Source organism: Nannobrachium achirus (genome assembly GCF_963921795.1).
Source record: "Nannobrachium achirus genome assembly, chromosome: 15".
NCBI classification, from domain to species: domain Eukaryota; kingdom Metazoa; phylum Chordata; class Actinopteri; order Myctophiformes; family Myctophidae; genus Nannobrachium; species Nannobrachium achirus.
The window spans coordinates 59,133,513-59,277,691 of NC_137822.1; the positions used below are offsets into that span (position 1 = coordinate 59,133,513).

Sequence of the window (144,179 nt, forward strand, 5' to 3'; positions counted from 1 at the left end):
CCTATTTAAACCAGATCTACAAGCACACACCGCGAGGCGTTGTGTGCTTGTAGATCGGCTGTTTTCACTACCTTTGTGCGACGGCCTTGTATGATGAAGCAGGGCATTACTTTGCGAAAGAACTTAGACATTTGAAACTTGGAGATACAAGGTTTCTGCCTGACATCGACAATATACTGTATTGCATCATGTCCAGTGGGTGTACTTGTACATCAAGCTGCCTCATGCTCCTAGATTCAGGAGATCAGCTCCATGACCTATGGTGGCCACATGGTTCAGGAACCGTCGGTCCCCAAGGCTTCCTACTTACTCAAGGCAGAGCATGACAATTCTATCCTGTCTGGGGGTGGGAAGGTCACACTGGGGGAAGAGCTGAGGACAAAATTGTCTCGGTCTCGAATATTCAATCAGAGACGATTATGCGTTTCAACCTTCGCCCGTGAGCAACTCGGTTACAAAATGAAACCATCGACGTGGATGTCCTTTAACGGGGCTTGCAGGGGTCACCTTATTAACCCATTTAGGCCTTTATTATTTAACGTTTTAACTATTGAAAAATAGCAGATATACAAGCTCACAGCGCGGCACCGAGTGCCGCGCTGCGAGCTTGTAGATCTGCTATTTTTGAAAAAGTCGTGAAAATGTGTGCACATTTTTGAATATATGCATTTTTAAAGCGAACGTTTGTAACTCAAATTTTACGTTTGTAACTACGTTTGTAACTAAATATTTTGAGATGGGGGTCAGTGGCCAAATACATATCATTTTTGGGGTCCTTGACATGAAAAAGTTTGAGAACCACTGACATAGTAGTCTCAAGAACTGACTAACTGAGCTCCAGTTAAGTGAAAAGGGCCTTTTCTTTGACGATGGCTAGCCAGATTGCCGAAATAGAAACATTTTTTTTTCTTTTTTCAAAAAACCTTAGAAGGATTCAAAAGACACTTATAGAATCGGGTAAAAATTCAGATTTTCAAGATTTTTCAAAAATAGCAGATCTACAAGCTTGCAGCGCGGCACTCGGTGCCGCGCTGTGAGCTTGTATATCTGCTATTTTTCAATAGTTAAAGCATAAAATAATAATACGCAATAATGTTTACCCGGGGTCTAAATGGCTTAACTGCTGGGGAATTCTACCAGTGAATTAAAAATGAGAGATCCCATCATCCAGTGACCTCCCCGCGGCACAGAGGCCAGGGAGGGAGAGACTGTGTGCGAGAATGCGGCGCGACGAGGGGGAGGAGAGAACAGGTGAAATGGAAACATGGGGAGAGGGCAGTGGTGGAAGACGTATAGATAGAATAGATAGATTGCTTGCTACTAAAGTAAAAACCGCAACGCTACACTATAAAAAATACTCTGTTACAAGCAAATCAGCTATTTTTGAACAGGTGAAGAATAAAATAGGTCTCAAGTTTTTTTTTTTTTTTTTTTAATACCAGTAAGACTCCCTAAATCAGGAGATAAGCGACCGTCAGGTCGCATACACAAACTTTAGTAGGCAATTGTAGCCAATCAGGAGGGAATATGGGAAATGGGACAGATCCATGTTGATGACATGCATGACGTTAGAGATACTGTGTACCGCTTTGCGTGATTTTAGGGCAAAATCTGTAGGAGCAGTGTCCAAAAATGTGTTTTTAAAAAATTGGCCAGACGGTGTAGCTAGATCTTTAGGAGGGGGTTGTGGTTTGGCAGCCAATGAGTGTGTGTGCAAAGTTTGGCATGGATCAGGGCAATGGTGGCGGAGATATGAGTAGGGCAAAAGTGTGACGTGACGTGACGTGACGTGACGTGACGTGACGTGACGTGACGTGACGTGACGTGACGTGATGTGATGTGATGTGACGTGACGTGACGTGACGTGACAGACTGACTGACTGACAGCCGGTGGAGGTTACAGTTTACCATGAGAAATGTCGCAGCTTGTCTCCGTCTGTCTGTGTACACATTTTTACAGTCTATGGGTTGGTTTTCTTGTCACTGTAACATCACAGGTGACATCACCTATGTAAATTCATATGGGTATTCCACAGAATCCCTTTTATGCCCATATATGAAGATCCCTGATGTCATCGATATACATCACTGGACAGATGGCCAAGACATGGCCCATATCTGTGTGGCTCCCCAGGCATCAAACCCAGGCCCTAACTCGCCAAGGCCCTGCTTGGCTTTACTAATTAACATACGCCCATATATGGAGATCCCTGTCCCAATGTCATCAATATTAAGGACATATCTGGGAATATATGTACATATATGGGTATTTTTTGACATAACATTGTTGTCTATCATGCAGGGGTCTCCATATATGGGTAACTGGTCCGATATACATCATTGGTCAGATGGCCAAGAATTGGCGCGACCTCGCCCAGCGAAGTTGCATGTCGCCCTGCAGATCATGTCCGTCCGTCACGCCTCATGTCACACATCATATCACGCTCCATAGACCTTATTCACACCACGGCCATCTTGGATCACATGACTTCCTGGGATAGCAGCCTGCATTACAAACCATTGTGAACAATGGAGTGATGGTCCCAAAGAGTTCTATTCAACCAATATCTTTTTACCAAATTGACAAATGGGCAGATGACAACATCAACATCCCCAAAAGGATCAAATAGAAGGGTACATCCACAATATTCATGGTATTTAGGTTACACTGTTACTGTTACAAAGACTTGCTACAGTATCTGTGCAGACTAGTGCTTGCTCTGCCATCATATAGTTAATATTACTGTATCGTGATTTTTGCATATTAATCAGGAACAATCTAACAACAAATAGTGGTGGAGCAAGCACTGCACAGATAGCAAGTCTTTGTACAAAGTAAGGTTGCAACCTAACTTACCTTGAATATTGTTATCATGGATGTAATCAATCTACTGTAGCCCTTCTATTTAAACATTTTGGGGATGTTGATGTTGTCATCTGCCCATTTGTCAATTTGGTAAAAATAAATTGGTTGAATAGAACGCAGGCTACTATCCCAGGAAGTCATGTGATCCAAGATGGCTGCGGTGTGAATAAGGTCTATATATGGCCAAGATCCCTGATGTCATCAATATTAAGCCCATATCTGGTAATGCCCATATTATGCATATTATGTCAGTCTCAGATAACCAGTGTGGTTGTCGCAACGCGAGTCACACTTTAAAATTAATTCCGTCCTTGACCCTTTTATGCCCATTTATGGAGATCCCTGATATCATCCATATTAAGCCCATATCTGGGAATGCCCATATATGGACATATTGTGTCAGTCTCTGTTGTTTCAGTGCGACCTCGCTTCTCGCCCTTAGGACGTCTTACTGTTGTTTCAGCGCGACCTCGCTTCTCGCCCTTAGGGCGTCTTACTGGTAATCTAAACCTGCAAACTAAAGCTGTTGAATAAAATGCAGTGGAATAAAAACTGCATTCACCTCTGAGACGTAGCGGAGTAGAAGCGCACAGCGCGCATCGTAAAAAAAGTGAAACACCCAAGTAGACTGAAAATACCTCAAAAGTGTACGGTAGCCTACTTGAGTAAGCGTATACTTATATTAGTTTCTCATGGCAGCCGGGAGAGAGTGAGAGACAGAATGTGGGATCAAGAGAGAGAGAGAGAGAGAGAGAGGGAGAGGGAAGCTATCTGGGAGTAAACGATTGGAGCTGTGTGCTCCCAGGGGCGTCACAAGGGGGGGGAAAGTGGGACTGAGTCACTAGGGCCCATTATTTTATACTTTAGCCATTGAAAAATAGCAGATATACAAGCTCACAGCGAGCTTGTGGATCTGCTATTTTTTGAGTCGTGAAAATGTGTGCAAATCTGTGAATATACATTTTATGTTTTTTATGTTTGTTTTTTGATCCCACGATTTTGCAACCCTTTTTCACCCAGTGCCAATTGCCTATGTAATCCTGGGCTCTGCTCTCCCTCTGCCGCACCTGGGGAGACAACGGACTGACCTCATGCTTCCTTCAATACATGAGTAGTCCAAGTTGTTTCTTTTCACCTGACAGGGGGGATTTTCCCCCGGGATGGATGTAGCGCGTGGAAGGAACACGTTATTCCAACCAGTTCCTTTCCCCTCCATCAAGCGCCCCGGCTGGCCAGGGGGAGGCCTTATTGAGACCAGGATTACTGCATGTTTTTTGTGAGGGTATCAACCATAGGAGACACGGGGAGAACATGCAAACTCCACACAGAAAGGCCCTATCGCCGACACCAACTAGGGTGTGGGCGCTGATGACGCGGAGGGAGAAACACGCACCCACAGCGTCCCCCGGCGGGAATCGAACCCAGGACCTTCTAGCTGTGAGGCGAAGCGCTAACCACTGCGCCACCGTGCCTCTTTTATGTATTTTTTAAGCGCACATTTATAACTCAAATTTGGCTTCTGGGGGGGTCCCTGGAACAAAATATTTTGAGATGGGGGTCCGTGGCCAAATACGTATCATTTTGGGGGTCCTTCACATGAAACAGTTTGAGCACCACTGACATAGAAACATAGGTTTTTAAAAAAAAAACCTTAGAAGGATTTGAAAGATTTTCACGATTTTTCAAAAGTGGCAGCTCTACAAGCTCGCAGCGCGGCACTCGGTGCCGCGCTGTGAGCTTGTAGATCTGCTATTTTTCAATAGTCAAAGCACAACATGTGAGTGAGAATCCTTGTATACCCAGGGCCCAGAATGTGGTGCGACACCCCCCCCCCCCCCCCCCCCCCCCCGCACGCGCCAGATGGTGTTCATTGATTATTCATTGCATGCGATGGATGTCACTGTCAGCGCGCGCAGCTCCACTCCGCTCGCCTTCTCTCTCTCTCTCTCTCTCTCTGCAGTGTGGATGAGGGGGGGATGGGGGGGGAGAGGGGGGGGGAGAATGCATGGGGTCGATGGGGGAGGGTGGGGGGAGCTGCTGGATCCATGCCGGAAGGTGGAGGAGGAGGAGGCAAGGTGGGGGACGTCAGTTTGCAAGGTTTTTTTTAATGAAATGGCATCATCAGAAGTATCTCTAAAAGCCATTACGCGCCAGACAGATGCACTGTGGACATGTCCGGAATCCCGGATTCATTCATGCGCCGCGCACACGCATAGCCCCATGTATAATCCCTATACACGTACACACACGCGCGCACACGCCTCTATATAGGCCTTTAATCCATACCCACAGAGGCATGCACGCATGCACATGCGCACAGGGGCGTCACAAAGGGGGGGAAAGTGGGACTGAGTTACTAGGGCCCAAGGTGGAGGGGCCCTAGTAACTTTAGCTATTGAAAAATAGCAGATATACAAGCTCACAGCGCGGCACCGAGTGCCGCGCTGCGAGCTTGTAGATCTGCTATTTTTGAAAAGTCGTGAACATGTGTGCAAATCTTTGAATATATGTATTTTTTAAGCGAACATTTGTAACTCAAATTTTGCTTCTGGGGGGTCCCTGGAACTAAATATTTTTAGATGGGGGTCCGGGACCAAATACATATCATCTTGGGGGTCTACTGACATGGATAGGTTTCTTGCACACAATTTCAAAATTAGCTGATCTACAAGCTCGCAGCGCGGCACTCGGTGCCACGCTGCGAGCTTGTATATCTGCTATTTTTTCAATAGTTAACATTGATGGGGGGCCCGCAGTGAATCCTTGAACCCAGGGCCCAGAATTTGGTGTGACGCCCCTGCATGCGCGCGCACACACACACACACACACACACACACACACACACACACACACACACACACACACACACACACGCGCGTACACCCTAATCCCTCCCCCTCTGTTCATTCCATTCTGAACGAGTAGAGGAATCAGAGAGGAATTCTATTACCATTTTATCCGCCGAGGAAACGACCCCTCCGTTCCCACAGGCGCGCGCACACACACACACACACACTCACTACACGCACGCGCTCACACACTGAGAAAGGAAAGGACGGACCTTCATTAGTGTAATTTGATTGGCAAGTCCTTATCAGTCCTATGAGGTGAGCAGCAGAATTATATTGGATCACAGTTAAAAAAAAAACACTGCCAGCCCCGGCAGTCCTTTACAGCATCCCTCACATAGGTTGTCCAATGTCCACTGTTTTGGATTGTACAGTAAATTATATTATTATTCGTCACCGTAAATACAAAATAAATGTGGTCTCGCTGATTTAAATTCAAATCTGAGTGTAAAAATGTACAGACAATGGGTCCAGAGTTTTGCAGTGTGCATCATATCATGTCATACCTGATGTCAGCTGAATTGAAACGATGTGAATCTAAACAACAGCCCAAAAATGGATGACAAACACATATTCCCATAATGCATGGGCAGCACACTATCAATTATTTCCTTATTGATTATTAATCGAATAATCTACTTGCACATTTTTTGATAATGAAAAAGAAAGGTATAAGTCCACGAATCAACACATAAATTGTGCAATTTTCATGACTGACTGACTACATCAATTTGTCTGATTAACCACTTAAGCCCTTGTTTTATAATTTGTCATACAACAGTGTTGGGGGCAAAACTACAAAAAAGAGCTGATCTACAAGCTTATAACGCGTCAAATTGTGATACGTTGTGAGTTTGCAAATCTGCTCTTTTCTGTATTTATAATTGATACATTAATTCCATTAAAGGGGCCATATTAAAAATATATATTTTCTATAAATATTGGTCCATAATACGGTTTTATACAGGTTTTAGTCTAAACAACCACTCAGTTATTGAAATGTCAGTCTCTAATTCCAAGCCATTTCAGATGCAATACCAAAATGCCCTTTGTTGGCAAGGGGGCGCTGTCTTTGGGCTAAAATTGGAACGATACAGAAAAGATACCATGGCACCATGCTAGTCTTTTCTGTATCGTTCTAATTTTAGCATGGCACCATGCTAATTTTCTCTCTATCGTTTAGCACCACTTTACCTCATGGTTCCACCTCATATACCGTATATAGGGTGCGTTCGGAAATGCGCACTCAATGCACTGGTGTGCCATGTTGTCGTTCGTTTATTCGGTGCATTTGGTGCGTTGTCGTTTGGAAATCCAGTGAGCGGCGCACCAGTGTGCTCAGTGCGCGCACTGACCGACCCTACTCAGAAGATGGGGTTTGGCACAGCGTCAGTGTGGTGTTCTGATTGCTTGGTTTTCATGGCGGTGTCTCGTGCTTCTCAGCTGTGAACAATGGCGTAGGAAATGATAACAAAATGCACCATGTCCAGCTAGATTGGTCCTTTGGGCTTTATTGTTACACACACATCAACATGTAAACTAACAGCAGGTAGGCAAATGTTATGAATTAAATTACCTATTAATAGCAACGTTACGTTAGCAACTGCTGCTTTTAAGAACGTTTTCCGACTGAAAAAGCACACAGTTGCTCTTATCTGGTCGTTCGTAAATAAGCCACACTGAATGCGCTCTACAACGTCACCGCCCACTGCACTCACTACACTGAACACGCACTCGGTGCGCATTTCCGAACGCACCCTTAGTCTCAATAGAATCCACCCCAAAAGTACCGCCCCCTTCTCTTCAGTTGCCAGGAAACTGAAGTGGAGGGGCGGTACTATGCAAATAGGCCCTGGTGTGACATCACACCAGTCCCCTTTTCAGGAGAGAACCATTCGGACACACCCACTCAGAATCACAGAAATTAAAACCAAGGCTTAGAGTTAATGAATTGTATTTTTTGCAGGTGGAAAAATACACTGGGAATAATAAAATACATGAAAAAATAGACATTTTTGAATTTTAAGGTGTGGCCCCTTTAACTGTTGCACCCATAGTAAAGATCACAGCAATACAGGCATGGATCACATAATTAGTCAGAGGGAATAGCATTCATAACTCAACGCACGCACACACACACACACACACACACACACACACACACACACACACACACACACACACACGCGCACACACACGCACACACACGCACGCACACGCACACACACAAAGAGTTCAATTACTATGTGGCAGACCTCCTCCCCGCAGATCCATGCAAAGTTGTTTGGCTCCGTCTCGTCTGCGATGGGATTCACAATTGTTCTGTCACTTCCAATTTGCATCCTGGATTAAGGAACAGAGAGAGCGAGTGAGAGGACAGAAAAAAGGTAAATCGTTAAGATTTGAGGAGAGGAGAAGACGAGACAAAAGCGAGAGGCTGTAATTTGTGGGTTTAGTGTCCCTTAACTATTACTGAATTGACAGAGCTTGTTGAGTGCAGCCTCCAAGCACGTCCGTTTATAGGCATAAATTGACCAACGCTTTTGTCCTTTTCTTTTAATAGTAAAAAAAAAACAGCAGCTATACACGCTCACAACGGGCCGCCATGCGATACGCTGTGTGCTTTTGCTATTTTCATTTCATAAATTATATAGAGTGGCTCATAAGTGGCTAAATGATATAGCCACTTAAAGACTCAACCGTTTCGAGGACAATACCAGGGGTGTCAATTGGGTATGGCAGGGGTATGCAGCTGCCATACCCCGGGTCCAGGGGGGAAAATAAAAGTTACTTTTAAATATAACTCCATGAATTTCTCTTTGTCTATCTGTGCTGGTTATTATGTTGTTATATTACAGTAAAATGACTACAAATGCAACATTTTACAAAATGGTCACTTTAACATATTATAATTATATTCCCCACTCTTTTATTCTCCTTATCTTGACACAATGGTATATTCCCAGGTTCCACAGGTCAGCAGCACACGTTCAATTCATTATTGTTAATTGTGACACGTTTACTAACATGTTTAGCTGCACTTGAACAACTGTTCCAGGCTGCCATATCCAGCCCAATAAACCGTAGAAACGGGGAAAAAAATAAAATGTACTTCTTAAAATACATGTATCATGCCTGTTGCTAAGGTATGGCAACATGACTGGTAGACACCAGTCATGTTTCCATACCTTAGCTTTTTCTGAACTGACACCACTGGACAATACTGTGCGGATACCGCCTCAGTACTGTATTCTACTGTCATCCTGTTTTCCTCAATGACACTGTATAGTGTGGTTACCGTACTGACGTACTGACTGACTGTTGATATTGATACTGTATCGTGATACTGTATTTGGGCCGGCTGTGGCTTAGGAGGTGTAGCAGGTCGTCCAATGATCCGTGGGTCGGCGGTTCGAATCCTGGCTCCTCCTGTCCACATGTCGAAGTGTCCTTGGGCAAGACACGGAACCCCACATTGCCTCTAATGGATCGGTCGGTGTCAGCTTGCCACCATTGGTGTGTGAATGTGGGAAGTGAGGATGCTGATGTCGAATGTTCGCCGCTTCACCGCCCAATACATGAATGAATGAACCATTGTAAAGCGCTTTGAGCACATGGAAAAGTGGAATATATATACATAGCCTATATATATATATATATATATATAGTGGTGCAACGGTTAACACAATTCACGGTGCGGTTCGGTTCAAAATTTTGGTGTCACGGTTCGATACTTTTTCGATACAAAAAATAAACAGAAATGTCATTGATTTATAAATGTATTTTTATAACTACGTATTTTTTTGTTTTAACTTTGAACAATACGGTACCCAACCTCTAGGGTAGTGGTTCTCTAAGTGGGCTCTGCAGACCCCTAGGGGTCCTTGAGGGGGTTCCAGGGGAATGTGGATGTGGATCGGTTCGGTCCCTCGTATTGAATTTGAATCGTGTTTCTAACATGGTAAGTTTCAGAATCGATTCTCATTTTCCAAAAATCGATTTTTATGATTTTTATTTTATGATTTTTTATTATGATTTTTTTCATTATGATAATGTATTAGTTATTATGTTGTGTTTGTACAAGTTAAAATATTGTGTGCAAGCATGAATAAATCAGACATGTTGTCTTGGATTTACCTTTGTTTGTTATTATTGCAGTAAGTTGATAAAACCTTTACAATTATAAAAGCTACGTAAATGTACTGTGCTTTCATGCCAGCAGACTGGAGTAGATCCTGATATATGAATTGAATAGAGAATCTTTTTGAATCGAGAATCGTTTTGAATCGAGAATTGTTTTTAAATCGGAAAATAATCGTTTCTGAATTCGAATCGTTTGGATTTGAAAGAATCGAAAATAATCGTGAATCGTGACCCCAAGAATCGATTCTGAATCGAATAGTGGGATACCCAAAGATTCACAGCCCTAATTGACCGGTTCTTTTTTTTTTTTTTTTTTTTTTTTTTAGAGCTATATGAAATCTCCGGGCTCAGGGTAGTTGTTGGTAACTCCATAATCACGGATAAGAAAGAGGTTACTTATTTGGGATGTATTCTGAACAACGGTTTATCTGGAGAGAGCATGGCACTGAAAGTTATCCTGAGGATAAAATGTCTTGCCAGAATATCACCCCTTCATAGACAGAAACGCATTCATAATATTAGCAGGGGCATTGGTGCGATGCCACTTTGACTATGCATGCACATCCTGGTACTTAAGTCTCTAACATCCCAATGATCCTTGGGAAAAAGCTCCAGACCTCACACACACACATGCGCGCACACACACACACACACACACACACACACACACACACACACACACACACACACACACACACACACACACACACACACACACACACACACACACACACCAAAAGGACCATGATGGAAATAAGCTTTTAGCTTTCTTGTATCTACCCTTTTGACAATGTTTTATTTGTACATTGCTTTGTTCTGTGCATATTGTCAATCAATCAATCAATCAATCAATCAATCAATCTTTATTTTCTGCACAGTGCTGGTACCGTGTCCGGTGTACGAATGTACAGACTCTAGTAAGCTAATGGCTTGACTTGTGTGGAGTAAGAAGATCAGACATAACTGCCGCTAGAAGGCGCTATATCCTCATGGGCTCACAGCTTTGTTTTTTGTATTTTAATTCCCCCTAAGGGAATCTTACAGTAGATCGCATCATACTGTATAAGAATTGCGATTGTATTCATATGGATATGAAACATCAACTGACGGTTGAGGAAGTACTAATTCCAGAAGGAGCGAGTGCATTCTCCGGCACCGGCGTCAGACACGGCGATGCCGGTAACTGCCGACAACAGCCGCGGCAGGCACTGCCACACGGACCGGCGGTGGACCGGGTTAGGCTTATCGAAAAAACGTAATGCACATTAGTGAATGGAAACACGAAAGCGAATTATGTTTTGAATTAAAATGCATTGAACTAACGGGAAGGGCTGGTGGGGGTTGGCCGCCTCTTGGTTGTACCAAGTTACCAACACGTTCAAAGTTGTGCTCAAAAGTAAAACCATTATCATTTTTATTCTCCGTTCAGCGACGGCGTTGCGTGCACAGAACGGCCGAGAACAGCAGACCTCCAAGCTCACATCGCATATCCACAACGAGCTGTGATGAGCTTGTACTGTATATCAGCTGTTATCGTGCTCAATGCTGCTGCAGGGTCGTCTTCTCTTCTTCTCTCTCTCTCTCTCTCTCTCTCTCTCTCTCTCTCTCTCATCTTATGAAATCTATAGGCTGAAGAGCCCTGGGTTAGAGTGTTCAATAATGTGTCTCACTTGACTGGAAAAATAGCGCCTGTCCGACTGCTTATTTCATGAACTATCTTCCAAGAATCGCATTTCATCAGTGAATGGAAACATGCATGCAAAATGCGCATTTTCTTTTTTCGGCTTCCTAATTCCAATAAGCTTTATGGAAACACAACTACTGACTCATTATCTACATAAAAAAAACACCTCAAAACACACCTGTTTAGGCAGGCATATATGCCTGACCTTATTGTTGCTCTGCTGCAAACTGAATTAGTTTCGATTTTTTAAACAATGAATTTTTACATAAATTGTTGTTTTTTAATTGGTGTACGGCGACCTTGAGTGCCTTGAAAGGCACCTTATGAATAAATAAAATGTATTATTATTATTAACAGCCGTAGCAGGCATCGCCACACAGACCGGCAGGCATTGCCGCCCGACGGTGGTTAGTTTTTTTTTTTTTTTTTTTAAATAATGTACAGTAACTCAATATCATAAAAGAGTAAACGACACATAAGTCACATAACCGACAAAATCACCATGCAGGTGGTTTAATTTATTTCTGGAACACAGTTCTTATATGACACAATCTATGACGCAAAGATGGGGAAATCCTGTACACGAAACATCACTGTGACTCAGTGTGGGAGAGTGGGAGTGACGTCAGGGCTTCGGTACTCTGTTTAAAATGTTCTATTTAATTAATAATGGAGAACGGTATAGAGACTATAAGAGATGGGTGTGTGGCAGGGACGTGCAGAGAATGTTAGAGAGGCAGGGGCTGAAAGTTCTAAAAGGGCCTTTCAGTGAAAATATCAAAAATAGCCGACCTCCAAGCTCACATCACATCATCTTGGAGGTCTTCTATTTTCACCACACTGAACTAAGCATAATCAAGTCAATACTGGAGATGTGGCGTAACGGCATGGATTACTACACAGAGAGGGCAATTCTTTCAACTTAAGATGCTGCATTCAAGTGCAGGAGAGTTTGGACAAGGAAATTCTCTTGAATGCCCGCCTTCAGGTTTGGCATGGAAAGAGGGCATTTGCATTTCTTACAGTTACACGAGAGTAAAAACAGCATTCATGGTCTGGAGAGGGCACTTTTTACAGGCGGATAAAAGGGCAGGGGCTCAAGCCCCCTTTTGATGTCTATGTGTGCCACGTGCCTGAGGAGATGGGTGTGCGGGCACAGGCTGTGGCACGGAGCGAAACGTGCACCGTTCTAATGAGTCTCTCCACAGGTGAGGAACCATGTGTGGCTCCGTTTGAAGTGCTCTGCCAGAGGATTTCGTGGGAGGATACAAATCGTCAAGCCATGCAGGCTTTGAAAGCTATGAAAAGAGGGGATTTGATATACTGGAACCGTTCAATTTTGATCACCCAAATCACGTAGATGTCTTTCTCTCGGTTCTAATTCCAGTCAAAGAGACAGCGATGAATCATTCCCATGCTCCATCACACGCTGCCTGCAAATGATGCAGAAAGAGTTGTTGGAAAAACGCTCTGAAAAGAGCTCCCCATTAGTCTGTCGCCAGGGGCGTCACACCAAATTATGGGCCCTGGGAACAAGGATTCACTGCGGGCCCCCCATGAATGTTCTTCATGAATGTTCTTCATGAGGGGATTTAACCCATTTAGACTGGGAATGCATTATTACGCATTATGTTGTGCTTTAACTATTGAAAAATAGCAGATCTACAAGCTCACAGGGCGGCACCGAGTGCCGCGCTGCGAGCTTGTAGATCTGCTATTTTTGAAAAATTGTAAACATTAATTTTGTGCAAGTCTTTGAATATTTTTGACCCGATTCTATAAATGTTTAGAAACTTTTTCATGTGAAGGACGCCCAAAATGAGATGTATTTGGCCATGGACCCCCATTCAATCTCAAAATATTTAGTTCCAGGGACCCCCCCAAAAGCAAACATTTGAGTTACAAATGTTCGCTTAAAAAAATACATATTTATTCCAAGATCTGTCTACATTTTTATGACTTTTCAAAAATAGCAGATCTACAAGCTCGCAGCGCGGCACTCGGTGCCGCGCTGTGAGCTTGTAGATCTGCTATTTTTCAATAGCTAAAGTATAAAACGATTAAGGCTCCTCCTCCTTGGGCCCTAGTAACTCAGTCCCACTTTCCCCCCCTTGTGACGCCCCTGTCTGTCGCTGTAATGTACATAGATCCGTCATCGTTATCTTTTTAAAGGTCATAATTGACAAATTTCAAACCCACCAGACCAGATCTTTATTTTATACATTTGTCGGTGAAAGACGTGCCATATCTACTTACACAGCATATTGACCCGCAGGTTATTTTAGGATACTCCGATGAAAAGTAATACATTTCCCAAGAACAATTAACATCCACATAGATCAGTTTATTCTGAGGTTGTCTGGTAAAAGCATTCGATATTCAGTATTGAACTATCGAGAACGGGTGAACAGGCACGTGCGGGGGCTTGAGCCCCTGCCCTTTTAACAGTCTGTAAAAAGTGCCCTCTCCAGAACATGAATGCAGTTTTTACTATGGTGAAAGAAACGCAAATGCCCCTCTTTCCATGCCATACCTGAAGGCAGCGTTCAAGAGAATTGCCTTTTCTGAACTCTCCTGAACTTGAATTTATCATCTTATGTTGACAGAATTGCCCTCACTGTGTAGCAATCCATGCCGTATGCCACATCTCCAGTATTGCCTTTTGTGGTTTAGTGTGGTATCAAGTACTGAAAATAGCCGACCTCCAAGCTCACAACCGTTGTGAGCTTGGAGATCTGCTATTTTCAATATTTTCACCAAAAGGCTCTTTTAGAAATGTCAGCCCCTGCCTCTCTAACATTCTCTGCATGTCCCTGGGGGTGACCGTATAGTCAGTGGTGGACAAAGATACTCTACTGCTTTAAAAAAAAAAAAAAGAAAAAAAAAAAAAAAAAGTATGTTCAAAAGTACACGATTTATAAAAAAAATACTGAAGCAGTTAATATCAATTAGGCTACTGTATAATTGTTTTTTATACATTAGAATAGAAAAGAAAGGAATTCTCCAATTCCTTTCCCAGTTAGAAAAATGATAAACCGCACGTTAATTATTATGTAACCTCGCCGGTGTTTGTTCACAACATGCCGTTTGGTTTCCGCCTAAAGCGCGGAAACCACTAGAAGAAGCGGCGTCGCTTTGATTTGGTTCCCTCTGTTTGTTTCCCCAATCCCTTTTAAAATGCTGGAGTAGCCTAATGTAGTCTTGCCAGTCGCTAAACAGTTGGACTAAAAGATACATATACCAAACGAATTTTCGAATCATCAAGAAGTTTATTAGGTAGGCCCTAAAAGTATGTCCTTGAGCGCAGGGGAATATTTTGGGTTAAAACTGTTTCCGGTGGATAGTTCCGGCCAAATTGTAGTCCTTTGAGTACTACAACATGCCGTTTTGTGGTTTCCGCTCCAGACCGGTTACAAGCCCGAAAAGTGAAGTGATCCTAGACTAATTATTATGTACAGAACACACATTTTAACTCTTTTAAACGAGTGCTCGTTCTTTGTTTCACATGTCCGCTGCGCCATAACGAGCGTTCGTTCTTTTACCTGAGCACTGTAAGCATATGAGGGGTGGCGCGGGTGTGTACAGTAGCAGCAGCTCCCATAACGTTAGTCTCAAATCTGGAGCACACATAAACAATAATGGCGGCGGGATCACTTCCTTGATGGTTTTCTATACGCCTGTATCTAGTTTCTCTATTTCTATGTCTGAAAACCGATGCAAACAGAGGGAGAGGAGGAGCTTCTCGCTCCGTAATGGCAGCCCCCATACTGTTGTGGATTTTTTTCATTGCTCCGTGAGCAGTGCAGCCGTCTTTTACACAAGACCGCGATAGGAAATAATGGATGGCTATTTTTCTATAAATTCGCAAAGATAAGCTAGAGTAATTGATTTTGACAGGACATTTTGATTGAATTTTAGTCAGTCTTTTAAATGAAATAAAAAAAAATGATTGTCATATTTTAGTCATCTGACATGTTCTAGTCTAGTGTTAGTCAACCAAGTAGCATACGTTATTATTATTAGTGGCCAAGGCCACGAAGTGGCAAATGGCCACTCATTGATATTGGACTTGGTCATTATTATTCTTCCGCCACTTTTGCTCTAGCGGCTAGACCGTGCAGTCGCTTTTTACGAAACTCGGCAGTATGGCAGAGGACTATGCCAAACGGCTAAAACGCGAAGCTCGCAACAATCGGCCAAAGGGTGGCGCTGTAGGAAGCCTTCGAAAGTGCAAACTTTGAACTGGTGTAGCTCATGCCCTGTTTCAGGTACAGCAATGAAACCTGTATACACTTATGCGTCTCCTCATGCCGAACAACTTTTACGCTCTGACTTTTGACCTCTGACCTTTACTTCTCCCACAATTTTGAATTATATGAAAAACAGTCAAAATCTATCTCCTCCTGGGATTTTCGCGTAACGTGCGCGAAACTTTTTTTACATGAACTTTGGACCAACACGGTCATCGCACAGCAGCCGGATTTTCTTTAAAGCGAAACATTATTTTTTAATAATTAACCGTATAATGCAGTTTCATGCAAATTATTCTTCTGCCTCTAAATCATACATGCAAAGTGACACGTTCATGGCACTATGGCAGAGGACTATGCCAAACGGCTAAAACGCGAAGCTCGCAACAATCGGCCAAAGGGTGGCGCTGTAGGAAGCCTTCGAAAATGCAAACTTTGAACTGGTGTAGCTCATGCCCTGTTTCAGGTACAGCAATGAAACCTGTATACAAGTATGCGTCTCCTCATGCCGAACAACTTTTACGCTCTGACTTTTGACCTCTGACCTTTACCTCTCCCACAATTTTGAATTATATGAAAAACAGTAAAAATCTATCTCCTCCTGGGATTTTCGCGTAACGTGCGCGAAACTTTTTTTACATGAACTTTGGACCAACACGGTCATCGCACAGCGGCCGGATTTCTTTTAAAGCGAAACATTATGTTTTAATAATTCACTCAATGTTGCAGTTATATGCAAATTATTCTTCTGCCTCTAAATCATACATGCAAAGTGACACGTTCATGGCATTTGGCAAATATGTAGAGGGTTAGTCCAAATATCACTGAAAGCAATCTTACTCCAATTGGCCAAAGGGGGGCGCTATATGAAGCGTTTGAAAACTCAAACTTTAAAGGGGCATAAGTCATGCCTCGTTTCGTTTAAAGACATGCAACTTGGTTACACGCGTGCCTTGACTCAAGCGGAAGACATCCGTGTCTTTGTTAAGTAAGCTCCGTCCTTAGATTTTCCGCAATTTTGAGCAGTTTGTAAAACACTTAAATCCGCTTTTATTCCGGAACTTTCGCGTCACGTGCACGGAACTTTTTTTACATGAACTTTGGACCAATATCTAAAGATCTGTCAGATCGGATTTTTAAAAAATTGAAACATGCATTTTTAATAATTCAATAAATATTGCAAGTTGTATGCAAATTATTCTTCTGCCTCTAAAACATACATGCAAAGTAAAATTTTCATGATGAACTACTGTAGAGGGTTAGTCCAAACATCGCTGAAACCAATCTTACCCCAATTGGCCAAAGGGGGGCACTATATCATTTTGAAAGAAGGCGTCAAGTACATTACATGAAACTTTTTCTTTTTTCTTTTCTTTTTAAAAAAAATGACAAGTCCATCATGTGTGGCTGCTGTAGTGTAGTGGTCAGTGCCTGTGCCTGGTATACGGATGGTTGTCAGTTCAAACCCCACATCGGGTTGAGTTGATGTTAATATCCTGGATGCCATGGTATGTGCATATGTCAAACTCTTTAATGTTGACACGTCTGATCTAACTCCAGATCACGTTCATGTTTAAAATGAGCCCCACAACTACTGTAGATTTACATGAAACTTTTTCTTTTTTCTTTTCTTTTTTTTTAAAATGACAGGTCCATAATGTGTGACTGCCGTAGTGTAGTGGTCAGTGCCTGTGCCTGGTATACGGATGGTTGGCAGTTCAAACCCCACGTCGGGTTGAGTTGACATCCTGGATGCCCATGGCATGTGCATATGTCAAACTCTTTAATGTTGACACGTCTGATCTAGCTCCAGATCACGTTCATGTTTAAAATGAGCCCTTCTCTACCGGCTGTTTTTTTCTGTTTTGAGTAAAATGAGCCCTTCTCTACCGGCTGTTTTTTTCTGTTTTGAGTAAAAGAAAATATGATCACTCGAAAATGTCAGAAATACTCAGATTACATTTACTCAGATTGATTTCACCCCAAGCCTCCAAAATATAAAAAATAAATCAATAAAATCAAGGCACTCAAACTACATAGAACTTTTTTTTTAAACAAACATGGTTAACAGATCCTGTGGCTGCCTAGTGTAGTGGTCAGGGCATATGCCTTTCATGCAGAAGGTCGTTGGATCGAATCCCGCTTGGGGTTTATATAAGAATAATACCATGACATTTAGTAGACTTTACAGTTTGGTTCCTTGAACAATGTCTGATATGGAGCCTTCCTAAAAATGTCCCCCAACCCCCCTTGATGCGTATTTTAATATCCGCTATTACTAAATAATGTATTTTGCATCATAAATCCTGAAACAAGCATTATAATACAAACTGTCATGTCTACACCTATGTTGTGATTTTCAAGGATTGCAATGATATCATGTACCAGGTCCAGTGGCCTAGTGGTTTGAGTGTCTGCCCTGAGACTAGGAGATCCGGGTTCAAACCCGGGTCGCGTCATACCAAAGATTCTAAAAAATGGGACCCGTTGCCTCCCTGCTTGAAACTCAGCATCAAGGGTTGGATTGGGGGTAACTCCCTGCGACATACTAGCGTCATGATGTACTTGTACATCAAGCTGCCTTACGCTACAGAAACAGGAGATAGGCTCCCGCCCTATGAGATTCATAGCCTGGCTGATTCATATGGTCTTCATAGCTCAGCAAGGCTTACTATGTACATCATCAAACTGTGCATAGTATCACAGTTTTTTTTATGTCTGTTGCATATAGGCCTACAGTCTTTTGCATACATGTTGTGTAGAGGCCAATTTGTGCTTTTACCTATAACCACCGATTAGTGTAAAACTTTGTATGCACACTTCCCAGAGGCCAAGGAAAAACCTGTGCCCTGCATTTTTCACATCTGCCATTTATAGCGCCACCAGAAGGCCGACTTACAGTATGTAAAACACATTCTTCGATATTACTCCTTCAGATTTTATCCGAAAATCACACAAATCAGTACACAGTAGTCTCTACAGTGATGTAATCATGACAGATTTGTCAGATATCATATTCTATCTAATTGGCTAACATTGAATTCCAAGGTTTGCAGGATTGCTCCTTTTTGAACAAAATGTCTCAAATCATGAACGTAGCCTGCTATGTGTGTGTGAAATTTTGCACACACATTCCCACTAGGCCAAGGAACAGATGCCACCCTTCTCACATTGGCCTGTTATAGCGCCACCAGCGGGTCAATTTTTGCAAAACCCATTTTTGGAACAAAATGCTTCAAATCCCGCATGCAGCGTACGATTGCCGTGAAAGGCCCAAGAACGCGTGGCACCCTTTTCACTTTGGCCTATTATAGAGTCACCACTAGGCCAAAAAAACCTACCTGACCTGCCGGAGTCCTGTTCGGAAGAACACTGCTTCTAGTTTTTCTTTGATGTCTTCGTTGCTTTCCCTTGATGCCTTTTTGCTTTCCTGCTTTTTATGCCTTGGCCACTTTATCGCTGCTTGCAGCTATATTTATTATTATTATTATAAGTCGACTAAATTCCACAGTTGATTTAGTCGACTAAAACGTATTTTGGCGGTGCCTTGATGGCGTCATAATGCCATCTGGTTACGCTCTGAAAAATAGCAGATCTACAAGCTCACAACAGAGCGCAGCACCCGAGCACAACAAAAATAAAACATAAAATGACTTTTCTTGTTCTCCACTAGTCCCTCCCTATCGTTTCAGACTAGTTTTTATTTGTTTGTTTTATTTGTTTTATTTTAATTTACTCTTTGTCAAGTCCCACCCGTTGTCCTGCCCCTCTTCGCACCGATTGGCCGCTGTGTCTTGATGGGACAAAAGTCCTTTCTCTCCATCCACTACCATTGAAATTCAGTTGCTTCTTATTGTTATTCTGTGTATTCAATTCTTATTTTAAACTTTCAGTAAAAAGGAGCCTCTCACGTGCAGTATAGTGACTGGGCATTTTTCCAAAACATTATGTTTTAGCAAATTCAACATAAAAAAGGTGGAACCAGGGCGGGACAAGGCATATAGAGCCTGCTGGTTGGTCAGTCAGGGACCAACCAGAAGGCTGACAAAGGGTGAATAGAGACAGACGGGCTCCTACAAATTCACGCCCACAATTGAAACAGCGGCCCCGCTTCGGGTAAGGGAGAACGGTGAACTGCAAGCCAGCCCATAGAAAGTCATTGCAATTCACCCTTGAATAGCCTAATATTAAAATAATCATACACAAACTGAAGACTATATTGATTTAAATAAAAATGTGTTTTCAAATGTATGGCCTGACCCTGATAACATATCTTCTTGTTTGCTAAATACATGATGTGAGTCAAGTTTAATTTGCCACTTGAATGGGTTACCCATAATGTTAACAGAGAAGAGGGGAAACGGCAGAGAGAAAACCTGTCGCTTTTCAGTGACATCACTGTCTTTACTGCTGTGCGTTTATGAGCGCCGACTTTGAAGATCCCGACCTTTTCAACTACAGAGTGGATTCTCCAGGTTAGTATTAATCCAAAAATAACCTGCAAGACTCCGTTTGGAAGAAGCGAGATGCGATCATTTTCCAAAAATAAACAGCCTAATTATACATGAGAGACAAGCATATCTGGGTATTGAAATCCTCAAGGGATGCTTACATGACGCATGTACCATGCGACCACCTAAACTTAAGATTTCCAATGCTAGCACTTTTGACTCACAGATGAAGTATATTAAAGTATATTGTAGGTAGTGTGTCAATATGACAGATATGCCACTTTAAAAAGGCAAAATTAAACTCATGGGACACTTTGTTAGAACACAAAAAAAATCGCTATGGACTCAGTAGTCAACCACTGAAATTATGATATTTCACGATGCCTCTCATTGGGATTGCATTGGCAGCTGCAGTTCACCGTTCATCCTTACCCGAAGTGGGGTCGCTATCACAATAGAGCGGCCATATTTGTAGGCGCCCGTGTGTCTCTATTGTCGACATGTTTAGTCATAGTACGAGTCATCAGTGTTGGGGAAGTTACTTTACGAGTTAAATTTATACCCCTGGAGAAACGTAACTTATAAAGTTTCAAGTTACATAGAAAAAGTAACTTGAGTTACTTTTTTTTTTCAGTGTTAAATTGAGAATGTACATTTGGTGTACATGAAAAGAAATATAATATCCTACAAAAAAAGTCACATGCCAGCAGAATGCCTCTCAACTGTTTTATTTCAAAAAGGTTGACATTTTCTTTAGTAAACATCTGTGTTCCTAATATAAAGTAAAAAAAAAAGAAGAAAATGATGATCTGTTGAGGACATTTGATCGTCAATCTTAACAAAACTTAAATGTAAAATTATAACTTCGCTTGTAACTTCTTGTAACTTGAGCCAAAAATGACCCAAAAAGTATCTCAGTTACTTGACGAGTTACAGAAATATGAATGTAACTCAGTTACCAGCAAGTTACAGCAAAAGTTTACGTAACTCAGTTACATGTAACTTTAACTTCCCCAACATCATAGCTTAGTTTTTGTTTGATTTTGATTTTGTTTTCGTCATGGAAGAAAGTCAGTCGACGAACACTTTTCATCCCAGTTTTAGTCGACGACATCAACGCAAGGCCAGACTCAGAGTGACCAATGTGACTGCTGGCACAGCTCCAATGATGCACAGATGGCATGCATTTTGTCACCACAGCTTGTTAGGAATACATAGCCCATATGCACGCATGCACACACACACACACACACACACACACACACACACACACACACGACACACACGACACACACTGACACACTGCTTGACCCCTTAGTGCAGGAGCGTCCAAAATGACGGTGTCATCATCGCCACATGTGACCATTCAGTGTGAAAGTATGTGTACTGTATGCTTGATGTAGCACAGTCAGTCTCTCGGGGGTGTCACACCACATTCTGGGCCCTGGGTACAAGGATTCACTGCGGGCCCCCCATCATGTTCTTCATAGGGGGAACTGGGAACGCATTATTACGCATCATTGTGTGCATTAACTATAAAAATAGCAGATATACAAGCTCACAGCGCGCTGTGAGCTTGTAGATCTGCTATTTTTGAAAAATCATGAATATTTGTGCAAGTCTTTGAATGTATAGCCTGACAATATCACACTGTGTGGATATTAGCCTGGTACTCTAGTTCAGGCAATTCTCGCTATTTCTACGTGTCATTATTTCGACTAAGGGTTAGGGTTAGGTTTAGGCATAGTTTTACTGAGGTTAATAAAAAGGATTCGCTTTTTTGGGGGGCAAAAGTTCTCATCTGCCTACAAAATGATGTCAGACTTAACAGCCCCATTGGCCCGTGTTCAGGGGAGGGAAGCCGGGCGGGGAGGAGGGTGATAATAGTCACTGCATGTAATCATGCGGGCCGGGGAGGCGGGATGGGATGTCGTGAGCAAAGAAATCTCGATTTACGATATTATCGCGATAATCACAATATCCCCAACATCCATTATCCTGGGGCGGAACACAGGCAGTTTTTTGGCAAAGACATTTGATAGAGAGTGAAAAAAAAGACTGTGTCAAGTACGTATATTATAAGTACCTTTTACCAATTATAGAGGGTTTAAATGGTACCGGATATGCAGCACGGCAAATAAAAGGTGAATTGATCCCAGTGCATGACGGAGGACGATATCACGATAAATGAAATCTCCACGATAAGATTATCGTGAGTGTTTTTTTTATCACGATAAACGATAATATCGCGTATCGTCCCATCCCTACCGGGGACGCGGGAGGAGTGGGATCGGGAGTTAGGCGAGGCGGTGGGATACAACAACAGTGGCAATACAGGAATGTGTGTGGGGAGTAAAGCCTGTATCATAGTCGGGTCCGCGGTGGAAGGCTTTACACCGCGGTGTAGTCTTTTTGAGTCTTTTTGAGTCATGAAACTACAACGTTACATCATTCCTCACGGTGGAGAGCTTTCCACCGTGAGTCCCAACACATCTCTCTGTTTTTACTATCAGACAGACAGGCTCTACACCCCGTTCACTGATTGGTCGACCTGAACCGGTCTAGACGGGGTAAAGGACTTCACCGTGGGCCGTGACTATGATGGCCTGCACTTATTTTCTGACTTGAGGTGCAAAGCTTTCCACCTCAAATTTGCGGTGGATAGGTCTCCACCGTAGACTCTGATACGGGCTTAATTCATTCATTGGCATAACGACTAAATTCGGCAGAAAACAATAATTGGGCTACTCTATTAAAATGATATAGTATATCGTCGTTGTCGGGTGGAAACCTTGCATGTCCAAAACCGTTTGTTTTGTATTTATCATTTTAAAAATGCTTGAAACTAGTGAAAACAGCAGATCTACAAGCACACAACGCCTCGCGGCGCGAGGCGTTGTGTGCTTGTAGATCTGCTGTTTTCACTACTTGTGTGCGATGGCCTTGTATGATGAAGCAGGGCTTTACTTTGCGAAAAAAATTACATTTTTGATACTTGGCGATACAAGGTTTCTGCCCGACCTTGACGATATATATATTTTTTTTAAAATCCTGATGATCGGCATAATTAGAAAGTAGAATCCTGCATAAATGAGGATGACTACATCTGCCCCAAAGCATCATGGGAAACGGAGTTCCCCTTAACTCTGGGGTACAGAATTAAAGGGTATATACGACAATGGCGGTAAAAGTTGTAGATTAGCTGTTTGCTCTATCCATATAAAAAAAATCTAATGTGTGGGCGGTGGACTCCCTGACAGACACACAATCAGACAGACAGACATAAGACATACACTCTCTCTCTCTCTCTCTCTCTCTCTCTCTCTCTCTCTCTCTCTCTCTCTCTCTCTCTCTCTCTCTCTCTCTCTCTCTCTCTCTGGGATCCCTTCACTTTTCGGGGCTTTCATGTTGTAGTCCTCAAAGGACTACAATTTGGCCGGAAAGATCAAACCGGATTCAGCTTTTACCCAAAATAATTCCCCTGCGCTCAAGGACATACTTATACCTAATAAGCCCCTTGATGCGGCGTAGTTTTGCTTTTGGAAAATTTGTTTGGTATAGGCCTATGCGTCTTTTAGTCCAGCTCGTAGCGACTGGCAAGACTACACTAGGCTACTGGAGCATTTTAATAGGGATTGGGGAAACAAACGAGGCGAACCAAAACAGCAAAGCGACGCCGCTGCTTCTGCCTGTGGTTTCCGCCTAGACCGGATCAAACCGCCCCGTTGTAAACGAACATCAGGCTTTCCCCCGAGAAGGCCTGGTGACGCTCTCTCTCTCTGCTCTCTCTCTGCTCTCTCTCTCTCTCTCTCTCTCTCTCTCACACACACACACACACACACACACACACACACACACACACACACACACACACACACATATACACTGGGTTGCCCAGAGCTCCTCTTGGACTGTGAATGAGAGAGAGAGAGAGATGCAGGGAGACGTGAACAGAGGATTCCTCATTAGTGTTCCCAGTGCCCAGGGCACAGCCAGCGCTTTAGCTGTTTCTTCAAAGCACATCAGCGCACATGCCTTTTTCTGGGTCAGGAGAAATAGACACCAAACACATGCTATATAGCCCCCATACGCTTATGGTGTGTATACAGATGCTTGTTCCTCTTCTCGCGGGGTCAGCCTGTTGTCAAGAGCTGATACAGTAGACCAGGGGTCTTCAACGTTTTCAGGCCAAGGACCCCTTAGCTGAGAGAGAAAATAAGCAGGGACCCCCACAACCTTTTCGTAGATTCCATATACCGTATTTTCCGGACTATAAGGCGCACTTAAAAGCCTTTAATTTTCTCAAAAAACTACAGTGCGCCTTATAGTCCAGTGCACCTTATATATGGATCATTCATTGACATTGACATCCCCTTTAGCACAGCTCCATCTGTTGGATGCATAACGCAACGGTAGCGTCTATTATGTGCGCCTTATAGTCAGGTGCGCCTTATATACACACAGAAAAATAATGGTTCTTAAATGGTTCTTTAAAAGGCTATACGGTTCTTTGAAGAACCATCACCTACTAAAGAACCATTTTATTTAACAAATGGTTCTTCAGATTCCTCATATGGTTCATTTAAAAGGTTCTAGGCCTATGGGAGGATGGTTCTTTGGGATTTAAAATGTTCTAGGCCTATGTGGAGGTTGCAGTATGTGTTTTGCAACTGTAAATTATAACCTACATAAAACAATTACAATTTTCAATGTGTGGAAAGATTTATAAAAAAACAATAGGACCTTTTAGCCAGCCGGCAGGCTTATCTCTGATGTCACTGACTCAGCCATAACCATGCAACTACCCAAATATGAAGTGTATCTAACCATGTGTTGTCATGGCATCAGGTGCAAACAAATCAGTCTGCTCCATATATGGGTACAAAAGGTGGCATGCCCATGGAGATATACTGATGGCATCAGGGATATAAAAGGGATAAGGACTGACAGATACATAGATCTCCATATATGGGCATATCAGTTGGTTTGGTGGCGCAACAATAGTGTGAGTGGCGGCCTGCGGCCATTTTGCTGTCATAAAGACTTCTGAAAATATGCATATAAATTATTATAAACCTGGAACCAAGACATCCAGTCCTGGTGAATCATTACCATAAAACATCTTATTCTGTCAAAACATATTTGAAAAACACCAAAAATGGGAATTTATTAAATACCCTAACCCTAACCCTATTAAATATTTTATATAATATAATTTTTGGTGAATCATGACCAAGCTAGGTGACTGCTTTAAACCTGTTGTCCCTTTGAGCATGGCATTACATGTATAGCTAGAATTGTTATTACTCTCTCTCTCTCTCTCTCTCTCTCGCGCGCACGCGCACGCACGCACGCACGCACGCACGCACGCACGCACGCACGCACACACACACACACACACACACACACACACACACACACACACACACACACACACACACACACACACACACACACACACACACACACACACACACGGCATTATGTCGGCCCGCCCACTTTTTCCTTCTGACTGCTGCGTCACATCTCCTCCTCTCCTGAAAATGGAAGTTATTAGCGAAGTTTGTCATCTCCATTCTTCAACATTTCCTTCATTCTGGAAGTAAGGTAAGGTTTTTTCGACTTTCAACATGTTTTAGTTGACGTTAGAATGTTCCACTGCCATGCAAAACGAGCAGTAGTTACATTTGTTTGTTGTGACAGCCAGGGCAGAGGGAGACTGGAGACACACACCAGTACTGTTGATTAGCTGTTAGCTGCAGCTGCTAATTCAATTGACTGTTAGCTGAAAGCTAAGAAGGCATGTAGTTGAACTTTTGATGTAAACTAGCATAAAAGTCAAGTTTAGTTGTTGAAGGCATTTTTAGTGGTGTGTGTCCTGTGTTATTTAAATGACAGGTCAATGTGTTTAAAAAGAGGGGGAAATTGACTCTGTATTTCCTTACAGAACGTGTGAAGGGATTTGCTGGCAAAGTAAGTAATCCTGTGGAAACTGTGTGTGTGTGTGTGTGTGTGTGTGTGTGTGTGTGTGTGTGTGTGTGTGTGTGTGTGTGTGTGTGTGTGTGTGTGTGTGTGTGTGTGTCACATCCACAACACAAGATAATGGCACAAAATAATTAAATGTCAGTAGGCCTACTATGTAAAATTCTGTTTTTAGATTATGTCAATGGTGAAATCGATGTTTGACAAGTATTGGACTAATGTTAAATATAAACATTTTGCTGACCCTACTGTACATTAAAGGAGAACTTCACCACTTTTCAACCTAACTTCATTTAATTGGTCCTCACTAATGTTCATGATAAAATAACAAAAAAATCATAGAACTCCGTCCGTCTACCAGTGACATCCTCGATAGGGAATCAAAACAAATAGAAACTAGGCTTTCTATTCTTGAATTTCTATTCTTGAAAAGTTGCAATGTTATAATGGAAGGCATTGTTCTCACTATAATAAAAATCTAAATATTTAAAAAAAGAATCTTCTAAACAATGATGTCATTGGTAGATGGATTTCTGAACTGCCCACAGCCCTCCCATGAGACACAGAGTAGAAACAAAATTGTGAACATTAATGACGATGGGTTGAAAAGTGGTCATCATCAAAAGTAAGGTTTATGCAGTATAAGATGACTTAAAAGGTTTGCAGTATATGCAATTCCAAAGTCAATTTAATTTACATTTTAAAAGAATACTGAAATGAACACGGCATTTCTTTATTTTTATCATTTCAAGAATAGCTGCCGCTGCCAGGAAGGGTTCAGAGGTCAGCACTGTAAGCTGGGTAGCAGTGACCGTGTGGAACCAGAAAGGCAGTCGTCCCTGCTGAGCACGAGAGCTGGGAGGATATCAGAGAAAACATCCTCGACTACAACGTTCTAGATACAAAAGGTATTGGCATAAAAGTACCATTTTCAGAATCATATAAAGTATTTGTATCATGGCATTGGATATTGGATAAGGAACACAGACCCAAAAAGGGCTGAGAAATGTACTAGATGCATTGAAATCAGATTGGAGCAATCTGTTTCCTCAATTGTAATTCTAAATGTAAACAGGATAATAGATGCACTAATTGTGCATGCATGCACACATGAATCACATACAAGGTTCATTTTAGTATTGATGTCAACTCAGAAATGTTAACTCAAGCCTAGAAAGACCGCTTTGTGGCCCCAGAAAGAGAAAGTGAACATTTAGAACAGTAAGACTAGGAGGTGCTGTTATTCCTAGTGTCTATCATCCACACAAACTTACTGCTAACCATTTTCCATTTTGTATGAAAAGGATAGCATTAACTATCTTAAATGTGACTAACTGAACCTCCCCCTTCTTCAGAATGCGTACGACATCATCCCCTGTGCTCCAGCCTGTCCCAGTCGTCCACTCAAGTCCTCCCATGGCTCCTAGGAGGATGTGCACCCGGCTGGCTTCTCCTGCAGCAGCTCGGGCGCCCCGTACCTCATTCCCCACCACCATCACCACACGGCAAACAGCAGCTGCACTAGTAGTGACGCTGCTTACGACGCCAACGGAACCGGCCACGGCACGAGCGGGGACGTGAACGACGCCGGCTACGCAGATGTCGCCCAGGCAGGACGGCAGTCCCACGTCGACTTCAAGAGCTACGTGGCGCGCACTGCTTCAGCAGTGTTGGGATTGGAAGTCTCATCAAAGATGATACACAACCAACAGTCAGTGACTTGTCCCTTCAAGAACTTCCACTGAACTTGCAGGCTCATTTTAAGAACTTGCTGTTGATGAGAAGCTCTGGAAGAGTAAACGCATTCTTTTGAACTCAACTTAAGAGTTTTAAATATATTTAAATGTTTTGAAACTGTTGTACTGATGTTGAATTTTGATTAAATGATGATTTGATTAAATTCAATGAGTTATAACTAATTGTGTTCATCTTTTCCAACAAATCTGATATATTTTAAAGTGTAATGAAACATTTATTACCCTAAGAAACACTTTTTTAGCTGAAAGAATTTTTTTTAGCTGAAGAACCATTTTTTTGCTGAAGAACCATTATAAATTTTCCATTTTCCAAAAGGTTCTTCAGAGAACCTTTTTTTGACATGGTTCTTTGAGGAACCAGAAACGGTTCCTCAAAGAACCATTTTTTGATGGTTCTTTGAAGCACCTTTAATGGTTCTTTATCGAACCATTCAAATAAATGGTTCTTTAAAGAACCTTGGTGAAAAAGGTTCTTTGTGGAACCAAAAATGGTTCTTCTATGGAATCACTCTGAAGAACCATTTTTGGTTCCAGTTGGAACCTTTTTTTTTCTGTGTGATATGAAAACAGTTTGAAAATAGACCATTCATTGACAGTGCGCCTTATAGTCAGGTGCGCCTTATAGTCCAGAAAATACTGTATATAGTTTCATCGTTTGACAGCACAATCATCAGTTTATTTTGGATTCATGTCAATTAATGTTTTCAGATATTTAACCACTTGAACCGTCAATACTTAATAAACTTGACCTTTCACTCCGTAATTAGTCTGCTCTTTTTCCCCTCTACACCAAACCTGTTTGCCGAAAATAGCCGATCTACAAGCTCACAACGCCTCGCAGCGCGAGGCGTTGTGAGCATGTAGATCTGGTATTTTTGGCTAAAGTTCTCAGAATATGGACACTAGGGTTAAGTGGTGAATATAAAAATGGAGACAAAAAAGTTTCTATCACTCAAAGATTTGGAGGACCCCCTGTGGTAACTCTGAGGACCCCCTGGGGGTCCCGGACCCCCTGTTGAAGACCCCTGCAGTAGACTATATGCACAGCAGCCATGTTGGAAAGAAAATGGGCCCCTTCCTTACTTCCTAGTCCTACACAGGTGTTACCAATGTTACTGAACACTGATTAAGGCTGTTCCATATTCTGTTCAAACAGATTCAGGGTGCTGATGTTGTACCATGTTGGCTCACTGGAAACACCCTGCTACACCTGTGGGTCTCAAAAGGTCCGTACACACCGGCGAATTAGCGAAGCGTCGCAAATAAGCGAACCCAAAAGGCGAAGAATTTGCGATTCGCCTTTTTCCATACACACCAATAAGCGACGCGAATAGCGTATAAAATTCGCCAAATCGAATAAAGTTATCTGTTGGGCGAATTGTTTGGGGCTGTGCTGTGTGCTGGCTGCCTGGCTCACACAACCCATCATCACATCACATCACAGCAGAGAAGACAGGCTCGCAGCAGCAGCAGCAGGCAACATGTTCTCACCTCCAAAGCGTCAGACAACTGACGCCCTGTCAAGTACCGTAAAGCGTCGGACGAGGGGACGCTTTGGGTATGCCTACTGTTTCAAGTGTTGGACGCATTGGGTATGGCCAGTGGTCTAAGAAGAAAGAAAAAAAAGTCATTCCCGAAGCGGGATTCGATACCACTATGAAGGGGTTACTAGCCACCCGACGTTAGCCGCCGATGAGCCCCGGGAGCCGCCGCCGAGGGAGCGGTAGCGACCGAGTCGCCGCTGCGATCGGTGCGAACGGCGGATGAGCCGACTCAGCGGCGTTACCGAATTATGTGCCGTTATGGACAGAATAGTACATTTTGACCAGGGGACTGCTTCTGCGTCCGAATGCGACTCAAAGAAGGGACTACGTTCCGTTAGTATCCACGTTGTCAAAGATAAAAGCACAAAAAAAAGGAATTCCTTTACTTGAGTAGGCTACTATGCTTGTAGGTATTTGTACTTGAGTCCAACTTTCCTTCTACTCCACTACTTTCGGATCCTATTCTTTTTACCCAACTATAAATCATTAGTTAGCCTTTTTGCAGATATAAATTATAATAACACACATAACCCATACTTTTTACCAGTAAGAAATTTGAGTACTTTTTCCACCACTGACCGCAATACTAGCAAGCAGCCACACACAAGACGTTCCCCTCAGCCTCAATCAGGGGCGCTGGAAGTGGGGTGCTGAGGGAGCTGCAGCTCCCCTGGTGGTGGGGAGGAAAAAAGTTTTTTTTTTTTTTTTTTTAATAAGCCTATACACACACACACACAGAGCTATATTAAAACAATAATGTATTTGACTTTGGGGAATAAAATATGTTGAAAAAAGGTATTTGATTATCACATGGTGACCTAATCACATGGTCACCTTGCCACTTCCGGTCAGAAGGGAAGTCAAATTTAAATCCCGCTTTGATGGCACACCGAAGTCTATTTATTTGAGAACTAGAAACTGTCTGTAGGCTCATTGTTGCAAACTAACACCGTTGTATGGGGAATAAAAAACAGTAGAAAACTGTTACAAAAATAATACCCGATTTTGTAGTGTGTGCGTGAGTTACTGTATGTGTGCATGCGTGCTGTGGGTTGCACTGTGTGCTAAAATAACTAGTAACTATATAGCTCCTTGTTACACCGTTGTGCGGGGAATAAGCATCCGAAACCGTAATAAAAATAACCCAAAACCGGATAAAAAACGTGAATTTTTCGGCATCAATTAATTATCAAATCAATTTCTGTATGCCTACTTTTTGTGTTTTAATGGCTGAAATTGCACCCATCATTTTCCAATGCAAAAAAGAAAAGAACGAAAACAATCTCCTGGATTCTGACTCCAATGTTGGCAAACGTATGAACTCCTCCAGGCTCAGCTCTCCTTGGGATTTGGGAGTTCCAGCGCCCCTGGCCTCAATGCACAGGGATGGTCTCTCGACCATGTCCCCTCTCTCTAAAAAGGATAGAGTGAGCTTTTGTTCGAGTTAAACTGTGTGCATGTGCGACATGAGGACTGTCTCTGTGACAGTGTTGATTTCGTCGACTAAAACTACGACGACATTTTTTTGTCGACTGCGTTTTTTTCACTGACGAAAACTAAATAAAAACGAAATAAAAACTAAGCTGTGATGACTAAAACTAAGACTAAATATATTGACAATTTCGTCAACAAAATAAAAACTAGACTAAAACATTAGGGAGGGACTATAGTGGAGAAGAGAGTGATTTTATTTTTGGTTGCTCTCAGGTGTTGCGTGCTGAAAATAGCAGATCTGCAAGCTCACAACACGTCGCAGCGTGACGCGTTGTGAGCTTGTAGATCGGCTATTTTCAGCACGCAACCAAGTGTAAAATCAGTCATTATGATGACATCAAGGCCTGCAAAAATACATTTCAGTTGACTAAATCAACTGTAGATTTAGTCAACTAAAATCTCATGATATTTAGTCGGCTAAAATTTTACCAAAACTAAAACTTCCCAGGTGACTAAAATATGACTAAAACTAAAAGACATTTTATTCAAAAGACTATGACTAAAACTAAATCAAAATTTGCTGTCAAAAACAACACTGCTGTTTGATGATTGTCATTTCTCCTGGATTTGGTATCAAACTGGTATCAAACTAAAATTCACCAGAATACAGGAAACTACATCAAAAACTTCGGGGGCAGGAACGGATTAACCCCCTCGAGGGCCCCTGGACGATATTTTAATGCCAACCAATCATCAAGGACGATGATCCACGAAAGAAAAAGACAGGGAATCTCCAATATCTCTATATATGGGCATTAAAGGGATTAGTTCCCCCTGGCATCACAGGGAACTCTCTAACAGGGCATCATTAATATTAATGACATCAGGGAACTCCATATATGGGCATAAAAGGGAATCTGTTAGTGTGACATCAGTGAAGCCAGAGCGTGATGTCAGAACGGCAAACCCATTCTGTTAGAGTGTTTCCCCTGACATCACAGTGACATCAGAGCATGATGTCAGAGCGGCAAATCCATAGACCGTAAAAACATGTACACGTCTACACGTCCAGACAGACGGATACAGACTTGTGATGCTTCTCATAGTAAACTGCGACCTTCGGTTGCAATAACAGATTGGTTTTACATTGCTTCAGTTATCAAATCAATTTCTGTATGCCTACTTTTTGTGTTTTAATGGCTGAAATTGCACCCATCATTTTCCAATGCAAAAAAGAAAAGAACGAAAACAATCTCCTGGATTCTGACTCCAATGTTGGCAACCGTCGACTGAGGGTTTCATAAATAAATAATATTGAACCATATTGAAAAGTATTATGGGCTAATTATTACCGTGGATCCACTGAAAAACGCAGGTTCTTTTCCCCCCCATTTCCTGAACAGTAACAGCTTTGGACACGCAAGGTTTCCACCTGACAGCTCCAATATCTAATAACGACCTCACAAGAGAGGGAGAGAACGTACTTGGTTTTCACAAGCGTGTGTGTGTGTTTGCGTGCGTGTTTCTTTGTGTGTGGTGCGACTGCGCGCGCGTACGTTGCCTGCGAGAACAATGCGTTTAGGAAAATGCTAATTAAGGAGACATTTTGCCGCGGAGGGAGCAGGTGTGTGGAATGCTGACAGGGAGGCATTTTTAAATGGAACCAGTGCACCGAGGATTGCAACAAACAGGGACATCTGACTTCTCCTTACTTTTCCTCTTTATTGCACAGTAATTAAAATGAATTGTCTTTATAGAGGCTGTTGTTTTTTTTTCTTTCTTCCCTCCCGGTTCCCTTTGCTTTTATGGCCGTATTGATTTATTATTGGCCGTTATGCCCACCCGCTCCGGGCTTGTAATACAGGGGCGTCAATTGGGTATGGCAGGGGTATGCAGCTGCCATACCCTGGGTCCAGGGGGGGAAATAAAAGTTACTTTTAAATATAAATCCATGAATGTCTCTTTGTCTATCTGTGCTGGTTGTTAAATTACAGTAAAATAACTACAAATGCAAAATGTAACAAAATGGTCACTCTAACAAGGTATTATAATTATATTCTCCCCATCTTGACAGAATGGTATATTCTCAGGTTCCGCAGACCTGCTGCACAGGTGCAATGCATTATTGTTAATTGTGGCATGTTTACTAACATGCCGACAACTGTTCCAGGCTGCCATATCCAGCCCAAGAAACCGTAGAAACAGGGGAAAAAATGAAACGTACTTCTTAAAATAAATGTATCATGCCTGTTGCTAAGGTATGGTAACATGACTGGTGTCTTGCGCGTGTGCAAGACACCAGTCATGTTGCCATACCTTAGCTTTTTCTGAACTGACGCCACTGCCTGCTCTGGGCTTGTAATAGCTTCTTGCTGGGGCATCGCTCCATGGAAAAAGAGGGACCCGGGCTTTATTTTGTGTTCGGCTTCACCTCTCACGTTGATGAATCTAAAATGGAGGAAAGAATAATATGCACTAAAAAGCGTTTTGTGAGCATGTCTTGCTAAATCCGGAAGAACCCGGACGCAATTTCGCAAATTGGTTCTCAACCTGGGGTCCGGGGATCTCCAGGGGTCCTTGAGAGGTCTCTAAGGGGTCTCTACCTAAATGATCAATAGTTAAGGTAGGAACTGAATGGGCCCTGACCCCCCCGGCTCCACTGGGCGTGTCGAGCGCCGCGTCAACGGCAACGCTGGGAACGCTGCCATTTTAATTAATGAAGGGTGCTTGACTCTTGACTGCAATGTCAACGTCGGACGCTCAAATTCGCCCGGTTCATTTTTTGACGCCGGCACGACGCTGTCTTTTTGGTGGAGCCCTAGCCTTATAAGGTGGATAGACTGGATACATAATCCAATCAAACAGCCGGGCTTTGGTAGCCCAGGACTACAAAAAAGACATAATTCACGATTCCGGCTGTTCACTCAGGCTATAGTGTCAGAGGTTGGTCAGACGTTCAAGGTGGGTGTGGCTTAATTATAATTGGAGGAAAATTCTTTTTTTTTTAAGTGTTAAAATTATGTTTTTATGTGAAGTTAGACACACCTACAGTGTTGTTGAATGGTAAAAAGGGGAGGGGATGATATTGTGATGTCATTATAGCAGCGAATTTCAATTGGCTTTCCGCTTTCGGGAAGAAACCAAAAATACACTGGGAAGACATATTTGCATTATAACCACACCTGGGGGTCTATAGAGTAATGTTAACTCCATAGACACATACAAAACAGAAAAAAATCACAAAAATGGCACCAACTCTTTAAGTAAAACATTAGAGCAGGGGTCTTCAACAGTGGGGCCGGGACCCCTAGGGGGACCTCAGAGTTAGAGAGGTGGTCCTCCAAATCTTTGCGTGATAGAAACTTTCTCCTTTTTTATATTAACCGCATGTGAACACTAGTGTACTTATTCTGAGAACTTTAGCCAAAATAGTCGATCTACAAACCACAACGCCTCGCAGCTTGTAGATCGACTATTTTTGGCAAAGAGCTTTGGTGTAGAGGGGAAAAAGAGCAGACTACAGAGTGAAAGGTCAAGTTTATTAAGTGTTGACAGTTCAAGTGGTTAAATATCTGAAAACACAAATTTACATGAATCCAAAATAACCTGCTGATTGTGCTGTCAAACAATGAAACTGTATGGAATCTATGAACAGGTTGTGGGGGTCCCTGCTTCATCTCTCTCTCAACTAAGGGGTCCTTGGCCTGAAAACGTTGAAGACCCCTGCATTAGAGTGTTTTTTTTTTCCACCGCGGGTTGTCACAGAGTGCCGTTGTCCTTGGGGTAACGATACACCTTGTGAGTGACCCGAGGACAAGGACGGAGCTCTCACTGCGTCTATGCTCCAGCTCCCAGGAGAGTGCACGTAGCTATACAGTACACTGTTAGTTCTGGCATCTAGAGGGCAAAGCGTGAGATTTAAAAGTAATTAGTGAAGCATCTATTGAGGTCCGATGTAAATAAGCTATGCTTGCGCAGAGGTAAAAAAGAAACAGAGAGAGAGAGAGAGAGAACGCTGACGTGCAGAAATGATGGAGTGAATCGCAATGTCAAACAAACGCCAGGCGTGTGCGTGCGTGTGTGTGCGCGCGTGTGTGCGCATTTCGTCATCGTCGGACGGAAACCTCTTATCTCCAAGTTTCAAATTTGTACGTTCTTTAGCAAAGTAAAGCCCTGCTTCATCATACAAGGCCGTCGCACAAAAGTAGTGAAAACAGCAGATCTACAGGCACACAACGCCTCGTACCGCGAAGCGTTGTGTGCTTGTAGATCGGCTGTTTTCACTATTTTAAATCATTTTTCAAATGAAAAATGCAAAACGAACGGTTTTGGACATACAAGGTTTTCACCCGACAACGACGATTTATATAATTGCTTTTATAACATTTTGAAGTCCTCGAAAGTATACAGGCACGTGCACACATAGACATCAAAGGGGGCTTGAGCCCCTGCCCTTTTATCCGTCTGTAAAACTCTCCAGACCACGAATGCAGTTTTTACTATGGTGAAAGAAATGCAAATGCCCCTCTTTCCATGCCATACCTGAAGGCAGCATTCAAGAGAATTGCCTTCCAAACTCTCCTGAACTTGAATGTAGCATGCAGCTTATGTTGTAAGAATTGCCCTTTCTGTGTAGAAATCCATGCCGTTATACGCCACATCTCCAGTATTGAGTTGATTATGCTTCGTGTCAGGATCAGTGTGGTATCAAGCACCGAAAATAGCCGACCTCCAACCTCACAACTGCGACGCGTTGTGAGCTTGGAGTTTTGCTGTTTTCACCAAAAGGCCCTTTTAGAAATGTCAGCCCCTGCCTCCATAACATTCTCTGCACGTCCCTGCAAGTATATTAAACAGGCACGCGTGTTTGATGGAGTTTGGCTGTGTGGGGGGCCTATAGAAAGAGGGCGGGCGGTGTGTCCGCCAAAGCACCCGTCAGGCCGTAAACATGCAAATTATTGTATATGCACTCACCGTGATTGACAGACCACTATATAACATGCAGGGGTGTTGCACCAAATTCTGGGCCCTGGGTGCAAGGATTCGGTGCGGGCCCCCGCCCAATTATTTTGTGCTTTAACTACTGAAAAATAGCAGATATACAAGCTCGCAGCGCGGCACCGAGTGTCGCGCTGTGAGCTTGTAGATCTGCTATTTTTGAAAAATCTTGAACATTTGTGCAAGTCTTTGAATATTTCAAGTTAAAAAATAATAATAATAAAAATAAACTATATATGTCAGTGGTGCTCAAACCTTTTCATGTGAAGGACCCCCAAAATGATATGTATTTGGCCACGGACCCCCATCTCAAAATACTTAGTTCCCCAGAAGCAAAATTTGAGTTACAAAAAATACATGTATTCAAAGATTTGCACACATTTTCACGGCTTTTCAAAAATAGCAGATCTGCAAGCGAGTGCCGCGCTGTGAGCTTGTATATCTGCTATTTTTCAATAGCTAAAGTATAAAATAATCAAGGCCCCCTCCACCTTGGGCCCTAGTAACTCAGTCCCACTCCCCCCCCCCCCCCCCCTCTCTTGTGACACCCTTGATAACATGCACAGAGACCTTGTTCAGACCCTCCCCCTCTCCTCTCTTCTCTTCTCTCCTCTTCCCTTCTCTTCCTCTGCTGCTATCTGTCTTGGTCTTCCGGGGGAGCAGGCGTGCTTGTATTGGCCAGGCGCTCCGGAGTGAAAATAGAAGCAATCATTTATTCATCGATTGAAACATCAGAGCTGTAGTGGAGGGAAAGAGGGAGTAGCAGCAACAAAGGGGGGGAAACACAGAGGGGCCGAACAATGGAGGAAGAAAAAGGAGAGAGAGAAAGAGGACAGAGATAGAGAAGCGAGTGGAGGTTAAACAAGGAGAAGAAAAGACCGAGCAAATGACGTTATTTATAAAACGTCTTGCCTTAAATTATACATTATGCGTTTGTCTTAATTATGTAAAGGAGCGCCTGACCCATTTTCAACTGTATCTTGATTTTAGTGGTCTTCGTAGAGCTGCGGTCGGCAACCTTTTTTTACATCAATTGCCACGTTTTTATTTCTCGTGATAGTGCAGTGTGCCATATAAACATTATGCTTAATTGTGACACCATACAAAATCCAACAGATTTTGATTGTTTTCTCCTTTTGAAATATTTTCTTTCGTAATCTTTTCAATCTCCCAGACTCTCTCCCCTGTCAAGAGTTCAGCATTTGAATTTTCTTTCTTTCTTTCTTTGACCAAAAATCATCTCTCCCACACTTGCCAGTGTGCCAGTGATTACTCTTCCCTGTGCCAATGGTTGCCTAATAGCCCTGTTATAGAGCGCCGGAGTCTGACATCACTGCCCCAATATCACCAGTAAGACTCCCTAAATCGGGAGATAAGTGCCCGTCAGGTCGCATAGTTACAGAAACGTGAGAAGGCAATGGTAGGCAATCAGGAGGGAATATGGGAAATGGGACAGATCCATGTTGATGACATGACGTTTGAGATACTGTGTACCGCTTTGCGTGATTTTAGGGCAAAATCTGTAGGAGCAGTGTCCAAAAATGTGTGTGTGCTAGAGGAGGTGTGAAAAATGAGGGGTGGAGGTTGTGGTTTGGCAGTCAAGAAGTGTGTGGTGGTGGAACGGTGGTGGAGATATGAGTAGGGGAAAAGTGTGACGTGACGGACAGACAGACAGACTGACTGACTGACTGACAGCCGGACAGCCGGTGGAGGTTTTGATAGTAACTACGACCTGACGGTCGCAATAAACGACACAGAGTCACATTCCTGACAAGATCGCCGGGTTATTTTTGGAAAACGTGCAGTTGTTATGACGCAACATTTCTCTATGGGATTGTAATACCCATATCCCATATCTCACTCTGTGTCTCATTGGTGGGGCTATGGACCATTCAGAAACCTGCCTGCAAATGACATCATCAATGGGATTCCCAAGATAATGGAAACCTTTCTCTTCCTGGAAGCATGCTGAAGAAGAAGGCATTGCATTCATAAAAATACAAAAATCTCACCCAGTGTGAAATGAGCAGTGTCAAAATATATGAATACTTAAGCTGTCCATTAAAGGAGTAGTTCACCTCCAAAATTACTTTTTTTCCCTATTGATTAGTCACACCATGGAGACTTGATTTCAATAATATTTTTTTGTATTCGTCACATTCCTAAGACAAAAATAATGATTACAGTCAACATTGATTCTGGATGTTGGAGCTTAGATGCTTCCAGGAGCAGCACTCAAAAATAGTAAAAAAGAAAAATCTGTGCGCTTGTAGATCTGCTTTTTTTCGTTCTGTACACTGTTGTCCTGTACAAGGAAGCAGGGCATAATGAAAATAAACTAAAACATACGTTAAAAAACATAAGTTGAAATATGGAGAAGTAAGGTTTCTGCCTGACAGCAACGCTATATTCACTATTGTGAAAGTTGAAGTTACAGTTGGTGCTATTAGTGAATAAAGAATGATTTTCTCGCAAGCTCTGCAAGCTTGTAGATCAGCTATTTTGGAGAAAAAAAATCTTGAAAATGTGTGAAATTCTTTGAATAAATGTATTTTTTTTTATTTTTTATTTTTTATCCCACGATTTTTGTAACCCATTTTTTCACCCGGTGCCAATTGCCTAAGCTGTAATCCTGGGCTCTACTCTCCCTCTGCCAACCTGGGGAGGGCCCCGAACTGAGCTCATGCTTCCTTCAATGCATGAGGAGTGAGCAGGCCGCTTCTTATCACCTGACAGGGGGAGCTTCCCCGGTTGGACGTAGCGCGTGGAAGGAACACGTTATTCCAACCAGTTCCATTCCCCTCCATCAGGCGCCCCGGCTGGCCAGGGGGAGGCATTACAGAGACCAGGATTACTGCATGTATTTGTGAGGGTATCTACCCTAGGAGCCACGGGGAGAACATGCAAACTCCACACAGAAAGGCCCTGTTGCCAACCCCACCTAGGGTGTGGGCACTGATGACGCGGAGGAGGGAACACGCCCCCAGCACCCACAGTGTCCCCCGGCGGGAATCGAACCCAGGACCTTCTAGCTGTGAGGCGACAGCACTACTGACTGCGCCACCGTCCCCCCGAATAAATGTATTTTTTAAGCGAACATTTGTAAATAACATTTTGCTTCTGGGGGGTCCCTGGAACTAAACATTTTGAGATGGGGGTGCGTGGCCAAATACATATCATTTTGGGGGTCCTTCACATGAAAAGGTTTGAGCACCACTGACATAGAAACATAGGTTTTTCTAAAAAAAAAAACCTTAGAAGGATTTAGAAGACATTTATAGAATCGGGTCAAAAATATTTGCAAAGACTTGCAAAAAATCTTACAATTTAAAAAAAATAGCAGATCTACAAGCTGTGAGCTCTTATATCTTCTATGTTTCAATAGTTAAAAGCACAAAATAATGCGTAATAATGCGTTCCCAGTCTAAATGGTTTAAACCCACTTCCCCTATGAAGAACATTCATGGGGGGCCCGCAGTGAATCCTTGTACCCTGGGTACAAGGATGCAACACCCCTGACTGTAACAAAGTAATGTCTATACTTTGATGCAGCAGCCTGAAAACCGCCAGTGGTTTTCATCTATGTTGTTAAAGTTGTTATGACATATCTATGAATACCACAAAGAGTGAGTGTGTGTATCTTCGACAACGATGGACTGCCAAGGAGGGGACATCGTGAGAACCGTCCATTCAAGGGCATTATTACATACCGTTGTTTCCTATTGAGCTTGGCACATTTCCTGGGGCAAGCTGCCCAGATCACACGTGTCTTCTTATTTTTTCACTCTCAAAAAGCGCCTGCAATGCAGTGCATTTGAAACTACATTGCAGTGCACTGTGAATTGTTTAATTTTTTATTTTAGTTTATGTTCTGTTTATTCCGTTGCTGAGTGAGATCAGCAGACAAAGTGGCGTGACTGAGATGAAAAAACCTGGGTGAAATGTGCCAATCTCAACAGGACATATCTGTATTCAGAATGTGCCATTTCAAAACTTCACATGTCCTGCAATTGGCAAGACAGTAGATTTCCAGGGGTTTGGCAGAACATTGAGCTTGTAGATCAGCTATTTTTGCTATTTTTATGACCTTTTCTGACTTTGAAGATGAAGGTGGATTCTGCTTTTCAATGTGAATGGAGTGGTTTCTTGCCATAACGCTCAATTCTTCATACAATTTTAAAAGGCATAACAGGGAAAGAAACCTGTGGAAAAAAGTGCATTTGCGGAAACGGCACATCTGTACCCGCTGACAAAAGTGCTGATGTCACAGTAGTAGTAGTAGCCTGTGACGACAATGATGTCATCCTATATTAAGGGTGCGTTCGGAAATGCGCACCCTGAGCGCACTCACATATTAGTTTGTATTGGCCGGTGCGCTCAGTGCTGTATTTTCGAATGCGCCCTTAAATTGGCTTAACCGATTTTGTGCCACTAGATGGCGCCAGGCCCCAACGTACATTGCCAGCATTACTGTCCATAGGCTCGCACTGTATTGCGCAACCCCTACGTGCATGCATGTGCGCGTAATGACATTTGCGTGTCACATGACTATGGGGCCGGATGTTGTAAGACACCATTGTGTATAGGCTAAAGCTAATATTAGCCGATCATTATTTGCCCATCTAGCCGTAAAAAAGAGGTTGTTCTCTGCCATAAAAACATACATCAGAGATAAAGAAGTTAAAGTCAGCATGATGCATTGGATTAAATGGAAGATTTTGGCGGCGCGATGTTGTCAACGTCTAATGTACACAAACCGCGGACCCAATATGTTGGAGGAAAAGCAACTGGGGGGGGGGGGGCGGGCTATGGCAGGTCGGGTATAACAACGCTAAAAGAACCCCGGCATCAGGTTTATCTGGTTTATTGACACGAATCATTAACTATCTCATCTCAGATACAACACATTTCCAGCAAAAGCGCAAAAAGAGTGAAGTGCCATTGTCCTCTGCAGGGGGGAGGGGGAGGGGGAGGTGAGGAGGGGGTACATTGAAACAGCATTATCCTTCACTAGCGGTGGGTGGGGGAGGGTACATGACATGAACAAGCATCATCCTCTAAAGGAACGCTCTCAACTACAGCCAGATGATTTGAGTAGAAAGACCCTGACACACATAGCAATTTTTTCATCAATATCAACCAGCAACGACCAGAGGTGTCAAGGGTATGGCCATTGGCAGCGTTATTGGATTAATCTTTTCGTACCTTTACCTTCACACATGCAAGACACCAGTCATGTTGCCATACCTTATCGACAGGCATGACTTTATTTTAGTAAGTACAATTTGTTTTTTCCCCTTTTGCCAAGGTATGGCAACTGCCATACCCAATCGACGCCTCTGGTCATTGCTGATTGATATTGATGAAAACATTGCTACATGTATCAGGGGCTGAAGATAGGAGAGGGACAGGTTTCCGGAATACATTGCTTAATACATTCTATAATTCTTTTTTATTCATTTTTTTGTTCTTCAGAGAGATGTGAACTAGATAAAAGTCCTCCCACGCGGCCCGAGTAAAACGAATACAAAGAAGCAAAGCCAGTGCCAACAGTTACAGTGATATACAGAAACATTAAAATCAAAAACCATCTGAATGAAAAACAACTCAACAAACTAAAACAGAAGTGAAAGAAGAGTGAAAAAAGCAAATATCGTTGCACATCTTCTAATCCCGCCGGGTATTCGGTTCCGTTTACCCGCCTCTCTCGGCTTATTTTCTTATTTTTCTTTCAAATAGTTACGGCGTCATACAGCAAAAAAGACATTCAGAAGAGCGGACCAACCAGAGTGATAAAAAAAAAAGAACACTCATGCAACGAAAGCCTGTTTCACACGAAAGTCACAAACACGGGATAAAATCTGGTCAAACAAGAGTGCTGCCAACAGTCAGTGCCTTCAGGTCTTTTTTTTTCTTTTTTAGAGGACGTTTAGTTGGAGCACTTCCGATATGTCTGTGACAAAGGTCCGTTTCTCAGTGGTTTTGTCATCTATGAAGGTTAAATAACAAATTGAGCCCCCATGCCCCTCGCAAAAATGCGGGCAAAATTTGTGAGAGCCGCTGAAAGTTTGTCTCATTCACTTATTATACACTATACTATAAAGGAAAACAGTACCCCCAAAACATCGGCTTTAAGTAGCATGTGAGGGGTCAAATTAGGGGTTTTTAATTACTCGGAATCCATTGCAAGCATTTGTTTTGAAAAAAAAAAAAACATTCTTTGGGCTAAAACGGCCCGACAAAACTATGGTTTAGTGATGAGTCATCACTTTTCACAAATTTTGTGGGGTCCGTTTTTAGCCCAAGGGTTTGACCCCTCACATGCTACTTAAAGCAGATTTTTTGGGGGGTATTGTTTGCCTTTATAGTATATGTGTATAGTAAGTGAATGAGACACAAACTTTCAGCGGCTCTCACAAATGTTGCTGCCATTTTTTTGTGAGGGGCATGGGGGCTCAATGTGTTATTTAACCTTCATAGATGACAAAACCGCTGAGAAACGGACCTTTGCACTACACGATCACAGAAGTATCGGAATAAATGCTCCAACTAGTTGTTTTTTATTGATCTTCTCTTCGTAGATATTTGATTTTGCTACTGCACTGACAAAAAGGATAGGTGAGACAGACGTCCGTCGTGGTGGGTTCTTAGGGTATCTGTCTGGCGGTCCCCCACCCCTCACCATGTCTGTCTCCTGGGGCCTGAGGGGGTCCGGGGGTCCCCGAGCAGTTCATCATCACTAACACAGTCTTTGTCCAGGACAGGGACCCCCTGCCCCCCCATGGCCAAAAGAAAGGTGAGGTGGAAGGATTACCGCCCATTATAGACCCACCACATCCACAGGAACAATCTTTTAGGTTTTTAGTTTTTTTTTTCTTCCCCGATATAAAAAAGGCGTGATGATGTTTGTTTTTTTGGCATCTATCTTTCCTCTATCCAATACACGGCCTACCTATTTTGTATTACAATCGTCTTCTATACAGCAAACAACGTAAGCTTTATTTATTTTGTCTTAAATAAACGTTTAAATAATTGATATAAAGTAAACTCTATGCACATTCAATCCACTTTGCATTCATTTTTAATGCAGTCTCTCCGCAGAAGTCATATGATATAGTAAATAGGAATGGTCTTAAAGGAGTAGTTCACCCCCAAAATGACTTTTTTTCTATTGATTACTCGCGCCATGGAGACTTGAGTTCAATAATATTTGTTTGTATTTGTCGCACTCCTAAGACAAAAAATTTACTATTTATTGTACAGTACATTGACCGCCATTGATTCCGGATGGGCCCCCATCCGGAATCAATGGGGGTACATTTAAGTAATCAAATTACTGTCTTAGGAATGCAACAAAAAACTAAAAATATTATTGAACTCAAGTCTCCATGGCGAGAGTAATCAATAGAAAAAAAGTAATTTTGGGGGTGAACTACTCCTTTGACCACAAAGTCTTTTTTTTTTTTTAATCATTTCAGTTATATTCTTCGTATATAGGGAGCTCTCTACTACACAAACGATATGTGTGCGTGCGGCAGCGCGATCCGGCCGTCTCCTCCGGTAGGTTACAGTTCCTCGGAGCGGATGACGTGGAACAGCGTGACGTTGTAGAGCACCTGGTGGCCGTTGTTCCAGGCGTAGAGCGCGCGGTCGCGCGGGTTGTAGTCCAGCATGGAGATGTGCGAGTACTTGTTCTGGAAGGCGATGTCGATGTACTCGTACGTGGACGAGTTGGTGGAGTAGGCGTAGTAGACCTTGGTGCCGCCCGAGTAGCCGTTGGTGACGTAGAGCGTGCCGCAGATCATGAAGGACTCGCCGGCGCTCCTCTTCGGGTGGTTGGTGGTCCAGCTCTTGACGATCTGCAGCGTGTTGGGGTTGAGCTTGCTGGCGACGGGGATAAGAATGATAAACTTTATTTGTTATAGCACCTTTCATACATAGAATGTAGCCCAAAACTGCTTTACGTGCAAGAGGTCAAATAAAATAAGATAAAAACAGAGTTTACAAGCAGAAACAGTAATTGTTTAACAAAAATAACGAGTAAGACGCCTCAGGGCGACATGCGACCTCGAGGTCGTGCCAATTCTTGGCCATCTGGCCAGTGATGTATACTGCTCAAAGAAATGAAGGGAACAAAATGTTCCATTCATTTATTTGAATTTATTTGAGTATAGTATACTGTAGTACTGCTCAGAAAAAGCTCAAAGAATTAAGGGAACATTTTGTTCCCTTCATTTCTTGTATATCGGACCAGTTACCCATATATGGAGACCCCTGGTAACCATAATATACAGTACATGGATCTCCATATATTATATGGAGATCCATGTACTGTATATGCTGTGAGAGCCCAAACTTGCTTACTCAGTTATTCGTTAGGTGAAAATCCTATTATGTCTATGACATCTGACATCATACCCTTTTATGCCCATACATGGAGATCCCTGTCTGTAGAACCAGCCACACAGATATGGGCTGTCTTGGCAATCTGTCTTGGCCATATATGGATTTTGTTAGTGTGGTATGTGGCCGATGTGGCCTCCATATATGGGCATTCGCATAAGTCCTGTTAGATATGGGCTTAATATTGATGACATCAGGCAACTCCATATATGGGCAATAGAACCGTGTTGTACAAAATGTAATGCCTCAACTCTTAGTGCTCGTCAGGGCCAGTTAAAATGAGATCATTTTGGGAGTTACGGCCTGAAAAGGTTGAGAACCACTGCCATGACTTAGGGGCCATAAACCCAGAAAGCGTCCCCTCACCTGATGACGATGTTGCCGGCGTTCTGGTTGGTGGCGTAGACGGCCCAGAGGCCGCCCTCGTCCACCATGAGGTCGATGTCGGAGTGGCCGCCCCAGGCGTAGTGGTACGCGTTGTTGAAGCCGGCGTAGTCCAGCTGCCGCGACTTGCTGATGGAGGAGGTGCGGAAGTCGAACTTGATGATGACGTGGCTCTGGAACTTGTTGAAGTAGATGGAGCCGTTGTAGACCACCTGGCCCGTGCCGGACCACGGGTGGGGCAGCCGGTGCGACGTGAAGTTGTCCGTCGCCATGAAGTCCTGCATGGACTTGTACTCGCGCACAAAGCGGTTGTTGTGGTAGCCGTCCATGTACCACACCTGAGGAGGGGGAATGAGGAGGGGGAGAGAGAGAGAGAAAATCAAGCAGGGACCAGTGGCGTCAGTTCAGCAAAAGCTAAGGTATGGCAACATGACTTGTGGTGCAGGACACCAGTCATGTTGCCATACCTTAGCAACAGGCATGATGAATTTATTTACATTTTTTTTTCCTTTCTTGTAGCCAAGGTATGGCACCTTGCCATACCCAATTGACGCCTCTGGCAGGGACTCAGAGCGTTCTACTGCAGTGATTCTCAAAATGCAGTCCTTGAGGGGGTTCCAGGGGGTCCCCAATTTAGACTCGCATAACCAGGCCAAGCTGTCATTTGCAAAGAAAAATGAGATCTGGCCCCGCTCAGTTATTTACATTTTTCACGACCCACAAGTCGCGAGGAACCAACCAGGGGCCCAGTATGCAAATGTAGGGCGGGCTTTAGGTCATGAGGATGTGTAGGTCAAACCAATAGAGTTTGAATCTCATTGTAACCGCCCCTTGGAAAAAGAAATAACACTGAGAAGAACCAGACCGGACTATAAGCTGCGTTTTTTTCCCCATGTTTTGAACCCTGCGGCAACGGTGCGGCTTATATATAGATTTTTACAGCTAGCGGCGGCCAGGGGCGCTCCAGCGGGAAGCAGGAAGGAAACCTGCGACTTATAGTCAGGTGAGGCCTATACATGTAAACGTTTGTTTTTTGTTCTAAATTTAGTTGGTGCAGCTTGTATTCAGGTGCGGCTTATAGTCCAGCAATTACGGTAATATCCACGCAGTGATATTGTCTGGCTATGCTTGGCTATCCCCAATTAGCACATTTACAAGCTCACAACGAGTCACGTTGTGACATAATTTGAGACAATTTACTGCCCTACAAAAGCCAAAGTGCCAGCTATTTGTGGGAGGAAAGAATTCAAAGCTCTTTAAATGGGAACACAAATCTTCTCTTATGGGGATCGCAATCTTTTCGAATGCAACCTCAACTTGACATGAAAATGTTTTAACCAGTGGCGTCAGTTCAGAAAAAGCTAAGGTATGGCGCGTGTGCAAGACACCAGTCATGATGCCATACCTTAGCAACAGGCATGATACATTTATTTTAAGAAGTACTATTCCCCCCCCCCCCCCGTTTCTACGGTTTGTTGGGCTGGATATGGCAGCCTGGAACGGTTGTTCAAGTGCAGCTAAACTTGGCATGTTAGTAAACGTGCCACAATTAACAATAATGAATTGCACCTGTGCAGCTGACCTGCGGAATGTGGGAATATACCATTATGTAAAGATGGGGAGAATACAAGTGTGGAGAATATACTAATAATACCTTGTTAAAGTGACCATATTGTAAAATGTTGCATTTGTAGTTATGTTACTGTAATTAAACAATATAATAACCATCACAGATAGACAAAGAGACATTCATGGATTTATATTTAACGTTACTTTTATTTTCCCCCCTGGACCCAGGGTATGGCAGCTGCATACCCCTGCCATACCCAATTGGCCGCCCCTGGTTTTAACTGTAAACGACAACGTACAGCACTGCAGAGTTAAAAATCTCACATCGCCACTGAGTCCTCAGCGTACCTTTCTGAGCATCTAAATTATGCATGCAGATCACCCCCCATAACCCTGCAATCTAAATCAAATCAGGCTGTCAACAAGTTCCCTAATTAAGTCAGAGCCGGCATCTCCGGGAGGGGTTAGCCTCAAACGGAGATCTAGGCTGTTTCTGACTGCAAAAAAGCCTGCAGGATGACAGTCGCGGGGTGGGACGGGTCCCGCCCCACAGGGGCGATGCCCATCATTCCTGATGAAAGAGCCTGCCTGAGCACCCCTCGAACACCAACCTAATGCCTGTGGTGGAAAGGGCTTGCATTCTTCACTTGAGTAAAGCACTGCAATGTAGAAATACTCCATTACAAGCAAAAAGTCCGGAATTCAAAGTGTACTTGTTGAGTAAAGGCATGAATGTGTTGGCATCAAAAAGTACCAAAACTGAAAGAACAAAATAGCTGATACAAAATAGCGCAGTTTGAAAATGGCAGATCTACAAGCTCACCACGCGCCGCGATGCGTTGTGAGCATGTAGATCGGCTATTTTCAAATTCCACCAATAGCTTGGAAATAGCTTATCTACAAGCTTAGTCACAAAGTGACGCGTTGTAAGCTATTCTACCACTTTTTCGAGTCACGTGTTCAAATACTGGATTCTGATTGGCTAAATTCCGGAGGTTATGACAGAACAACTGCCGCAAAGTTGTGTGAGGACTTGTCCGAGATCAATGCGCCTCAGTGTACATCCGGGGACTTCAGGAGGTAGTCGGAACACCTTTCCCCCAACCAACAAATGACCGTGGCAACGGTCCTATGTTTACTAACGTGCATGCTATAGTCGCCGATTTATTTGGATCCAATGCAATCCGCCAACTTTAAAGCCCCTTTTCTCTGAACCTATGCCTTTCTGGAAGCGAACAGCCTCTATTTACGGCCGGAACGGTACTTCTAACTGACGTTAGCTTAGCTGTAAGCTAGACGCATGGATTAGTATGGAGTTGGCGCCATCTGTTGGTGAGTAGAAGATGTTGTTGGTGGAACTATCTGCTGTCTCGCGGAAGTTTTATAGGCAATAATGATTGTAACTTAAGATCCTTGCAAGTTACAACTATGTGTTTTCTTTCATGTATAAGGGAAAAAGTGGTAGAAAAGCTATTTACCACTCGGGGTCGGACATTATGCTCTGATAATGTCCTGTGTGAGGGTGCTATCGGACTCGGCTTCGCCTCGTCCGATCACCCCCTCACACAGGACATTATCAGAGCATAATGTCCTCTCACTCGGGGTAAATTGCTTACTTTTTCCACATTTTTCAACATGGAAACGATTATGCAAAAATACTTTTGATGATCTCAAACTAATTGCGATTAGACGATTATGTAATAATTGTGACGGGCCTAACTACAGTATGCAGACACAATCTTGGTCTCATCATGTTTTAGCTCCTTATGTTTGTTCCTTCCTGATCACAAATGTTAAAGAGGTGGTGCCATAGTTTTGTACTTTTTCTGTTTTTCATGTGTCTAGGAGGTTGAAAGTACTTCATTAGACCCCCTGATGTGTTTTTTTTTTTTAGAAATGATTTATTCTCTTAGTATTTGTTTGTTTTCTCTTGGAGGCTGCCCCTTGTGGTCAAAAGTGTCAGTTAAAAAACACAGATACTACGTGTGTCACAGTATCAACTCCTCCCCAATTGCCATTCACCCAACACTGTGGGGTGTGGCTATATCAGCTGGGTCACCACCCACCATGCCATCCATGCATACTTAATGAACTGGGGGTGTGGCCACATAAAAACCCAATTTTAACTCTTTTTGTATACTTTTTTGGAAAAAATCTTCCTCCTAGTATAATCAGAATACCTGATAATCATGTTTTAGAAGGGGGGAATCATGGCACCACCTCTTTAAGCCTTTAATTCAGGTATCATATTATTTTTTCAGACATAGGTCTTGTTTGTTATCGTTTCAATGTGCAGATTGTTATTGTTAACCGGCACAGCTTGTCCGTATGTATCTATAAGTGTAACGCCTGACACTGTGGTTCCCCCGACACATCACTGTGACATCACAGGTGACATCACAGGTGATGTCAGATGCTCAGAGCAGAGATCTCCATATACGGGCATAAACAGGTGGCATCACAGTGTTAAGAATCTCCATAAATGGGCATAAAAGGGATTGTATCCCAGATGATGCCCTGTTAGAGAGATCCCTGTGATGCCAGGGGGAACAAACCCCTGTATGCCCATATATGGAGATATGGAGATCCTTGTGATGCCAGGGGAACAAATCCCTTTTATGCCCATATATGGAGATCCCTAATGTCCACATCACTGATCTCCATATATGGGCATGAAAGGGATTGTATCCCAGATGATGCCCTGTTAGAGAGATCCCTGTGATACTAGGGGAAACAAATCCCTTTTATGCCCATATATGGAACAAAACACTTTCACCACCCATCTAGATACAGCAGGCCTGATGGTAAATACTAGGGGTATAACGATACATTTTAATAGCGATTCGATACATATCACGATACATGGTTGACGATACAATACATGGACGATATAGTAACTATTTAGCAAAGAAATTAAATCTATGTGAAAAGTGTGGATAGTGCAGGTTTTTAAGGGAAACATGTATTATTATGGATATAAATAAGTAAACACTGTGATTATCTGGCAAATACATGGACGGGAGGAATTTAATTTTTCTTCATAGTAATGCTAAATATAATGCACAAGTAGGTAGTATCGATACAATCGATTATTTGCACTAGCTATTCGATACGATACAAAATCAAACGATACGATTCGACTTTAGCTGTTTTCATTTCGATATACTATATTTTTAATTAAAAACGATATTTCAATGCCGTTACTATTGTTACACCCCTAGTAAATGTTACGTCTTTAGGGCGAGGTCGCTTGACGCCTGAGGCGTCCTACTGGTTTAGATTAGACGCTAGGTTCATGGTATACCTGGTTATCCTAGTTTCCTGAGGCACTACGCTGTCTCTCTGCATTTGATGTATGTGTTTACCGTGCTTTGTAGGTCACAATGGATACGAGCAGTTGATAAATGCCAACATTGTACGCTGTAGATGAAACAAATCCAAGGCAAACCCAGCCATGAAAAGACTGACAGTCATTAGACGTGTCTGCTTTGATCAGTTTCCCTCGGTTTTCTCTCTCAGTCTTCCCACCACACATCATGCTGCCATTGCAAATTGAACGCCTTTCATTGCACAGTAGAGTGCCCTTAGCAGGAGGACGAGATGATGCGTATCGCTATGGAAACCATTAATTCATAATGGAACTTAATGCGTCACAGAGGATGGTAAATGCCTCTATATTCTGATAGTAATCGCTATTCGTGTTGTTGCTATGGACCAGTGATGGGCAAGCTACTTGGAAAATATAGTAAGCTAAGCTACAAGCTACTCTTGATGAAATATAGCTTAAGCTACAGCGAAGCTACCCACAGAGATGTGTAGCAAAACAAGCTACAAGCTACACGGCAAAAGTAGCTTACTACAACAAAGCTACTTTTTTAATATATATATATTCTTATCAACTTCATGATCAAGTGCAACTTTCCACCAAGTAACGTGTAGCGTTTGTTGGACGCTACATCACTACTGGGGTCTAAAAATAGCCACGCTACAGAAAAAGATATTTGGTTCAAAAGGAGCGGCGCTGCCATGACACTACTGAGAAATGTAGTTAAGCTATGTGGCGTCGCTACTTGTAGCTCGCTACTGCCCATCACTGTTATAGACAGCATTTTAGTGAATGAAAAACACATTTTCAGATTAGGATACCGATTGGAATGTAGAGCTTTAAAGGAGAATTCTGTGCTAAATCGCTTTTTTTTACCTTGTTTTCCAGTCATTTAGTCTTCAAAAAACTGGACGGGTGTTTTTTGATGCCAATACTTTCATCCTTTTACTCAAGTACATTTTGAATTCCGGACTTTACTTGTAAGGCTGCCCTCAGACCAAAATACCTACGAGAGTGGAATCCGCGTTCCGCCAATGCATTTCAATGAGAAGGCATGTCAGTGGAGGATATCTGCGCTCCGCGCAGACCTTGCGTTTATGCTGGAGCAAAGAAATTCTCCACGCAGATTCTGGTTTCCCCCTCTGTCCAATCGGGTGAGTCGAAGGCGTAACATTCTGAGAATCAGGAAGGGACTGGGAGATGTTTTGTTTTGATCAAGAGTCTCATGCATCCAAACTCTTCTCTTTTTAGCTTGTTGCATCTCCCCTTCCAATAAAGCAAGGGTGAGTACCCTTCGCCTGTCCATTATAGAGTTGACACGTAAAATATGATGAGGATCGCTACGCTAGTGTAACAGGCTACAGGGAGGGAGGGCGGTGCGGGAAGTGAGTGACAGCGGCGTCAATGGCTTTGGGACGGAATATGCTCTCTGCGTTTTTTGCCAGCGCACCAGAAGAGTTTATCCACTGCCGACCATATTTTGGTCTGAGGGCACCCTTACACGGCACTTCTACATTGCAGTATTGATAAGTTTACTTAAAGGAGTAGGTCAACACTTTTCAACCTGTCTTCATATAATAGGTCCTCACTAATGTTCATGATAAAATATCACGATTTTTTTCTACTCAGTCCAAGTCTCCTAGGAGAGCTGTTGGAAGTTCAGAATCCATCGTCTTGTGACATCATCATTTTCCAAAAAAAAAAAAAATGTAATCAATATTTTTGAAAAAAATATTTAGATTTTTATTATCGCGAGAACAATGGCTTCCACTTTAAAATTGCAACTTTTCAGGAATAGAAAGCCTGCAGTTTCTATAAGCTGGATTGGCAATCGATGATGTCACAAGACGATGGGTTTCTGACCTGCCCACAGCCCTCCTCTGAGAAAAAAAAAGAAAAAAAAAGAAAAGCTATTTTTGAGTGAGGACCAATTATATGAATAGGTTGAAAAGTGGTGGAGTGCCCCTTTAAGTAAAGAATCTGAGTACCTTTCCCACCACTGCTCACCGGGCAGCCTTGGCTCTTCCATGCTCCGTGTATAGATTTATTATTGTGCATTAGCATTTTAATGTGTCCAGTAATGAAAACGGGGTCATTCGCCGAGGCAGCAGATGCTTAGACCTTCCAAACTAAATCAGACGGGCCTGCCGAGGTAAATCACGGGGGCACTTACCCTCGTATCTCCCTCGTTGGCCAGGGGGTCCGTCATCCATGAACCAAATCGGGAGCCGGAGGTCTTGATGGTGATGGGTTCGCTGATGCCCGTGAGCTTGCCGCACGCTGCAGGAAAAAGAGCGCGATACAGAAACAAACACGGTAATACCAGAATTGCACTGTTTTTGAACAAAAATGTATCAGTCTCTGTGAGATTCCGACACTTTTCATTAAAAAAAAAACAACCAGTCTTTTATTAGTGCGCTAATAAGTCATTAGTGCCCCCCCACCCCACAAACCCAATATAGATGAAAAATATTTAAGGAATACATAATACAATGTGTATGTGAAAGACAATTGACTGACTTCTACGTAAACCATACTATAAAATCATACTTTTTATGCTGGAAAGCATCTTCAGCCTCACAAAAAACCCTATCCGATCACCTACATTCCTCAAATTTGGACCCAGCATCTGCCAATGATCTGGTCTGTTCAATTATCCAAACCCAAAGTGAAAAAATCTCGTTTGTCATATTAGAACTATTCATTATTGTTTGTTGCCCAAATTAATTAGCCCCTGATCTAAAAATGCCAGCCCCCCCATAGCCCCCCCAGTCGCAATTCTCTGGAGCTGCCGCTGGTTGTACAACAGAGTATGAATTTCTGGCACCATAACTTCAGTATGTGTATGAACTTGTTTCAGCTGCTCTCACATATGTTGTCTCTCACTTGCACAAGAGACAGTGATTCTATATCTGCTTGGTTTCTGGGGTCACTTGGAAGGTGAACTTCAGATGAAGGTTTGCCCTTCACCACCCTCTACAACAGTGGTTCTCAACCTTTTCAGGCTGTGACCCCCCAAATAATCGTATTTTAACTGGGGACCCCCCTCACCCTGACGAGCACTAAGAGTTGAGGGATTACATTTTGTATAACACGGTTCTATTGTGAAAATTGCAGATCTACATGCTCACAACCCCTCACAAGGCGTTGTGCTCACAACGCCACGCAAGGCGTTGTGAGCATGTAGATCTGCAATTTTCACAATTTCTGACAATTGTGGCCAATGTTTAATTTGTCATTTTGAGGTGTTAAAAAGTCCATAAATTGTCAATTTAGAAATGTGCATAAACCCTCTATACACTTAAACTTTATTTTGGTTTGTTTACTGTTGAATGAGAAAACAATGTTTCACATTAAGTTAATCATCTGGGGACTCCCCCAAAATCATTTGGGGACCCCCCCTGGGGGTCCCGACCCACAGGTTGAGAACCACTGCTCTACAATACATAGTGATATTCTGTACTGTATGTGTGTATATTGACAGTGTGTCCTTTCATCTGACTTCTTTTCCTTTGTTCTTTTCTTGATTATTGCTTTTGTGTTTTATAACTGCAAGTCATTGGAGCTTAAACCAATGACTCATAAACCAATCTCATAAATCATGTTTTGGGGTGAGCATTCAGCACAACTGCCAATCAAAGTGACTGTACTGGCCAATCACAGGGCATCTTTTCCGGAACTTGGCAAAACAAACAAAAGCATAACATCTGTTTAGCAGATAGTAATGGCTTGTGTGGGACAACGATGGCATGGATGTGTTCGTAATGACAACTAGTAACATATTCATGAAAAATAAAAACACTTTTGACCACAACAAATAGTGTAAAAGCGATAGGCTTATAGGCTCCACTTTATGCTATGAGAGCTGCTGGGTTCTGCTGGGGAAACTGGACAACAGGGGCATTTCTGCCTAATAGACCCCATGGACAGTAATTTTGGATCAATATAAGTAGGAAAATGAGCCTAGAAGTGATTTGGGGTGGAGTTGTCCTTTAACCTGAGGGCCGCATTAAGTGAAGGTGGCCCCCGGGCCGCCAGTTGCCCATGTATGCCTTAGGCAAAACCTCTTTGTGCCTGTACCTGCCTTTGTGTGTGGGTGTGTGTGAAAGAGAACTATTATTCAGCGCCAACATCAGCGTGTCTGCTTTTGTCTCGTGTGGATGTGTGTGTGAGAGAGAGAGAGAGAGAGAGAGAGAGAGAGAGAGAGAGAGAGAGAGAGAGAGAGAGAGAGAGAGAGAGAGAGAGAAATAATGGAAAGCTCTGTTCCGCTCCTCTGTGCTTAATCTAAGCCGGAATTGTCTTAATTACTGTTGATTGGAGGTGTTAATGTGAATTTGACAACACTAATCTTGTTATCTCCCATGGCTGAGAGGCTGCTGAGAGACTAATTTATTAAAAGCACAGCACACAGACAATGAACATCGCTCTTGTCGTCGATGTTCCCGCCGTACAACAACACTTTGTTACCGACTTCCTACAAGCGCCGCCATTCATCTGGAGGCGAGCCACTGTCTTATTGTTCACTGTGTTTCGGGCAAACGATCAATTAGATGGGCCCTGATTAGTGCATTTCATCCAGAGAAAGTAATTCGTTTTTTTTTTGGATGTGCTCACTCAGAGAGTGGTGCTCTGATAATCGCCCGTTCTCGATCACGTCCACCGTTACGACTTATCCAGATCCATTACACCCTGGATTTTTCATTACCGAATGATGTTGTTCTCTCTTAGTTGTTTTGTCCTCTGTTCTCTCACTAACGCTGTATTCTTCGCCAAATAACACAACATTTACCCACTGAATATTCTAGCTGATTACCAGGGACATGCTGGGCCCCTGATTCAGCCGGGGAAAAAGAGTTGGAGAGGCCCTCATTGCGCGCTATGGAGAGAGATCTCTCTCTATAGCCCTGCTGCTACTCAAAGATTTGCCGTTTCAGATCATGACAAGTGACAAGCCAGTGGGCCAATTACATTGAGTTATATTTCGTCGTTGTCGGGTGAAAACCTTGTATGTCCAAAACCGTTTGTTTTGTATTTATCATTTTAGAAATGATTTAAACTAGTGAAAACAGCCGATCTACAAGCACACAACGCCTCGCACCGCGAGACGTTGTGTGCTTGTAGATCTGCTGTTTTCACTACTTTTGTGCAACGTCTCGTATGATGAAGCTTTGCTTTGCTTTGCGAAAAGATTTATACATTTGAAACTTGGAGATACGAGGTTTCTGCACGACTGTGACGATTTACTTTGTTGGCCACCCAGCCCCCAAAATAGAACGAAGGCCGACATTTTATTTTTATTTTTTTCCTAATGGCCAGCCCGGACCGTCCGGGAAGGAACCAGCCGTTCGGGAGTTGTCCCGCTTTTCCCAATGGCCAGCACGTCCCTGTCCAGATCCATTACACCCTGGATTTTTCATTACCGAATTATTTTGTTCTCTCTTAGTGTTTTTGTCCTCTGTTCTCTCACTAAAGCTATATTCTTCGCCAAAAATAACACAACATTTACTCACCGAATATTCTAGCTGATTACACATTGGTTGTCAAAGTGGGGTCTGGGGATCCCCAGCGAAAATAATAAATAGAGGATCACATTCAGCTGAAGCCTTTTAACCCTATGTATACTATAGCTATTCAAAAATAGCCGATCTACAAGCTCACATCGTGTCGTGATGCGATGCGTTATTGAGATTGTAGATCTGCTATTTATTTATTATCATTTTTGGAAACATATATATTTTTTTAAATGAATCTTTATAACATGCTGTATCGATGCCTTCGTTTTCTCCTGTCTTGGTGAGTGTCTTGTATCATACTGTCCATCGGCTATTCATACATCTAAGTATATATAATATCCCTTTTCTGAGGGAAATGGCAAAACTTGGAAATTGGTCATCTCATCTACTATGAGGCAATGTTTGTTTTAGCTTGCTAAATGTACTATTTAATTTATTAGCTTGGATTTGTAGATTGATATTGAACTGACTATGCATGACTTGGGCAGTGGTTCTCAACCTTTGCAGGCCGCAACCCCCACAATAATCATATTTTAACAGGGGACCCCCCCACCCTGACGAGCACTAAGAGTTGAGGAATTACATTTTGTATAACATGGTTCTATTGTGAAAATAGCAGATCTACATGCTCACAACGCCTCGCAACGCTCTAATATTTGACAATTTGACCAATGTATAATTTGTCATTTTAGATTGTCACTTTAGAAATGTGCATAAACTCTCTACACACTTAAACTTTATGTTGGTCTGTTTACTGTTGAGTGAGAAAACAATGTTGCACATTAAATTAATGATCTGGGGACCACCCAAAATCATTTGGGGACCCCCCTGGGGGTCCTGACCCACAGTTTGAGAACCACTGTCCTAAAGGATCCCAACCCCACGAGTGAGTGTACAGTATGTGTGTGCATGCCACTCCCATGTGCATCATATGTTCCATGTGTTTGTGTGCGCGTGCGTGTGTGTGTATGTGTGCGCGCGCGCCCATGCGCGCATCACACCTCGGCAGCAGCCGAGAGACAAACATCGCGTCACGTGCAGATTTTTTACTATCTCCAGTGGTGGGGGGTTGAGAGACCCTTACGTAACCCTCGGTGGGATTACACTCCGTAGTAATCCACTGGCCATTGATTTTTTTTTTTTTTTCCCCCCTCTCTAATCACAGGCTCTATCTTTAGACGAGACCCCACATGGCGGGGGGTGGTGGGCTGGGTGGTCTAATCCCCTACTGGCCTGAATATGCCCCGGGTGGAGTCCAGAATGCAAGGCAAATGGGAAAAAGAAAAAAATCTAATGGATATACTCCAGTTGAAATGTAATGAAATACTAAACCATCGCCATCAGCCTTTCCCCCTTTAATGCGTGTGCAGTCTCTTGAGACAGCCGCAATTTTGCGCAATTTCCCCCTGCCGCCATTGAAACGAGTAGAAGCCGAAGCTTAGCAGAAATGGAATTCAGAAAGGTATATTTTATTTTCATTTTTTCAGTAGGTTTGTATTTCGTCGTTGACAATTTCTTCAACAAATGAAAACTAGACTAAAATGTCAGGGAGGGACTAGCGGAGAAGAGATCTAGTAGAACTAAAAGACATTTTATGTTTGGTTGCACTCCGGTGTTGCGCTCTGAAAATAACAGATCTACAAGCTCACAATGCACTGCGCTGTGATGCATTGTGAGCTTGTAGATTGGCTATTTTCAGCATGCAACCAAGTTTAAAATCAGACGTTACGATGCCATCAAAGCCTGCCAAAAAATGTTTATTGTTGACAAAATCACACGTAGATGTAGTCAGCTAATACCTTATGATATTAAGTCGACTAAAACAAGACTAAAACTAAAACCTTTCAGATGACTAAAATGTGACCAAAACTAAATGAAATTTTACTCAAAAGACTATGACTAAAACTAAATCAAAAATCTACACTGGCGTGGAGCTTGGCGAAAGCTTTCCGCACAACACGGATGCTGCTGGGGTTGGACTGGTTAGGCTAAATGTACCCCCTTCCCCTGTTCTCTTGTACCCTGCTGTCTGATTCAGTGCTGTATGCGGCAGCGGTTTTAAAATAGTGCTTTGGCAGCGAGAAGCGTGTCACTGGCCGTGTGACAGCGCGGTGGTCGTGCGGTGTGACTGCTTGTCCCCCGCTGTCCCCATCCGTCAGTAGCTTAGTGTACCGGACCGCTGGATGTGTCTGCATTCTCTGCGGCGCTGGAAATGTACTCTCAAACCAGTGGTGGAGACAGTACATAACGTAAAAGTACTTGTAAGACACCTCAGGGCGACATGCGACCTAGGTCGCATGCCATCTGGCCAGTGATGTATATCTGACCAGTTACCCATATATGGAGACCCCTGGTACCCATATATGGAGATCCATGTACTGTATATGGATCCAAACTGCTTACCCAGTTATTCGTTATATGAATGTCCTATGACATCTGACATTTATGTCCATACATGGAGATCCCTGTCTGTAGAACCAGCCTCACAGATATGGAATGTCTTGGCCATCTGTCTTGGCCATATATGGATTCTGTTAGCGTGGTATGTGGCCGATGTGGCCTCTATATATGGGCATTCCCATATGAAGTCCTGTTAGATATGGGTTTAATATTGATGCCATCAGAGAACTCCATATGGGCATAAAAGGGGATTATGTTAATGTGACATCACAGTGAAGCCAGAGCGTGATGTCAGAGCCATTTAGCTGGGGGCCACCTGGAACCACCTCAACAGATCAATCTCAGAAAATTAGAATATTGTGTAAAAAGCATGCAGATGCAATAGCGCTCAAAATCATAACTGAATGTGAATATGTATGCTATAAAAATACAAAATTTGAACAAAAGAGAGGTTTGGAATAATTCACAGAATGTGCAATGTATCTAGAATATATTAAAGTTTCAAAAGAATGTATGAAAGTTTCAAGAAAATGTACTTTTACACAATATTCAAATTTTTCAAGATTGATCTGTATAGTCACTGTCGGGCAGAAACCTAATATCTCCAACTTTCAAATGTGTACGTTTTTTCTTTTTGTATGTTTTTTTCTTAAGTAAAGCCCTGCTTCATCATACACCAGACTGTCACACAAAACATTTTTAGAATTATAAACACAAAACGAACAGTTTTGGACATACAAGGTTTCCACCCGACAACAAGGATATTATATATATATATATTTGCAATATCCTTTCCTTTACCCATCATCGATGCAGAGCAGACCAAACACAGTCGTCGCTGGCATTCACAAAGGGGCCGTTTCAATGACAGGAGTATATATGGCCAGGGACATGTTTTTGTCCGCCGGCAAGCGTTTTGTGCAGCATCCACAGAAAGAAAAGTGTGAGGATGAAAGGTCCTCCTCTCGCGGTGGGTGACCTTCTGCTTAGTGCCATCTGATCTCACACTCGCTGGATGGACCCCCCCGCAGCTTCTCCCTGCTGTGCTCACTCAGGGGCGTCACAAGGGGGGGGGGGGGGGGGGAGTGGGACTGCGTTACTAGGGCCCAATTATTTTAAACTTTAGCTATTGAAAAATAGCAGATCTACAAGCTCACAGCAGCTTGCGAGCTTGTAGATCTGCTATTTTTGAAAAGTCGTGAAAATGTGTGCAATTCTTTGAATATAATGTATTTTTTAAGTTAACATTTGTAACTCAAATTTTGCTTCTGGGGTGGTCCCTGGAACAAAATAGTTTTAGATGGGGGTCCGTGGCCAAAAACATATAATTTTGGTGGTCCTTCACATGAAAAGGTTTGAGCACCACTGACTATAGGTTTTTTTCAAAAAACCTTTACGATTTTTCAAAAATAGCAGATCTACAAGCTTGCAGCGCGGCACTCGGTGCCGCGCTGTGAGCTTGTAGATCTGCTATTTTTTCAATAGTTAAAGCACAACATAACGCAGTGAATCCTTGTACCCAGGGCCTAGAATTTGGTGCGACACCCCTGCTCTCAATCATCCTCAGAGGGGGAGAGAGAGAGAGAGAGAGAGAGAGAGAGAGAGAGAGAGAGAGAGAGAGAGAGAGAGAGAGAGAGCTGCCCGGAGGAGAGGGATGGCGTGTGCATTGATCTATGAGTGAAGGCGAGGCCACGGACGAACGAACAAACGAACAAGGACTTTTTTTTGACGACGAGTGGACCGGTATGGAGAGCATGTACCAGCGTCAGGGACGTGCAGAGAATGTTAGAGAGGCAGGGGCTGACATTTCTAAAAGGGCCTTTGGGTGAAAATATCGAAAATAGCAAACCTCCAAGCTCACAACGCGCCGCAGTGGTTGTCCCGAAATAATATCTCGGTGTCCGTTTCTCAGTCTGCGTTGCGCTTTTTTTGCCCATTTATGGTGATGCCTGATGTAATCAACATGATGGCATAATCATAGATTGGCCTCCGAGTGTGCATAATACTCCACTACAACTCTTTGAAAACATTAGTTACTAGTTGTAGATTTTGATTATTACTACAAAACATGCATTAACCACTTCAGCCATATACAGTGTACATTTCGGCCATTTGAAAATAGACAATCTCTACAAGCTTGCAATGCGTCACCATGCGCCGGGGGACGCTGTGGGTGCTGGGGGCGTGTTCCCTCCTCCGCGTCATCAGCGCCCACACCCTAGGTGGGGTTGGCGAAAGGGCCTTTATGTGTGGAGTTTGCATGTTCTCCCCGTGGCTCCTAGGGTTGATACCCTCACAAAAACATGCAGTATACTGCCTTCCCCTGGCCAGCCGGGGCGCCTGATGGAGGGGAAAGGAACTGGTTGGGAATAGCGTGTTCCTTCCACGCGCTACGTCCAAACGGGGGAAATCCCCTTGTCAGGTGAAAAGAAGCAACTTGGACTCCTCATGCACTGAAGGAAGCATGAGGTCAGTCCGTTGTCTCCCCAGGCGCGGCAGAGGGAGAGCAGAGCCCAGGATTACATTATGCAATTGGCACTGGGTGTAAATGAGTTACAAAATCGTGGGATAAAAATTATTTAAAAAAGAATTACGGCGCGTGCGCTACATGCACATCGCAGGCATGTACTTTTTTGGTTTAGTAACATGTGGTTAATTTTACTTAAGCGTGCAAGAGAATATATTGTAAGGAAACACGTTTGTATAGGAAATGACTCGTTTTTACCTTGCAGACGTCACCTCTGTGATTTAGTTCATGGAAATCCATCAGCCAGGGTCATCCCTATGTTAATTCACGCTGTCGACACTCGGCAGCTTTTGTAAGCTTTTGGTTAAAGGGTGTGATCGAAGGATGTTTTTGATCGATACGCGATGCAGCGATCTGTCTCGCTCGCGCGGGTACTCACGTGCACATTCGTGAATGTACGTGCGCGTGCTTCCTCTCAAAAGACGGGTGGGGTGCGGTGGTATCGTGCAATGAGCACAGCACCAAGTGTGTGTTTATGAACGTGGTATATATACCGTATAAATATAATCACAAAATCAGCAAATGAGAGTATTGTAATTTCCCATTGTCTTTGTTATGCTTCAGAACAACATCACCAGTAAGACTGCCTAATCGGGAGATAAGCGACCGTCACGTCACATACACAAACTTTAGAAGGCAATGGTAGCCAATCAGGAGGGAATATGGGAAATGGGACAGATCCATGTTGATGACATGACTTTAGATATACTAGTGATGCGCGGGCCGACCCGTTGACCGCGGGGCCCGCTGACCCGCCTGCGGCTATCGCCACTCTCATGTGCAAAAAATAAATAAGAATAATCACCTGCTTTTATTTGCCTTTTAATCTTAATAAGAGTAGGCCTATAAGAATAAGAGTACAACGGCTTGAATACACTTGAATTGAACATGAGCGAGCGAGTTTTAAAATGTGCCAGAGAAGCTCCTGTTGGGGGCCGCGAACCACATTTGCCAACATTTTCGTGCACATAGCAGCCTGTCAGACACACAACGTGAGCAGAGAAGAATGTACAAACAATTCAGCGCGTGTCGCTGATCAGGATTTCACTTAAATGTCTCTGTCATCCACACAAGTCAGTTAAGTTATATCACCAGCCAGTCAACGGATACGATTTGAAACGCAACTTTCGCAAGTGAGACGGATTTTTGACTGAATGAACCACGCTCACCTCGAGTCGCCCCATCTCTCGTCTCGAGGTGAACAGGATTTAATATTTTGTCTGTCTTTTGCTGTCTGTTTGAAGTGCGAGGCGCTGTATAAATATGATTGACATAAACCTGAAACACCATTCTTACCTGACGATGCCCCAGATTTAGAGAGAATGAACGTCTTTGAATGAATGTCTTTTTGCTGTCAAATAATAGTAAAGAACCCCATTTTGAACACCACGTTTGTTTATTTAGCCTATGACAATATTGTGCTACTATAGACCTTTCTGTAAAGCGACTTTGGGTACTTAGAAGAGCCGTATATAAAGGTGTGCTATTGTGGAGATGATATATTATCTTTTTGGAGCTGTGTGCAGCTCCCTATACGTGGCTGTGTGGGTCTGTGTGTGTGTGTGTGTGTCTGTCTGTGTGTCTGTGTGTATGTAGCCTGACTTCGGCGCGTAACTAGTGCCGCACCATTTACGCCACTCGCGCAATATATACATCAAAATGTGCGGCTCGGCCGGGAATGGTGTTCTATTACCTTTCGTTCCGATCCGCCTTACCATGCCGACGTAATCGGCAAAAAACGACGCTTAATTGTCCCCATTGACTTATAATGGGACAATGCAAGAAATCACTTTCAAGTATTTTTCTCTCGTAAACCATAGGAGCTACAGTTTCAAACCTCAGAGAGGAGATTCATAATGATTTTAAGAATGAATCGAAAAATAATTACATCACTCGGCCTCATGGTGGCGCTATAACGGCCCACTTTACGTTTTGCCCCGTAACTCTTGAACCGTAGATCGGAAAATTAAAATTCTTTTTTCCCTGGATTCCTTGGGTCAAGACGCATCTCCCCATATACGCCCATTTGCACCAGGATAGATTTTCCGCCATCTTGAATTTTCTCCAAAACACACTTTTTGCTCCTTTTCCTACATATTTTCTTCAAATGTCACAAACATCGGTACACATGATCTACACACACACACACACACACACACACACACACACACACACACACACACACACACACACACAGCTCCACTTCACACGGGTGTGATTTTTTTTAAATATGGGTTGCGGGGCGGGCGGATTCGTTGATTTATATATTGTTCTGCGGGGCGGGCGGGCGGGTTATGTTCCGTGCAGGCTGTGGGCCGTGTGGGTTATGAAAAAAACCTAACCCGCACATCACTAAGAGATACTGTGTACTGCTTTGTGTGATTTTAGGCCAAAATCTGTGGGAGCAGTGTCCAAAAATGTGTTTTGCAATGGTTTTGCTGATGGTGGCGCTAGAAGAGGGCCATGTGAGAAATCAGGGGCGGAGGTTGTGATTTGCCATCCAAGGAGTGTCTGTGTGTGTGCAAAGTTTGGCATCGATAGGGCTAGGCCTTGGGCGGTATGGACATTTTGTTACCGCGATTACCGTCTTCCCATTTACCGCCGGTACTGCGGTTATTACCGCACCCCCGTATCTATTAATTAAGGTTCGGCGATAAGCCAAAATATTGCAATCATCTTCCCAAAAGTCGCCTCTCCACAGTGGAGAGGCGACACAGCCTGACTGCCCGAGTTATACATCTCCGTACAGCACAGCGGGTCTGGCTTTCAAAGGAGCAGATCTACAAGCTCACATCGCATCTGCGACGCGTTCTGAGCTTTTAGATCTGCACTGTCGGGTTACCATAGTAACGTAGGCTAGCTACTTGGGCTTTTCAGACACAAACAGCTGTGTGAACAAACCAGAAGAGGAAGGGTAGTCAGATCGTGTACAGTGATTCTGTAAACTCACGTCACGTCTCAACTCTCAAATCGCAGTGATTGAGTGCTGCTATATACAGGTTTTAGTTACAAGACTTGACAGAAAAGGTTATAAAATCGCCGACGTGCGACGCGGTGGAAAAAGTAAAATAGTTTCATTTTCGGTTTTAGTCCACGCGGCCCGCGCTCCGCCAGTAATCCGTATGAATAAAAAAAGATATGCCACAACACAAGGTATAATAACATCCTTGTGTCGAGTGGATTACAGAGAAAGTTTATGCTGCTCCGTCATAGAGTTGTGCTCCGTACTCTCCTGCCCTGTGCACTCTGTGCAGGTCTGTGTCTGAGTGACGTATGTGGCTTCCAACGTGTGGTACACGGCCCAGAGCAGAGCGGCATGGAGCGCATGCGGTCCTCGCTTGTTTTCTCGCTTGTTTTCCAATAAAAAATAGACCTTTTTTTTTGTCTTTTTACCACGGTAAGCACAATGACACCGCGGTAGACCTCGGTATACCGCGGTACGCGGTTACCGCCTCCAACCCTAGATAGGGCCAACGGTGCCAGAGATAAGTGTAGGGGCAAAAGTGTGACGTGACAGACGGAGGGACAGCCGGTGGAGCTTTTCATCGTAACTGCGAGCTGACGGTCGCAATCGTCATCATTTGAAAACGGTGACAAAATACTCATGTTGAGACTGCCTGTTCTTGTAATAGATCTCAGTCACTGCAAAAGGTGTGCGTGTGCACGTGTCAAGATTTTGAGTTGCGTTCACGCTATAGCCAGCAGCGACAAAAGCTTCAAAGCCAGCGAGCGTCGTCAGCTACACCGTCGCAGGGTCCCTGTTGAGGCGTTGCTCCAGGTGTGGGAGCCGCATGTGAGAAATATGTCGTCGCCGTGGGGCAGAAACCTCTTATCACCATACTCTCACTTTTTGTTTAGTATGATACTATGATTTATTATCAGATACTTCAATGGTTTCCTGTGGAAATAAGCCAAGTGCTTTTCTAGGATCTCCTTTTAGTTGACCTTGTACCAGTGAACTGTACCGTCATGAAACGGTACCTTTTCCTATGCAAACATCTAATAATGTCTTCAATCAATCAATCAATCAATCAAACAATCAATCAATGAAAACCTGCAGCTCATGTGCGTCAGTCAGTCACGCCTCATGTCACGCTCCATATATGGCCAATTAATTCTGTCCATGTCCTTTTATGCCCATATATGGAGATCCCTGATGCCATCAATATTAAGCCCATATCTGGGAATGCCCATGTATGGACATATTGTGTCAGTCTCAATGTAACCAGTGTGGTTGTCGCGACGTGAGTCACACTTGCAAAGGAATTACGTCCTTGTCCCTTTAATGCCCATATATGGAGATCCCTGATGCCATCAATGTTAAGCCCATATCCTGGAATGCCCATATTGTGTCAGTCTATGTTTTTTCAGTGCCTACGGGCCCTTAAGGTGTCTTACTGGTGTTTTTTAAATGAACAGTACACTGTCTTGTTCAGTGCTACTTGATCAAACTACAGCGTAACACAAAAGTAGCATATCCACATTCGCGCCGCGTTTCGAGTTTGTGCATCTGCTACTTTTGCTATTTTTGAATTTGAATCCTGAAAAGCATCAGTTTTGGACATAAGAGGTTTCCACCCGACAGATGATATATAGGCTTGGGTTAACAGGGAACCGCCTGAGGGCAACAATTAGTCGTCGTTTATTCTAAAGACTATGACTAAAACTAAATAAATATTTGCTGTCAAAGACAACAATGGTGTGAAGGCAGCATTCGGTTCCGTTCCGGTGTCGCGCTCCCAAAATGGCAGATCTACAAACTCACTATGCGCCGCAGCTTCACGCCGGCGTGAGCTCGTAGATCAGCCATTTCCGCTGCGCACAACCCTCCCCGGCTAAGTATAGCTCGTGCATAAAGACACCAATGGGCTGAGGTGTGAGGATTCTCTGACAAGAGGCTAAAAACGGACCTGAGAATCCATCACACGCACCCACGCATCTGTGTGTGTGTGTGTGTGTGTGTGTGTGTGTGTGTGTGTGTGTGTGTGTGTGTGTGTGTGTGTGTGTGTGTTTGTGTGTCAGACGTGGCGATGATGCAGACACACATATTAATCACCACTCCTTCTGTTCCATCACAGGAAATGGCTTCGACGTGTAAATTTGGATTCAAGATCTTTCACTGAATATTAATGTGTGAGAAACAGACACTTCTGACAGGTTTGCACAGGTGTTCTCCCCCAGATGCATTTCGTGTAAAGCAAATCGACAGATTTGCAGACAGAACAGCCGTTAATTAGGCATAAAGCACAGGGACACTTTGCTAGAGGTTTGGGTATAGTGTTACCTTGCCATGATGTAGGCCAAGGGTCTTCAACAGGGGCAGGCGGATACATTTGCGGGGACGGGCGGTGCGCGACTAAACACAGGCAGGCGACATTTTACTGTGAAAATCAGACAACTGTTTCTGCCAAAAACAGCGTCACAAGAGCGCACACAGTGAGCAGCAGGACAGAACCACGGCATGCATACAGCACTGCTTCCGCCTTAACGTTAAGTCACACACATGGAGCGCCTGCCGGCTGGAATGCAGTGCGCACACAGTCACAGTGAGGCAGCAGCAGGAGGCGATGTAGTTGCCCAAACTAATATGATTTGGGCTTTAGTCTACATCTCATTAAACCTTAACACATCTACTGCCTTTTAATCTGAAGGGATGCTTGGTGCCTTGGTGCCGCGCCGCTTTCTCCGTAGGCCGCTGCTATTATTTTGAAGGGCGGGAAGGGGGTTGTTTTTGTTTTTTTGGATTATCACTTGACGGCAACGATTACGTCATCTAGTCACATGACAGTGTGGGTCCAGAAGAGAAACATGGCTGCGCCCAGCCGAATGCATTGTGTACAGTATGCAGACCACCCTTTGTATAAAAATGTCTCTTTTTGAGTAAATGAAGTCTCTTCATGGGCCTCTCAATTACTATGGAGGACGTTCACTTTGCGTGCACGCCTAACGTGCGTTGTAAACAAATCGCGGACATTACCGATGCGGGCGGGACCGGAACGACGTACTGTAAGTAATTATACCTTTACTGTAAATACAGTAAGATTGACAGTCCTCACCGTCAACGGCACCATGATTTTAACCCTTTCAATGACGGTGAGGATTGTCAACGGCAGCAGAACTGTTAACTCATTTGTAGCCAATCCCGAGAATACTCGTGAAAAATACTCGAGTATCATATGGTGCCGATCCCGAGTATACTCATGAAAAGTACTATATTACTGTAACGGCGGTTCTCCTACCCTGTAGCTGCACGGAAGGTCCTGGCACAATCGCCCTCGCCAATTCATCATCATCACAGATCCACGTGCACAAAATAGTAATCCCATAACATTGAGGCAGACGGGGAATCTCATCTTTAATGTCCATTATATCCAAACAACACTTTCAAAGGGGAGGATGGCAGTAGATTCTCGCTAATAAAACACATGTTGAAAAGCAACGATCCGCCATTACACAACGGCATCTTGACGACGAGCGATTCCGGTGAATGACGTGATTACGTCAAACCGGAAGTGTTTACGCAATCGACTTCTGGCCTTCAAAATAAGAGACTGGCCGCTTATGGAGAAAGCGAGAGGCACGCTGGACATTTTAATCTGTTAATTTCAGGAGCACAAAATGAGTTAATATGCAAACCTACAAGTCTGAAGGACTGTGTTTGTTTTGTTTTGTCATGATGGGGCGCAAGGAAGGGTGACTTGCCTGCAATCAGCCTGTACTGTTGTCCAACTTTCACAACCACATCCATTGCTGCGATCAGAAAGGTGCTTGATTGTATAATATCCACGTGATTCCATGACTATTAGGAGTTCGGATCCCTGTTTTATTATCTGGGTCCGGTTTGGTTTAGATTACCTCGGATTGTTTATCATCATAACAGTAGCCTAAACAGTGACGAGCGAACCAAGACAGACAGCGCTAGTGGAGTTCCCTCTTTCAGCTGTGAAAAGCTGGATATGTGCTTCGCCGTATGACGTTGCGTGTCGAGCATAGCAGACATGCAAGCTCACAAAGCTGCAAGCAGGGACGTGCAGGGCCTCTGATTCGGCCCGGGAATAGAAATTGGAGAGGCCCTCATTGAGTGCGGCCAGTAGCCGCGCACCAGATTTTTTCACCTTCTGGATGCGCTGCGAGGCCCCAAATACTAACCGATGAGCGGTTACTTTTAGGTCTCGACATTTTTCTTGTATAAAGAGAGTCTAATAATGTTGAGGGAACATTATTTTTGGATGATCAATTTACAATCAACGGACCATTTTTCAAAGACATCTCATCATCATCCGGCAACTCAAACCTCCAGTGTCACCGTCTTCTAAACCTTATTTATACTTTGTTATACGTTAAGTGGCCCGTGCCAAGCTAGCCAACCTACAAGCTCACAACGCATCGTGACTTGTTGCGAGGTTGTAGATAGGCTATAACAGGGGTCTTCAACGTTTTCAGCCAAGGACCCCTTAGTGGAGAGAGAGGTGAAGCAGGGACCCCCACAACCTTTTCATAGATTCCATATAATATGTTTCATTGTTTGACAGCACAATCATCAGTTGGATTCATGACAATTTTTTTCAGATATTTAACCACTTGAATCATTAATAAGTAGAAAACTTGACCTTTCAGTCTGTACTTAGTCTGCTCTTTTTCCGCTCTACACCAAAACTCCTTGCCAAAAATAGCTGATCTACAAGGTGTTGTGAGCTTGTAGATCTGCTATTTTTGGCTAAAGTTCTCAGAATATGGACGCTAGGGTTCAATGGTTAATGTAAAAAAAGGAGAAAAAGGTTTCTATCACACAAAGATTTGGAGGACCCCCTAGTAACTCTGGACCCCCTGTTGAAGACCCCTGGGCAATAATATGGTGTGCGGCATCGTACCATTTAGTATACATTAATGAAGCAGCCACCCAATCTAATGTTCCTGAAATGTTTCATGCCTGAAAACGTCTACTTCTGTTCTGCTGATGACTTTTAATGAGGCGGTGCCATAGTCTTGTTCTTTTTATGGTTTTCATGTGTCTAGGAGGTTCACAGTACTTCATTAGATCCCCTGGTGTGGTTGCTATGAGCAATTATGTATTCCCTTTGTATTTTGGGTTTCTTCCTGGAGGCTGACACATTGTGGGTCAAAAGTGCCGATCCAAAAACACAGATTAAATTACATCATATACTCATCCCCCCCCTTTTACCATTCACCCAACACTGTGGGTGTGGCCAACTTCAGCTGGGTCACCACACCATCCACCTGAACAACCAGGCATATACTTAAAGGCCCGCTGACACGCCCCGAAATTATAATAGTATGATAGGTCACGTGGTCTCTCTGAAAACGGTCTGAAATAGTCTGAAACTCATGTCACAGTGTAATCTGCCCCTCGCCCCCCAACAACAGCTGACCAGTACAGTCAGTAGTCTAAGTACAGTCAATTAATTTGATTGGCTTATAATTGTGCATTCCCACAATGACATCATACAAATATTAACTCATATTTTAAGTTGACTTTTTAAAGTCACAGTACCCCTTTTATGTGACAGTACCCCTCACACAAAAACCTATTGGGCATTGCAACTTTAACATCCCTCATTCATGTGTGTGTGTGTGTGTGTGTGTGTGTGTGTGTGTGTGTGTGTGTGTGTGTGTGTGTGTGTGTGTGTGTGTGTGTGTGTGTGTGTGTGTGTGTGTGTGTGCGTGTGTGGGGTTGGGATCCTTTTGGATTGGAACGATTCCGGTTCCTTTGCGAGTTCCCTCTTAAAGGACAACTTTAGTTAGGGTTCATATTTTAGATTGTAATTAGAAAAATTAAAAGATGAGTGTTAACATGTTTTCATTTCGACTGCTTTCTATCGTTTTAGTCATTTTAGTATTTTGATTTCAGTGGGTTGGGGCATGCGTACAAGTGGCTAAATATGTCTTTTCAGACACTATAAGCCGTCAATTTGTTTGTTACTATTTAGTAAATAGTAACAAACAAATTGACAGCTTATAGTGTCAGACTTATGGGGGCTGGTGTAAATAGTATTTACACCAGCCCCCATAAGTCACATCTGCCCATGAAAGATTGCAGTGCATCTTGGGAATTTGCTTACTGTGTCTAAAAATATATATTTAGCCACTTGCATGCATGCTCCCAACCTGGTGGCATGCATGCAAATCTAAAAATCATTAAAATCACTAAAATGATAGAAAGAAGTAAATGAAAACATTTTAACACTCATCTTTTATTTCTCTTAGTGTGTTGGCCTAACCCTGTTTTTGACATTATCAAAATGAAGCGGATAAAAGTGTCAAACTTTTTTTGGGGCTTCTTTAGGACCCAACTATGGATTTTAGCCTTGGGTACCAAACTAATTTTTGGTGTTTACCCATAGAATTATCCATATCAAGTTGGGCTCCCATCGACTTTTCTATAAAGGAGGAAAATACCCAGAAATAAAATCTGCTTTAAGTAGTGATATGGATAATTCTATGGGTAAACATCAAAATAAAGTTTGGTACCCAAGGCTAAAATCCATCGTTAGATCCTAAAGAAGCCTCAAAAAAAGTTTGGCGCTTTTATCCGCTTCGTTTCGATAGTTTTGTTAAGCCAACCCACTATCTTCTCGCGAATGAGGGTGAGTTTGTTCCAGGGTGAGTTGTCCTGTTACCAGGGGCGTCACACCAAATTCTGGGCCCTGGGTTCAAGGATTCACTGCGGGCCCCCCATGAATGTTAACTATTGAAAAATAGCAGATATACAAGCTCACAGCGCGGCACCGAGTGCCGCGCTGCAAGCTTGTAGATCTGCTATTTTTGAAAAATCGTGAAAATGTGTGCAAGAAACGTATGTTTCTATGTCAGTGGTGCTCAAACGTTTTCATGTGAAGGACCCCCAAGATGATACGTATTTGGCCACAGCTAGACCCCCCCCATCTCAAAATATTTAGTTCCAGGGACCTCTCCCCGGAAGCCGAAATTTGAGTTACAAATGTCCGCTTAAAAAAATACATATTCAAAGATTTGCACACATTTTTACGACTTTTCAAAAATAGCAGATCTACAAGCTCGCAGCGCGGCACTCGGTGCCGCGCTGTGAGCTTGTATATCTGCTATTTTTTCAATAGCTAAAGTTACTATAGGGCCCCTCCACCTTGGGCCCTGGTAACTCAGTCCCACTTTCCTACCCCTTGTGACGCCCCTGCCCGTTACCCCCCCCCCCCCCCAAGGAATCCCAACCCTGGTGGGAGTGTAGTCAGGGAAAATTAGCAGAATACCTGTCAAATATGGGAATAAATTCCTTACCAAACTATTTCTTCACCAATGTGTTCGTAAAGGTGTCTAGTAACATATCTAACAAAGATTGAAATTCAACATCCCTAGCAACATGTTTGACACCTAGGGTAATTCTGGGTCTCATTCACTTACTATACTGTACTATAAGGGAAAAAAAATCACTCCCAAAAATATGCTTTAAGTGGGATGTGAGGGGTCTAACTAGGTGTTTTTAATTATTCTGAATCCATTGCAACCATTTGTTTTGCACGAAAAACATTCCTTGGGCCAAAAATGGACCCCATACACCTTGTGAAAAGTGATGACTCATTACTAAACCATCGTTTTTTTTTTGCGTCTGATTTTGGCCCAATGAATGTTTTTCGTACAAAACAAATGCTTGCAATGCATTCAGAATAATTAAAACACCTAGTTAGACCCCTAACATGATACTTAAAGCATATTTGTGGGAGTGATTTTTTTCCCCTAGTACAGTGTGTAGTTTCCCTAGCTGTCAAACATTTTGCTAAGGATGTTGAATTTCAATCTTTGTTAGATATGTTACTAGAGACACCTTTACGAACACATTGGCGAAGAAATTGTTTGGTAAGGATTTATTCCCAGGGTTTTATTAAAATTCCCTGACTAGTGGTGATGATGTATGTCAGCAGATTTTTTTTGTTTGTTCTGTGCCTACCTAATTTTTGCATGCACGCTCGGAGCCTCTCCTCAAGATTTGACACCCTGCTGTGCAGTTCCTCGTAGTCATAGGCCCCCATCTCCTCCTGGAGCTCGCTCAGAACTGACGTCAAGTTCTGGACCTCCTCCTTAAACTGCAATACCAATTTGGCATCGGCCTTGTACTCCTCCAACACCGGTATCAACGGTCTAAGCTCCTCCATTTTCGCCTTTATGGCCTGAAAGGGTCAAGAATAAGGGCTCGGCGTCAGTGTCAAAGCGCGACAACAGAGAGGAGAGACCCCCTCCCCTCGTCCTGAAACCAAAAAAATAACAAACACCTATCTTGCCCTGACTACACTGCTCTGTCCTGACTCTGTACAAGAAGAACCCTGTCGGTCTGTGCCTGTTTGCGTGTTCTGTGTCTGTGTTGTGTGTTTGACGTGTGTGAACAGTGCGTGTGTCCGTGCAAACAAACCCCCCGGGGCAAACATTTTACCCCCGCTCGCCACTCGCCGGGGAGAGAGAGCAGGTTGTCTCCGTTCGTCCCGGTGTCGCCCGGCCATTTTTTTTAAAAGAATAAGCAAGCCACTCGGCACACCCACAACAATTTGGGAAAGCTTCTTTATTGATCATCATCGTTTTAAAATGCAACATCTTATTAAGGGTTACATGCTTGGTACATGTCACACACAACAAAGTGTCTCCAATTATTATTTTTTTTTTTAACGTCTAATATTCTCTCTTTTTTTTTTACGTAGATTGTTTAGTAACCAAATATGCATAGACAAAAGCCAACGGAAAATAAAATAAAAAAAAAGAATTACAACAATTAGTCAATAATAATACTAATGATAATAATCATATTATTAATAATAAAGAACTTAAATCTATTTACGTTTGAAAAAAGCTTTTAGATGGGAAAAACGTTGACAGCAGTTAACATGCAGGAAGAGATCAGTGATTGGTTGGTTTGGGGGGAAGGGAAAGGGGTGGGGTTTTCTTATTCTTAATGGTGCTAAAAGGTCAAATAAAGTGTATATGACACCCAAAAAAAAATGCTCTCATCAGTACTGTGGCCCGGGTCAGGAGGACCGGGGAATGGGGGGAATGACCTGCCTCTTCTTCCCTGTGGCTCATCTCTCTCTTTACATGTGTTATATTAGCCCTGCAAGCAAGAAGATACGACACACTGGTTGGAACAGGGGCTAATATCTTACTAAACCTGTCTAAAACACACACGCACGCACGCACACACGCACATGCATGTACACCACTGTTTCCCAAATAGTTGCTCGGGACGAAATCGTGGGTCGCAGGCAGATTTTTATGGGTCCCTTTTTTTTCTTTTTTTGTTTGTTGATAATTATTATAGAGCATTGCAGCGGAAGTGGGTTACCGGTCCCACTAAAAAAATCTCCCATTCATTTTCCCCATAGACTTTTACAAAAATATTTATAACAATTATGTTATGCCCAGAACCAAGCCATCCAGGATTGCAGTGAATCCTGACCATAAAACCTTTGATCCTATGTGAAAAACATATTTTAATATTACATTATTTGATATACCACATTTAATAAATACCCTTTGTTTAGCGATTTTCAAAACGTTCTTTTCATAGAAACAGGATTCACTGCCATCCTGGATGGCTTGGTTCTAGGCTTAACACAATTGTTATAAATATTTTTTGTAAAAGTCGATGGGGAAAATGAATGGGAGATTTTTTTAGTGGGACCAGTAAACCACGCCCCAATAATATAAAAATAAATAAATAAATCCCCAAAAAAGCAGTTTTTTCATGTTTTTGAAAACACAATTCAATTAAAAGTAGTGAAAAAAGCCGATTTACGAGCTACGTCGTGTGTGAGCTTGTAGATCTGCTGTTTTCACTAGTTTGGGTCCCGGGGCAAATGTCTTAATTTCTCTTTTGGGTCTTGAGCTAAAAAGTTTGGGAACCATTGATGTACACACATATAAACATACAATTGATTATAGAACATTTTAGGCATGCATGTCATAGTAAGATGCAGTTTGACAACTTTCGAGTCAAAGTAAAGCGTTAAAGCGATGCGACGTGAGCCACGTGACGTGGTGTGAGCTTGTTATAGATTATGAAGTATAATTCAGGTGTAACAGGTTAAAGGGGAAAAACCACCAATTTTTCGACATTGAACCATGTCATAATATACCTTAGAGCTGTTGTGTGGAAATAAGAAAAAAAGAGGGTATCTGCACATTTCCAAAGTGTCAAAGGACTTGTTAATGCCTCTAAAATGACGAATTAAACATTGGCCAAATTGTCAAATACTAGAGGCAGAAATTGTGAAAATAGCCGATCAATACCTCTAAAATGACAAATTAAACATTGGCCAAATTGTCAAATACTAGAGGCAAAAATTGTGAAAATAGCCGATCTACATGCTCACAGCGCCTCGTGTTGCAAGGCGTTGTGAGCATGTAGATCTGCTACTTTCACAATAGAGCCATGTTATACAAAATGTAATGCCCCAACTCTTAGTGAGGGTGCGGGTCCCTAGTTAAAATATGACCAGTAAGACTGAAAAGGTTGAGAACCACTGTTCTAGAATACACAGACCGTATGTCACTGATCACATGACACCAACATTAAATTCCAGTTCTAGGCAACACAGAAAGGGGGGGGGGGACTTTTTACTTATTTCCATACAACAGCAATGGGAAATGGGTGGTTTCCCCGTTAATATGCAGGCAGGCGATAGCATGCACAGAGGATGACGATGCATGGAGATGAAGTTGCCGTTGATGTGTGCAGCTATTTATTGATTGATTTAATACCTTATTAGTCGTAAATGTAAACAGCACATTTAGGATAAAAGGATAACATTAGGGTTAGGGTTAGGGTCTCCTGCCCTGAATTAACTACAGGTTACTTAATTGGCACCTGTGTTTGGTTAAGCGCTGCAGGCAACGACATCAGTAGCACACACACACACACACACACACACACACACACACACACACACACACACACACACGCACGGCAGGGCTGTGCAAAGGCTATGATACAGATATAGCAGGGCAGGGCAATATATTGATATTGTGATATGAGACATTGTCTGGGACTTTGGACATCGTAATAGTGTAGCATTTTCCTGATTTTATTACTTGAAACAAGTGCCAAGCATCCTTCAAGGCGATGCGTTATAAGTCGAGGTGCTATACTTTCGCAGTTTTTGAAATTTTAAATTATACTAACGAAGGCTCTGTTCCATTCTGGTAAAACAGAGTCAGGGTGCTGCTGTTGTGCATGATGGCTCACTGGAACCACTCTGCCACACCAGTGGGTCTCAAAGTGTGGTACAGGGACTTTCATGGTTCCTTGGGGTTCTAAATGACCCCTTAAAAAAGGTGTTTTAACTCTGAGAGTGTACAAATGGAACCAAATGGACCTGTAAGGGTCCATTTTCCAGAATATTTAACCCGATTTCCAGGACTATATAACAATAATTCAGCTCAATAACGAGTCACTTACTCCTATGCGCAATGCCCAAAGACAGGTAGTGTATGGCAGTGGTTCTCAACCTTTTCAGGCTGTGACCCCTGAAATCATGTTTTAACTGGGGACCCGGCACCCTGACGAGCACTAAGAGTAGGAATTTTGTATAACACTGTTTTATTGTGAAAATAGCCGATCTACATGCGAGGCGTTGTGATGTGATTGTAGATCTGCTATTTTCACAATTTCTGCCTCTAATATTTGACAATTTGGCCAATGTTGAATTTGTCATTTCAGAGGTATTAACAAAATCAATAACCAAAGACAATGCATAGCTATTTCTTCCAGGACCTTCCCAGGACCCTTGATCAATTCCAAAACTTTTCCAGTACTGGAAAAATATTTTTCTAATTTCAAAATATTTCCAGGAATTTCATGACCGTGGGAACCCTGCTATTACCATAGTTTGTTTTGTCTGTATACAGCCCAGCCCTAAGCTATATACCGTTACAGCATGGTTAGAATGGAGGTCGGGTGGATGATACGGCTCCTCTCATATATACCTTGTATTGCTTGGCCATGTTGCCTTGTGGTTCTCCTCCACCTGCCTGAACTTGGTCTCCAGGCCGCGGAGCTGGACCTCCATCTTCTCCACGTACTGCAGGTCCCTCTGGGTCCGCTGGTCCAGCACCTGGATGGACTGGGTCATGTTCTGCACCTGCAGGGAGGAGGAGCGGACACGTTGTTAACACATCTGGTGCCAACCCCGAGTTTCCCGAGTTTGTATTGGTACCAAACGCTGTGCCAACCCCGAGTTTCCCGAGTTTGGGCCGTTTTTGAAAAAAAAAAAAAATTTTTTTCAAAAATGTTTTTTTGGACCTCCAGAAATGTATTAGCATGATCGCGATCGCGAAATTGCATGTTTAAACCCCCATACCAACCCATTCTTTCAAACATGGCAGCCATGTTTGTTTACATCTGAAGAAAACATAATGGCCCATAAATCATGAATGCCTGAACGGATTTCCAAGCGGATTCTTTTGTTTGAAAGCTGTGAACAGTGTGCACACACGTGGTGCATCAGCTAGGCATGGGCGTGCACTTTTTACACAATTGCGCAATTACATGGAAGTCTATGGTAACCATGGCAACGTGGGACATTGAAGAGAAAAAATCATAGCAACATAAGTGTTAAGAAGAAGACAGAAGCTCTACTGTGAAGCCAGATATTTTGCCGTACACACTTGGCGAGTCCCCTTTTTTATTTAGTTTTTTTTGCTCAGGAGAGATCAGTTGATCAGCGTTGTGTTTCCTGACTGCTCTTGTGATCCAAGGGCGACAAGCCAGCTCATCCACTCTAGCCTGAGATTAACCCTTGATAAAAATATAAAAATAAATCTGGATTCATTTAGGGGCAGTGGTTCCCAAGCCTTCAGGCCATAATAACCCCACCAAAAGTATCCAAGTACTTAAAATTACCCAATGTGAAAGTTCAAAATGTATAATAAATAGCCAAAGATTACTATTGCAAAACATACATTAACAGCTATACATGTTGGCCATTTGAAAATAGCCAGTCTATAAGCTTGAGGGCCATGTTCTGCTCCTATACGGGGAGGAACCCACACACTGGACTCAGCACCGGAACGGGGCTTATAATTAAATGAAACTCAACTGAGCATCAAATGTGAGAACAAAAGGCCACATGGCAACAGACTTGCAACATTTGTTTTTTTGGCTGGGGCTTCCACTGGCAGTGTTTACACAGCCTAGTGTACGAAGCGTTGGCTGCGAGGCGCAGCCTTGTGAGAGACTTACTCATCCGAAACAGAAAACTCAGTCTCCTGACACAGAGCCAACTGGTCAAGAGCCCTAAAAGAAAAAGAGCCCTTGTAAGCATGCATGCTGTTAAGACTGTTAAGAAGAAGACAGAAGCTCTACTGTGAAGCCAGATATTTTGCCGTACACACTTGGCGAGTCCCCTTTTTTTGTTTTTTGTTTTTTTGCTCAGGAGAGATCAGTTGATCAGCGTTGTGTTTCCTGGCTGCTCTTGTGATCCAAAGGGCGACAAGCCAACTCATCCACTCTAGCCTGTTTGGAGATTAACCCTTAATAAAAAATCTAAATAAATCTGGATTTAATTAGGGCCAGTGGTTCCCAAGTTCCAACCCTTTCAGGCCATGACCCCACCAAAAAGAAGGACCCAAAAAGTACCCAACTACTTAAAATTAACCAACGCGAAAGTTCAAAATGCATAAAAAATGTATAAATAGACAAAGTTTAAATACAGCCGAAGTGGCTATGTTTTGTAAATAATAATTGAAATCTACAAAGTAACTAGTAAACAAAGTTTTCAAATAATTGTAGTGTAATAAAGTACAATATTTGCCTCTGAGATGTAGGCTAGTGGAGTAGAAGTAAAAGTATTGGAAATTGGAAATAGTATGAATAGGCCTACCTCAAAATTGTACTTAACTCATTGCATGCCAGGCCCGATAGTCCCGAGATTTTTTCAATGTCTTTCCCTGCCAGACCCGATAGTCCCGAGAATTTCCGCCATTTTGAAAAAAAAAAAAAAAAATCAAAAATTTTTTTTTTTTCAAATTTTTTTTTGGACCCCAAAAAATGTAGTAGGCATGATAGAAATCGCGAAATTGCATGTTTAACCCCCATAGCAACCCCATCTATCAAACATGGCAGCCATCTTTGTTTACATTTTAGGAAAACATAATGGCTTGTATCTCATGAATGCCTGAACGGATTTCCATTCGGATTTTTTTGTTTGAAAGCTGTGAGCAATGTGGACACACATGGTGCATTATCTAGGCATGGGTGTGCATGATCCGTGCACTATGAATTACATGGAAGTCTATGGAGACCAGAGGCACCATAGAGTACGAAGGTATTGTTAAATGGCGGGGAATGTGTTAAAGGACAACTTTAGTTTTTTACAACAAGGGTTCATATTTTAGATTGTAATTAAAGCATATAAAATATTAGTGTTAAAATTATTTCATTTACTTCTTTCTATTGTTTTAGAGATTCTTATTTCAGTGGTTGGGGACATGCGTGTAAGTGGCTAAATATGTAATTTTACACAGAATAAGCCCATTCCCAAGATACAACTTTTCATGGTTGGATGTGACTTATGGGGGCTAGAAGTGTTACTGTAAATAGCAATAAAGAAACTGCTGGCTTATTGTGTCTAAAAAGACACTTGTACGCATGCCCCCATGCGTACGCATGCCCCACATTTAATAAAACAATAGAACGAAATGAAAACATTTTAACATTCACTTTTTCTTTTCTCTAATTACAATCTAAAATATGAACCCTTGTTGTAAAAATTATTTTTTTTCTATTGGTGAGTAGTTCACCCCCAAAATGTCATTTTTTCTATTGATGAGTAGTTTACCCCCAAAATGTCATTTTTTTCGTCGATTACTCTTGCCATGGAGACTTGAGTTCAATAATATTTTGTTTGTATTTGTCGCACTCCTAAGTAAAGAAAATATATTATTGTAAATGTACCCCCATTGATTCCGGAATGATTCCCAAATGCATTTGGGTCCCCATCCGGATGGGGGTACATTTATTGTGATCAAATTACTGTCTTAGGAATGCGACAAAAAACAAAATATATTATTGAACTTATTGAATAAGTCTCCATGGCATCAGTAATCAATAGTCATTTTGGGGGTGAACTGCTCCTTTAAGTAAATGTACTTGGCTACTTTCCACTGCATGGTTTTAAATAGCAGCGTACTCAGTCAGTCTAACAGCCCTTGTGTATTGGGCCTGGTTGCATCATGGTGTGCGTTGGCCTGGCGCTGTATGAGAGAAAACACGGGCAAGGCAGGCAGAGAGGCTTCCCATGATGCAACGTTCCCAGGGTGCTCATTAGAACTTGACTCCTATTCTTCTCTTATGGGGCACCGAGATTCAGAGGCTACAAACATGGACACTGTGTGTGTGTGTGTGTGTGTGTGTGTGTGTGTGTGTGTGTGTGTGTGTGTGTGTGTGTGTGTGTGTGTGTGTGTGTGTGTGTGTGTGTGTGTGTGTGTGTGTGCGCGCGTGTGTGTGTGTGTGCGCGTGCGTGTGTGTGCGTGGACGTCATTGCTGTCGGGCAGAAACCTTGTGCCTCCATATTTCAACGTTTTATGTTTTTTTTTTTTTTTTTCTCTTCTTCTTCAGTAAATTAAAGCCCTACTTCTTCGTAACAGAGTGTCATGCATAGGTGGTGAGAATAGACAACCTGCAAGCACCCGTTGTGACATGTTTTGAGCGTGTGCAGTGTATCTGCTCATTGTGGGCTCGCCTATAAGGCGAGCACACTTTAGATATTGTCATTATTTATTTATCTATCAGGCAGGCAATCAGTAGACGGGAACTTCGGTTCCTTTCTACTCCTACATACTTAGTGAGAAAATGAAAATAAAAACATCAATGTGTTCAGTTTACAGTGGCGAAGTGTGCTATTATTTTCTATAGCAATCGGCCAAATGGTGGCGCTGTAGGAAGCCTTCGAAAGTGCGAACTTTGAACAGGTATAGCTCATGCTGTGTTTGAGTTACAGCCATGAAACCTGTATACACTTATGCGTCTCCTCATGCCGAACAACTTTTACCCTCTAACTTTTGACCTCTGACCTTTAGGTCTCCCACAATTCGGAATTATATGAAAAACAGTAAAAATCTATCTCCTCCTGGGTTTTTTTCGATACGCGCACAAAACTTTTTTCACATGAACTTTGGACCAATACGGTCAAACTAATCTCGGCGGATTTCTTTTAAAGTGAAATATAATTTTTTAATAATTCTATCAATATTGCGGTTTTATGCAAATTATTCTTCTGCCTCTAAATCATACATGCAAAGTTACACGTTCATGGCATTTGGCAAAGATGTGGAGGGTTAGTCAAAGTATCACTGAAACCAATTTTATTCCAATCGGCCAAAGGGGGGCGCTATACGAAGCGTCTGAAAATTCAAACTTCAAACGGGCATAAGTCATGACTCGTTTCGTTTGAAGACATGCAACTTGTTACACGCGTGCTTTGACTCAAGCGGAAGACATCTGTGTCGTTGTTAAGTAAGCTCCGCCCTTCGATTTTCCGCCACTTTGAGCAGTTTGTAAAACGCGTAAACCCGCTTTTATTCTGGAATTTTCGCGTCACGTGCACAAAACTTTTTTTACGTGAACTTTGGACCGATATCTAAAGATCTGTCAGATCGGATTTCTTTAACATTGAAACATGCTTTTTTAAATAATTCAAACAATATTGCATTTTTATGCAAATTATTCTTCTGCCTCTAAAACATACAAGCAAAGTCACATTTTCATGACAAAATAGTGTAGAGGGTTAGTTCAAATATCACTGAAACCAATCTTACCCCAAATGGCCAAAGGGGGGCGCTATATAATTTTGAGCAGTTTGTAAAACGCTTAAACCCGTTTTTATTCTAGGATTTTTTTTGCAATTTGCATGAAACATTCTACACGCAATCTAAGGACCTTTATCTAACATGCCTATGAAGTGCACACAAAAAAAATATAAAATAATAATAATAAATATAGCTGCAAGCAGCGATAAAGTGTCCAAAGCCAAAAACACCTCAAATCATGAACACAGCCTGGGATGTGCGTGAAATCTTGCAAGCACATTCCCAATAGGTCAAGGAACAGATACCAACCTTCTCACATTGGCCTGTTATAGCGCCACCAGCGGGTCAACTTTTGCACAACACATTTTTGGAACAAAATGGACCAATCTTTGACGTCAGTAACGTCAAAGAGAGCACTGCCTGCGATCTTTACATTTTGTGCTTTTATAGCCATTGTTTTCTGGCTTGAAGCGAGCCCACAATTGTTTCGAAGGAACAATATTTTTCTAGTTTCTATACTATACTATACTAGTCATATCAAGTTCTCCTCAAAACTTCGGTTCCTTTCTACTCCTACATACTTAGTGAGAAAATGAAAATAAAAACATCAATGTGTTCAGTTTACAGTGGCGAAGTGTGCTATTATTTTTTATAGCAATCGGCCAAATGGTGGCGCTGTAGGAAGCCTTCGAAAGTGCGATCTTTGAACAGGTATAGCTCATGCTGTGTTATACATACAGCCATGAAACCTGTATACACTTATGCGTCTCCTCATGCCGAACAACTTTTACCCTCTAACTTTTGACCTCTGACCTTTAGGTCTCCCACAATTCGGAATTATATGAAAAACAGTAAAAATCTATCTCCTCCTGGGATTTTCGCGTCAAGTGCACAAAACTTTTTTCACATGAACTTTGGACCAATACGGTCAAACTAATCTCGGCGGATTTCTTTTAAAGTGAAATATAATTTTTTAATAATTCTATCAATATTGCGGTTTTATGCAAATTATTCTTCTGCCTCTAAATCATACATGCAAAGTTACACGTTCATGGCATTTGGCAAAGATGTGGAGGGTTAGTCAAAGTATCACTGAAACCAATTTTATTCCAATCGGCCAAAGGGGGGCGCTATACGAAGCGTTTGAAAATTCAAACTTCAAACGGGCATAAGTCATGACTCGTTTCGTTTGAAGACATGCAACTTGTTACACGCGTGCTTTGACTCAAGCGGAAGACATCTGTGTCGTTGTTAAGTAAGCTCCGCCCTTCGATTTTCCGCCACTTTGAGCAGTTTGTAAAACGCGTAAACCCGCTTTTATTCTGGAATTTTCGCGTCACGTGCACAAAACTTTTTTTACGTGAACTTTGGACCGATATCTAAAGATCTGTCAGATTGGATTTCTTTAACATTGAAACATGCTTTTTAAAATAATTCAAACAATATTGCATTTTTATGCAAATTATTCTTCTGCCTCTAAAACATACAAGCAAAGTCACATTTTCATGACAAAATAGTGTAGAGGGTTAGTTCAAATATCACTGAAACCAATCTTACCCCAAATGGCCAAAGGGGGGCGCTATATAATTTTGAGCAGTTTGTAAAACGCTTAAACCCGTTTTTATTCTAGGATTTTTTTTGCAATTTGCATGACACATTCTACACGCAATCTAAGGACCTTTATCTAACATGCCTATGAAGTGCACACAAAAAAATTATAAAATAATAATAATAAATATAGCTGCAAGCAGCGATAAAGTGTCCAAAGCCAAAAACACCTCAAATCATGAACACAGCCTGGGATGTGCGTGAAATCTTGCAAGCACATTCCCAATAGGTCAAGGAACAGATACCAACCTTCTCACATTGGCCTGTTATAGCGCCACCAGCGGGTCAACTTTTGCACAACACATTTTTGGAACAAAATGGACCAATCTTTGACGTCAGTAACGTCAAAGAGAGCACTGCCTGCGATCTTGACATTTTGTGCTTTTATAGCCATTGTTTTCTGGCTTGAAGCGAGCCCACAATTGTTTCGAAGGAACAATATTTTTCTAGTGACAATATCTAACCGTCATATCAAGTTCTCCTCAAAACTTCGGTTCCTTTCTACTCCTACATACTTAGTGAGAAAATGAAAATAAAAACATCAATGTGTTCAGCTTACTGTGGCGACGTGTGCTATTACTTTTTACAGCAATCGGCCAAATGGTGGCGCTGTAGGAAGCCTTCGAAAGTGCGAACTTTGAACAGGTATAGCTCATGCTCTGTTATACGTACAGCCATGAAACCTGTATACACGTATGCGTCTCCTCATGCCGAACAATTTTTACGCTCTGACTTTTGACCTCTGATCTTTAGATCCCTCAGAATTTGGAATTATATGAAAAACAGTAAAAATCTATCTCCTCCTGGGATCTTTGCGATACGCGCATGAAACTTTTTTCACATGAACTTTGGACCAATACGGTCAAACTAGTCTCGGCGGATTTCTTTTAAAGTGAAATATATTTTATTAATAATTCAATCAATGTTGCGGTTTTATGCAAATTATTCTTCGGCCTCTAAATCATACATGCAAAGTTACACGTTCATGGCATTTGGCAAAGATGTGGAGGGTTAGTCAAAGTATCACTGAAACCAATTTTATTCCAATCGGCCAAAGGGGGGCGCTATACGAAGCGTTTGAAAATTCAAACTTCAAACGGGCATAAGTCATGACTCGTTTCGTTTGAAGACATGCAACTTGTTACACGCGTGCTTTGACTCGAGCGGAAGACATCTGTGTCGTTGTTAAGTAAGCTCCGCCCCCCGATTTTCCGCCATATTGAGCAGTTTGTAAAACGCGTAAACCCGCTTTTATTCTGGAATTTTCACTCCACGTGCACAAAACTTTTTTTACGTGAACTTTGGACCGTCAGTAACGTCAAAGAGAGCACTGCCTGCGATCTTGACATTTTGTACTTTTATAGCCATTGTTTTCTGGCTTGAAGCGAGCCCACAATTGTTTCGAAGGAACAATATTTTTCTAGTTTCTTTTTGCCATTTTTAATATACTTTTAAGTGAAAGAGGTTAGGTCTGTGTTCCATATATATTTAACCAACTGGTTGGGCTAGTTGCAGTAACCAGTTATCAAAAACCCAGGCTAAAAAGAATAACTACATAGGATTCCATTGGAACACAGCGCTTTTGGACATACAAGCTCACTCCGAGCTTGTAGATCTGCTATTTTTGAAAAATCTACGCCCGGATTGTCCCAAATTAGTCTAGTCAATCTGACGTTTCACCCAAAATAAATTGCAATTGCAATAGTTTTTTATGATCCTTAGGGTCATCCAAAACACATGTTAAAAATTATCCAAAATATTTTGTGTCATACGACGCTTTGTAGCATGATATTGCATCATCTAATGCATCATATGATGCAAAATGCATCATATGACCAGTTGTAGCATGCTGAAATACTAAAATATCTAAAAACACAGGTTGAACTAAAAAAATAACTCAGGATTGTGTTGATCGTGTCCCAAACAACAATAAAATAAGATCTGGTTGTCCCAGAGGTGACCTGGTCCTTTAAATGACAGCCCTGCGTACAAGGTTTCAGCCCGACAGTGACGGCATTAAGCAGCATTAAGCGTTAAAGTGTGGGTCATTGCCTTCTCTAGCAGTTGTCTCAGTTGCTTGGTACGGGCGTCCCGTGAGCACATGGACTGCTGTGGGGCCACCACGGTGCACACACACCTCCCCTCACTGTCCTGGGCCGAACTGTACACCTGCCACGACTCCTCTGGGTTCGCTGGCAACACCTGCAGACAAACGCACACACGCACGCACACACACACACACACACACACACACACACACACACACACAGAGAGAGAGAAATAAGAAAGTGTTTGATATAGGGGTAGGGATGGGACGATATAAACATTTCATATCACAAATTATTGGGACAACAGGAATCGCGATTTACGATTTTATCGCGATAATCAAAATCCATTATGCTGGGGTGAACATTCGCCAAAAAATAGCCGATCTACAAGCTCACAATGCGTCACAAAGACATTTGAGTGAAAAAAAGACTGTATCAAGTTCGTATATTATAAGTACCTTTTACCAATTATAGAGGGGTTAAGTGGTACTGGATATGCAGCTCTGCAAATAAAAGGTGAATTGATCCCAGTGCATGACAGAGGACGATATCACGATGAATTAAATCTCCACGATATGATTATCGTGAGTGTTTTTTATCATGATAAACGATAATATCGCGTATCGTCCCATCCCTATATAGGGGTTGGCGATATGGTGATAAATATCGTTGAGGCGATGTGCCTTTTCAGAGATATCGTATATATTGTGATACAATGAGGGAGCCTTATAAAAAGATCCTGTTGAATTGTTAATACAGTGTCATTGCAGAATCCATTTAAACCTGCATTTTGGTCTAAATCAGTGGTTCTCAAACTTTAAAATGTCAAGGTCTCCCCTTAACTCTGACAGTATACAAATGAAACCATTTGGTTTCATTCGTATACTGTCCGAGTTACATTCTTGTAAGGGTCACATTTAGACCTCCCGAAAGGAACCCAGAGAGTCCCTGGACCACACTTTGAGGACCACTGGTCTAAATGGTCTGTTACTGTTACTCCTTTTCCTTTAGTTTTTGTTACCTTGCAGGTGGTTGTACTGTTAAGTAACTTGAAAAATAACCATGAAAAATAATCATGATAAGATTGTGTATCGTGATACAGCTTGGAAAAATATTGTGATATTGTATTTTTCGCCCACCCATAGTTTGATATAATGCTCAGCTGGAGATCTGAAGAGGTGAGAAGGATCAGTAAAGCGCCTTGCAGAGGGACGGCGGTTGACCGGGACGATCCCGCCTGGATCAAGCGGGGATCGCACCGCGATCTCTCGCGTGGAGACACAAACACAATCGCTCCACGAGTAATGCATGCCCCCAGGTTGGGGGCATGCATGCAAGTGGCTAAATATTTATTTTTAGACATAATAAGCCCATTCCCAAGATAAACCGCAATCTTTCATGTTCAGATGTGACTTATGGGGGCTGGTGTAAATAGTAACAAAGAAATTGCCGGATTATTGTGTCTAAAAAGACAAACCGGTATTTAGCCACTTGTACGCATGCCCCCACCCACTGAAATCAAAATACCAAAATCTCTAAAACGATAGAAAGCAGTACATGAAAACATTTCAACAATCTTTTCTCTAATGACTACAATTCTCTAATGTCTAAAATATGAACCCTTGTAAAAAAAAAAAAAAAGTTGTCCTTTAAGAGGAAAAGAAAAATCAGGATGGGATTAGAAAAACACAAAATAACGGCACTACTGGAAACCGTTATTTTATTTTATATTTTTGTTAAGCACTCTATTAGGGGGGCGAACATCCACGAAAACGGCATTGAATCGTGACGTGTTCTGAGCTTGTAGATCGTCTATTTTCACTGCTGTTTGGTGTAGAGGGAAATGGATGAGAGGACCACGTTTAGGACCAAAGGGGAGCCCGGTCAACAAAGCATATCGTCGTTGTCGGGTGAAAACCTTGTATGTCCAAAACCACTTGTATTTGAATTTATCATTTTTAAAATGATTTAAACTATCAAAAACAGCCAATCTACAAGCACACAAACGCCTCGCACCACGAGGCGTTGTGTGCTTGTAGATCTGCTGTTTTCACTACTTTTGTGCGACGGCCTTGTATGATGAAGAAGGGCTTTACTTTGCGAAAGAACGTACACATTTGAAACTTGGAGATACGAGGTTTCCACCCGACAACGACAATATACTAGTCCATGGGCCATGCGAGATGTCGGTATCCGAAAGGTGGGAAAGGTTACCATGCATTTTTGAAAAGCTCTATATCTGTGGGAGAGTGTTTTATGCAGGTCGTTCAGTCCGAGTGTATCAAAGGGTGCGTTCAGAAATGCGCACTGGATACAGTGTAGTGAGTGCCTAAACCTAACCCTAATCCTAACCCTAACCTCAGTAAAACTATGCCTAAACCTAACCCTAACCCTAACCACACCCGGTGCGCATTTACGAACACACCCTTTGATACACTCGTACTGAACGACCTGCAAAAAATACTCTCGCCTATATCTGTAGATTATATTTTGGTATGATAACCCTTTTTGAGACACAGCTAAATTGTTGTCCCATTAACTTAATATACAGAAGAAAAATAACAATAAAATAATCAGCTTTACCAAAATATAATCTACAGTTATAGAGCTTTTCAAAAATGCATGGTAACCTTTGCCACCTTTCGGATACCGATGTCTGGTATGGCCCATGGACTATACTGTTTTAGGGTTTAAGTGGTTAAATTGCCACTATGGGCACCGAATTCAGCATTGATCATGGTCCAAACTATTGATTGGTTGATTGCAATTATCAGTTATTCAATAATGCTAAAAGGACAGTTCAAAAAGTCCTGTGTGCTTGTTTCATTGTCTCCATATTCAATTCACCAAACTATGCCTCATATTCCTCACATTATGAAAATGAACTTTAAACCATAATGCCTCATCCATATAAACATATTTCATATCAGGGACCCTATATCACAGAATGATTAGAATTCACCCTTTGTCAAGTCCTGCTCGTTGCCCTCTTCGCACCCATTGGCTGCTGTGTCTTGGTGGGACAAAGGCCCTCTCTCTCCATCCACTACCATTGAAATTCAGTTGCATCTTATTGTTATTCTGTGTATTCAACTCTCATTTTAAACTTGGTTTCAGTAAAAAGGAGCCTCTCAGGTGATAGTGTCTGGGCATGTTTTTGAGCGGTGGTTACACCGTCTCCTATACGTGGCCGTGTGTGTATGCGTGCGTGTGTGTGTGCGTGTCTGTATGTAGCCTGCAGAGCCTGCAGTACCTTTTCTGACCACACATGTTAAGGGAGGGGCGCTGTTGTTCAGGCCAGACACACACACACACACACACACACACACACACACACACACACACACACACACACACACACACACAGACCACCGCTCAGTTCACACGGGTGTGATTTTTAAATGTTTTTAAAAAGGGCATAAAAAGGGGAACCAGGGCGGGACAAGGCAGAAAGAGCCTGCTAGTTGGTCAGTCAGGGACCAATCAGAAGGCTGACAAAGGGTGAATTGGGAGGGGGGGGGGGGGGGGGGGGGGGGGGTTAATTAGACCATGGGCCCCCATTTCTGATCATTCTGCGCTACTGACTTCAGTTTGAGGGGTCTGGGTCATAATAGTTTGAAAAGCTTTGAGCTAATATAAGGCAGCTTGGTTCTCAATGAGGGTTCCAGGGGGCAAAATGAGGAACAGTTTAATTTCACTATTATTTTCCTGGCTAGAAGTCATAAGATCATAGATTTCTGTTATCCCCTCACCTACAGTGTCAGCATAGACAGATACAAAACGATCTAACAATAAACATCTTCCATGACGTGAAAATGCTCCACTGACTGAGTTATAAGAAACCACTTGAAGCCCTCAGTATGTCAGTTCTATCTGTGACGCCATGCACACGCACACACGCACAGGGGCGTCCCCAGGGAGGGGGGGGGGGGTGGGGGGGGGTTAGTGGGACTGAGTTACTAGGGCCCAAGGTGGAGGGGCCTTAATTATTTGATAATTTAGCTATTGAAAAATAGCAGATCTGCTATTTTTGAAAAGTTGTGCATCTTTGAATAGATGTATTTTTTAAGCGAATATTTGTAACTCCCTGGAACTAAACATTTTGAGATGGGAAACAGGTTTTTCAAAAAACCTTAGAAGGATTTGAAATATTCAAAGATTGCAAACAATTTCACGATTTAAAAAAAAATAGCAGATCTACAAGCTCGCAGCGAGGCACTCGGTGCCGCGCTGTGAGCTTGTATATCTGCTATTTTTCAACAGTTAAAGCACAAAATAATGCGTTCCCAGTCTAAACGGGTTAAACCCACTCCCCCTATGAAGAACATTCATGGGGGGCCCGCAAGTGAATCCTTGGACCCGGGGCCCAGAATTTGGTGCGACACCCCTGCACACGCACGCACACACGAAGCACCACTTGTTACGTAATGCGCGCGCTAAATGCTAACGCACGACTACACACCTTGCCATCTGGACACGGCATGCAGAGCACCAGGCTCCACCCCGCTTGACGCCACCCAATCAGTGGACACCAGCCAAAGAGGAGAGGGAGCCAATGAGGCCGGGTTTACTACCATTACTACGACCACCGCTACTCACATGCTGTTCATTCAACACTTTCAACCGGCCGTCCCTGTTTTGAGAGTTACAGGCCAAAAGTCCACCATTTAAAATGCTGTTTTTGTCATTAAAAACTGACTTGACTGGGGTGCCCCAGGGGTTTTCCGAGGTTAACCCCCCCCCATCTACTGACGATGAGTTATATTTAGGCTTTCTTTCTTACATCGAAGGAAGTGAAAATGCAAATAGACGACTCTGAACAATCAAGATATCCACCACAAGTGACGCAGATGCCGAATACTAATGCCGCAAGTCTGGAGGGGAGAAATGCAGGCAGCTGCATCGGCCTGGATAATTAATGAACTGACAGACTTGCTGATTGAGTGAACGACAAGCAATGACTCTGCAAAAAAAAAAAAAAAAAGAGAGAGAGAGAGAGAGAGAGAAAAAAAGAAAATCCAAAATGAGTGATTACAGACGCTGCCAAGAAACTGCACTTGTTGTCTACCTGAGGATGACAGAGCCACAGGACACAAGAGCCCTCTGGGGCACCTGGCTTTCTCACACTGACATTCCTCTGCACTTAGAAGCCAGAAGCCAATATCTCCATATCACTGTCAGGGACATGCAGAGACTGGGGAATTTAAGGGACCCGTTTTTACAACGGCAACGTGAGTGAGACGGGATTACGGCTGCTTTGACGCAATCACTGTTGCGGTCCAAATTGTTAAGCAAAGATCCGTCGGCGACGGGGTCCCACCTCTTTCACTGACCGCTTTGGTTCCCATGGCGACACATCAACGCAGCAGGCGTAGTAGGCGCAACGTGGAAAGGGACCTTCTGGCGTAGTACAGACGACTGCTACAGCGGCAGGTTGATCTATCGAGCGCTGATCATTTCCGGTTGCCGTTGTCATCTGCCGTTGCAGTACTAAGCTTAAATAGCCTAATGTTAGAGAGGCAGGGGCTGACATTTCTAAAAGGGCCCTTAGTGAAAATATTGAAAATAGCCCACCTCGAAGCTCACAACGCGTCGCAGCGCGACGCGTTGTGAGCTTGGAGGTCGGCTATTTCCGGTGCTTGATACCACACTGAACTAAGCATAAACAAGTGAATACTGGAGATGTGGCGTAACAGAGGGGGAAATTGTTTCAACATAAGATGCTGCATACCAAGTTCAGGAGAGTTTGTACAAGGCAATTCTCTTGAATGCTGCCTTCAGGTATGGCACAGAAAGGGGGGGCATTTGCGTTTCTTTCACCATAGTAAAAACTGCATTCATGGTCTGGAGAGGACACTTTTTACAGACAGATAAAAGGGCAGGGGCTCAAGCCCCCTTTGATGTCTACAGTATGTGTGCACGTGCCTGATCACAATGTCCAAACAAGGAGGAATATGAACACGCACGCACGCACACGCGCGCACACACACACACACACACACACAGATAATCCCTTGAGCACATATTGGTTGTATCATTTGTCACCTTTTGAAGAAGTGAGTACTGATCCATTGAACAAATATTATAGTTTTTTTTTTTTCTCCAGCAAGCTAGCAACTGCTTAGTGTACTGCCGACATGTTTTCCTTTTTTTTCTCCTTTGATGAATTAATTGATCATTAATTGAATACATAGGAGCACAATGGGAAAAAGGTTATCCTTTTAGCCTTAACCACGTGCAGTTTATATTTCTGTCTAATAAAGTACTCAATACGTCAATGAATCAATAATGATCTTCCACAGTTGCGTCTCTATAAGTGTCAACAAGTCCGTTCTGCCATTCAAATCCATGGTAGCCTATCACTCAAAGACCCAAATTGAAACCACTTGAACATCGTAAGTATTCTCAAATTTCAAATTTGTAAAAAAAAAATCGCAAAGCAAAGCACTGCTTCATCACACAAGGCCTTCGCACAAAAGTAGTGAAAACAGCATATCTGCAAGCACACAACGCCTCGCGGTGAGAGGCGTTGTGTGCTTGTAGATGTGTTTGCTTTTAGATGTGTGTGCTTGTAGATCGGCTTGTAAATCGGCTGTTTTCGCTAGTTTAAATCATTTTAAAAATGATAAATGCAAATACGAACGGTTTTGGACATGCAAGGTTTTCACCCGACAACGACAATATTGTCACTGTCGAGCAGAAAACTCGTATCTCCAAGTTTCCAATTTGTACGTTTTTTCGCAAAGCAAAGCCCTGCTTCATCATACAAGGCCGTCGCACAACAGTAGTGAAAACAGCCGATCTACAAGCACACAACGCCTCGCACCGCGAGGCATTGTGAGCTTGTAGATCGTCTGTTTTCACTAGTTTAGTTTTTTTTTCTAAATGATATAAAAAACAAACAGTTTTGGACATACAAGGTTTCCACCCGACAGCGACGATATATGGGTTTTTAAGTGGCCAAGCAAGAGCTTAACGTTGAAAAGCTTGACTCCATCACACAGCATCCTGTTCGATTCTCCTTCACAGACAGAAGGGTTCAGCAAACAAAGAGTCTGGCACTGTGACTCCCTATAATTCTCACCTTGGATGTTTTTCTTTTTTTCCTTTTATCAATGACAGAGCGAGAACCTATCATCGTCGCCTCTTCAGCGCGCGCCCTTTTTTCCCCTACAGCACTCTCACTCCATGGGTGTCGCACCAAATTCTGGGCCCCCCCACGAATGTTCTTCATAGGGGGGAGGTGGTTTAACCCAGTTTAAACTGGGAACGCATTATTCTATTCTTTAACTATTGAAAAATAGCAGATATAGAATCTCACAGCGCGGCACCGAGTGCCATGTACAAGTCTTAGAATATTTCAAATCCTTCTAAGGTTTTTTGGAAAACCTATGTTTCTATGTCAGTGGTGCTCAAACTTTTTCATGTGAAGGTCCCCCAAAATGATATGTATTTGGCCACGGACCCCCATCTCAAAATATTTCGTTCCGGGGACCCCCCAGAAGCAAAATTTGAGTTAGAAATGTTCGATTAAAAAATACACATATTCAAAGATTTGCACACATTTTCACGACTTTTCAAAAATTGCAGATACAAGCTCGCAACGTGGCACTCGGTGCCGCGCTGTGAGCTTGTTTGTATATCTGCTATTTTTCAATAGCTAAAGTATAAAATAATTAAGGCCCCTCCACCTTGGGCCCTAGTAACTCAGTCCCACTTTCCCCACCCCCTTGTGACGCACTTGCTCTCTCTCTCTCTCTCTCTCTCTCTCTCTCACGCCCCTACCAGCATCAGCAGTATCCCACCATCAGCAGCATCAGGTTAGAATAGATTCATTCATACATACACAAAAAAGAAAGATGTATACTCCCTCCCTCCCTACCGCACACTTTCCTCTGCCGAGTTCATGAGTAAAACAGACGAAAGCAGCAGAGGAAAAAGTGGGAGCATAGGTCTACATTTATTTAGTACGATTCTTAAAAAAATAAAATCTAAGGCCATAACTCCGGTAGACCAGTGGTTCTCAACCTTTTCAGGCCGCGACCCCAAAAATGATCATATTTTAACGGGGGACCCCCCCCACCCTGACGAGCACTAAGAGTTGAGGCATTATATTTTGTACAACACGGTTCGATTGTGAAAATAGCAGATCTACATGCTCACAACGCCTCGCAACGTGAGGCGTTGTGAGCATGTAGATCTGCTATTTTCACAATTTCTGCCTCTAATATTTGACAATTTGGCCAATGTTTAATTTGTCATTTTAGAGGTATTAAAAAGTCCTTAAGTTGTCAATTTAGAAACGTGCAGATACCCTCTATACACTTAAACTGTATGTTGGTTTGTTTACTGTTGAGTGAAAACACAATGTTGCACATTAAGTTAATCACCTGGGGACCCCTCTGGGGGTCCCGACCCACAGGTTGAGAACCAGTGTTTTAGAGTGTGCATGCTGAATTCTTCCTAGAATAGATGGGGGTGTAACATGAAACCCGGGGGAGACCTGCAATTAGCACTGCTGCCCGGTACGCATCCATCGTCCCGTAAGCGAAGCAGATTAGACCAATCAGGAGACATTATAAGGCAACCGGCTCTCAACGCGGGGCCCGGGGACCCCCAGGGCCAGGGGTCCTTGTGGGGGGCGGGGCATAAGCTATAGGCTACATGATTGATAGTTAGGAGACAAATGGACCCTTACGGATCTGTAGGCCTACTGAGTGTGGAAATAGAACCAAATGGACCTGTGATATCTATCTATCTATCTATCTATCTATCTCTCTATCTATCTCTCTATCTATCTATCTATCTTTAGTGCAGATCAGAGATAAATAAATACGTTAACTGAAATAAATCAATCACCTTGAGTTAAAAAGGGAAGAAAAAATTAATAAGAAAATAAAGAAAGTCCACAATCAGTGCAATAGTCAAGTTGAAGCTATTCTGTATTTTCATGTTTTAATATCAACACCCAACGACATTAGATTAGCCGGGGAGGGGAGGGGAGGCAGGGGTGTCGCACCAAATTCTGGGCCCTGGGTACTTTAACTATTGGAAAAATAGCCGTGCTGCGAGCTTGTAGATCTGCTATTTTTGAAAAATCGTTAAGATTTGTACATTTTACGAAAAAAATATATATATATATATTTTTTTAAACCTATGTTTCTCTGTCAGTGGTCCTCAGACTTTTTCATGTGAAGGACCCCCAAAATCACATGTATTTGGCCACGGACCCCCATATGTCAAAATATTTAGTTCCAGGGACTCCCACCAGAAGCAAAATTCGAGTTACAAATATCCGCCTAAAAATACATTATTATTCAAAGATTTTCCAAAAATAGCAGATCTACAAGCTCGCAGCGCGGCACCGTGAGCTTGTAGATCTGCTATTTTTCAACAGCTAAACAATCAAGCCCCCCCCCCCTCCACCTCCTCCTTGGGCCCTAAAAAGTAGAAACTCAGTCCCACTTTCCCCCCACCACCCCTTTGTGTGATTGCAACAACCTCAGGTTGTTGCAATAACTTACTCCGGTGCTCCGGTCGGGGTAGCCTCCGGGCGCCACCGCCGCCAGCTTGGTGGCGTTGAGCCCGACCAGCGAGGGCAGCGTCTGGGACATCCAGTTGGTGATCATGGCCATGGTGCTGAGCACCACGCCGATCTTCAGCAGGGGCACCGACATGACGATCGGCGATCGACGCGTTTTTTTTACGCGCTTATTATGGTTTCCTCTTTTATTTTTTTCTCCTTTTTTTGGGTACTCCCTTGCCTTTTCCCCTTCTCTCTCTCCTTATATTCCCTTATCCCGTCTTCATTCTGCACATCCCGCCGCCGAGATGAAGAAGCAAGAAGGGGCGACGGTGTCGATGATGACGGCGGCGACCGGGCCGTTGTTTCTGCCGCTTTTGAAACCCATCGGAGACGCGTTCATCTCTTCTTGTCTCATCATCATCACCATCGTCGTCGTCGTATTCGCCGATAAGTCCGGTTCTTGGATGGATCTTTTCTTGGACATATCTCTAGGTCGGATGGACGGAGAGACCCAATAGATTTAAGATGATCCGTCGGTCAAAAAAGCAGGGGAAATAAACCCAATTACGCACGGTCGATTAAAACCGCTTGAAGACGACGATAAAGCCCCGAGACTGCAGGGGTATGGTCTCTCTCTCTCTCGACAGGACGATGTTTATGATGTGTTTTCTCCTCTTGCTCCGTTCCGTGATCTGTTCCGTTCCTCCCTCACGCACGACGCACGCACACTGGTGGCTCTGCTCCTCTCCTCTCCTGTCTATACTAGTAGGCTGGTCGTCGTGCACGCTTCTCCCCTCCTCTCTCTCTCTCTCTCTCTCTCTCTCTCTCTCTCTCTCTCTCTCTCTCTCTCTCTCTCTCTCCCCTCTCTCGCTCGCTCTTGCCTTTTACGCGCTTACGTGATGGAGACCAAGCGACTGACTCCCAACGCACGAATGGATGAGAGGGGAGGAGAGAGAGAGAGAGAGAGAGAGAGAGAGAGAGAGAGAGAGCAGGAGAGAGCTGAGAGAGAGAGAGGTAGGAGGGAGGGGGAGGATCCGTCCAAGGATTGTTTTTTATTATTTTAATTAAAGCCCTGCTTCATCGTGCAAAGGGTCCGGGTCGCACAAAAGTAGTAAAAATAGCCGATCTACAAGCACATGTGTGCTTGAAAATAACAAAAAAAAGGTGTTGGACATACAAGGTTTCCATATAGTGGTATAATAGATCTACAAGCTCTTTACCTTGCAGACGCTATTGTTATTGTTATTACTATTATTATTAGGCTATTATTATTATTATTAAATGCCAGGGAACGCGAGTAGGCCTACGTCATACGGTCTAAGCATAGATCCATATAAGGCTCGTAGCCAAAAGCGCAATGATAGCAAGGCTGTGTGTGTGTGTGTGTGCGTGCGTGCGTGTATGCGTGCGCGCGCGCTGGCATGTCCTGTGCCCGCAGTCGAGGACCTGTTTCAATGCTTCGTGGGGATAATATAGTCTAATACACTTGGATTCGATGCTGACATCTCTCCGATATTATAAGACCAATGCGCATGCACGAGGTGCGTGCGTGCGCGTAGAAACATGCAGATGGCATGGTCATTTCAAGACAAAAGCTATCGGATCTGTCTGAAATGAATGCCATATAGCCTACTGCCTCTTTCAGCCATGGAACGGCAGAATCACAACTGTAGCCTAATAATTAGCCTGGTCTAACATATTTAGCTATGAAATAAATGCAGTCGACATAATAACCATGACAACAATAATTATCATAATAATTACAATGCCATAACCCTAACAACAGAACCTATATCTTGGTGTTTTTGTGTGGATATGCTGTGAGTCTATCTAATATCCATTGCATACAGCAAGCAGCGGGTCTAGGCTACCTTGTGCAGATTCGTGTGACTCGGGCGCCACCATGTAGCCAGTTTAGGTACTGCAGTTAAATCAAAAGCTGTTTTTTTTTCTTCTTTCCCAGATGCAGTGTCATTAAAGGACAGTGAAAAAAACCCGTTGTCACATTTCCAATACAGGAAGGAACAGGTCCATAGTGTGAAAATCACTTGAGATCAGAGACAGAGAGCCGCAAATAGCCTAAAATCAATTCTTCAATTTAGTTATTTCCCCACAATCCGTTCTGCACCACGAGCGTGACTGATGCTGTGAGACAGCGGCCATCATATTAAGCACAAAAGGCCAGTAGCTGATCAAAACCCCTGTAGCCTACAGACGCACGCACGCACGCAGGGGCGTCACAAGGGGGGGAAAAGTGGGACTGAGTTACTAGGGCCCAAGGTGGAGGGGCCTTAATTATTTTATACTTTAGCTATTGAAAAATAGCAGATCTATAAGCTCACAGTACGGCACTGCAAGCTTGTAGATCTGCTAGTTTTGAAAGGTCTTAAAAATATGCGCAAATCTTTGAATATATGTATTTTTTACGCGAACATTTGTAACTCAAGTTTTGCTTCTGGGGGGGTCCCTGGAACTAAATATTTTGAGATGGGGGTCCGTGGCCAAATACATATCATTTTGGGAGTCCTTGACATGAAACAGTTTGAGCACCACATAGGTTTTTCAAAAAAACCTTAGAAGGATTTGAAACATTTCAAGATTTTTCAAAAATAGCAGATCTACAAGCTCGCAGCACGGCACTCGGTGCACTACACCAGTGGTTCTCAAACCTTATGGGCTTCAGAATCCAAGTCCCCCTTTAATCATCAACAACATTCTGATGAGAAAATACTGACTGCAAAAGTCCAGTTTCATGTCAATATATTGAGAATAAAAGTAGCCTATCATTTTCTATTCAATAACAGTTGTGCTAGTCCAAATGTGTACTTCATTTGGTTTAAAGCTTTACAGAGCAGCACGTCACCATACACGTGTCAATGTTTTATCATTAAACATAACAGTCAAATAAAATAATGTTTCCATTTTCTCTCAAGTACTCCTAGGGGTACACATACATGAGAAACACTGCACTATTCTATAGCCCCTTTTCGACAGACCCAAAACCAGACCATTCCACAACACACCACACCGCCTATTTTGCCAGGTTTTCCACTACAGGGACCGGGGTAGAGTGGTTTGAAAGTGGTACTAAACGTGGTACTAAAAAGTATCCAACCTAGAGTAGGTCTGAGCTAGGCCAAACAGGGCCAAACACTTCATAATGACTGATCACTCACTGACTTTTCATTTAGACCACCTGGATATAGTTGTATATGATAATAGATTCCATTGTGTTATAACCACTATTATAATCTATTATAGAGTATTATAATTATCATAGCAATACAAATACTTTATAGTGTATTACAATTACAGTTCTAATCCATTATAGTGTATTATAATTTAGAATAGTTGTAATACAAATTTATATTGCATTATAATCACAGTTAAAAGGGTCAATTTGTTTCTTACCGATAGGGGTACTTTTGTGTAATGGAAAAAAATGTAGATATTATTATGTGGTGCGGTGCGGTGTGGTCTGGTGTAGTGTGTGTGGTGTGGTGCTAAAGCTGCAGTCGAAAAGGGGCTTAAGATACCCATGCATGTACCTGAAAAATACCTCCAAAACATCAAGGATGTCCGCAATTACAACACCAGAGGCAGCGATCACGTCCAACCCAGATTTTGCACAAAAAAGGGTTGTATGTGTTCTCCTGCTATGCCGCTAACATGTGGAACACCCTACCGAAGGCATTAAAGGAGTGTTAATCCCTATCTTCCTTTAAAACAGCAAGGAAAAGGCACTTAGAGGAGGGTGCTAGTCGAAAATGGTAAATGAAAACAAAGCCAACCCGTGACCTTTCTATTGTAAATACCACTTATTTTGCATTGTGTTTTACGACTGTTTTTTTTAATATCTTCTGCGTAGTACTGTGTTCTGACTGTCTGTCGTTCAATTAAATAAAAAAGGATCTAAATTGAAACAAGCCATAGGATTTTTAGTTGACCTTGTACGCCTGCCAGTGAACTGTACTGTCATGAAACTGTACCTTTTCCTATGCAAACTTCTAATAAAGTCTTCAATCAATCAATCAATCAATCAATCAATCAATCAAAATACACACACACACACACACACACACACACACACACACACACACACACACACACACACACACACACACACACACACACACACACACACACACACACACACGTTTCCCTTAATGTGCACAAGACACACTCTTTCCTTATTTGATGTATAACACTCAAACTATTTAATACATCGTTGTATCTTTATCTTTCTATTCTGTATGTCTTTGTGGGGGTGGGGCTTTCATCCTCAGCTGCCACACACTACTTCTGCAGACTATTCTAAATGATTTAATTAACCTACTAATTGTGTTATGTAGCTAAAATGAGGTTTATTTATTAATATCACTGTGCTTTTCAAATTGACAGCCCTTTTTTCAGCAGCAAATTCTAATGCCTTTTTACAGAAAAGGCAGAAAGCCTGTTCAAAGCTGATCATCTGTAGCTCACTGATGCCTATGCTTAGGTAATGCTCCACCCTATGGGCTAAACTGCGGTACTGCAGCAACCATATGATACACCTGGTACCCTGAATATCAACATGCGTGGGCATCACATTTATGTTTTAGATTTTGTCGCATTCCTAAGCCAATAATTTGATGACCAGCAGTGGTTCCCTATGGAGGAGACACAAAGAGCCTGCTTTGATCCCTATGGAGACACAAAGAGTCTCCTCAAATGATTGGCTTAGGAGGTGAACTATCTCTTTAACCTCTTTCAAACTGGCGTGGCACCCCCCTCTATTTTGGGTGTCCAATACTTTAAAAAAGCTTTCACTGCCATGTGAATGTAACTATTGTATATATATATATATTGACTCTTTTTAACAGAGTGCACATTCTGTAAATGTATAAATGCTACCTAGATTTACACAAAGGTAACCATTGTGGATACCAATCTCTAGTCTATATGCTTGGTGAATTGAAAAAGTATTGAAAAGTATATAAAATATAGCCTGGCCAGCCAGCCTCATACCGTGCATTCACTCACTCGTTCCTTCCCATAATATCTGTCTGGACTATTGATTGATTGAAGACTTTATTAGAAGTTTGCATAGAAAAAGTTACAGTTTTATGACGGTACAGTTCACTGGTACAAGGTCAACTAAAAGGAGATCCTAGGAAAGCACTTGGCTTATTTACACTGAAGTATCTCATATAACATTGAATGACAGACGAATAGAACACAGTACTATGCAGTAGATATAGTAAAAAAAAACTATGGGCTATTAATAGGCAGCTTGAAAAGTGGGCGGGAGAACTTGCATTGACAGACAGACTCCTCTAACCAATGGGGACTGCCCCATAGGTCGAACTCCCGTTGGGTCGAACAGCGTCGGCAGGTTACTGAGGTTAGGGTTAGGGTGAGGATTAGGTTTTAGTGGTCGATCCAAAGGGTGTTCGACCTAATGACATGTTACCCTAACCAGTCAGCGTAGCAAAACATCTCTCAGCCAGTCGGAAGAACGAAATAACACGTCTTTTCGGACGACGAACTCCGCTAACGCATACTCCTGTTCCTTTTTAATTATTGCTCGTTTTATTGTTTCAGCGTTAACTGTTGCACTTGTTGCATCGAGGGCAGCCATGTTGTTTTGAAAATGCTGAAGCAAGCATCTACGTCACCGTCTACACATGGACCAATCAGGGGAAGCTTTTCACTTGTTGTGCGGACAGCAGTTGAAACGCAGTCACTGATTGGCCCCGATCGTAAAATGATCGGGGGACAACTTCTCATACTCGGTGCCAATCTGCTGAAATCCAGACCTCATACTGTGGGAAGGAGGAATGAATGAACGCAGTATGAGGGATGGCCCGCCAGGCTATATAAAATAGGGCAGAAGTGGTTAATGCACTTTCCTGGTAAGGTGAAATACACAATGTGCACTCTACTTCTATATTTGTCTTTTTCTACACCTCTCTCTCTCTCTCTCTCTCTCTCTCTCTCTCTCTCTCTCTCTCTCTATCTCTCTCTCTCTCTCTCTCTCTATCTCTCTCTCTCCCCCAGCTACTGTCTCTGCCTCCAGAGGTGTCAATTGGGTATGGCACCTGCCATTCCTTGGCTACAAGGGAAAACAAAATTAAATGTACTTCTTAAAGGACTACTCCGCCCTAAATCACTTCTAGGCTAATGTTCCTGCTTATATTGATTACAAAAAGACTGTCCATGGGGTCTATTAGGCAGGAAATGCCCCTGTTGTCCAGTTTCCCCAGAAGAACGCAGCAGCTGTCATAGCATAGAGTGGAGCCTATAAGCCATCACTTTGACACTATTTGCTGTGGTCAAAAGTGATTTTCGTTTTCATGACTTTGTTACTAGTTGCCATTACAAACACAACCATGCCTTTGTTGTCCCACAAACGCTGTTGGGGTGTTTTGGGGTGAGCATTTGGGGTGAGCATTTGGCACAAGTGCCAATCAAAGTACTGGCCAATCACAGGGCATCTTTTCCGGGACTTGGCAAAACACGTAAAAGCTTAACATCTGTTTAGCAGAGTGTGATGGCTTGTGTGGGACAACAATGACATGCATGTGTTTGTAATGACAACTAGTACCACATTCATGAAAAATAAAAACACTTTTGACTACAACAAATAGTCTAAAAGCGATAGGCGTATAGCACATATGTCAAACTAAAGGCCCGGGGGCCAAATCAGGCCCGTGAATGAATTATCTTTGGCCCGCGGGATGATATTTAATTACTATTAGAACTGGCCCGCTGGTATATTGCACACACCACCATAATACTACAAGTCGCACAATGCACTGCGAGTGCATTGGTGTGTATCGAGGGCCTGCGAGTAATAAAAAAAATAAAAAAAAATAAAAAAAAACGTTTTGAAAAAAAATTATAAAAAAAGCCTTCTTCAAAAACGGCCGTTTATGACGTCACGAACGGCAGCAAATCTGGACAGCCTGTTTTGAGAACCCGTGGGATGCTTTTAACCTCCACCTTCCCAAAACCAGAGAAAGACACAACGGTCTGAAATGGGACTAGTGGGACCCCAAAAAAAGTAACCTGACTTGCCAGATGGTGGCAGTAGTGCGTAGGCTACCGCCCTACTTTACCATCTGAGATCTCTCGGGGGAGTTGATAACGCTCGTAAAGTCCCGGGCCGGACCAATCAGCGGCAGCTACGGGCGGGCTCTGAGCGGCTCTGAGCCAATAGAGTCTGATTGCAGACCACGTGGATGCAGACAGGCCAATATGAGTGGTTGGAGTTGGCACTCCCAGACTGTGATAGAGAGACGGCCACATCCAATCACCAGCTAAAGAATTTGAAAAAATGTCCCGCCCCTTAAATCGGGTCTGCCCGAGAGGTTCCAGATGATGGTAAGCAGAGCGGTATGCAGCCAGGCATACGCACTGCTGCCATTATCTGGCGCAGTCAGGTTACAAAAAAGGTTTAAAAAAAAAAAAACATTGAACCAGTCCGGCCCTCGACATCCCTGGTTTATAGGCTCCACTCTATGCTATGAGAGCTGCTGGATTCTGCTGGGGAAACTGGACAACAGGGGCATGTCTGCCTAATAGACCCCATGGACAGTCTTTTTGGATCAATATAAGTAGGAAAATTAGCCTAGAAGTGATTTAGGGCGGAGTTGTCCTTTAAAATCAATTCATCATGCCTGTTGCTAACGTATGGCAACATGACTGGTGTCTTGCACGCGCGCACCAGTCATGTTGCCATACCTTAGCTTTTGCTGAACTGACGCCACTGTCTGCCTCCTCCTCCTCCACCTCTTCCTCTTCCCTCACCATCACCTCTCTCCCCTTTGGCTCTCTGCAACCTTCCGTATCGTCGTTGTCGGGCTGGAAACCTCGTATCTCCAAGTTTCAAATCCGTACGTTCTTTCGCAAAGTAAAGCCCTGCTTCATTGTACAAGGCCGTCGCACAGAAGTAGTGAAAACAGCCGAACAGTAGATCGGCTGTTTTCACTAGTTTGAATAATTTTCAAAATGATAAACGCAGAACCAACGGTTTTGGACATACAAGGTTTCCACCCGACGACGACGATATGCAGTATTGATAGCTGTGGAGAACACTGCCAGGTATCGCTGGGATTCAGCGTGGCTCTCTCCGCTCGCGGTTGCCAGGCTGAGGTTTCACGGCAAGTACATTCAGGCCCTGTCCGATGCAGTCTGCATAATATACCCCCAAGCCTCTGTTAGTAGTAGGCATACACAGTCAATAAATGAGTACCTGAGACGAATAACAGTCTAATGCCTCATTCACACTACAGATAGTTGAACGTTTTGCTTGGTAATTCAATGTAATCTCAATGGAAACCAGCTTTAAAGCTTTCAAAGCTTTGCTTGGAGCGTCTCCTGTATCTTTAAAGCTGGTTTCCATTGAGATTACATTGAATTACCAAGCAAAACGTTCAACTATATATCTGTAGTGTGAATGAGGCATAAGTCCATATTTGATTTTTTTTAATATAGATATTTTTTTGATTTACCAGACTGTAAACCACTCATTTTGTTGAATTAGATTTGTTCACTTAACTCATAGCCTATATATATTAGTCTTATATTATAAGACATAATACTCTTGGAAAGTGGAAAAACAGTATCTCCAACAGTTTGTGGAACAACAGAGTCTGTACAAGCAATATTCAGCAGACAAGAGGAGCAGATAACATTAAAACAGACAATTGAACAAAATGAGGGGGGAGTGCATTAACAATTTAACAGATCAAAAATGACTAGGACTTAGACTGTTATTCGTCTCAGGTACTCAATTGCTCTGTGTTCATTCAACAGTGTACAAATCGGAACCAGCTTGGGTCCATTCAGGTCTGTTTCAATGTTGATTTTGACAGCAGATTTAGATTTCGTTTTAGCAGTTCTAGTCATATTTTAGTCATAATTTCAGTCATCTGATTTTTTTTAGTTAGTTGACTAAATATCACAAGATTTTAGTTGACTGAATCTACAGTTGATGTTGTCGACTAAAACTGATTTTACATTTGGTTGCATGCTGAAAATAGCGATCTACAGGCTCACAACGAAAAGTCGAGCTGTTACACGTGAGCTTGTAGGTCGGCTATTTTCAACCAAACATAAAATGACTTGTCTTTTAGTTCTGCTGGATCCCTTCTGCACTAGTCCATTTTAGTCTAGTTTTTATTTGTTGACGAAATTGTCAATATATTTAGTCTTAGTTTTAGTCATAGCGTGGATGCAATCCACAGGTTTCCAGTGTCCCATGAGCCCTTGCATGAACGTTGGGCATCACTTCCTGTTCCTCTTAGCTGTTTCATTCGCAACCTGGCGTTTCCCCGGGACCCTGAGCGCAACGTTGGGGGCCAGTGGTGGGCAAGGAGTTGGACCGCACGGAGGTGCCAAAAGTTGGGGGGAAGAAGTTTTACTATTTACTGTCCATAACGGCACATACTGTAACTCGTTAACGGAGCTGAGTCGGCTCATGCGACCGTTGCAACACTCGACACGGCGACTCGCTCGCTACCGCTCGCTCGGCATTGCATGTCTCACGTTCGCTCATGGTCGCCTGAGACGGCACGCCTCTGTCGTCATCACCGAAAACAAGCGCTCCTTTCCCTTGCAGCCCCCCGCGCCCCCACCGTTGCGCTTAGGGTCATTGGGAAAAACGTGGACACATTTCATTCTGACTGGTTGCTGTTGCTGATGTGACACCTGAATCTCTGCATGGCCCTCATTAATTATTAAGTAGAGTTAACGTACGTCATCACGCATGACATTTTTGTTTAGGGGCTGTACTTGGGGCTGTAATTGTCTTGTTACAAAAACACAGGATTTTTTACTTTTTTGACATCTAGAGTTACTGTAGGTATGGCCATATTATCACTACAGATATGCTCTAAAGGTGTGAAAAAATAAAACGTATTTCTCACTTCACTGCATCTTTAAGTGGTTTGAATCCCTTTTCCCCAGTAAACTTGTGGATAGGCAACACATTATTGTATTCGGTCCGAGAATCTTTTGCCAGCAAAGTGAACCTGTGTTTTGTAAACCTTATAATGTTGTCCGGACATCTGACAACCCTGGGCAATGTACCTATGAGGCATTGCGCCCCTGGGCAACTGCCCACAATGACCAGCGTATTGACCCGCTTAGAATTGTTGAATGTTTTAACCAGTGAAAAATAGCAGATATACAAGCTCACAGCGCGGCACCGAGTGCCGCGCTGCGAGCTTGTAGATCTGCTATTTTTGAAAAAGTCGTGGAAATGTGTGCAAATCTTTGAATATATGTATTTTCAAAGCGAACGTTTGTAACTCAAATTTTGCTTCTGGGTGGTCCCTGGAACTAGATATTTTGAAATGGGGGTCCGTGGCTAAATAAATATAATTTTGGGGGTCCTTCACCCCCAAAATGGAGACTACCACTGATGTAGTAGTCTCTCAAGAACAGACTAACTGAGCTCCATTTAAGTGAAAAGGACCTTTTCTTTGACGATGGCTGGCCACAGTGGCCAGATTGCTGACATAGAAACATAGGTTTTTTCCAAAAATCTTAGAAGGATTCAAAAGACACTTATAGAATCGGGTCAAAATTCAAATTTCTACGATTTTTCAAAAATAGCAGATCTACAAGCTCGCAGCGCGGCACTCGGTGCAGCGCTGTGAGCTTGTATATCTGCTATTTTTTTATATTTAAAGCATAAAATATTGCGTCATATTGTGTTCAGGCCTAAATGGGTTAACCGGCTCTGTGTCCGGGTCGGGCGGCTGCACAACAAAAAAAAGTTAAGGTTTTGGTCATGCTTCACTTGACGTCACAATATGGAATATAAATGGTAAGACCGAATTATTTTCCCAGTGGATTCCTCGCGACTCGCGTCAGTAAAACCACGTTTCATTTCCCAGAATTGCACATTTCTGTTTTGTTTTTTTTTCGTTTCAATGCAGTTTTCGTCAGACGAAAACAAAACAGGTCGGTAAAAAGGGTCAAGGGAAGTTAGTGTTAGCCTTATTTCTGTACCGTAGACAAATCTGTCCAGTTTAAACCTGGCAAGAAGCCCTATTTCACTGGATTTAATTACTTGTTTCATTAATCAATCTGGCATTGTCACAGTGGAATTAATGGTAGTGTTTCAAGAATGCAAATCCCAGCCATTTCTTACTACAGGCATTCGGAAACAAAAAGACTGTAGAAAGAGCAACTATTGCAACTGATACTGTAGTGATTCAGGCCTATATACATACTGTACATACATAAATACTGTACATACATACATACACATACACACACATACACATACACATACACATACACATACACATACACATACACATACACATACACATACACATATATATACATACATACATACATAAATACATACATACATACATACATACATAACACACACGCACACGCACACGCACACACACACACACACACACACACACACACACACACACACACACACACACACACACACACACACACACACACACACACAGTCAGTGTTGTAACTAAGTACATTTACTTAAGTACTGTACTTAAGTACACTTTTGTGTTATTTGTACTTTACTTGAGTAATTCCAATTTCCAATACTTTTACTTCTACTCCACTACATCTCGGATGCAAATATTGTACTTTTACTCCACTACATTTATTTGAAAACTTAGCCCTATATACATTTTGGCCATTTGAAAATAGCCAATCTACAATCTCACAATGTGTCGCAAAGCTTGTAGATCTGCTATTTTCAAAAGATTTGTATACATTTGATAACCTGAAATGGAACATTCTACACAATGAGTACTTTTACTTTTGGTACTTTCTAGTACATTTTGATACCAATGCTTTTGTACTTTTACTTTTACAAGTAAATGTTGAATACCCGACTTCTACTTGTAACAGAGTACATCTACATTGCAGTGTTGATACTTTTACTTAAAGACGTGCCATGATTGTTTTCCCCCCAACATGATTATAAGGTATTATGATTATACTACTGTCGACTAAAACTATGAAAAAAAAAAATTATCGACTGCGTTTTTTTCACTGACGAAAACTAAATAAAAACTAAATAAAAACTACGCTGTGATGACTAAAACTAAGACTAAATATATTGACAATTTTGTCAACAAAATAAAAAATAGACTAAAATGTTAGGGAGGGAGGGAGTATAGCAATAGGGCAAAAAACAAAATGAGACAAATAAAAAGGCAATAATATAGCAACAAGCTTATATTATTGCCTTTTTATTTGTCTCATTTTGTTATTTTCAGCCAGTATAGCAATAGGGCAAAAGCCCTATTGCTATACTGGCTGTCATCTCTGGCATTTATATGACTGTCTCTTTTTTTTTTTTTTTTTTTTTTCTATTTGTGATTGGTTCGCATAATATATGAACAAGTCTTGGTTTACTGTATGCCCTGAATTTCAAATAAACAAAACTGTGAAAAAAAATGTTTTAGGGAGGGACTAGTGGAGAATTAAGAGAGTCATTTTATGTTAGTTGCTCTCATGTGTAGCTTGTAGGAATGCCAGAAGAGTCATCCCTTTTCAAAGTCATAACTTTTTTAAATTGGAGATGTCATCCCAGGGCACGGAATAGTCAACCTAGGGTTGGGAGAAGTCATCCCAGGACCAGAGAAAACCCACCCAAGAGAAAATTGGAAATCTCATCCCCCATTATATGAAATCCCGACCCGAATATTTTCGAGACACAGAGGGGAGACAGAGAGGGGGAGAGAGACACACAGGGAGAGAGAAGTTTAGGCGTTCTCTGTTTGAAAGAGAAAATATTATTACTCTCTCTCTCCCCTTCTCTCTCCCCTCTCTGTCCGCGCTGGGGGGGGGGGGGGGGGCAGAACGCATTCCCACCTAAACGATCAGATGCTTATTCAACGTAATCATGCAGCTATGAGCTTTTACCTGTGGTCAAAGTGCGTGGAAACTAACCTTGGATTGCCTAAATGTATTTCCTTTCAAGCAGGCAAAAATGATGACAATGATGAGTCTAGGTAGGTAGGATATTCCTCTATAAACGCACCATGCGTTTGGGTGTCTCTCTCTTTCTGCCCAAGTAGCCTCGAGGAAAGCAGCTGCGATCACTTCTCTAACGACCTATTTGTTGACGTGCAGGGGTGTTGCGCAATGAATGTATGTGATGTTGTTGCCTACTGGCAGCAACCTATCAAAGTGGTCAAGCTATGAATGGGGCCATTAGCACTTGCATTCTTGCCTAGTGGTCAGCAGAATATTGGTCTCAAGTACCCTATGGTCATTTTGAAAAAGATATGATATGATATTAAACTGTTTAGGGTGACTTTGTTAAACAAAGAAAACGTCCAAGTTTAAGGTACAACACAGGTATTGTGTGTGTGTGTGTGTGTGTGTGAGAGAGAGAGAAGTCATATCCGCTTTGAGTGTGTGATGCTTATAGATCAGCTATTTTCAAATAAGGCTTTGGCTGTAAATGAGTCACAGCAATGAAAGATGGGGAGAGAGAGAGGTTATAATATTTTCTCTTTCAAACAGAGAACGCCTAAACTTCTCTCTCCCTCTCAGTCTCCCCTCTGTGTCTCACACAGCTGCTGCGTGCTGGGAGAAAATATTCGGGTCGGGATTTCATATAATGGGGGATGAGATTTCCAATTTTCGTGATTTTCATGAGGTCGGGGATTCCCTATACTGGGGTTGACACTTCCAATTTTTTAGGTCGTGATTTCCTAGAATGGGGGTCGACACTTCCCGAGTGACTTTTCCGCGACTAAGGTCGACTTGAAAAGAGGTCGTCTTATCTGGCTACCGCTTGTAGATCTGCTAATTTCAGCACACAACCAAGTGTAAAATCAGTCATTACGATGCCATCAAGGCCTGCCAAAATACATTTCAGTTGACTAAATCAACTGTAGATATAGTTGCCTAAAATCTTATGACATTTAGTCGACTAAAATGAGACTAAAACTAATACTTTTCAGGCGACTAAATTATGACTAAAACTAAATGACATTTTATTAAAACTAAATAAAAATTTACTGTCAAAAACAACACTGCATACATACAGTACACAGACAACACAGACGCATCAGTTACTGTGCTTATACATAAACCAAAAGCTCCTCCCAGAGAGCCTTTCTGTAATGCAGACCACTGCAAACCTCTGGGAGATAAAGTTTAATGGAGCATATTAGTTGGTAACATCGAGATACAGAGAGAGAGAAATGGCAGGGTACTGTAAGTAATGTAGCCATAATAAAATAAATGAAGCAATTAAAACATGGAGCATGGAGGGAGATGAGGAGTCAGCAAATAGGACAGGGTCTTCAACAGGGGGTCCGGGACCCCTAGGGGGTCCTCAGAGTTACTACAGGGGGGGGCACCAAATCCTTGTGTGATAGGATAATTATTTTAAATGAACAATTGCACCCACACCCTATACTCCGAGGAGAACTTCAGCCAAAAATAGCAGATCTAAAAGTAGATCGACTATTTTTGTCAAATAGGTTTGGTGTATAGGTAAATAAGAGCAGAACAAGTACATAGTGAAAGGTCAAGTTTTCTAAGTATCAACAATGGTTAAGTGTCAAACAAATCTATGAATCTATCTATGAAATCGATGAGAATCTCCATCACACATTTTATACAATATGTAGAGGGGGTCGATGCTTCATCTCTCTCTCAGATAAGGGGTCCTTGGCCTGAAAACGTTGAAATAGAGAGAGAGCGAGGGTCAACGCCATACTGGCTTGTGGTGGGCATTTTGGTCACAAGTCCATTTTTTGCCACACGCATACAAAACCAGTAAGACTCCCTAATCGGGAGATAAGCGATCATCAGGTTGCATACACAAACTTTAGAAGGCAATGGTAGCCAATCAGGAGGGAATATGGGAGATGGGACAGATCCATGTTGATGACATGACTTTAGAGATACTTTGTACCGCTTTGCGTGATTGTAAGGCAAGATCTGACGGAGCAGTGTCCAAAAATGTGTTTTGCTAAAATCGGCCTGATGGTGGCGCTAGAACAGGGCCATGCGAGAAATGATGGGTGGAGGTTGTGATTTGGCAGCCAAGGAGTGTGTGTGTGTGTGTGTGTGTGTGTGTGTGTGTGTGTGTGTGTGTGTGTGTGTGTGTGTGTGTGTGTGTGTGTGTGTGTGTGTGTGTGTGTGTGTGTGTGTGTGTGTGTGTGTGTGTGTAAAGTTTGGCATGGATAGGGCCAACGGTTGCGGAGATATGAGTGTGATGTGACATGTGACGGACAGACTGACAAGACATACTGACATACTGACAGCCGGTGGAGGTTTTGATAGTAACTGCGACCTCACAGTCGCAATTAGTGGACAATAATATGACCAGAAATACATAAAGAGCTAGGCCTGAATGGCCATCTGTAACTCTGAGAGTGTTCAAATGGAACTGTACACACTAGAGTTAAGATGGTCCTTGCAAATAAAACATTTAGTACTAGTTGGACTCCTAGTGTGGCATAGTGTTGTGTAGTAAATGAGTGCAGGGGTGTTGCACCAAATTCTGGACCCTGAGTACCCAGATATACAGATACGGACCCAGATAATTATACAAGCTCACAGCGAGCTTGTAGATCTCGATCTGCGAGCTTATCTTGTGAAAATTTCAAATCCTTCTAAGGTTTTGTTTTTAAACATATGTTTCTATGTCAGTGGTGCTCAACCTTTTTCATGTGAAGGACCCCCAAAATGGTATGTATTTGGCCACGGACCCCCATCTGAAAATATTTAGTTCCAGGGACCACCCAGAAGCAGAATTTGAGTTACAAATGTCCGCTTAAAAAAAACATATATTCAAAGATTTGCACACATTTTCACGACGTTTCAACAAATAGCAGACGTGCTGTGAGCTTGTATATCTGCTATTTTTCAATAGCTAAAGTATAAAATAGTTAAGGCCCCTCCAGTAACTCAGTCCCACTTTTCCCCCCCTTGTGACGCCCCTGAATGAGTGTCATACTGTATATCGTCGCTGTCGGGTGGAAACCTTGTATGTCCAAGACCGTTCGTTTTGTATTTATCATTTTAAAAATGAACTAAACTAGTTAAAATAGCAGATCTACAAGCACACAACGCCTCCACCGCGAGGCGTTGTGTGCTTGTAGATCGGCTGTTTTCACTAGTTTTGTGCGACGGCCTTGTATGATGAAGCAGGGCTTTACTTTGCGAAAGAACGTACACATTTTAAACTTGGAGATACAAGGTTTCTGCCCGACAGTGACGATATACTCTGAAGCAAAGCTGGAGACTTGACATTCAGTAATTGGGTCTTGATCAAAATAAGAACATTAAGATGGTGTGTAAAAAAGAAAATCAAGAATTTGCCTTGGACAAGACCAAGTCTTTACCACGGACAAGAGGAAGACAGAGAGTGTACGTGGCTGCGCGGGTGGCATCTATTTTTGTCATGCCTTCATACCAGGTTATTAACGAAAAAGTCGACAAGTCGACTGAGTCGACTTCATTACACAAGTCAACTCCCACCAGAGAAAGTCGAAAGTCGAAGTTGAAAAAAAAACGTTTTTGCTCCATGTGTGCGTCTGTACAGCATTCAAACAGTAAGATTGCTTATTGTCAAGGACGGAATGATCCAATATTACATTTGGTTTAACATGGTTCTATTGTGAAAATAGCCGATCTACATGCTCACAACGCCTCGCATCGCGAGAATGTAGATCGTCTATTTTCACAATTTCTGCCTCTATATTTGACAATTTGGACAATGTTTAATTTGTCATTTTAGAGGTATTGAAAAGTCCTTAAAGGTGTATTCAGTGATAATGAAAGTGGCCGGGGGTCATCTTGTCCCTTACTGGCCTTACAGCGTGAAAATGTTTAGTTTTTTATAGATTTTTTACACCATTATAATGTTCTCGTTTTGATCATTAGACCCAATCACTGAATATCGGTAGGCCTACGTCTCCAGCTTCAGGAGATGTATGATACTGATTTACTACGAGACTGAGGCATTTTATGAGTTCAGTAGTTTACAATCTAGGCATTTAGCAGACGTTAATTCAGAGCGACTGTGGTTCTCAAAACTTTTATTTTGACCATCATAACTAAACATCATAACATAACTACGGCCATACTCTACACTGATTGGTCGAGGACTGGCTGGCCACCTCGGAAAACCGAATCTAGCTATGCTCGTAACACGGGCTATGGTGGAAGTCCTTATATGGTTACACATTCTAGTGAGGAGAATGAATGGAAAATGTACCAATTATATTGTTATTTGAATGAAATACAATCACTGAATATACCTTTAAATTGGCACTTTAGAAATGTGAAGATACCCTCTATATACTTAAACTTTATGTTTGTTTGTTTACTGTTGGGTGAGAAAACAATGTTTCACATTAAGTTAATCATCTGGGGACCCCCCCAAATAATTGGGGCATTGTGTGTGATGTGATGACGTCATCAAACGATAAAGTCGACTTCAACTCAACTTTTTACTGAGTCGAGTCGACTTACAAAAATCACAAGTCCTTAATGCCCTACTTCATATCATCCTGTCATGATTTCACCAGGGTATACAGTACGTAATATTTAAAAAAGGAAAACATGTGCTACTGCTAATAGAAGTCACTGTAGCATGTATGACATTGTCTAGCCTACAGTGCTGTGTGTCTAATATGCAATTAACCTACTTAGACAAGTCTTGTGTGGGTTTAATTACTTATGAGCCATCGAGTAACTAGAGGCAGTGCTCTTCCGAGGGGAGCGTTACGCTGTTTCTATGTGTCATCTTTTCGACACCCAAACGTAACCCTTACCCTAACCCAAACCTCCGTGGGGTGAGTCGCTAACCCTCCCGGCGCTCCTTTGTCAAAAATGACGGTCGTTCGAAAGAGCGAGGTTCCCCCTTCCGAGCACAGGTCTCCGCCAGGTGAGGAATTAAGTTATAGGTCAAGACGCTGCCTGTTATAGCGCCACCATGAGGCTGATTAGTACATTTTCAAGTGGCATTTCTTCCTGTTAGTGGGAATGTTTTTTTTATCCCACGATTTTGAAAACCATTTTTCAATGTAATCCTGGGCGCTACACTCCCTCTACCAACCCAGGGAGAGCAACGGACTGATCTCATGCTTCCTTCTATGCATGAGGAGTCCAAGTTGCTTCTTTTCACCTGACAGGGGAGAGTTTCCCCGGTTGGACGTAGCGCGTGGAAGTTGGCCTCCTGGTGGCGATATAAAAGGCAGAAAATGCAGGGCTAAAGATTTTTCCCTGGCCTCCAGGGAGTGTGCATACAGTACAACGTTTTACAAAATCTTGAAAGTGTGAGAATTACTGATTTATTTCAAAGGCATTTGTAGTATCAGCCTCAGGTCTGTTAGGTCAGGGGTCTTCAACGTTTTCAGGCCAAGGACCCCTTAGTTAAGAGAGAGATGAAGCAGGGACCCCCACAACCTTTTCATAGATTCCATATAGTTTCATCGTTTGACAGCACAATCGTATTTTGGATTCATGTCAATTTGTGTTTCCAGATATTTAACCACTTGAACCGTCAATACTTAAAGATGGGGTGACATGAATTAGAACTTAAGCCCACAAGCTTGTGTGGGCTTGTAGATCGTCTATTTTCAGCATGCAACCAAGGGTAAAATCAGGCATCACAACGCCATTAAGGCACCGCCAAAATACATTTTAGTCGACAAAATCAGCGGCAGATTAGTCAACTAAAATCTTTTGATATTTAGTCAACTAAAACTAGACTATAACTAAAACATTTCAGATTACTAAAATGTGATTAAAAGGGAATGGATTTTTTATTGAAAAGACTATAAAACTAAATCAAAATTTGACGTCAAAATCAACACTGACACTGTGACACCTGCTGCCGTAGTGATAGTGACACATCAGTGGTGGTGTGTGAGTGGGGATGACAAGATGACACAAAGCAGTGGCTGAATCATGGCAAGTAAATACATACATAAATAAATAATACCGTAATATATGTGGAGGAGTGATCTGCACTTTTGAAGAATATTTTTGAAACGTTTTGACACATTTGGACAAATGTTCTTATCATTTGCTCCAAATATAGACACCAGGGTTTTCTGTGATTGACATACTTTCTCATTGAATTGTTAACACTTTGTTAAACATATTCAGACTACATTTCCCAAAAGGAACCACCACCACCACCACCACCAAATCAAACCCTGTAAACTGCTTTTGTAGATAGAAACCATCTCAGGAACAGTTACATGTTGATGCTATAAACTACTTGACTACTACAGCATCTCCGTAAAATGTTTTGCTCTTAACCACCCAAGCCTCAAATCTATCTACAAAATCGTGCACTTACACAACATGGAAAATATGAATACACGTCAGGGCATATAGCCCAGCCTAGTGCTGCACAATTGAGTACCTGAGATGAAAAACAGTCCAAGTCCATATTTGAACATTAGATATTTATATACGTATAAAATATATATATTTTTTGATTTACCAGACTGTAAAAAACAAGCTAGAAGTTTGTAATCTGTTAAACTTCAAAGTTGTAAAAATAGCAAAAATAGCTGATCTACAAGCTCAATGTCCTGCACATCCCCTGAAAATCTACTGTCTTGCCAAATGGCTGGACGTGTAAAGTTTTGAAATGGCACATCTGTAGTGTTTGTTCAGTAACATAAGTCTCCCTGTCTCTCCAGATCTGTAATAAACAGAAAACTGATTTTCAGGTGGATGACAAAATGTCAGCCACTCAAGAGAGAGTACCCATTCATCAGCTTAATCGTCTCCGCCAGGCCGAGACTATGTTTTGCCCCCTGTCCCTTCCGTGTGTCCATGTGTGTGCATGTGTCCGTCCGTCCGTCCGGTCTGTTACCAGCTGCCCTGCACATTCCACATCGGCCACCAGGAGGCCAACTTTTATAAAGCACATTTCCTTTATATTTGTGTTTTTGCTCCAATTTTGTCTGCGCATTTCTATTTGCTCACTTACAATTCCAATCTGTATCTGAGGTCTCTATCCTGCCGGAGAGACATGGAGAATATGGAGTTATTTAACACTATATTTTAAGCAAAGAACATCACTAACACTACCTTTAAATCCAGCCATGATTTGAGACAAGCAGAAATTTACCAACGGCTATGTCTATAACGGAGTGTCCCATACAACTAGTGAAAATAGCAGATCAACGCATCGCGCCGCGATTCACTCCCCATCTCTCTAACTCCTCATTTCTTGTCAGTCTACTGTCCACTCAATAAAGTCATAAAAGCCCCAAGACAAATCTTAAAAAAAAAAAAATACAAAACAAACGGTTTTGGACATACAAGGTTTCCGCCCGGCAACGACGAAATGTAGGTTATTGCCTGTGTCAGAGAGGGCTGCCACTGCGCTGCCATCTGGTTTCTCAGGGCCTCGTTAAAAGTCCGGGTCTCGTTAAGGTGTGGTAAGATGTGGGGAGCCTCCAGGTAAGGAACAGCTGGTGCTATTCTGACTCTGTCCGTGTGGCGTGCGAGCGCGTGCGCCTGCATGCAGCGGCGTAAGCTAACTAAGTAGAGTTACTTAACCCATTCAGAACGGGTACACTATATTGTGTATCATTATGTTATGCTTTAACTATTGAAAAATAGCAGATATACAAGCTCACAGCGCTGCGAGCTTGTAGATCTGCTTTTTTTTTTTAATCGTGAAAATTTGAATTTTGACCCGATTCTATAAGTGTCTTTTGAATCCTTCTTTGAAAAACATTTGTTTCTATGTCAGCAATCTGGCCAGCCATCGTTTTCAATAGTTAAAGCATTCAATAATTCTAGGCCTAAATGGGTCTGTGGGGGGGAAAGCTGACTTTCCCCACTGCCTACGTCTTTATGTTGTTGTTTCCTGACAGCCCTACGTTGTCTCATGTCCAAATTTGATGATGCCTTCATCTAAATTCCGTAACCTTGTCTACTTCTCTTCAAGCAAAACTTGATGGAGAAAGTGTGGAGGAGGCATCATATCACTAATCACTTAACACTTGGGACGCCAAAAAAAGTCCAGGAACGTGATAAGAATTACAGCGGTGCGGCGTCACGGCCCCGCTATCACGTCCAGGGACGTGTTAGCCGGTAACCAGGTGAACAGGTGCTGCGACGGCCGCTGGTGAAAGAAAAAAAAACTCCATATCCCATGATGCACCTCGAAAGCCGTGCCCTGCCGGTTCCACTTCCTCATTCCACATCCATTCTATCTGGCATCTGTAAAATGGCCTTTTCTCCCTTTGTTTATCCACCTCGCTCGTTTGGTCAAGACAGAGCCATTTTCTATGGCTCTGTCGGGCTAGTTTTTCTTCTCCGTGTGAAAGACAAGACATTGAACGGCGGTGAACGAGGCCGCGTGAACACCGTCACCGAAAATCAGAGGTGTGCATTTGGGGGTGCATTTGGGTCCCCATCCAGAATCAATGGGGGTACATTTACTATAATCAATGTGTTTGTCTTATGAATGCGTCAAATACAAAGAAATAATATTATTGAACTCAATGGCTTGACTAATCAATAGAAAAAAAAAATCATTTTGGGGGTGAACTACTCCTTTAATCTACATTAGTTATGCCAAAACGATGACAGCTCAACTGCTAACATCAAACCGTCTTAAAGTGGACATGAGATGTGGATGAGAGGATGAGTTGAGGATCTCTCTCTCTCTCTCTCTCTCTCTCTCTCTCTCTCTCTCTCTCCCCCCCTCTCTCTCTCTCTCTCTCTCTCTCTCTCTCTCTCTCTCTCTCTCTCCATTTCTCAGTCTCTATATATCAGGGGTTAATGTGAGGTCTCACTGTCATTCAGACATGGCTAATGGCTCCAATGTAGTAATAATTTAGTCCCAAGCGCTTGTTAATACTTTTCACTGGTCAGGGACGTGCTGGGCCCCTGATTCAGCCCGGGAAAAAGAGTTGAGTAGAGGCCCTCATTGCACGCTATAGAGAGAGATCTCTCTCTATAGCGCTGCTGCTACTCAAAGATTTGTGACAAAGTGAAAAGCCAGTGGGCCAATTACATGAGTTATATTTCGTCGTTGTCGGGTGGAAACCTTGTATGTCCAAAACCGTTTGTTTTGTATTTATCATTTTAAAAATGATTTAAACTGGTGAAAACAGCCGATCTACAAGCACACAACGCGGTTGTGTGCTTGTAGATCTGCTGTTTTCACTACTTTTGTGCGACGGCCTTGTATGATGAAGCAGGGCTTTGCTTTGCGAAAAAATCTACAAATTTGAAACTCGGAGATACAAGGTTTCTGCCCGACAGTGACGATTTACTTTGTTGGCCGCCCAGCCCCCAAAATGGAACGAAGGCCGACATTTTATTTTATTTTTTTTCCTAATGGCCGGCCTGGACCGGCTGGAAATGAAACGGCCGTTCGGGAGTTGTCTCGCTTTTCCCAATGGCCAGCACGTCCCTGTCACTGGTTAAATATTGATGAAAACCAACTGACAGACTTGACCACTTTCGACCTGCAGGCATGCCTATTTCAGGACATGTCATTACAGGTGAACGTAAAAAGGCTAAAAAAAAAAAAAAAAAAAAGACGTTGGTGGCAGTCGGATCGGCTATTTCCGCTACTTTTCCGTGGCACTGTCAAGCCAAGTATAAAATAGGACATTCGTGTATGGAAAAAAAAAACACATAAGAAGATGAAATATGGAGGTACGAGATGTCTGCCCCGCAGCGACGTTAAGGCACTGCCTGTGCCCTATACCAGCTGTGTTCGGTACACTCATACTTGTAGGTTTGTGTGTGTATAGTCGGAGGGGGCGGTAAAAATAGAGCAGTCTGTCTAGAGTTTCTGTCAACCTGGAGCGTTATGTGTGTGGGTATATATATATATATCGCCGTCGTCGGGTGGAAACCTCGTATCTCCAAGTTTCAAATGTGTACGTTCTTTCGCAAAGTAAAGCCCTGCTTCATCGTACAAGGCCGTCGCACAAAAGTAGTGAAAACAGCCGATCTGCAAGCACATAACGCCTCGCGGTGCGAGGCGTTGTGTGCTTGTAGATCGGCTGTTTTCGCTAGTTTAAATAATTTTTAAAATGATAAATGCAAATACGAACGGTTTTTGGACATACAAGGTTTTCACCCGACAACGACGATATATACAGTATGTACAGGGAGAGAAGCTGAGGGCGGAAAGGGCTGACCTTGTAAGCGCTGACACGCAGCTCCACAGATGGAGAAAGGAGATCGAATGTCACCGTCTGCACCTACTAGTGGGAGAGATATGTGAAAAAGGTGTTCACTTCCGGCAGAAAGCGTGAAAATTTGCACCTAGGGTTATTTTTGTACGCTGAATTCAAAAATTGACAGATCCAAGCACTTTTCCCATGGGATCTGGTGGCTCTAATTCACTTACCATACCCCAAGAAAACTATAGGGGTTTTTCATGATTCCGAATCAATTGCAAGCATTTGTTTTGCACGAAAAACATTCCTTGGGCTAGAAATGGACCCCACAAAACTATGGTTTAGTATGGTTTAGTGATGAGTCATCACTTTTCACAGTTTTTAGGGTCCATTTTTAGCCCAAGGAATGTTTTGCAATGGAATGTTTTGCAATGGATTCAGAATCATGAAAAACCCCTAGATAGACCCCTCACATGCTACTTAAAGAAGATTTTTTGGGGGGTCTTTTTTCCCTGTATGGTAAGTGAATTAGAGCCACCAGATCCCATGGGAAAAGTGCTTGGATCCGTCAATTTTTTAATTCAGCGCACAAAAATACCCCTAGGTGCAAATTTTCACGCTTTCTGCCGGAAGTGAACACATTAGCCTATTTTTGTTACATATTTCTCCCACAATACATCGGGACCCTAACGACGCCGATGAAAAAGCCGAAAGACGCCCACGGCCACCTGGCGCGCTCTAATCATCCGGTGTAGGGGTGGGCGATATAGTGATAATTATCGTTGAGACGATACAATGTCTCCACGATATGCCTTTTCAGAGGTATCGTATATATCGTGATACAATTGAGGGAGCCTAGTGAAAAATCCTGTTTAATTGTTAATAAAGAGATTCATTGCAGAATTCAATTTAAACCTGCATTTTGGTCTAAATCAGTAGTTCTCAAACTTTCAGTAGGTCTTCACTTAACTCTGACAGTATACAAATCTGTCAGAATTACATACTTGTAAAGTTCAATTTAGACCTCCCAAAAGGAACCCAGAGAGTCTAGTTTTTGTCAAGTACCTTGAAAAATAACCATAAAAACTAACGTGAAAAGGAATCGCGATAAACTTGTGTATCGTGATACAGCTTGGGAAAATATCGTGATATTGTATTTTTCCATATCGCTCAGCCCTAATCCGGCGCCTTCGTATTCAAATGACACCGATGGCCGCCCCCCTCTTTTATTTGTGCTGGGTTGTCACGCCAGCGCCAGTGTTCGCACAATAGAGGTTTTACAGACGAGGAGGTGTGGGCGAGGTTGTCGCCCGAGTTCATCATCAGTCTTCACTTTAATCAATCTTGCGTATGGAAATCGCTCAATCTATATGTATGTAGTCAGGGTCGTCGCACCAAATTCTGGGCCCTGGGTACACAGATTCACTCACATTTTCTGCTATTTTTGAAAAATCGTGAACATGTGTGCAAGTCTTTGAATATTTCAAATCCTTCTAAGGTTTCTATGTCAGTGGTGCTCAAACTTTTTCATGTCAAGGACCCCCAAAATGATATGTATTTGGCCACGGACCGCCATCTCAAAATATTTAGTTCCAGGGACCCCCCAGAAGCAAAATGTGAGTTACAAATGTTCGCTTAAAAAACACATATATTCAAAGATTTGCACACATTTTCACGACTTTTCAAAAATAGCAGATCTACAAGCTTGCAGCGCGGCACCGAGTGCCACGCTGTGAGCTTGTATATCTGCTATTTTTCAATATTTAAAGTATAAAATAATGAAGGCCCCTCCCTTGTGCCCTAATAACTCAGTCCAACTCCCCCCCCCCCTTGTGACGCCCCTGTATGTAGTAAGGAGATAAGATTATTCAAGTCGTGGTCTTGAGCACATCCATTAAAAGATGTAAATCTCTGGTTCCTTTCCAAATTGACCTGACAAAACATCTATCGGGAGGAGACCACAAGAGGTGTCATTCACTGCCACGGTTCTTCCTTTTGCTCCTTTGTACATAATGGCGTTTTGTATTTGTTGATGACATGCATTATCATAGAAACAGAAAGGTAGACGTAAGCCATTTACCATTAGAGGGAGTGGGTTGTTGGCTGATTTACCACTGTTTCAGGGTTGTAAAACAACCCTGAAACAGTCAAAGAGAAAATTCACCAGTTAAACCCATACGTTGTTGACCTGTGTTCTGCAGGGCTCTAGTCTAGGTCCTATACCTTTTCCCCCTCTACACCAAATCTCCTTTCTAAGAAAGATCCGATCTACAAGTTGGAGTAGTTATGTTGTTTGCACCAGAATAGGGACGCTGCAGGGTCATGTGGTTAAAGGAGTAGTTCACCCCCAAAATGACTTTTTTTCCCCCTAATGATTACTCATGCCATGGAGACTTGAATTCATGGATATTTATTTGTATTTGACACATTCCTAAGACAAAAGAAAAAAAGAGAATTATAGTAAATTTACTCCCATTGATTCCGGATGGGGACCCAAATGCATGTGGGTCCCCATCCGAGGGGTACATTTTTTGCAAACAAATTATTGTCTTTGAAAAAACTCAAGTCTCCATGGCGTGAGAAATCAATAGAAAAAAAAAGTAATTTTGTGGGTGAACTACTCCTTTAAGGGGTCATGTTCTTGATGATTCAAGGAGGTGATATGTTGACAGAATATTGAAATGAATTGCTGAAATGATATCAAGATACCAATACACGTTATGATGCAAAACATGATGATTATTCGATGGTTGATCAGGATATGAGGTGGAGTTGTTACATAAGACAATTTTTTTTCTTTTTTTTTTTTTATCATGTGGCAGTTTCAATAGTTTGGTGATTTGATTTGTCACAAAACATTGGAATATAGATTACCCTTGAGGGTACACTTCATTTTCTGTGTCTCAAATAAATCAAGCCTGGTTGGGTTCGAACAATTAGACGCTGCGTGCTAAATAGCTCATGAAATATGTGTTTTCCTTTTCTTGCATGTACGTAGGTAATCAGCTTCAACGCATTATAGGTTCAGACGTGCACACATAGACATCAAAGGAGGCTGGCTTGAGCCCCTGCCCTTTTATCTGTCTATAAAAAAGTGCCCTCTCCAGACCATGAATGCAGTTCTCACGAGTGTTGGGTGTAACGGCGCTATAACTAACAACGTTACGTAGCGACGTTAGGTTTGGTGGCAACAGAGAAACGTAACGAGTCACATTTGCAATTTAGTATGATCGTTACCGGTTACATTTTCCGAAAAATAACGACGTTAATTAGGTATTTAAGAAAAAAATTCCCTGTTCTTTCTGTTGCCACAAAGGAAAATAAACCATCTGACACATTTGCGCTGTTTCCTATATGAGCTCTTCTCCTCTGTCAGAGGAGGAGCCTGAGCAGGCAGGGTGGCCCGCATTTTTACACGGAAAAGGGTGACCGACCAGAAATGTGTTGCCAGCCTGTGGTGGTTGCGTAGTCATTCTACAGTTTACGACAGGTTACGAAATTTGGTGTAATTTGAGGTTACCCGCGGTCATCTGACTATTAACGACATAAAGAGAACTTTGTGCGCGTCTTGTTTACTTTAATTTACAGTCGCGCACGACATGGCAGGGCTTGAGAGAAGCCCGTTAGTAAGGCTGTGAGGATTCACACTATTTTTGGATTTACTTGGTGAAAGGAATAAAGGATAGATCAACGTCATTACAATATCCACGTTGAAGCTGCACGCAGCCAATCACAGCTGACAGCCACAACAATCCGGTAGGCTGCATTCTTTTTTATGTTTACCAAACTCCCTCGCAGTGGGTTTTAATGGTCGGTAACGGGACAAGTAACTTGTTAAGTTACTTTTCTCATTGGGTAGCGGAGTAACGTAACGGATTAGTTGTTAAAGGCAGTAACGATGTAACTTAACGAGTTACTATACAAAGTAACGATACCCAACACTGGTTTTCACTTTGGTGAAAGAAGTGCAAATGCCCTCTTTCCATGCTATACCTGAAGGCAGCATAAAAGAGAATACCCTTGCCTAAACTCTCATGAACTTGAATGCAGCATCTTATGTTGAAAGAATTGTCCTCTCTGTGTAGAAATCCATGCCATTACGCCACATCTCCAGTATTCACTTGACTATGCTTAGTTCAGTGTGGCATCAAGCACCGAAAATAGCCCACTTCCAAGCACAGCGACGTGTTGTGAGCTTGGAGGCAGGGACGCGTTATTTGGAAACGCACATGAGTTCTGGGCAAACCCCGCCCATGGAAGCTTTTGATTGGCTAAATTGGAGCTAGGGAGCGCTCCTTTTTGTTCAATTGGACCGCGCGGAGGTGTGACCACCTAAACCTAACCCTAACTCTAACACTAACCTTAACCTCAGTAAAACTATGCCTAAACCTAACCCTAACCTTAACCTCAGTAAAACTATGCCTATAACCCTAAACCTAACCCTAACTCTAACATTAACCTTAACCTCAGTAAAACTATGCCTAAACCTATACCCTGACCCTAACCTAACACCCTAAACCTAAACTCAGTGAAACTAACGCTGGTGAGTAACTAACCTGACGACGGGCGTGAAAACAAACGGCTCCGCCCAGAACTCATGTGCGATTCCAAATCAGGCGCCGAGCGTTATTTGCCGAGGTCTGCTATTTTCGATACTTTAATGAAAAGGCCCTTTTTAGAAATGTCAGCCCCTGCCTCTCTAACATTCTCTGCACTTCCCTGGGTTCAGACATTGGCAGAATAAGTTGAATTCAGCCCCTCTCATGCCAGCCACTATGAGATAACACACGCAGGGGTTGTTTCGGAGAAGCTGCCAAAAGCAACAAGCGTGAGCACATTTCATTTGAATCCGAGGAAATAAATGATGAACTGCTTATACTGCTGCAATCGCGGGGGCCTGTGTGTTTAGACGCAGGCAATCGTACATTTACTCAAGTACTGTACTTTACTTGAGTATTTCCAATTTCCAATACTTTTACTTCTACTCCACTACATCTCGGATCCAAATATTGTACTTTTACTCCACTACATTTGTTTGAAAACTTTAGTTACTAGTTACTTTGAAGATATAAATGAGTAAAACATACATGAATCACTTTAGCCCTATTTTGTACCTAGGCTGTTTGAAAATAGCCAGCAAGTAGCTTGTAGATCTGCTATTTTCAAACATGTTGATGCCAATACTTTGATACTTTTACTCAAGTACATTTTGAATTCTGGACTTTTACATCTAATGGAGTATTTCTACATTGCAGTATTGATACTTTTACTTAAGTAAAATATGTGAGTACTTTTTTCCACCACACAGGCAATCATTTCCATTTCCAATAAAAGAAAACACAAGTGATGATGCTGTTCTGTCCCCCCCCCCCCCCCTTTCTTTTCTTCGGCCAATAGCATCGTGCTGACCCGGGCGGTTTGTTTTTTAGTTTATTGCTTTATTGGACCGAATTGCAAGTGCTCTTCTCTCGTGCAGCCTTGTTAAATCAAGTAACTTTGTGGTCATCGGGGCATGCAAAAAGAAGGAGAAGGGGGGGGGGGGGGGGAAAGACCAGCTGCACTTGAGATGCTGAAGCCTTTGATTGTGGATGCAGGGGCGTCACACCAAATTCTGGGCCCTGGGTACAAGGATTCACTGTGGGCCCCCCATGAATGTTAACTATTGAAAAATAGCAGATATACAAGCTCACAGCGCGGCACCGAGTGCCGCGCTGCGAGCTTGTAGATCTGCTATTTTTGAAAAATTATGAAAATGTGTGCAAGAAACCTACGTTTCCATGTCAGTGATGCTCAAACTTTTTCATATGAAGGACCCCCAAAATTCTATTTAGCCACGGACCCCCATTTCAAAATATTTTGTTCCAGGGACCCCCCAGAAGCAAAATTTGAGTTACAAATGTTCGCTTAAAAAAAAACATATATATTCAAAGATTTGCACACATTTTCACGACTTTTCAAAAATAGCAGATCTACAAGCTCGCAGCGCGGCACTCGGTGCCGCGCTGTGAGCTTGTATATCTGCTATTTTTCAATAGCTAAAGTTACTTGGGCCCGATAGCTCAGTCCCACTTTCCTACCCCTTGTGACGCCCCTGTGTGGATGCATGTGGAGGAGGCTGCCTAGCTTTGATTTCCAAACCACCAAAGGACATCATCAGTGGAGGCAGGCAGGCAGCATCCATCCAACAATTCAATAAGAGGTTGACAGACAGCTGTTTCCCCTCCAAGAAGATAAGAGTCGTTTTTATGCATTACAAAATAGCGGGCGCGTTACAGTCCTCATAAAACAGTGTAAAACGTTTAATAAAAAAAAAAAGAAATAGCCACACACAGAACACATACTAGTTTCTCCTTTTTCTGTTCGTAGATAAACCCACATGAAGAGCAAAGACTATAGCGTCGTTCTCGTGTGGAAACCTGGTATGTCCCAAACCGTTTGTTTTGTATTCATCATAAAAAAAAAAGATTTTAAACTAGTGAAAACAGCCGATCTACAAGCACACAACGCCTCGCTCCGCGAGGTGTGCTTGTAGATCTTCTGTTTTCACTACTTTTGTGCAACAAGCCTATGGTGAAGCAGGGCTTTACTTTGCGAAAAAAAAAACGTAAACATTTGAAACTTGGGGAGATACGAGGTTTCTGCCCGACAGTGACGGTATATAGGCTAGGGGACCGTAGTGGACGTTTCCGCGCCCACATGAAAGCACTAACACGTCTCCCCATCATGTAATCCCAGGCGTTAATCTGTTTAGACAGAGATGAGGGCTATATAATTCGCCCGGTTTTCCCGAGCGTTAGGTATAGCCTATAACCGGTTAATCTCATGTCGGATCAAGCCAATTAACTGCGGGGTTATATTGTATCACATTAAACACGGGGGGGATGGGTGATGGATGGGGGTCGTGTGCATTCAAAACCTTACTTGGGTGAGTTCTGTGCCCATCAGGATGAGGAGGATCAGACCCGGGATGAGCTTGCTCGCGGGCTGCATCTCTCTCGTCTTGCCACCCGGAGGATGCTGCTGTGATGCTGGCTGGCTGGAACCAGCGGTGCTCTTACCACATCCACACAGTCAGTCCGTCTGCTGGTCCCCACCACCGCTCCGCCTGCCCCTATAGCCTGCTGTCACAGCAGTCCTTCGGGGGTTTTGCCTTCGCTTTATCAGTCGCAGCACCAGCAGTCACTCTCTTTTTTCCCCCCGATTCCCTCGATCAGCAGCAACCGAATAACGGATAACGGGAGATCAGTTCTTTCTTGACCGAGTCGTTTCTGATGTGCATATTTGTTTCTATATCTCGTTGTTTTCTGACGCCTTCCTCGCTCTTCTCTCCTCTCTCGCGCTCTGCTTCGCTCGCTCTCTCGCTCGCTCACACACACACTCTCTCCCTCTCTCTCTCTCTCTCTCTCTCTCTCTCTCTCTCTCTCTCCGTTCGTTCGCTTCACTGCTCGTCGCGATCGCGACGTGCCGTGATGATGCTGCACAGCATCGGCGAGTATCTAGATCGAGGCTTGCAGGAATATAAGCAGCTGTTGTAGCCTATAATACCGACGTTCTCTAGCTCCGATATTGGGCCAAACTTTACCTCCGTTGCAGGAAGAAAGAAAGCTGCTGTTAAAAAGCGCTGGGTGGAAAAATGATGATGAGGATGGTGGTGATGATGAGGGTGATGGTGCTCAGAACGGAAGTTGCATGTATAGTGCGGGAAATTGAAATTGGCCCACGTATAGGCATAATATTTTCTATCTAATTAGGCTCTATCTATCTATCTATCTATCTATCTATCTATCTATCTATCTATCTATCTATTAGGGGTGTAACGATATAGTAACTGCATCGAAATATCGTTTTTAACTTACAAAATAATATATTGAAATGAAAACAGCTGAAATCGAATCAATGAACCAATATCGTCCATATATCATATCGTCAACCATGTATCATGATATGTATCGAATCGCTATTAAAATGTATTGTTACACCCATACTATCTATCTATCTGTTGGTTTCTATCAGAGCGAAAATGAAGCTTTTTTTGCCCTCGCGTTGTTATGTCACAATATCGACTATCGAGATGTTTGGTCAAAATATTGTAGCATTTGCTCTTGTCCATGTTATCGGCCCCGGCCCTGATTGTAACCACGAACAAAGATTTGCATCCTCCGCTCAATTTCCTAGCGGTTTGTTTTACCACCATAATGTGATTGATGATGAAATAAATTAATTCATGGGCAGGCTCAGGGGCGTCACAAGAGGGGGGGGGGGGGGGGGGGGGGAGTGGGACTGAGTTACTAGGGCCCAAGGTGGAGGGGCCTGGAATTATTTTATACTTTAGCTATTGAAAAATAGCAGATATACAAGCTCAAGCTTGTAGATCTGCTATTTTTTTAAAGTCGTGAAAATGTGTGCAAATCTTTGAATTTTATGTATTTTTTAAGCGAACATTTGTAACTCAAATTGTGCTTCTGGGGGGGTCGCTGGAACTAAATATTTTGAGATGGGGGTCCGTGGCCAAATACATATCATTTTGGGGGTCCTTCACAGGAAAAGGTTTGAGCACCACTGACATAGAAACTTCTTTTTTTTTCAAAAAACCTTGGAAGGATTTGAAATATTCAAAGACTTGCACAAATTCTCACAATTAAAAAAAAATAGCAGATCCAGCTGGCAGTGAGCTTGTATATCTGCTATTTTTCAATAGTTAAAGCACAAAATAATGCATACTAGCGCTAGCCTAATGCGTTTCCAGTCTAAATGGGTTAAACCCCATTCATGGGGGGCCCGCAGTGAATCCTTGTACCCAGGGCACAGAATTTGGTGCGACACCCCTGGGCATGGCTGTCTGAGGCTGTTGTGTGGCAGTGTTGCCACTTGGCCCGCGGCAGCCTTGCTACGGCCATTTGTATTCTACTTTGCTGCATATTGAAATCACATTCTGTTTAGGAGCACATGAGTTATAGTTGTTGATTAGCTTAACCCTGCAAGGCCCAGCGTAGCTTTTTGGCAACATTTTTAAAATTGTTTAAAAAAAGTTATGATTAGTTTTCCTGATCTTTTTTCACATTAACATCAGCATTAATATTTTCTTTTTTTGGTGATCATTAGAATGTACTTATCGTCACGGTCGGGCAGAAACCTTGTATCTCCAAGTTTCAAATGTGTACGTCTTTTGGTAAAGCAAAGCCCTGCTTCATCATACAAGGCTGTCACACAAAACTAGTGAAAACAGCCGATCTACAAGCACACAACGCCTCGCGGTGCGAGGCGTTGTGTGCTTGTAGATCTGCTATTTTCACTAGTTTAGTTCATTTTTAAATGATAAATACAAAACTAACGGTTTTGGACATACAAGGTTTCCACCCGACAACGACGATATGCTATTATTGTGAAAAATATCCCCAAAATGAGCACGATTTATGGCTATAAAACCTTACAAAAGCATTATTATTTTTTAAACATCGCATTGTCCTCTGATTAGAACTTCTACAACACCATCTGATTAAAAAAAAACAATTTGGCAAGTAGAAATTATTTTGGGGCTTGCAGGGTTAAGCATGCAACTCTCTGTATAATGTGTACACGAACAAAGCAACGTCTCAGTCCAAATGCCTGTTGGCAGATTTAGTTCAGTCACGATAAAAACAAAACAAAAGCTTGAACCAGGCCTGGAATTTTGTCATTTTAGGGGAAAGACCACTTTTTGAGGGCACAAAGGCACAAATGCCAGGGCAGGAAGGCCATCAAATAAACAAATATTTTAGTCCATTGAAAGAATTTGTTGAATTTAAGGGTTAGGGATGATAACCTAATCTGCAGTGAAATAGATCATTTACAATCTGATCCATGATCAGCCTTGCACCAATCAAAGTCACTAGATTGGTTTTAATATGGGGACTCAGGGAATCTTAACAAAGGACACTGGATTCTGCATGACAAGAAAGAGACAGCGGTGTCTACTGTCTACATATCGATAAGAAAGAGACAGAGGAGAAATTGGTCCAGTCAGCTGGGCCATTAAAGGCCACTATGGCCTCAGGTCATGCCATTTTTTTGAAGGGCACAAGGCCAAACTGAGGGGCAACGGCGTCCATGGCCTTCATGGCCTCCATGAAGTTCCTGCCCTGGCTAGAATGATGCAATTGGAAATTACAAGTGTGGTTGGCGTGATGTGAGTCACACTTGCAAATGAATTCCGTCTTATACCATCTGAATTTCTCTCTTCAAGTCAATGGGGAAAAGTAATTCACTAATAATTAATGGCCAGATATGGAGATCTCTGTGTCAATCCTTGTCCCTTTTATGTAGCCTGGGTACCCTGATGTCATCAATATTAAGCCCATATCTTGGAATGCCCATATATGAACATAGCCGTGTCAGTCTCATGTGGTCTATGATGATGTCAGACATCTATGATGTCAGTCATCTCCATATTTAAAGTCAATGGAGAAAATGTATTCACAAATAAATGTATATAAATTAAACTATAACACAGGGACGGCTCCTGGGGGGGCTAGGGCTTTAGCCCCCCTGGTGAAGGCTTAGCCCCCCCTAAGCCCCCCCTCCCCACAAACCCAATTTTGATGAGAAATATTTAAGGGATAAATACATAAAATATATTTGAATATATTAAAGACTGACTTCTATGTAAACCATGCTATTAAATCATATTTTTAATGTTGGAAAGCATCTTCAGCATCACAAAAACCCTATCCGAACACCTACAGACCACAGATTTGGACCTGGCATCTGCCAATGATCTGGTCTGTTCAGTTATCCATACCCTAAGCGAGAGAATCTTGTTTGTCTTATATTGGTATTATTATATTGTTTGTTTGACAAAATTAATTCACCCCTGCTATAAAGTTTCAAATTTGGTAGTGAAAACAGCCGATCTACAAGCACACAACGCCTCGCGGTGCGAGGCGTAGTTTAAAACATTTTTAAAATGATAAAATCAAAAAGAAGAGTTTTGGACATACAAGGTTTCCACCCGACAACGGCGATATCCTATCTCTGGGCAAAATGCACCACTGCGTGTCCCGATGAAGCTGGTCGATTTGACATAATACGGCCCAAGTGCGTGCCACCAAAACTGTGGGAGGAGTAGCGCGGGAAAATAAAGTTTATCCAGGAAGATGGAAATAAAGTCGGACAAGTACTATAGTCTGGTTGCCCCTAACCACAAGAAAAAACAAAATAAAATAAAAAGAACACTGAAGGTCCTGGGTTCGATTCCCGCCGGGGGACACTGTTGGCGCGCTCTCTCCTCTGCATCATCAGCGCCCACACCCTAGGTGGGGTTGGCAAAAGGGCCTTTCTGTGTGGAGTTTGCATGTTTTCCCTGTTCTCCTAGGGTAGATACCCTCACAAAAACATGCAGCAATCCTGGTCTCAATAATGCCTCCTCCTGGCCAGCCGGGGCACCTGATGGAGGGGAAAGGAACTGGTTGGAATAACGCTACGTCCATACCAGGGAAATCCCCCCTGTCAGGTGAATAGAAACAACTTGGACTGTACTCATGCACTGAAGGAAGCATGAGGTCAGTCCGTTGTCTCCCCGGGCGTGGCAGAGGGAGAGCAGAGCCCAGGATTATAGCTTAGGCAATTGGCACTGGGTGAAAATGGGTTGCAAAATCATGGGATAAAAATTAGAAAAAGAATAATGCTGAAATAAGAACGTTTTAAGTGTAAGCTCTATTACTTTTATCAGAGACGGCTTAAGGTCACTCTAGGTTTCTTGTAATACAATCATGTAATATAAAGCTGCCATAGAGCTTCCTGTCTTCTTTTTTTTATTGTAATAGATACTAACACTCAGGCACACATAGACATGAAAGGGGGCTTGAGCCCCTGCCCTTTTATCCATTTGTTAAAAAAGTGCCCTTTCCAGACCATAAATGCAGTTTTCACTAATGTGAAAGAAATGCAAATGCCTCCTTTCCATGCCATACCTGGAGGCAGCATTCAAGAGAATTGCCTTTGTCCAAAAACTCCTGAACTTGAATGCAGCATCTTATGTTGAAAGAATTGTGTTGAGATCCAGTATTGACTTGATTATGCTTATTTCAGTGTGGTATCAAGTATCGAAAAATAGCCGACCTCCAAGCTCACAACGCGTCGCACTGAGCTTGGAGGTCGGCTAGCTATTTTCGATATTTCCACCAAAAGGCAGGGTTGTCAACATTGGACTGTCAGAATCCAGGAGATTTATTTTTGGGGGGCGCGCGGAACTCCCCAACCGGGGTCTGGGGGGTCCTCTCCCCAAAACGTATTAATAGATATTTTTTCCTGTGTTCTGTTGAATTTTGTGCATGTTTGATACATTTATCAGGCTTACTTTACTAGCATGGGTACAATTTCAGCCTTAAAATGCCAAATGTTGTTGTACAGATTTGATGACTGAAGCAAAAGGACATCTTTAATAATGATTTCTCATCTTTAAGTCATTACTTAAGTGAATATCTGTATGATCTTTCTTGCATGCATTGCCCCCACCCCTAAAGCGGGGGGTCTGGGGGTCCTCCCCCAGAAAAATTTTAACATAGTAGATGTAATTTCCTGTGTTCTGGTGAATTTTGGGAGTTTGATACAAAATCCAGGAGAAATCCAGGAGATTTGCCAATCCAGGAGACTCCCAGGAGAGGGGTTCAAAATCCAGGAGACTCCTGGGAAATCCAGGAGAGTTGACAGGCCTGCCAAAAGGCCCTTTTAGAATTTTCAGCCCCTGCCTCTCTAACATTCTCTGCACGTCCCTGCTAACACTTAGGCTACACTTTTATTCCCAAGGTGTTTCCATCTGTGTATGTGTGCACGTGCATTCGCGTGTGCATTCGCACAGTAGCACATTCACGTGTGCTACTTACCTTGTAAGTACATTTAGAGTTTCAGCAGCAGGATTTGATTATAGCAGTGGGGGAGGGGAGCAACAAGTACGGGTCCATTTTGTTCTAGTTAGAGATGGACCGATTGCAAAATTCTTGGCCAATACCGATCCACTGCACTGGTTTTATGAAGGTCTGCCAAAACCGATTTTCCGATACCGATTTCTTTAGCTAAGAACTAGAAAATAGGGTTGCTCCAATACCCTTTTTTCAGGCCAAGTAGGCCTACAAGACATACTTCAATTTGAGTACCAATAAGCTAGAAGAACACTAATGCCAAATCAATCACAATAGTACAATATCCAAAATCACAGACAATATCCAGTCTAATATGACCGTCTGGACTAGCCAGGAGGAAAGCAGGTGACGCATGTTTTTTTTTTTTCTCCCTTCTTTTTGGAGACGACATTGACACAGGATTATGGAATATATCCTTACATTGCAAAGGTAATCAGCACCATCTGTATTCTGTAGGCTGCCACTAAGTAGACCGGCTGCGACTTGCTAATGTTTACTTTAGTCACAGGACCAGAGCATCATGCTGTGCAGTGCCATAGACACAATTGGCATAAAACCGGTATTTATGTCAGTGACCTGCCGGTCACCAATTCGGCCGGTTTGATATCATACCTGCCGATTTTTGATATTCCGATTCCGATTTCCATCCCTAGTTCCAGTTGTTCACAGACCCATAAGTGGTCCATTTGGACCCCTGATGGTCTCCGGACCCGGTGCTGAGAATAGCCTGATTTTGTAACTAGTCCTTGCCCGTTTGAACATAATATGTGCTCCGAATTATGTGCAGTATGGGTTATAGTTTTGGGTTACAGTATATGAGGGATTGAATGTAGGAGTCTCAGAAGTAGGGGTGTAACGATATAGTAACTGAATCAAAAATGTGTTTTTAATTTGCATTGATCAACTATATCGTTTTGCAAAAGCAAAATATATCGCACCGTTTTGGCTTTGTATCGTATCTCGTTAAAAAATAATCGGTATTGAATTGTTTTGCAATGCAAACAATGGATTGTATGGAAACTAAGTATTTGGGCCTTGTGTTTAGCAATTTTAAGAGGAAAAGCAGGATCGATAAGGTGCTCATTATCAATAAAATATTAACAAGCTCCATCCCTAGTTAGGGCCCATGCATTTAGGGCCCAGTTCGGGCCGGCGCTTCATTTTCAGGCCCGTTGAGAACTCTACTGCAGGGGTCTTCAACAGGGGGTCCGGGACCCCAAGGGGGTCCTCAGAGTTACTACAGGGGGTCCTCCAAATCTTTGTGTGATAGAAACCATTTTTTTCCCCCTTTTTGTATTCACCACTTGAACCCTAGCGTCCATATTCGGAGAACTTTAGCCAAAAATAGCAGATCTACAAGCTCACAACGCCTCGCAGCGCGAGGCGTTGTGAGCTTGTAGATCGGCTATTTTCGGCAAAGAGGTTTGGTGTAGAGGGGGAAAAGAGCAGACTAAGTACAGAGTGAAAGGTCAAGTTCATGAAGTATCGACGGTTCAAGTGGTTAAACATCTGGAAACACAGATTTACATGAATCCAAAATACACTGACGATCGTGCTGTAAAACGATGAAACTATATGGAATCTATGAACAGGTTGTGGGGGTCCCTGCTTCATCTCTCTCTCAACTAAGGGGTCCTTGGCCTGAAAACGTTGAAGACCCCTGCTCTACTGTATACAGTAGCATACATGGGCAACAGGCGGATGGGGACCCGTTTCGAAACGGGTCCCCATCCGGAATCAATGGGGGTAAATTTACTCGAATCAAATTTTTGTCTTAGGAATGTGACAAAAACCAAAAAATATTATTGAACTCTACTCTCCATGGCACGAGTAATCAATAGAAAAAAAGTCATTTTGGGGGTGAACTACTCCTTTAATGACTAATATAGTAGTATTACATGTATTTTTTTTATGTCCAATGTATTTGTATTTAGGTTCATAAAGTTAACATGAGTATATAACTAAATGCGTTTGAAATTGAATCAAAATGTTACATTTCAGGATTCCAATTAAAAAAAATAACAAAAAAGAATTCAGCATTCCAATTCAAAAGAGGCAAAAATAAACGCTCAAAATGCATCGCGCTGCGATGCGTTTTGACTTGAGCTTGTAGATCTACTATTTTTTGCTTCTTTTGTACGAGATATGACAAAGTAGGACGTAGCAATATGCAATGAGGCCCTCTGGAGTGAAGGTGGAAATATAGTGGCCCTCACCATCATCCAAGTTGCCCACCCCTGGTATATAGGCTACTATACACACATCTGTCACAACCACTCCCCCCAGGGGAAAACAGAGCCCTTGGTGAAAGCAGATTGCACTGGTGGTCCCGTGGTGGGGGTGGTGGTGCACGGTGGGAGCAAACAGGCGCATAATGCAGCCTTCATTGGCACTGACAGCAAGAGGAAAGAACGGTGAATGAGGTGCGGCTATAGTAAATAGATCGGCAAATTGGTCGGCTGTTTGACACGTGTGTGTGTGTGTGTGTCGACACACAGTGTACGTACGTCGCCCACTGTAGTGGGGGGGCGCGTGGGCGTAAACCTCTCAAGGGTATCGGCCCGAGCCAGCTTACAATCTACACGCACGCACGCACGCACGCACGCACGCACGCACGCACGCACGCACACACACACACACACACACACACACACACACACACACACGTGGTGGAGTACATTTAGTCAAGTGCTGTAGCTTATACCGTCCAGTGGTTCTCAAACATGTTCATCGTCGAGGACCCTCAAATTGTGAGCTCTAGATGTGATTTTAAAGTACTACTAATCACTTATAAAGCCTTACATGGATTGGCCCCTACCTATATATTAGATATGCTGCCCCCTTATGAGCCAGGGTGCATCCTTAGATCATCAGATAAGGCCCTATTGAAAGGCCACGATACCAACCTAAGTATCTCACATAAGTGAGTACACCCCTCTCATTTCTGCAAATATTTAATTATATCTCTTCATGGGACAACATTGAAGAGATGACACTTTGATATAATGTAAAGTAGTCAGTGTACAGTATGGAGATATATATTTTTTAATATCCCCTCAAAAGAATTCGACATACAGCCATTAATGTATAAAATGCTGGCAACAAAAGTGAGTACACCCCTAAGTGAAAATGTCCAAATCGGGTCCAAAAAGTGTCAATATTTTGTGTGGCAGCCATTACTTTTAAACACTGCTATAACCTTCTTTGGCATGGAGTTCACCAGAGCTTCACAGGTTTCCACTGGAACCCTCTTCCACTCCCCCATGACCTCCATCTCAGAGACGGTGGATGTTAGAGACCTGGTGCTTCTCCACCTTCCGTTTGAAGATGCCCCACAGATGCTCAATAGGGTTTAGGTCTGTAGACATGCTTGGCCAGTCCATCACCTTTACCCTCAGCTCCATTATTAAGGCAGCGGTCGTCTTGGAGGTGTGTCTGGGGCCGTTGTCATGTTGGAATACTGCCCTGCGGCCCAGTTTTTAAAGGGAGGGGATCATGCTCTGCTTCAGTATGTCACCGTACATGTTGCCATTCATGTTTCCCTCAATGAACTGTAGCTTCCCAGTGGAGGCGATCAGGCTTTTGCCGCCCGAGCACCCAAGTTGTGGAATGCACTGCCAGTGCACCTTAGGTTAGCAGCTTCCCTGCCACTATTTAAATCATTGCATATGTATTTGGCCGCGAACCCTAAATCTAAAAAGATTGTGCGCCGGCGACGATTTGTCAACATTCTGGAAAAAAAAAAAAAAGTGTGCAGAACAACAACAAGCTCCCAACGCGTCGTGAGGTTGTCCTGAGCATGTAGATCAGCAATTTTTTCGAATGGCCCAAAAACGAGAACAGGCCATAAATGTGGCATCTATCCCTCATTTTGCCTGGGGTATTGCCCTAAATGACCCACATGACTCACAACGCCTCGCGTTGCAAGGCGTTGTGAGCATGTAGATCGGCGATTTTCACAATTTCTGCCTCTAATAATCTATATTAGAGGGAGAAATATATTTGACAATTTGGCCAATGTTTAATTAAGTCATTTCAGAGGTAGTCCTTGAATTGTCACTTTAGAAATGTGCAGATACCCTCTATACACCTTGGTTTGTTTACTGTTGAGTGAGAAAACAACGTCGCACATTAAGTTAATCATCCGGGGACCCCCCCCAAAATAATGTGGGGGGACCCCCCTGGGGGTCCCGACCCACAGGTTGAGAACCACTGTAGTAAGTATAACAGAGCAGGAGAGGAGTGGAGAGAGCGTGAAGCGAGAAAAAAGCTTTTCAGTTTAAATTTAGAATCCTAATAGAATTTGGGCCTCCTCCTCCACAGCGCACTGTCATTACTCTTTCCCATTCATCACCTCCTCCTCTGTGAAGATGATGCCGCGGATGGCTATTAAAACCCATTTAGAACGGGTACAGATTATTGTTGTGTATCATTATTTTATGCTTTAACTATTGAAAAACAGCAGATATACAAGCTCACAGCGCGGCACCGAGTGCCGCACTGCGATCTTGTAGATCTGCTATTTTTGAAAAAAATGTGAAAATTTGAATTTTGACCCGATTCTATAAGTGTCTTTTGAAAAACCTATGTTTCTATTTCAGCAATCTGGCCAGCCATCGTCAAAGAAAAGGTCCTTTTCACTTAACTGGAGCTCAGTTAGTCTGTTCTTGACAGACTACTATATGTCATTGGTTCTCAAACCTTTTCATGTGAAGGACCCCCAAACTGATATTTATTTAGCCACGGATCCGCATCTTAAAATATCTAGTTCCAGGGACCACCCAGAGGCAAAATTTGAGTTACAAACGTTCGCTTTGAAAATACATATATTCAAAGATTTGCACAAATTTTCACGACCTTTTAAAAAAATTGCAGAAAAAAACAGCTTGCAGTGTGGCACGCGGTGCCGCGCTGTGAGCTTGTATATCTGCAATTTTTCACTCGTTAAAGCATTCAATAATTCTAGGCCTAAATGGGTTAAAATATGATTCTCGCCCTCTTTTATAGTCTTGGAAATGCCCCGTTCATTTCAGAGTTTTTTTCCCCCTCCCTCCCTCCCTCCCTCCACAGACCCAGTTCCAAAAGCTGCGAGCTGATTTGGATGATCAATCCTGGGCTGCGGTATAGTAGGGAAGCAGGGGTGTCTGTCGCACCAAATTCTGGGCCCTGGGTACAAGGATTTGCCGCGTTATTTTGTGTTTTAGCTATTGGAAAATAGCAGATCTCTCTGTGCCGCACTGTGAGTGAGTAGATCTGCTATTTTTGAAAGATTGTGAAATATATGCAAGTCTTTGAAGGTTTTTTTTGAAAAACCCTATCTTTCTATGTCAGTGGTGCTCAAACCTTTTCATGTGAAGGACCCCCAAAATGATGATATGGATTTGGCCACGGACATCCATCTCAAAATATTTAGTTCCAGGGACCCTCCCAGAAGCAAATTTTGGGTTACAAATGTTCGCTTAAAAATACATTTACGGTATTCAAAGATTTGCACACATTTTCACAACTTTTCAAAAATAGCAGATCTACAAGCTCGCAGTGAGCTTGTAGATCTGCTATTTTTCAATAGCTAAAATATAAAGTAATGAAGCCTCCACCTTGGGCCCTAGTAACTCAGTCCCACTCCCCCCCCCCCCTCGCCCCCTTGTGACGCCCCTGTAGGGAAGAGCTCCATAAAAGGCTGATTTAACTGCAGGGGTGGACAGCGCAGCCCCAGACGACTGCGATGTCGATCCTTTCCTCAGTGCTAATTCATTGTCCAACTAATTGCAGTGGTACCCATTGCGAACCATTGTTTGTGTGTGGGTTGTGCGAGTAAATATCCCTTTATTATGTTTCCAATACAGTTTTGTTTTCAACTATAGTTTCAAAAGTTTTTTTCTCTTTTGGGTCTCTTACAGACTGGGAAACACATATGGGAGGAGGCAGAGTGATGAGTGAATGAGTGAATGAATTAATGAATTCATCAATTAATGAATTCATCAATTCATCAATTCATCAATTCATCAATGAATGAGCGACTGAATAGCAAATGAATGGCATTTAATGTTGGTGCTACTACTAGCGAAATGCTCTGATTCGGAGTCTGGTTTATTTAACCATTTAAGCCTGTGTGTACCGTGTGGAGGAGTAGCTAATAGCTATCACGACCTTTCAGCTTGTAGATCAAGTGGGTTCGCTAAGGGGCTTCTAAATTGACCCATACAAGTCTGTAGGTCCATTTGGTTCCATGTGTACACTGTCAGAGTTAAGGGGAGACCTTGAAACGTGAAAGTTAGAGAACCACTGGTTTAGAATTTTTGGAAAATCTTCACGTATAATGACATTCCAAGAAAAGGGAGTTTGTGTCTGCTTGCCTGCCTGCCTGCCCGCCTGCCTGCCTGCCCGTCTATATATTTATGTTAGTAACAGCAGATATTTTAAGCATTCACACAGATGCTGAGGTGCATGGCATGCTCTCTGGGTGGTGCGGGTTCGTATCAAGGACGCGTGCAGAGAATGTTAGAGAGGCAGGGGCTGAAATTTCTGTAAAAGGCCTTTTGGTGAAAATATTGAAAATAGCAGTTGTGACGCGTTGTGAGTTTGGAGGTCGGCTATTTTCAGTACTTGATACCACACTAAACTAAGCATACAAAAGGCAATACTGGAGATGTGGCGTAACAGCATGGACTTCTTCAAAGTGAGGGCAATTCTTTCAACATTCAAGTTCAGGAGAGTTTGGACAAGGCAATTCTCTTGAATGCTGCCTTCAGGTACGGCATGGAAAGAGGGGGCATTTGCATTTCTTTCACCATAGTGAAAATGGCATCCATGGTCTGGAGAGGGCCCTTTTTACAAACTGTTAGGCAGTCTGTAAAAGACTGTAAGGGCAGGGGCTCACGCCCCCCTGTCATGTCTATGTGTGCACGTGCCTGCGGTTCGTATGCCTCGTGTGTGGAGGAGGCCCATAGGCCAACCCTCCGGCCCTAAACTGCTTTGATCCACTCATGTAGAAGTGTGATGTGACTTAAAGCAGGTCATTTGCATGATTCATCTACAATACGAGGGCCGACACGCAAAAATCTGCTTCCCACACGGCGCTTCTGTGTTGAACAACTCCTTCCCGAAAGCTCCAGGTTAGATTTCAAGGAAAAGCACACAAATGATGCAGTGGTGTAAAAGCATTTTTTACATCTTAACAAGTGTAACATTTCATTTCCACAAGGTAGAGTGACGATGAATACAATATATTTATTTAACATCAAGGTTGAGAGCCCTCGAGGCACACGCATGCATAGTGTCCTCCCGACTGTCGGGGCTAGTCCCTTCTTATAGGAGAACATTAGTACAAGAATAGCTAAAGATACAAGTATATTCTTACAGAAGTCTTCCATACATGGACTGATGACGTAGGAGCAGCTGTTATCAAGTCAATCTTGATGTGGAAAGTAACTTTCAGGGTTCCCACGGTCATGAAATTCCTGGAAATATTTTGAAATTAGAAAAAAAAAAAAAAAAATCAGTACTGGAAAAGTTTTCGAATTGATCATGGGTCCTGGAAGGTCCTGGAAAAAATAGCTATGCATTGTCTTTGTTTATTGATTTTGTTAATACCTCTGAAATGACAAATTAAACATTGGCCAAATTGTCAAATATTAGAGGCAGAAATTGTGAAAATAGCAGATCTACATGCTCACAACGCCTCGCAACGCCAGACCCCCAAAATCAAATATGATTTTGGGGGTCACGGCCTGAAAAGGTTGAGAACCATTGCCATACATTACCTGTTTTTGGGCACTCTGCATAGGAGTAAGTGACTCGTTATTGAGCTGAATTATTGTTGTATAGTCCTGGAAATTGGGTTAAATATTCTGGAAAAGTTTTGGAAAAATATTGGTAAAAATGTGTGGGAACCCTGAACTTTAAACATACTGTAGTGAAGAGTGACAGATACACATTGCACATACATTAACAGTTTTATAAAAATCTACTACAGTGGCTCAGGAGGTGGCTGGCCGCTTGGGAAACAGAATGTTCCTATACAGTGCATGGTTCTCACTCTGAGTTAGTGTCGACATGTCCTTGAGCAAGACACCGAACACTCGACTGCTCCCGGTGAGAAGGTTGGTGCAAGGCAACAACCTTACATTTTCCTTTAGTTAGTGTTTTGAATACAAATGTATTAAGTTAGTCTTATTTTAGTCATCTGATTTTTTTTAGTTCTAGTCTAGTTTTAGACTAAATATAATATGTTAGTCGACTCAATCTACAGTTGATTTAGTCTACTAAAATGTACTTTGAAGGTGCCTTGAGGGCGTCATAATGCCTGATCTTACATTTGCTCGCGTTCTGAAAATAGCAGGCTATTTTCAGAACGCTCGCGAACACCTGGCTGCAACCAAAAATGAAATGACTTCTCTTTTGGTTCTACTGGATCTCTTCTCCACTTTTTTTTAGTCTAGCTTTTACTTGACTAAATCTGACAAAATTGTACAAATATTTAGTTTTAGTTTTATTCATCATAGCTTAGTTTTTAATTTGGTTCTTGTGTAGTTTTCGTCAGTGAAAAAAGGTAGGCCAGTCGATATATATAATATTCTTTTAGTCATAGTTTTGGTTGACGAAATCACCACTAGCTACTTGCATGGTTTCCTATGCCGTCTGTTTGTGAATGTGGTGAATGGAAATGCACTATACTGTAAGTGCACTTCGGAGAAAACCATTCGTAGCACAAACAATCTATCTGATTGTCACGAATTCACGATGCAATGCGTTGTGTGAGCTTGTAGATCGAATATTTTCACAATTTTGTGAACATTTCTGACATTTATTTGACCTTTTTTTGGGTGGACATTGTCTAAATTTCAATACAGCAATGCAATGATATAAAAAAAAGAGAGATTAAAAGGAGAGGCCCATGGACAAATACACACGGTGTCAGTTTGGGGGTCCTCCTCAACACTAAAACGTTTGAGAGCCAGTGCTTTATTCTAAATCAGGGGTCTTCAGGCCAAGGACCCCTTAGTTGAGAGAGAGATGAAGCAGCCGGGACCCCCCACAACCTTTTCATTGTTTGACAGCATGATCATCAGTGTATATTGGATTCATGACAATGTGTGTTTTCAGATATTTAACCACTTGAACCGTCAATACTTAATAAACTTGACATTTCACTCTGTACTTAGTCTGCTCTTTTTCCCCTCTACACCAAAGCTCTTCGCCGAAAATAGCCGATCTACAAGCTCACAACGCCTCGCAGCGCGAGGCGTTGTGAGCTTGCAGATCTGCTATTTTTGGCTAAAGTTCTCAGAACATGGACGCTAGCGTTCAAGTGGTTAATATAAAAAAGCGTGAAAAACAAGTTTCTATCACACAACGATTTGGAGGACCCCTTGTAGTAACTCCGAGGACCCCCTAGGGGTCCCGGACCACCTGTTGAAGACCGTTCTGTTCTAAATACTAAATAAAACATGCTCTCAGACACCATGCATGTCAGGTGACAGTTACCGTCCATACTGTGTGTACGGCGGGACTACACATGACCGTATATCTGGGCCATGAGGCCCTGAATATGCCAACGTAGCTTCAGGGCTTGGGTAAGCTAACATGAATGTTCCATTTATGCCATAATGGGCTACTGGCCTCTCTCTCTCTCTCTCTCTCTCTCTCTCTCTCTCTCTCACTCTTTCTCTCTCTCCCCCTCTCGCTCTCTCTCTCTCTCTCTCTCTCTCTCTGTGTGTGTGTGTGTGTGTGTGTGTGTGTGTGTGTGTGTGTGTGTGTGTGTGTGTGTGTGTGTGTGTGTGTGTGTGTGTGTGTGCAACTGCGCGCACACACAGTGTAAAGTGGTGTAAAGTAACTAAGTACATTTACTTAAGTAGTTTACTTATGTACAATTTTAAGGTATTTGTACTTGACTTGAGTATTTCCAATTTCCAATACTTTTACTTCTACTCCACTACATCTCAGATACAAATATTATACTTTTACTCCACACAATTATTTGAAAGGTTTAGTCACTAGTTACTTTGTAGATTTGGATCAGTATACAAAACTTACATTAACAAATTCAGCCCTACTGTATATACATATATACATGTTGGCCAAATAGCCGATACAAGCTCACAATGCATCGCGATTGTGAGCTTATGTAGATCGGCTATTTTCAAAATATTTGTACACATTTGAAAACTTGAAATGGGACATTCTGCACAACGAGTACTTTTACTTTTTGTACTTCAAGTGCATTTTGATGCCGATACTTTTGTACTTTTACTCAATTACATTTTTAATTCCGTACTTCTCCTTGTAATATTCTACATTGCAGTATTGATACTTGTACTTAAGTAAAACATTTGAGTACTTGTTCCACCACTCTGTGCGCGTGTGTTTTACTTGAGAGAGGCCAGAGGAGCCCTCTCTCCCATACAGATTACTGCAACATCATCCGGCGCTATACAATATTGATGAGCGTGGGGGTTATGTAGGGCAGGTCCGGTACGATGCAGGAAACATATGCACAGGGGCGCCACACCACATTCTGGGCCCTGGGTACAAGGATTCACTCACATTTTGTGCTTTAACTATTGAAAAATAGCAGATATACAAGTTTGTAGATCTGCTATTTTTGAAAAATCTTGAAAATTTGTGCAAATCCTTTTAAGTTTGTTTTTGAAAAACCTATGTTTATATGTCAGTGGTGCTCAAACCTTTTCATGTGAAGGACCCCCAAAATGATATGTATTTGGCCACGGACCCTCATCTCAAAATATTTAGTTCCAGGGACCCCCCAGACGCAAAATTTGTGTTACAAATGTTCGCTTAAAAATACATACATTCAAAGAGTTGCACACATTTTCACGACTTTTCAAAAAGAGCAGATCTACAAGCTCTACACTCTACACCGAGTGCCGCGCTGTGAGTTTGTATATCTGCTACTGTATTTTTCAATAGCTAAAGACAGGCCCCTCCACCTTGGGCCCTAGTAAGTTAGTCCCCGTCCCCCCGTCCCCCCCACCTTGTGACGCCCCTGCATATACAGAGGAGGTCGAAGATTGACAGACAGATGGAGAAGAGCAGAAACAGACAAGAGGAGACAAGAGACTCCTAAACACAAAACAACCAAAGAAAATAAATAAAACTGCTGCGAGTGGAACAGGATATGAGAGGGAAGAAGAGAGAGGACAAGTGTTTGTTTTTATTACGATTAAAAAGAAATACGTACAGTGCACAGCCACAAGCTCTAGAGTATGGAGAGAGTTTTGCTGGAAGAATGCTATTAGATACTTTATAACAGGGGTTCCCAAACAATTTTGGCACTTTTTGCCTTTTTGCCTCTTCACTCCTGGCACCTTATACGGCAAATTTTAGTGAGGAAAACATTGACATAATGGCTATTTTGGTTAGAACTGAAACTAAAATTCAAGTTTAAAATTATCCTAAAGAGCTCTTTTTAACTGTCCAAATACATTCAAAATATTATAAAATTGTCTCGCGGCACCCAGGGTGCCCCGTCACCCACTTTGAAAACCCCTGCTTTATAACTCCAAAGATCAGAGGAAAAGTCGCAGCAGTGAAACAAGCATGCTGGAGACAGAGTGGAAACATGGACGCTGACCATGAACACATATTTTGGAACTGCCCAAAAATGGACAAATATTGGGATGAAGTGTGGTCAGTAATAAAAGAGATATTGAAATATGAAATACCAAAGACGAGTGTGGTATTATATTTAGGGAACTTGACACAGGAAAACACACATGGAGACGGAGAGATGTGGCGTTGCCATGACCCCCTTTCGGATGGAGGACATTGTTGCCGGTAGCTCGACGTAGACCGCTGATGTAATGCCCAGGATTCTAACCGGGGTCTCCCGCGTGAAAGTCCAATATATTAACCATTGAACCAAAGGGATATCCCCAAGGGCCGAGGGAGATAGACTTTTGAGGCCATCAGACTGAGGCAGTGAGTCACTCTGCTACACTGACTGGCTCGGGAGCTCTGACTGAGGTCTTTCTTGGTCCTTGGTGAAATTCTGCAGGAGTTTGTTGAAGAGATGACTGGAGCCTCACGCCAACCGATTTTAGCCTGCAGGCTAGAGAGGTGTCTCTGGGACGGCTCGAAGAAAAGTCCTCCTCTTCGGAGGCTTAGATATCTAATTCCATAATAAAGGTAAAGGCTTTTGTTGCTTCACGAAGTATCGCTCAGCGTGTGCTACGTATGCAAAATGCGAAGTACTATGCACGAGAGACATGAGAGACTGGCAGGTTTAAATACACCTCCTTATTGGCAAAATGGGTGGAGCGTTTATCAGTTACCATGGCAGCAGTGCCACTGTGAATGTCAAGGTGGAGCTATGATCAGTTAACATGGCATATCATTTGAGGGAGGAGTTGACTGTCACCATGGTGATAGATACACGTAAGCTTGTTAAACTGGCTAGCAGTGCAGAGAAGGTGTGGAGTAGAAGGGAGCATGGAATATAACAATGTTATTATTTGAAGGCGTAGTCTTCCTCCTGGCATCTTGTTACCAAAAATGTTTAAAGAATTTTGCAATTGTCGCAGCCCCCCTTCACAAATTGACCTGCCATAAATTGCCCCACCATGTGAAATGGACCCCAGAAGCCTTCCAGACCCTGAAACAGATGCTATGTGAGGGACCCGTCTTGGTGGCCCCCTTTTTGTCACGGCCCTTCATTACTGACGGCTCCGGTACTGGCATAGGTGCGGTCCTGACCCAGAACATTGACGGAGATGAACACCCAGGAATCAGTCTGAAACTCCTGCAACACAAGAAAAATTACTCAACCGTGGAGAAGGTATGTCTGGTCGCGAAGTGGGCCATACACCATCTCCGGTACTGTGTGTGGGGCCGACAGTTCACCTTATTGCCGACCACGCACGCCTCAAATGGATGGTCACCAATATAGATCGGAATGACCGTGTCCCGCGCTGGTTTGTGGAGCCGAAGCCATGTCACAGATGCACGAACATGAAGAAAATGAAGCTCCTGGCCCAACCACGGAGCTTAGGGGGAGTGGGATATGTGGAGTCTCAAACACGGGGCGCCCCCGATCAGGCAAGAGTTTCTGTCACAGAGCCAGACAGTATACACAGTCATGGCAAGAATCAGCACCAAGGAGAGCGCCAGTGCCTGGGCAGAGTGATTGACGGGAGGTATGTCCCTCGCTTAATTCTCAGTCAATTTGATCTATCAGTCCCTGGCCACCAATTTGGAGATTTGTTTTTTCAGTTAGATTTAATTAATTGATTTCCAAACTTCTCCAATTTGGAAATAGAATTTTGGAGATTTTGTCAATGTTTTGTTCTTTTAGGAGGCTGAGTTCCGGCCTCACTGTGTAGCTGGCTCTCCTCCTGTGCAGACCTCTACTCTTCGGGCGGTAAGCCTACTGTGCGTTCTCCCCTTAGACCTGGTGGGACTTTTGGGGTAAAAGTGGGTAACCAGGCCATTTTACACAAGTCAAGGGCGCTGAATCTGAAAAACATGGTTTTAACCTTCTAATGTGCATAACAAAATGGCTACCAATTATTTGTATATATAATTTCTTCAATAACTATACGTCAAAGCAAGCAAAACAGACAAATCAAGTCACAGTGGTAATGTCACATACAGTATTGATGATATGGAGGGGCGGCAGCCTGCGCTCGAGAGCTCATCGGTGTTGTCAGGCATACATAGCAACCGTTTGTGTTTTGAGTGAAGTCAGACCAGAGCTCTGCTCAGCATCGTATAAGATTTGAAAATATTTTTGAATTCCACTGTTCTTACCTATGTGAGAGAAGGAGATAGTAAACATAGGGAGTCAGGAAGAGGATAAATCAATTGTCCATTACCCAACAGAACCTAAAGCTCTGTCCCTATCACAGTCCATGTATAGATGCAGATTTGATGATGAACCGCCACTCCAGGAAGGAGTGTTCTCAATCCTACCAGACTAAGGTCTGCTGTTCTGATTGTACTTACATCAGATCTCAATCGAGCCATGGCGACCTCATGGCTCGAATGCCCATAAATGGACAGATCCCCTCAGCATCCGTCCAGCAAATCACCGGAAATGTAACCAGCCAGGAACAAGGAGACACAGACGAAACGATACATTACTGTGATCAAAGGTTTACCAAGACTTTAACTCAACCAGGAGAAGACAAGATATATCAGCTGACTTATAAGAACACTCACATCTGTAAACAGTGTGGCAAGAGTTTCAGTCAGTTAGGTCACCTGAAGAGCCACCAGCGTATCCACACAGGAGAAAAACCTTTTCACTGTAAAGAGTGTGACAAGAGTTTCAGTCGGTCATGTCACCTGAAGAGTCACCAGCGTATACACACTGGAGAAAAACCTTTTCACTGTAAAGAGTGTGACAAGAGTTTCAGTCGGTTAGATAACCTGCAAAGACACGTGTCAGTCCACACTGGAGAAAAACCTTTCTATTGTAAACAGTGTGACAAGAGTTTCAGTCAGTTAGGTGACCTGAAGAGACACCTTCCAATCCACACCGGAGAAAAACCTTTCATCTGTAAACAGTGTGACAAGAGTTTCAGTCAGTTAGGCCACCTAAAGAGACACCAGCATATCCACACCGGAGAAAAACCTTTCATCTGTAAACAGTGTGACAAGAGTTTCAGTCAGTTAGGTCACCTGAAAAGACACCAGCATATCCACACTGGATAAAAACCCTTTCACTGTAAACAGTGAAAACCACCATCTGTACAATGGACGAAAAATTGGCTAATTGTTGCCAACACTGCTCCCTCATTGGCTAATTGGTGCCACATACAGACATGTTGAGTTCAAAGGCCCTGCTCCCTACAATTAATCTGGGGGTCCTTGATATGAAAAAATTGGGAACCACTGATTTACTAAACCTTGCACTACACTTAAAAAGAAAAGCTCATTACAAGCAAACATGGCAACACAGGTTTCACCCAGAGCCCAACATCAATGAGTTTCCTGTTTATCTCCCCTAACTACCTGTAGCAAGTTTCTGTATGTTTTACCCTTTTTGTCTATATTCGGTCTGTCTCAGAGGAGGGCTGTGGACAGTTCAGCTGCCTACCAGTAACATCACCAATGGGGGAATCCAAACCTAGAGGCTTAGGTCAATG

General features: G+C 42.7%; 1 protein-coding gene across 1 annotated transcript; it reads right to left on the bottom strand.

The window, feature by feature from the left end:
• Positions 1 to 43,523: 43,523 nt before the first annotated feature.
• On the bottom strand, positions 43,524 to 93,194 carry olfm1b (olfactomedin 1b; the record flags this gene model as incomplete). The annotated part of the gene is given in 8 exon segments (XM_080743865.1): positions 43,524 to 43,842; positions 44,728 to 45,083; positions 51,813 to 51,919; positions 71,019 to 71,238; positions 75,041 to 75,063; positions 75,066 to 75,195; positions 83,522 to 83,671; positions 93,042 to 93,194. Coding segments are annotated over 8 exon segments (1,458 nt in total).
• Between the last annotated feature and the right edge of the window lie 50,985 nt (positions 93,195 to 144,179).